Here is a 144,179-nt window from a genome sequence, read left to right on the forward strand (position 1 = left end):
ACTTAGTTTAACAAATAAATGCTGCAAACTTAAATGTTTATATTAAAATTGTGTATTTATTTAAGCTGAATTTACTACCCCCATGCTTGATTTTTTAGAGTGTACTTTCAGTGTCAGTTTGTTGAGGAAATTTAATGCAGTTGTTCCGTTAAAAAAACAACAACATAAAAACTGCTACGACCTGCTCTTGTTATTGTATGTATATCTAAAAACATTTGTTCATTATAATTTTTATCCAAATTTATCAAGAGCCATCGTTGGAGTTCCAAAGAGCCTTGCTCCAGAGAGGGCTTTTACTCCAGCTGCTGGTTTGTCATCAGCAGCTATCATAGTCAGGTTCCCCTTGTTGTTATCCTTATAAGACATTGCTGGATACTTTTTCTCTATTGCTCTGTGCCCTAGTGTCAGAGACATAGAATTTACCTCATCTTCCCACTGGAGCACCCTATTTCGCACCATCTCTTCGACAATTTCCTGATCAACTTACCTGAAACTTCTTCAAGCTACTCAAGGGCTCATGCCAGGTGAGATTTTGCTTACCTTCACCTTTCCTCACTCATGCTTTAAATCACTTGCAGATTAGTGTTAAGTACTAGATGAAATCTTACCATCGTACGCCCAATTCGCAATCCACTACTCACAAACTCAGCCACCCCTCATTCCAGGCTTTTCAGAGGCTATGGACAGACACTACAAAGGTTCGCTAACCTCTGGTCTGTATCCTGATTTTAGTGGTTTCAGCAGAAGGCTGGTTAGCAGATGGCCGTAGTGTTGAAATGTTGCAGTTTAGAAAGCTATTAAAGTATCAGTCCATTAAAACTATGAGACATTTGTACACAATTTTGATCTGCTTCATGACTTCATTTGAGTTCATTTGATTCTCTCAATTTTAAAACCTTAATTTAAAAAAAATTCCTTATATTAATTCCTGTTTTGTACATCATTCATTATAGAACATGGCATTACAGTCTATCGCTGTAACACACACACACACACACACACACACACACACACACACACATTATATATATATATATATATATATATATATATATATATATATATATATATATATATATATATATATATATATATATATATATATATACCAGAGGTCACAAACCTTTTTGAAACTTAGAGCTACTTCATTGATATTGTGTCATTTGTAGGGCTACCGGTACTGACCTCAAGGTTCACCTTAACTTTATGTAAAATGAACACATTTTTCATGCTTAGTTATTGATATTGTATTTTTAAATCTATATAAATGCAATTGTGAATAAACAGGAATAGTACTGAAATAACATGAGGTTTTACATGCAGATCACTGGTGAATTGAGCTTTTTTAGAACAGGCCCGTGGGCACCACATGCGGTACCCAGGGGCTACTTGGTGCCCATGGGGACCAGGTTGGTGACCCCTGATATGCACTTTTTCTTAATACACATTCTTTCACATTCTCCTCTCTGCTGAAAGAAATTCCATTAAAAATAATTGCATGCCCTACAGGTAACCTCCATAAAGTGGCAAACCTAAGCGTCAGACTGTAGGTCAGGGGTATTTCTCTAAGGCATCTGAGAGCACGCTGACATTTTCCTGGAAGCAATAATTTGAAATAAAAAGGTTCAGAAAGAGTGCTTGGCTAAAATTTGGAAAATGCAGTCTGTGCAGATCTTGAAATGTTAGATGTGATTGTAGCTATCCAAACTAAATGAACCTTTATTTCAACCTTTATTTCAACCCTTCCTTTGCTGGTGTTTTGAATAGTTACACTTTATCCGAAACAAAAATAATCTCTTGAAGTCTCCTTGACCAATCAAAGTCTCGTACATTTATATTCACCCTGAACATTCACACATACTCATTCAACCCGCTGTTCTGCCACGATAGACTTAGTTTGCCTAAGAATAACTATTAATAAGTACCAAAGGCAATTATTGATGAATTGCCAAATAACCAAGTTGGGACACCATCTGATTATCAGGAAATAACGCAGCTTTCAGTCTCTGTCAGATATTGTTTTATGAATACCTGCCTGGTGTCGTGTGTGTTATAGAGAAGTAGATGGAGAGAATTTGCGTGCAGTACTTGCTGGCAAACAGCAAGTACTGCACGCATAATAAATGCAAACAATTTCTGTCCAAAATACAAGAACAAAATACTTCAGCTTCAAATGGAAATGCTTTACTTGGCTGGACAAATTCAACTAAACCTAATACCTAACTTACTAAGAATTCAACTAAACCTAATAACAATAACAATAAACCTAAGTAAAAATCTAAAGAACAAGGAAAACTAATAAACTGCGGAAATAACTCAGAGATGGAGGAAATAAGAATAAAGCTGAAACCAATAACTGTTAAATCAATCCAGTGATATCACGGTTTAGCTTGAATAATTGTGTTTCAAGAACCCAGGTTTTGAGGACTTGGGTAAAATGGTAAATGGCTAGTACAGTGCTTTAAGTAGTCTTGACGACCTCCAAAGCACTTTACACTACAGTCAGTCATTCACATATTCACACCCTGATGGTAGTGAGCTATGTTAGTAGCCACAGCTGCCCTGGGGCAGACTGACAGAGGTGAGGCTGTCATACACCAGCACCACCAGGCCCTCTGACCACCACCAGCAGGCAATGCGGGTGAAGTGTCTTGCCCAAAGACACAACGACAGAGACAGTCTGTTTGAACCAGTGACCTGTCAATTGCAGGACAAACTCCCTAACCTCTGTGCCACCGTCACCCCAATTGGGATTAAGATTAAATTAGTTATATATTAGTTTTCAACGCAAAGCCAAAAGGAAGATAAAAAAAAACATTTTTATAAAAATAATGTTTCAACCCCCCCCCCCACGACTATATATATATATATATATATATATATATATATATATATATAATGAACAAAATTGTTAGTGTCGTTCAGTTAATCAAAAAAGATCCCACAATGGTCACTGAAATAACTTGAAACTGACAAAAGTAATTATGAATGAAATCATACTGAAAATTAAAAATTAAAAATTTGATCAAAGCTTTCTACTTCTCTTCTGTGATCGATGTTTAGTGTGGTACACACCCTGTTAACCACACAGCTCAGTTATTATTTGGAAACCTTTAAATAGGCAGACTGACTGGTTACAAATTTGACGACATCTATACTGCTAATTAGAGGACACACCTCAGTGAAACAGGCCTGTTTCATTATTATTATTATTTTTATTCTTCAGTTGAACCACAACTCAAAAGCAATCTGTGATTTTCATTGGTTGATTATCAGTAAATTTTGATTTTGCATTACTTTTCGTCAGACTCAAGTGATTTCATTGACAATTGTGGTATTTTCTTTGAATAACAGAGGGGTACCAATGTACCTATATAACAAAAAAAATCAAAAACTGTTCTTTTTTCTGCAATGATGGGGAAAGTTATGTAAAAAAAATATGGCTAATGCTCAATTTCAAGCATTTCCTCTTTTAAAACCCCACAACAGTGGGTAGCAGGTCAATACGTGTCTCTTATCCAGTATAACCCACTGCTAGATTGAGTGAGAGTGTGACAAACATCCTTTATGCAGCACAGTAATAAATGGATACCCAGAGAGCAGGAAGTGAAAAATAGATATACTTAACACTGAGCCATTAAATGAAAAAAATAAAATAATGCACAGCATGGATGTACTGCAGTGTCCTTCCCTCTGGTAATGTGTCTGACAGCTGGTGCCATGTCTACTGCGTTTTAATGGTGAAACAAGCATGATGCCGGTTAGAGAGACGTTTACAAGGCAGGAACCACTCATCTATTTATCTGAGCAAACAGGCTCCGTGCAGGAAGTGATTAACTGAAATTATAAAAAAAATTCAGAAATGTCTCCAAAAAAGTCACAATTTCCAAATAATAGGAAAACAAACAGCATCCTTAAATATTGTGAAGAAGAGTTACAAATTTCCGGCCAGACTATGTAACTAGTCCACTTCCTTTGTTGTGTAAATTAATTGTGAGAGTTTTGTCTTCCTAATTTCACACTCATGTCCGGTTAACATTTTAATAAGCCATAACACACAAGTAGCGGCATGCCGCGACCATTTGACCAAGATGAATTAAATGCTCTCCACTAATCAGTAATTAAAAACTCAAAGGCTATGTGCCCCAGTGACCCGCAAAGATTCTGACGTTTTGCAATCAGACATCAGCTTCTATTAATCATCTTTAAACTAAAATGTTAATGTTCTATTCTCTCTTTTTCAATTTTAATAAATCATTGATATTCTTCAGCACACCTTATTTTTATTATATTGCTAACGTCACCTGGGATAGAAAATAAATAACATAAATATTTTATAACATCTATACAATGTGTGTAGGTTTGTATTTTTTTTAAGTGATGTAAAAGACAAAAGAGCAGAAAATGCATCAGTTAAGGTCAATGTCTGGATGATTAAATAATAACTGAGCAAAAATTACATCCGCTGGAGACGAGGCCAAGAGGACAACCACTTTTGCACAAGAACACAAAGGTCTATCTCACATTTGCCAAATGATATTGATGATACTCAAGACTTTTGAGAAAATATTCTGCTGACCAATGAGAAAAAAGTGGAACATTATGAACGATGTCCATCCTCTAACAGCTATATGTCAAACTAACACGATATCTCTGAGAAAGCATATTCGTACCAGCAGTCAACCATTGAAATGTAAAAGACTATTTGCAATCCCGGTTTCTAAAACGGCTTGATGACGATTGGGCTGTGTAACCATTTTCTTTGTTTAGGGGGCAATCGAGTGTTTCACTTAGGGCCAGGTTGATTTGAACAGGACTCTTATTCCTCATTATGTATTCCCTTAAAGTGTTTGAAAACTTATTTTGTATTTGCTGTGGTTAGCCGATACAAAAATCCTGTAATGATCGTAAACATGGCAGTGTAAAATAAGAAAGAACAGAATTCACAGACACCCACATATCGATACATTTATCATTATGTTTATATGTCTCAAATGGTAACACAGAGCACAATCCTTTTATCTATCTATCTATCTATCTATCTATCTATCTATCTATCTATCTATCTATCTATCTATCTATCTATCTATCTATCTATCTATCTATCTGTCTGTCTGTCTGTCTGTCTGTCTGTCTGTCTGTCTGTCTGTCTGTCTGTCTGTCTGTCTGTCTGTCTGTCTATCTATCTATCTATCTATCTATCTATCTGTCTGTGTGTTTGTGTGTGCGCAGAGAAAGACAGAGAAAGAGAAGAGAGAGCAAGGTGTTGTAATAAACAATTTTCACCAGTAGATGACAGTAATAAACAAAAGTGATCTCTAGAAAAGTGTGACAGTAATAATAATAATAATAATAATAATAATAATAATAATAATAATAATAATAATAATAATAACGTCAGTGAATCTAAATTATGATTAAATTATTGCTGCAACCACCTTAGAGGAAGTCTGCATCTCTAAGTATGCATGTCCGGTTCTAGAGGTTGTAGAAGAAAATAAAATTGCTGACATACCCCTGTACATTTGTTTTTATTTCTTGATATGTATTTATATTGAATGTTATGTACACTAATATTAATATTTACAATGTTCTATGTCTTCTTTTAATGCAAAATGTCTGTTGTTGTTGTTGTTTTTTTTTTACTTGTTCCTATGTATTTAATTTTACAACACAACATTAGTTTTGTCCAAGCATTGTCCATCTTTACAGTGATATTGATTGCTTGCAATCAAAGATAAATAATCTAATCTAATGCTTTAATTCCTACATGTTCCTTGTTCCGCCTATCCCTTTTCCAGCCAGATGGTGGCGGTAGTGCACCAGTGTCTGGTTTAGCAACCGCGAGCGCTACCCACGAAGAAGCGGAGGAGACAGCTAGGCTGGGCTTTGACGGGGAAACATTTCGGTCACTGGGGATAAACAAGGTGTGCAAAGCAGCTTTGACCTGCTTTAGTACAGACTTTAATACAAAGCTGAGTCTTTCGGACTTTTGTGATCGACCCCGGGAGGTGACAGCGTCTTCTCCTTCACTTTATTGAGGTTGTTAGAAGACAAACGACTAAAGCTAATGTTAGCTTAGCAGGTTGTTAAATATCCCTGACAGGGTTTAACGGTTAATTGTTCTCCTTTAATGTTATGTCACGCTAAACACACCGCGAGCGTCTTCTCTTCTCTGTATTTATCAGGTAGCTATGAAGATTGAGTTGTTAGTCAATGTTGTGAAAAAAACATATAGTGGTTTGCCCTTGTCATCGTCTACTATAAAAAAACAGCTTCTCTCTAACTTTTTTCTTATGTTTCTCCATCTTTCTCAGCTGTGTTCCGTCTCTGCGATATTGAAGCTTCTCTGTCGTTGTGAGAAACTCGCTCAGATCGTTTGGACTGGACGCAGGACACGGAAAGGCGTGTCCCAGACCTTTCTACTTCGGATAATTCATTGAAGACAAATGTTTCTGAGCCATGGATCAAGCTGTTGTGGACAGTCCTGTCATCCTCGTCATCAGGGCTCCCAACCAGAAGTACGATGACCAGACAATCAACTGCTACCAGGACTGGACTGTGGAAAAGCTCAAAGCCCACTTGTCTGATGTGTACCCCAGCAAACCAGTAAGGGTTGTTTCTTGTCGATTCAAAGAAACACACAACATTTAATTCAAACAACAAGACTCAGTTTGATTAGTTTAGTTGTAGTTTATTTATTTTATTCAAAAATAACTTTAAAAGTCATACACACAACACTAGCAAATCGATGCATCTTGAATGAAAAGGAGCAGAGAGAAGAGCAATCTTATGATATCTGCCCATTAACTTATCTTACAATAACTGTCCATCAGTTCTGCTACTTAAACTTTTTTCTTTACAGTACTTACATCCATCTTGTCTCAGTTATCCATATTTGCTGCAATTACATTTTACAGTATTGAAAAATATTATATAGTATAATTCAAACTCAACTTAAAGTGCTTTACACTGAAACAAAAGAAAACACGTTAAACGCAAAATCTTTCTGCTTCAGAGCATCGTATAGAAAATAAACAAATGTTAAATTTGTCTTATTATATAACTTATTATTATTATTATTATTAATATTGATAATCAACTTGGTCACAAACCACTGAATTATTCCATAATTTCTTACTCACTCAATACACTTAATTTAATACATGTTATACTAATAATAACTAGTAATAATACATTACTGGTGATCATAGTTCCCATGCTGTTGTTTAATCACAAGTCATTTGGCTTTGGGTTGCTTTGTTTTTTTTTTTTTTTTTGTTTGTTTGTTTTTTTTTTGTTTGTTTCTAATCTTTTAATAAGCGTTTGTCTTGAAAGCAGATCTAACCAGTATAACGAGATGACATCAAAACAAGAGTGAGATTGTTTGAATAAACTGTCGCTAAATTACAAAATTTACATTTAATTTATGCTATAATTTACAATGAAGCTAGGGCTGGACGATATACGGAAAAAAAGCATATTGATAAAATAGAAATCATATTGATCAATATCGATAATTATCAACAAATTCAAAATATTTATTTTAAGTGCAGCCCTGGCCATTTTATGCTGTTGCTTAGTAACCTATTTTTAGATACAGACAAACATTAAATTCAAACTTAACCCTTTATTCAACCATCTTTTACCAAAACTGCAAGTTTTTAAAAATGAAGAAAAATCGCGTGCTCTCTAAACCCTTTGAAGGGGGCGGAGCCTTTGTGATTGGTTGGAAGGATGCAACGACTAATGTTAATCTACATGGCTAGAGTGCAAAAGGAAGGAAAACTGTTATTTTATTGTCCAGCCCTAATTGAAGCTCATGAAAATCTCTTACTCCAAGTAATAAATATTTCTGTATTCTGTTTTACACATTATGAAACTTGCAGCAAATTTGATAAGACTTTCTCTTTTAATTGTTTAACCTTTTCAGTGGTTTGATTAAATGTCAGTTAAGACCCGTAATAGTTCCTAATTAACCTAATTACGGGTCAGAATAGAAATCTTTGTCCTTTAGCCATCGGGTTGCCAGTATGCCCACACACACACACACACACACACACCCACTCCCCGCTCCGACCATCTCAGTAGCTGTGTCCCTGGGCAAGACACTTAACCCACTTTGCCCCTTGGCGGTGGTCAGAGGGCCCAGTGGCGCTGATGTATGGCAGCCTCGCTTCTCAGTCTGCCCCAGGGCAGCTGTGGCTACAACTGTAGCCCACCACCGTCAGCATGTGAATGTGTGCGTGATTGGGCGAAGGACTGAATGTAGTGTAAAGCACTTTAGAGTCCTCTTGACTCGATAAGGCACTGTATAAGTACAGGCCATTTACCATTTCCATCCTTTTTTGCATACGCACCACCGAATTTTCATGGCAACTGTGCTTCAAGGATGCAAAATGTGTTTAATATTGACACACAGGAACTCGGTCCATTTAAAAAAAGAAAAAAAAAAAAAGAAACAGGGCATTGGAAAAAGAAAGCTTTTTATTGCAAAAATTTTATATTCAGCCATGAAACAAAAAGGTGGTCATTTTGCATTGTTTTTTTTTTTAAGTAATCATTATAGTTTACTTCCGAAATGAAGACTAAAATTAATTTTCGTTTTTTTTTAAGTATACTGGCTTTTTGGGACTAGAAAAGCATGTGATTTTTAATATAGGTACTTGTAATGTTGGGAGAATTTAAGTGGATTAAAAAATAAATCCCATTCATACTACAGGAAATCTCACATTTTTCTCAGACAAAAGGTTTGACTATGTCGGTAAATTGAATAGAAATAAATTGCTGATAATATTTTGGGGCACTCTATTTACATTATCAGCAGTGATTCAACCTGAAACAGGAAAATAAAAAAAGTATTTTTGGGGACGTTCGCCGATTGGAACAAAAATAACATCCACATTGTCCCTGATGGTAGAAACGGCTGCTCGTGTTGTTGGTGGATGAGATTTTAATTGGCGCCCTAAGAGTCATGACATTGTCAGAAAATCAGTGGGACTTTATTGAAAGTTTTTTTTTTTTTTTTTTTTTTTTAAACTTACCTAACCTTATTTTACATCATGGATTCTGCTGAGGTTCCTTCTTGATTCCTATCGAAGTTGAAAAATCATGTAGCGTTGCAAACCTCTGATCTAATCTCCTAAATTGGGGAAATTGGGTTTTCGAAGCTGAAAGCGTTGCTAAAAGAATTTGACGTCAGAGCCCTCCAGTATTTGGATCCCGGCGTTATTGCAGCGCTAATCTGATTTTGCTCTCCATGCTCTGTGCAGAAAAGGTTTTTTTTCTGATGCCGTCTTTTCTAAACGCACAAACTGCTGCCTCCTGCAGCAACCTCACACACAGAGCTGCACTTCGGCTTGGGTCATTTATCTGCTTGACATTATATATATATATATATATATATATATATATATATATATATATATATATATATATATATATATATATATATATATATACCAGGTAGACCAGCTTTTAAAGAAAGACGTTTTGAATTCTTGAATGGCATTAGAGATTTAATCAGGACACACTCTGGCCTCGTTGTACAAGTTGCTAAATCCATTAAGAGCCACTCACCCGTATTAAGGTTACTATGATCTCAATCTCATTACATATACCAGTTGTTTGACCTTTGATCTGGTTATACTTTACATTTCTCTGTCTTAAATGTAGCTTTCATAATGTTTTTTTTACTTAAACAAGTGAAACTCAGTGCCCTACATTGTTCCTAACATAAGTGTCATTAATTAAACCGCATCTCTCCATTGACCTTATTATCATCATTCTGTGTTTTTAGAGCTCCAAGGACCAGCGGCTGGTTTATTCTGGGAAGCTGCTTCTAGATCACCTTACCTTAAAAGATGTCCTCAGGAAGGTAAGTTGCTGTAGGGATTTAAGATCACTAAAAAAATAGGGCTGGGCGATATAGAAAAAAAGTATATTGATAAAATAGAAATCATACTGATCAATATCAGTAATTATCAACAAATGCAAAACATATATTTTAAGTGCTGCCCTGGCCATTTTATGCTGTTGCTTTGCAACTTATTTTTAGATACAGAACACACAAACACTGAATTCGTAGGTAAGCGCATATATATTTAAGTATATAGATATGTTTATATATATATATATATATATATATATATATATATACCACTAAGAATGTAAATGAGACATCATATGCCCATTCCTATTTCCTTTTTTGTATTTTTTGGTATTCTTTTTGATCCATTGTATATATGAAGATTCACTGTATATAACTGAATGCACCTTCCCTACTCTGCACCTTCTTGTATGAGCCGATGTGACGAGTGAATTTCTCCATTGTGAGATCAATAAAGACTATCTTATCTTAATTCAAACTCCTTTATTCAACCAACTTTTTACCAAAACTGCAAGTTTTTAAAAACAAAAAAAGAACATGTGCTCTCTGAGCTCTTTGAAGGGACAACCCTAGGTCTGCATTTTCCATTGGTTGGGAGGATGTAATGACTGTAATATTAACCTACATGATTTGCTAGAATGCAAAAAGAAGGAAAACTTTTACACTATTGAACTTTTTATTGACCCTTTTTTTCTATCATTGCTATACGTCTATCGATTGATATATATTGTTGTTGAATTATTGTCCAGCCCTACTAAAAAACAACGCCATGGCTTTCCTTCTTTGTTCCTAAATGGCATAAGAGGATTTGAAACCTTTGTCCCTCTCCATGCTTCAGAAAGGCATGAAATCATACAACTGTTTTTGTTATTTTTGTATGAAATTCTGCAACAACTTAGAGCAAGCCTGTTGTGTTTTTACTGCATAACTTTGAAACCCATTTTCTGTTTTTACATTTTTGGTTGCAGCGTCATATCTAAAAACCAGTCAAATAAAAGCAGAGAAAGCTACAACCCTAATTCCTAATGAGGTTGGGACTTTGCGCCAAATGTAAATAAAAACAGAATGCAATGATTTGCCAATTCTTTTCAATTTCAATTGAAAAGACATAAGACATAAACGGATTTAAAGTTCAAACGGATAAACTGTATTATATTTGTGCAAAGATTCACTCATTTTGAATTTGATGCCTGCAACTCGTTCCAAAAAAGCTGGGACTGGGGCTTGTTTACCGCTGTGTTACACGGCCATTCCTTTTAAGAGCACACACAATAAGCGTGAGGGAACACACACCCCCATACCCTCATAATGCTGGCTGACTTTGTGCTGATAACAGTCCAGACAGTCCTTTTCCTCTTTTAAATGTGGGCTCATCAGAACGCGGCGGACTTTTCCACATTGCCATCTCAGATGAGCTCAGGCCCAGAGAGGCCGGCCGGCGTCTTGACGTATGGCTTTTGCTTTGTATGGTAGAGATTCAACTTAAGCTTACACTTGTTGATGTGGCGAGGAGTGTTACCTGAAAATAGTGTTCCTGAGCCCACGTGGTGATGTCCTTTACAGAATGTAAAGGTTTTTTTTATGCAGTGCGCCTGGGAGATTGAAGGTCACGGGTATTCAGTGCTGGTTTTCTACCTTGCCGCATACATGCAGCGCTTTCTCCAGATCCTCTGAATCTTTTGATGATACGGGCTATAGAAGATGACATCCTTAAATTCCTTTCAATTGTATAATTTGACCCAATCTGTATAATCTGATTGAATTTGACTTTGGAACGTGCCTTGAGATTAACCTGACGCCGCCAGATAGATTTGCTTCGCATATCCATCTGGAAACCTTCCGTTGAAGTAATTTTGGGAAGGGGCGAAAATACTGGTTAGCTGATTGGCCTATGTTGGTGATAGACAGGCCAAATAAACCAATCAGATCAACGAAGCATATGACGTACTCGTCAACATGCTCTGTTACGAGCGACGACGAAAACACAACCACAAGCCAGGCTACTCTTGCTGCTGCAGGTAAAGGCTCGTTAGCTCAGCAAAGAAATACTCTGTAATTCCGATAAAACTTGCTCGATAGCCACGCTAACGCTAGTTTCATCGGCTGAAGCCGCCATGTTCTTTAGACTGAACTGTCGCGCTTCTCGTTGCGTCACACCTCAACCCGCCTCAAAGCCAACGCTGATTGGACGTTCGTTTGGTGAACGGCTCCAAATTTTCTTTAACGGAAAGTAGCCAGACTGATCTGCGAGTGAAACCTTGAAAGCTCGCGAGATCAGGATGGTCTCACGAGGCTACCTTGAGATGGCATGTTTCATGAATTTGGTGCTATATAAATACAATTGAATTGAATTGAACTGGACATTGAGAAACGTTCTTAAACTGTGGGACTATTTGCTCAGGCAGTTGCTCACAAGTGGTCTTTCATTGCCCCAGTCCCAGCAAAAAATAAAGTTGATCAATTTGAACATTAAATATCTTTTCTTTCTCGTGTATTCAATTGAATATAGGTTAAAAAGGATCTGCAAATCCACGTATTATGTTTTTATTTACATTTTACACAATGCCCAACCTCACTGGAATTAGGGTTGTATCTAAACACCCGACTGGGCCCTAGAATATCCCAGGAATTGGTCTCAAATTAACTTTAAAACAACTGGGATAGACTCCTGGAAAGCCAGGGGAACATTTAACACAGCATAATTTAAGACCTATTCTTATGGGATTAGTTTTACCGAGGGACCTCATGTAGTAAATAAATTACCCCCTACGTCAGCTTTTTATGTGGCACATTCGCACGGGGTAACCAAAACCTGAGATTTGCTGAAATTTATGGACATCTCTGCTGCTTATCACACATGTGAGCAGTTGTGTAATAGCAGCAGTGCAGCCAGCACTGCGCTTTTAAGAGTCTCTTTTTTTTTCTAAAATCGCCAGTAGATTTCGTCAGTCGCAGTTTTTGGGCTCGTTTTTTAATGTGCAGTCGCTTATTTGGGCTTATTAGACCCCCTTCTCCTGTCTATCGCGTTGTGCAACAACAGCTTGACCTCATGCTGCTGTCGCATTTTGCAGACAGCGAGAGCCGGTTCATGTCTGTCCCCCCCCAAAAAAATGCCTATTCATGCCCAGTTCTGTCCAAATCACAGAGATGCCTATTCGCATTGGATTAGATTACTGACACGGCGCATTTGCACAGGATTAGAAATACAGAGAATCGCCGTAATTATTGCAAATCACATGTGGTCCATAGGAAAAACTAAACCCGTATGAATACGGCTTTCGACAACGTCCTTGGAGTAGATTGAAGGGAAGTTTTCTAGAAAAAAACGTTTTAAGTACCCGTCTTAGCAGTTGCATCATTGCAATGTTTAATTTATGTTTTCCTTTCAATTTTGTGTCAGTTCTGCAAAGATGTTGCAATTTCTGCAGAATTTGTTTATTTTTTTGACATATTTGCAAATTGATGCAAGATCAATGCAAGTCATTCATTTATTATACGTTTGGGATGTTATGTAATAGAAAACTTAAATTTTTATCTTGATAACTGCTGTTGTTTCTAAACTCTCATTTTTGCTGCGGTCTTTTTTTTTTTTTTTTTTTTGCTGGAAAGTGTTTTTAAGAAGCAACGTTTAATGTAAAAAACAATATGTAGGACATATTCTCTCTAATAATTCTTGCATTTAGCAGTACTTAGTCTGTCTTAGTAGTAGTTTAGTCTTAGTAGTTTAGTCTGATTTCAGTACAGAACTATTTTTATTTTCATCTTTTAATTAAGTAACCAGATAGGGGTAGGCAATTTATTTGTTAATTTTTACAGTAAAACCACTTAAAGGAGAACCGAACAGACCAAATAGCATTTTTATCGGCACAGATTTTAATCAGTTGTTTACATATATAACCGACACGTCCTTGAAAACTGTCATTTAAAAGTTTAACAGCAAAAACATTGAGGTAAACTGCACTTTGCTTTTTAAAAGCTAGTAGGTAAGCCGAAGGAAAGGCAGAGATAAAAATGATTCATAACTGAAAGAGCATCAATCAGCAGTGTACATAATGGGCTGTATAGATAATATTACTATTTCTCCTCTTAGGTTCTCATCATGTTCTCCTTTATGAACTAACATTGTAGCTCCCGCCCTTAGAATTAGATTTTTTGGTTGCACTTTATTTGAAGGGGTGTACATAAGACTGACATTACACTGTCATAAACATGACATAACACCTGTTATGAACATAAATGACTCTTTATGAATATTTAGGACTGTTGTCATTAATTGTCATTCGGTAAATTATGACACTATTAAAGCAAAGTTGACATTGTTTAAAATGTCTGTTATGACAATTTGACATTAACAGAGACAAGGTTAAATTTAGGGCTTGATTTGGGATTAGGTTAAATTTTGGGCTTGACTTGGGATTTTGTTAAGTTAAGGGCTTGTCATAACAAAGACATGTTAAACAATATCAACTTTGCTTTAATAGTGTCATAATTTACCGAATGACAATTAATAACAACAGTCCTAAACATTCCTAAAGAGTCATTTATGTTCATAACAGGTGTTATGTTTATGACAGTGTAATGTCAGTCTAATGTACACCCCTTCAAATAAAGTGTTACCGATTTTTTTTTTTTTATATATATATATATATATATATATATATATATATATATATATATATATATATATATATATATATATATATATATATATATATATATATATATATATATATAAACTTGTTGATAACATGGATTTTGATTTATACTTTTAAGTTCTGCATGTGACAGGCTACCGGACCAAATTATGAAAAAAAGGTTTAGCCCAGAAGCGCTTTGAAGTGTTCTGTCGGGGGGGCAACGTACATAGCTAAAGCTGTAAAACACATGCAACACTTGAGCCGTGTGAGGTAATGAGCTGCACTCTCCTCCACAGCAGGACGAGTACCATATGCTCCATCTGGTGTGCGCCTCCAGAACCCCTCCCAGCTCCCCCAAGCCGCCCCGCAGCCGCAGTAACAAGCCACAGGAGAGCGCCGCCGGTCCCGCGGTGGGTCACCCGCATCCCTCTCACATCTTTCAGATAATTTCATCATCATCTCTGTCCCTTTCATCAGGCAGCTCACCGCTGACTTGCTCGTCTCCCTCAGGGCTCCAAACTGTCATGTGCTTTTATTTCGCGGCTGTTACTGATATTCAGTCAATTTTCTGGTCACAGGGCTCTCAGACTCCCAGCAGCGCCGGTCAGGCTGGTCAGACGGCTGCCGGAGAGAGCAATGATTGGCTGAGACAGCAGGCTGGAGCCTTCCCCTACCACCACATGTATTCCCAGTTTATGCACAGGTAAGCTTTTGGACCTGAATAACTGTAACAGTGCTGCAAAGCAAAAGCAGGGCAGGTGATTCAGTACACGTCTTATAGAGTAAGAGATGGTTAACTTTTTTCAGTTATATCAATGCATCAAGCTCTTACTTTAAATTTAAAATTGGCTCAAAATACTGATTTGAATTGAGGCTGCTGCGATCTGCCAACATTATTGATGACGGCAACTATAATAATCCATCAGCATTTGTTAGCACAATTTTTCTTATTAGTTTTTTTATTTACATCCATCCATCAATACCTTGTATTTGCTTGTCCGTGCTAAAGTTGAGGGACACCCTGGACCGATCGGTAATCCAACAAAATACAGCCATACACGCACACGACGGCTCCTATCAGCAATTTCCAGAGACCTGTTAACCTAAAAGTCGTGTTTTGGGATGGTGGGAGGAAGCTGGGATACCCAGAGAGAGGGACCCCACACATACAGGGGAGAACATGCAGGATTCAAACACAAGACCTTCTTGCTGCAGGGCAACAGAATCAAGAATCTTTTACCGTCACCATGTTTTAACCATGAAATTTGAGCTGACACTGGCTTAGGATGCACACAAATGACAAGACACATCCAAAACAGACTTACTATTTACAGGTTTTTTTTGTTCCCCCTCTATACATTAGATCATGCAAGTTCGTATCAGAGTCCGAGAGTTCTGATATAAGTCCCATTTGCGAAGAACTACACCACCGTGCAGCCCCGTCCTTATTTTCTTAACAAACGTACGCTTTCCTTCATGTTGCTGCTGCAAACACCAGCTGGTTGTCTGGTTTTATGCTTTCTGCTCTACTTTCCTATAACCAGGTTGGTGGTTGAAGCATCTGATTACTACCTAATGAGCCTGGCCATAAAAGTTCACAAAGGCCTATGTTGTGTGAGAGTGCTTTAAGTTAGGCAAACATAGAGGATTGGTGGCTTTGTACGTTGTGTCTTTTTCTGCATCATGAGCAGAAGGTTACTGAGGGGCTCCTGGTGAGCCACTCTGAGGTTAGACAGGTCTGATAGCATTTTACCCCGTTTAATCTCTGGATGCAACGTCGACTTTGCATCCAGAGATCCGGCTGTCTGTCAGTGTGCACAGACCCAAATTAGTTTTACTTCTATCCTGCTATCATCACATTCACCTGTGTAGATCAGCGTTTTTGAGTTCTTTCTGAGTTTTTTTTTTATTTTTTTAAATCCTGTGTTACATCATTGACCAAAATGTAACACAACCACAAACTATATATAATGACTTTAATTTCAGCCTCTGCCTGTTTTGATGAACACGGAGCTGATGTTCCGGCAGGAATAGAAGAAAGGCTCATATTTCCCAGCTTTCAGCCTCTTTCTGTTCCTCTGCTTTTATAGCAGTTGATACCATGCTTGAGTTGTTCAGCTCATATAGATTTGTTGTTGGTAATTGAGAGCAAACTCATATTTCAGTGAAAAAAGTCAAATAGTTTTTCAAAAGTATAAAAGTTATAGATGTTTGAAATCATAGCTTAAAAGAGCTGAAAGTGTCTAAACGCTGAAAAAGCACAACGGCTGCAGAAGTAGTTAAAATGTGAAAAGCGTAGCGAGAGTGTGAAGAGTGAACGAGTCTGAATAGATTTTAACATCAGCAAATCGTGTAAAATCAGAGCCTGCGCGCTTGAGACCTTGGAACTAGCAGTCCTTACCTCTAATCTGTCCTTTCAGTGTTTGCTAGAGTTGCCAGAACACAGGCTTTGTTATCGCTGCTCATCCAGAACAGATGCTCCTCGCTATCTTTGAAGGGAAAGTTCAGGTAGAAGTTATTCGGTCCTGTCCAACATGCAGCTTCTGTTCTTCCATGTCTTCCAACATGCTGCTCGTTTTTAGGCATGACATTATAGGGACCAGTCTTATGATCAAAAAAAGTCAACCGTGGACCTATTTACACCTGATAAATAGTGATTATAAATATATATTTAAATCGGATTAGGATGCAGCTTGTGTATTAAAGGCTCTCTGTTGCTGTTTAATTAAAACCAGGTTCTAATGTCTGTCAGGCATTGCTGGTTTACTTAGAAAGGCTTCTTCCCCCTCATCTGAACAAACAATCTGTTATGAAACCCTAAAAAAGTGTTTTTGCTAAAAGCCTTTCTGTTTTTTTTAATGCATTTTCTTTCTAGCTGGAGTCAACAAATGGCAACGGCTCCCATAAACATGCCCTCCTACTACACCCCCATGACTTTGATGTGGTGGCAGCAGCTGTATGCAAGACAATACTTTTTGCACTAGTAAGTTCATTTCTGTTCTTTCGTTTGTATCGACCATCTTTCTGAGCCTTTCTGTTAGCAGAAAGCTTTCATGCTCTCCTTTTTCCCCCCGCAGTCAGTTACTGGCAGCTTCCTCTCAGCAGCTGCGACCCGACCAGACCTCCACTCAGTCCAGTCAGTCGGACCCTCTCAGCCAGCGACCGCAGGCGGGTCGGCACGGGAACCCGGAGGTCCAGATGAACGCCCAGGGAGGGGAGATCCTGAACGAGGAGGAGCTCAACAGGGACTGGCTGGACTGGGTCTACACGTTTTCCCGTGCCGCCATCCTGCTCAGTATAGTCTACTTCTACTCATCCTTCAGCCGCTTTGTCATGGTGATGATGGCCATGCTGGTGCTCTACCTGTGAGTGAAGGATTATTTTGTCTCCATGTGCTGACAAGAGCGTATTTTCTGATTGTTTTGTAATTTACACAGTGAGAGGTCGTTCTCATACTGATGGCTTTGAAATAAAAAATAAAATAAAAAGATCACTGTGAAAACACACCGGATCTCAACTGGGGAAAAAAATAATCATGCTGGATATCCATGCTGATGTGGAATAAATGGTGTTGGGGACAAAGGGATGCACCATCAATTGATACAAGTAAAAAGGATCAACCCACTGAGGGCTTAATACAAGGTCACAGAGAAAGTGAAACTGCAAACAGTGATGCAACAGACTAGTCTGAGTTGCAAAAGCTCTCCTAGAGTCAGTGCCTGTCTCCAGGAATCTCCTCCATGATCTTGAGACTGTCCTCAGCGACCTGAAGTCCTAGTCCTGAACTGACCAGACGACTTCTCTGGACATTTACGTGAATTAATATTAAACTCTGCTCAACAAAATTCAAGGAACACTGATTATTAAAAGAAAAACCTGTTCAGTGTCCAATAATCTTGTCATTTCAAGGGCTCCTATGTGTTTTTCACTTAAAACTTCCATAACTTTTCAACCGTATCCCTTTAGTACCGATAAAAAGAAATCAATTTGTTGATAGAAATTAAACAAGGATATGTGGCAACACAAAAAACCTAGAGACTCTGTGGTAGAAATGAAAAGAAAGGGATGAACAAAAGGATGGAAGGGTGAAGTTATGGACTAAAAGCAGAGGAGACAAGACATGGGAAGAAAAGGATGAAAGGAAATACACGAAGGGGAAGAAGGAATAGAAAAAGAAAGGACACAAAGACATTACTTCAAAGGAGGAGGTAAAATAGGACAAAGAACAGAGGGAAGGGGAAAAGGACACAAGAAGCAATGGAGGCAGGACAGAGGGAAAGGAAGGAAGGAGAGAAGGAAACAGGCATCTAAGATGGGATAAGAGTACTGACACGAGTAAGAGAGGAAGAACATGAGGAAGCCAGGAAGGAAACAAGGAAGAAACGACACAAAAAAGGAAAGAAACAAGAAAATTAAATGATACAAGGAACGGAAGACATATTCAGAGAACAGTTTGAAGAGTAAAGTCTGGAAATACACATTTTTCCATCCTATTCTTTTTTCCCCCCTGATCCCGACACAGAAAATCCTGAAATCAGATTCCAGACTGTGTTTCAAACCCGTCTCAAAATGTTTTCATTTATGAAATCCAAGGTAAACAGGCCGTAGCTAGTTTTTAGAACACATCTACTGTTCAGCCTTGAATTCTAGCTGCTTATGTTTTACCCTATTTGACACAATAAGAAGCTATGCTGCCATTTGTAAATTCTTGCTTTGTCAAACTAAATAAAGCCTCAGCGGATTGCATTTGGGATCGGCGCGGTCTGCAGGACAGAACCGGTGTCTACCGTCATGGACGTGATTTAGAGTCTTTGTGTCTGCAGCCACCAGGCCGGCTGGTTTCCCTTCAACCTGGAGAACGAGCTGCAGCTTCCTGGAGACCGAGCCAACCAGGAGGAAGCGGAGCCAGACCTACAAAACCAAGACTTACAAGAAGTGGTAAAGTGGCACCTCTTGTCTGTCAGAGCTGTCCCCTGAAACGTAGTCAGAGCTTTTCTTCACGGCAAGTTGCAGAGAAACTAGAAGTTGCTCTTATAGACCAACTAAAAGAATTAGGATTTATTGTGATTGAGAAATTTGAATTAGTAAGGTGTGGGTTTGTACTCAGCCCTCTGATTCAACACTTTGTCAAACCACCATTTACTGCCATACCATTTAGGGGGATCAGAGTAAAGAGGTTGCATTTTTATATATGAAATAGAAGCTGATAGCACGTTGTCTTTTTCTTCCACTTTACAATGATGCTCTACTTGGAGTCGGGTTTTGATAGTTGTTGCCGAAGGCGGCAGAGAAAATATCTTCAGGTTCATGTTTCACACAAACGAGCCTAAAGAACGAAAGGTCAACCGTACGTCCGTTCCGGTTGCGCTCCCCTAACCGGGCTGATCTATCCGTGCAGGACGGCGGCGTAAACGACGGCGGCGTGAACGACGACGCCTCAGACGACGACGGGGAGAGCGGCGAGGAGGGAGCGGAGGATCCCAACAGCGCCCCCAACGCCGGCTTCTTGTCCTCCACGTGGTCCTTCATCATAACCTTCTTCATGTCGCTCATCCCGGAAGGGCCGCAGAACGTGGCTAACTGAGGGCGGGGCGGGGCCGTCTGCCAGAGGAAGAGGAGGGACACTTGATTCTGCGGCGGTGCAGTGTTGTCCGTTTCCCCCAGCCGTCTGCTCTCTGGGCTTAAACACAAATGACAGATCCTGTATAAAAAAACAAAAAGAAAATTCTAGATGTTTCTTTTTTTTTTGCCTTGAGAGGCGAAAAGTTTTGTTTTAGGAGTCAAGTAACGCAAATGGTGGTTTCCCTGCTGTGTTCAAATATATCCAGTAAAGCTTTGCAACACAGAGACGGCAGGTAAGGTTCACTGAGGATGTCCATAGCGCTACACATCCTCTGCAGAAGCAGCAATATAAGTTAGTTTTTTTTTTTTTTTTTTTTTTTAAAAAGCTGCCGAGTTGTGAAGAGCGTGGGTATATTGAAAGAAGACAATTAAAATGGCCACTTTACAGAAGTTGAATTGCTGTGATGGATTATGGGTAATGTAGCACCTGTGGTATCTTAACAGAGAGGAGCGAGTTTGGTCTGAGAGTTTTACGGAACGTGTCAGAGAACATTTGTAATGTGCAGAGTTGCGTAATTGTTGACTTCTGGTTTATTTCTTTACAAACTCGACTTTGAAACATTGTAAAAAAAAAATCAAATAAAAAAAAACCTAAACATGTATATTTAATGTGTCACGGGATATTAGTTGTTTAATCGACAGGACATTTTTTTTATACATATATAAAAATGTTCCTGCATGTAAATTATTCACTGCCAAACAGACTTTTTTGAGAACACCTGCGGATGTTGCTACTAACACGTCAATTAAATTATATTCCTGTTTACTAAAACTACACCCGGTGTAACGTCTTGTGATTGAGTGGGTATGCTTTATTATGTCCCAGCTGTCACTAAATAGGCAACATGTGAACACACTGACTTTTTTTTTTTTTTGTTCTAACGCTAAAGTTTTAACTTTTGGGGATAAGGAGAAAGTAATCCATGCAAGAAGCTGGAAAAGGCGTTTAAATCTTAGCCTACTGCAGCAGCCTCCAGAAAAAAATGTCAACATTTCATTAGAATATTATTAAAAATTACTTTTATTTTAGTATTTAAATTAAATTGACACTTGAATATGATATAGAATCATTACAGGATCATTTTGAGTCTTCATTTAGTTTTTTATGGCAAACAGGTGATGAAAACTTTCAATGTTTCTTAGACCAATTTTTTAAAACGAGATATTTTAATAATGTAATGCCCGGTTGCTGAAAAGTATTTTCATGTAATGTGCCAGATATGCCCTCAGTCCATGGTGGGGATTGTCAGCATAGACATAATATATATGTCTATGTATATATTATATATGTATATATATGTCTATGTCAGGCTCTGTGCACAATATGACTGCTGTCCACTTCCGGTTGATGCGTGTTATGTTGAGCACTTCCGGTGTTATTCTACAGTGAACTTTTAGCACTTTTTAAAGACAATTTAGTGTGTTCAAGGTTCAACGAAGGCGTTTTATCAAACTCTGATTATAAGTTTCCCTTCGGTTCCGGTCGATAATGCTGTGCATCTGCAGTGGCTAACTAAAATACGACGTGACAACTTCACTCTCACAAAAGGTACCCGAGTATGTCGCCGGCATTTCTTACCGGTAGATGTAATGGAGACTTCTGGAGGATAGAGAAGCCTGAAGGAAGGGGCTGTACCTGTTCTTTTCAAGTGTGTGGCAACGCCGCCCTCTGGTGGATAGCCCTCCAGCAGAGGACCCAGACACTGAGATGGATGTGACCGTGGCTCCAGATCATGACTATTATGTCTCTTGAAGGGACACATGGCCAACGAGTTGGTCAATTAAACTGGGGAGCTGCACAGAATCATGGAGAAGCTTCGAATCCAGGTTGAGGAGCTACAGGTGCGGAGGCGCTTTGGTTTGCAGTGCGTTGCAAGCTGAGATGATGACACCCGCGTTTACACCAGGTAATTTTGTACAAGTTTTATATGCAGTCATAATAATAATAATTATATATTATTTTATCATTATAATAAGTTTTGCAAGATAAGAGGTGTAAGCGATGCACTTCCTTGTAAAAGCTAGCCTAGCATGTTATTAGCATCAGCTGTCTCCTTCTGCAGCTCCCGCATCGTCCTTCAGTCACAGCATGGACAGTAGGAAAGATTTCACTAATCTGTCAGTCAATCAGAAAACTATAAAGCGCATTGTTTAAATTGTAGGGACGAGGTGTGTTGTTGAGACTTAATGCACAGAAAACTGGGACAGAAGTAGGGCAAACAGTCCATTATTTACGTAGGCTTTACCTTCAGGGTACATGCTAGTGTTGCTGTACTTCGCTGACGTTGACTTTAGGTAAGTTTTGGAGGCAGTGAGTGTAAAAAAAACAAACAAAAAAAAAAACGTGCCATTGTTTCTGTACCAGGGAGACATGGACCGGAAGTACTGGTAGTAACGCCTCTTAAAGCGGAAGTGGCGTCAAGCCATTCATGCAACCAGTCAATTACTGCATTTATGCAGCGTTGCATGGAGAAGATCATCCAGGGCTTTTTCTAAATTATGCTTTACTTGTAGCCTTCAACTGGCTTGCAGGTTCTGGTGTCTGTAAGCTTCCTCTTCCTCTTGACCATTCTTCACAGATTCTCAATGAGGTTTCGGATCAGGCCAGGTAATGCCAGTGACAACATGGGTGCCAAGTCCTGGAACATCAACCCAGCCTCAAATCCGCAAATCTTGACAGCAGAATGAATTAGTGAGGTACAAAATATCCTGGTAATTTGCGTTGGTGACTTGAAACACAGTGGACCAACACCAGTAGATAAGATGGCTCCCAAATCCAAACAACGAACCTCCAAAAGGTTTTATCCGTCCGTCCGTCCGTCTTCTTCCGCTTATCCGGGGTCGGGTCGCGGGGGTAGCAGCTTCAGCTTTTATTTTATTTTTATTTTTTACCATTCCACTCTTTCTTTAGACTTGAGCAATCTTAATTTCCTAATTGAATCTGCCTATCCTTGGAGGACAAGCGCCAATTGAGGGGCTAGTGCCTACCCCCAGTGACTGGGTGAGAGGGGGTACACCATGGACAGGTTCAACAGTTCTTTCATCATAAAGACACAAAGATATGCATATGCATTCATTCCTAAGGGCAGTTTAGAGTAATAAAAAATAGATAACACCACATTTCTGCTTTCTTTAAAGTGGGAAAGGTGGACAAATTTTGACTGATGTCGGCAAATTTCCAGGTCAAACTAACCTTTCTGGCCTATGAATATATATATATATATATATATATATATATATATATATATATATATATATATATATATATATGTACCACTGTTGAAAAGTTTGGGGTCATTCAAACAATTTTGTGTTTTCCATGAAAAGTCACTTATTCACCACCATACGTTGTGAAATGAATAGAAAATAGAGTCAAGACATTGACAAGGTTAGAAATATTGATTTGTATTTGAAATAAGATTTTATTTTTTACATCAAACTTTGCGTTCGTCAAAGAATCCTCCATTTGCAGCAATTACAGCATTGCAGACCTTTGGTATTCTAGCTGTTAAGTTGTTGAGGTAATCTGGAGAAATTGCGCCCCAAGGTTCCAGAAGCAGCTCCCACAAGTTGGATTGGTTGGATGGGCACTTCTTGCGAACCATACGGTCAAGCTGCTCCCACAACAGCTCAATGGGGTTCAGATCTGGTGACTGCGCTGGCCGCTCCATTACCGATAGAATACCAGCTGCCTGCCATTTTGAGCGTTTTATTCATACCACAAATGTGATGCTCCAGAAACTCAATCTGCTCAAAGGAAGGTCAGTTTTGTAGCTTCTGTAACGAGCTAAACTGTTTTCAGATGTGCGAACATGATTGCACAAGGGTTTTCTAATAATCAATTAGCTTACTGATCCAATGAGCAAACACATTGTACCATTAGAACACTGGAGTGGTAGTTGCTGGAAATGGGCCTCTATACACCTATGTAAATATTGCACCAAAAACCAGACATTTGCAGCTAGAATAGTCCTTTACCACATTAGCAATGTATAGAGTGTATTTCTTTAAAGTTAAGACTAGTTTAAAGTTATCTTCATGGAAAAGTACAGTGCTTTTCCTTCAAAAATAAGGACATTTCAATGTGACCCCAAACTTTTGAACGGTAGTATATATATATATATATATATATATATATATATATATATATATATATATATATATATATATATATATATACATATATATATATATATATATATATACATATATATATATATATATATATATATATATATAATATAAAATCCCAACACCAAGATTGTTCTAACATGTTCTGGTTCACAAGAGGCTGTTAGTGCCTCTTTTTCAAGCACACTTTTTTCCTCTCTCTAAACCTCCCTTTAAATGCTTGGGTAGAGCACTCTGTACACAGCTTCTTCAGCAATTTATTTTTTGTGGCTCATCCTCTTTGCAGAGACTGTACAGAAAATGTTTTTTATTGGTCTTATCTGCTGTTCAGAAATTCTAAGAAGCTGCACTTTTCTATTTTCAGTAAATAAGACAATTAAAATAAAAGTGAGCTTGAAATATATAATCTGAGTGTATTGAAATTCTATGTATTTTGAACACAGTTCCTTAAAATATAGAGAATATCTATATTTTTTTCCTGGAAAGTGGAACATGCAACCTTTTCCCCTGAGAATATTTTGTTTATTCTGATACTGTTAAAAACTCTTATTTCTGTTTTGGAGCATGGTCAAAATGTGCTTGTCGCATTTCCGTGGATTTCAGGTTTTCAGTATTCAGCTGAAAAAGTGCGATTTAATTACCTCCACCATTTACAGGTACAGCATGTGCCGAGGTCCATTATCAAACCTGTTCCTGGAGGATAACGAATTAGCAGTAAAATCCCTGGGGTCAGGTGGCACATTTCACTATCACATTAGATTAAGTGTTTGATGGGAAATGATCCAGGTTTCTGGGAAAAAAAGAAGAAGTAATTCACACTAAAAGATTGTACCTGTAAGGTCTGACTGAGCCGCTGACTAAAGTAACGCTGTGCTAAATAAATACACAGAATTACATCAGGAATTCAGCAATTATTCCAGGAAAAGACGCAGGCCATTCCAGTATGAAAGGACCTTAGATCTTAGCGGGATTTAACTCCTCAAGAACGTCAACACAGTAAAGCCTTCCATGATTCCAGGAGTTTAAGCTGGTTGAACGGTGAAATCAGTGGTTTCTGTTTGCCTGCAGTCATGTGTGACGTGGATCTCTGCTGCCACCTTTTGCATTTCTGAAAAAAAATCCTGCTTGTGGGGAAAGGGACAGGATATTCAACGCCCTGCCCCATGGAGGCCATTATATAACATTATTATGATCAATATTTTCATATCAGAATAAAAAATATATTACATTAGTGTTTGTCCAGATACAAAATTAAAGTCTAAATATTTTTAAAATCTATTATTACCGCATTACCATTGTCTCAATTGCCTTCAAATATGAGGTCATAGGGAACAAAACGTTTCATCGACTATAATGGAAAGAATTGTGATTCAGTGACACAGGGATGTCCAAACTTTCTGCCATGGGGACCAAAAATGTCAAGTAGAAAGTTCTCAGGGGCCAAATAATTAAAAAATGTTTAATCAAAATTGCAAAAATGTTTTTTTTTTCTATTTCTACCTGCTTAACAATAGATTTCTGTCTGATTTCTGTAGAAAGGAAGCTGTAAATTATTTTAGATTTGAAAGTTTCCTAAATATTTTGGGTTGATCACCTTTTTCTACAGCTGATAAAAAAAAAAAAAATGAGTTTCAGTTTAGGAAGATATTCGTGTATTTTTTTTGAAAGGCCTCGTTTTGGTGAAAATTGCAAAATTTTTTGATGTGCATCTGCAAAATCTACTGGCAAAACCATATTTAGGCCATTCTTGAACTGTGATGAGGTTGTTTCAAATCATTCAGAGGGCCACACATTGGACACCCCTACAGCAACATAACCAAGTTTAACAATAATGCCCCTTGCATTCAGTTGAGTTGGCAGACTTAGGTCGAATTATAGACTTTGACCATTGCAACTACTTTCTTTTTCAGTCCTTCTGTAGATTGGCTGATTGTCCATTTTGGATCAAGTTTGAGCTTTCAGACCAATGAGTTCACATTTCATTCTAGAAAATCTTTGGTACATAGAAACACATCTGGTCTCATCATGACTAAAAGAGTTTCAAAAGTCTTAAAGCATTCAGATATAACTTTGTAAACCTAGATTGTTCAGCCATATTGGTTTTCTGATTTTCTGTGGCTTTCAAATAAAGCCATAAGTGTTTAGTCTTTTCTCATAGTCACAATGAGAAACAGACCGTTGGAAACGGGCTTCCCAGATTATTGGTTAGCAACAAGAAATTTTAAAATATCATGGCTGACGTCTTTCCTCTTCGACATTGATTTGCTGTCGTGTTTTGGGTCATGATTCTATCTATGGCCCATTTAGACCGTATGTCAGACAGATGACCTCACATGGTCGGCTCCATGACGGCAGGGTACCAGGTCATGGGGCGGCCAAACAAGCCAACATCACTCCTCTGCCACAGGGCTTGACAGTTGTTGTGATGTTTGTGCTTCTGCACGGCTTGGTTTTATCCACATAGGGCACCGTGAATTATGTTTAAATGCTACACATTACTTGGCCTCTTAACTACTTGATACCATTGCATTATTTTTTTGTGAGACTTTTGAGGAAAGGCAATGAGTCTGCCATGCGTGATTTTTATTTTTTTTTACCATCTACATGTCAGTTTGCATCTAATTAGACATTTGTGAATTTGAATAAGTTTGCCTTACTCAGTTCTTCTTTTCCACAGAAATAAGGTAATCCAAGTCTGATAAAATCTCCCATAAGAACACTTTTTGATTATCAGGAGCTCATGATAGTCATTGCTTTTATGCATACTGACCCAAATGGATCGAAACCAGAATAAATGAGAAAAGAGTGGAAAAGAAAGAGATATTGTGCAAATATACAATATTTTTGTTGCCTCGAACTGCCACTGAATTCACAGACAGAACAAAGCAGCAAAAACAATCATTCAAAAACTTTCCCCCCATCCATAATCCTCCCCGTACATGGTTTAAAACCGGAGTTACCGTGCACGATTAAAGAAAGAGCGAAATAAATTCCCAAGAGTTCATTTTATTGCTTTGCAACAATTCAGCTGTGACAGAAGAAGTCAGCAAACAGAATCACCGATGATGCGTACATCAGCAGAAACACAGTTCTCACTAAGTGACTGAGGTGGTTAAACATCACGTTCGTTAGGAGACTTTTCAGTCGGATTCATACATTCTGAGAAGCAGTGATACTTTGAAAATAGGGTCTTTCATCATTTACATAATCTCTATAACTCTGAAAGTCCTCGACTGGCGTAACTTTCTGCAAAATAAGTAAATATACACATTTATATTTGACATTGACACCACAATAATTTAACATTCACTGATTATTTAAATAAACTTCAGTTCAATATTCCTATTGTTTTTTTTGCTGTTTTTTCATTTTGGGTGGTGAGCACATAACCATACTTGTGACACAGAAACACATCGTTTAGTTACACTTTAAATGGAAAACAGACAGAAGTCCGCGTTCCGGACAGAGACACGGAGCAACACAACGACGGACAGAAGCCTCTGCGACACAGCTGCGTGATGGAAATCTGTGCGCCGTCACGCCGACCAGTACACAACACTTTGAGCATCAACAAGGCACCATTAGCCGCCGTCTGCAGAGTCGCTACACACCGGGCCCGTGAAGCAGACGCACAAAATGTTGCACAGGAATATCTTGGGCAGAATATCTGAGGAGTTCGGCTCTCCCGACATCCAAGTGTGGAGAATATTTATTGCTAAAACAGGACTGCACGTTGCAAAAATGAAATCAAATTCCTACAACATCAGTTTTGTTTTTTGTTTTTTTTACATTTACAGTAAAAACATTTTGCATAAAACCATTTTAAACCTTCGACATTTTCATACAACACAGTAATATTCACAATAATACAGACAGTATAAAAACAAGTGCAACTATAACAGCGGTCCACAAATACTCCGTTCTTTATTTTGCACCGTGATATATTTTATTACTTATTAAAATATATATGATGCCAGCGACAACAGGAAAAACGGGGGACAAGTTATCACTGCCTTGTGACAAAAAAAAAGAGACTAAAATCATTTACCACTTGAATTGTATTTGTACATCTCTAAAAAAAAAAAAGTATAGGAAAGGAATTTAAAGAAAGTAATCTGCTTTAAGTCATAAAGTTTACAGTCAAAGTGCTTCCTGTATAGTACAGACTTTATATGGCCTCTTTTCTACAGTAATACAGATGAAGAGTACAGTACACACACAGATAAAACACTAACATCCACTATGAGCTGTGGGCTGAACGGTGAAACCCACTGACCAACTTCAGAACACCAATATCAAACACTGCATGTCCCCAGCAGACAGGAGAGAGGGTCTCTGGGTAAATCCAAAGGCTTTACAGTGTAATGTTGGGCTGCGCTGGTAGTCTGACTCAGCCTTTAGAATAAAAATCCAATGTCGAGGATCGTACTGTGATGGCTTTTATCAAGAGATGCGCGGATCAGAATTCTGTGTCTGGTTCCTGGATCTCTGCTGATTTTAGCTGATTCAAATTTCTCTTCTAGAACCATGACATTAAAACCACACTGAAATATTCTTAAGAGAGCCGTCGCCGTAAAACCAAGACAAATGGAGCTTGTTTTAAACTGTTGCTAGCGTCTCATATTAGCTATTAGCACAGTTAGCATGGCTAGCATCACTACACTGCAGTCTCCCTGTGTGTTTCCTGGAAGACAGTCTTACCTTTTCCATGGCAGACAGATGCTGTAAACTCAAAAGGACACTGCTGTACTCTGGTCAGCCATCCTGTTATCTGCTGAAAGTCTTGCTCTCCCCTGAATGATAAGCTAAGCCATCTCTGTAGATGGTGTATTTTCTGTTTAAAAAAAGCCTTTTAAGCCTTTGTGCTTTATTTTTAAAGAACTTAATGAAACTGTAATTGGCTAACTTTGCGTCTTCTACTTAATAACGTTAACGAGTGTTGTTACTGCAACCTGGCAGTGCTTAGGCATGGTGCGTTCACAAATTCTTAAATAGATCAAATTGTAGGGTTTCTGACCCGCCGGTTACCAGTCAGGGTTGATTTTAAGCTGAACATCACCTGATTCCGGTTCATAGTGCATCTCTGTTCGTCAAGATCTATATTGAAGCTGTTGTTCCATAAGAAATGAGGTAAAACAAAACACGTCCAGTACTGCCACTGGGTAAAACGTCAACAGTAAAGCTGGATTTAAACTAAACAACGAATGAAAGCAAAATCCCCTCAGAGCTTCAGTAGAAAGTGCCTTCCTTTGGCATCTGTGGTTCAAATAGTTGAGCAGAGCTGGCTAGATTTAGAGAACCCCTAAACGGTGAAGGTCAGAATTATATTTGTATTTCTTCTAGATGATATGACGTGCATCTTGGCACATGTGCTGAACATGTAGGGCACTCTGCGTCTGTGGGAGCTCGTGTGTTTCCCTGCAGATGGGTTGTGCTGCTCCAGTTCGGTCTTGCTCTTTGCCTTGTTGACGAGGCACCGTCTGAGCAGTGACGTGTTGAGGGCTCAGGAGAGCAGACGGGCCTTCCTCTATCACAGGAAGGTCTCTGTAGTGGAGGCCTCTCCTGGGGAATCTGGGCTGACGTCAACTCTAACACAGGCCACCTTCTCTTGGCTGTTCGAAGGCGAGGAAAAAGGGACAGAATGAGCACTTGAACAGATTTATGTTGCTAAAGGCAGTTGTGATTGTGTCAGTTAACAATACCATTACTTAAAGGGTAGTAGTACCATGTAAGGCAGTGGTTCCCAACCTGGGTTCTGGCTACACAAGGCCCCAGAGGTGGGGCTGGACAATAATTCAATAACAATATAGATCGATCGCTAGACGTATATCGATGATATAAAGTTAAATAGAGCAGTTTTCCTTCCTTGTACATTCTAGTCTATCATGTAGGTTAATATTACAGTCATGAATCTTCCAACCAATCACAAATGCAAACCCAAGAACTAAGCTCCGCCCCTTTCAAAGAGTTCAGAGAGCAAGTGTTTTTTTTCTTCTTAATTTTTTAAAATCCTTGCAGTTTTGGTAAAATGTTGGTTGAATAAAGGGTTGAGTTTGAATTCAGTGTTTGTGCGTTCTGTATCTAAAACTATGTTTAGAATTTCTTGATAATTATCGATATCGACCAATCTGATTTCTATTTTATCAATATGCTTTTTATTCCATATCGTCCAGCCGTACCCAGAGGGCCTGAGATGGTTGTACTGCACATTATGGGCCCGATTTTAAATTGATGCAAGTATTGAAACAGTACAGCTTTAAAATTCAGAACGGGTTTGCGTCCTCCTATAAGAAGGCTTGGAAAGTTAACAGGTTTCTGAGTGACAGAAATGCATTTTATGGCTTCAACAAGTTTCTGTTGCACACTGAAAAATGACTGAACATTACAGAATATTACAGAAGCTTAATTAGCTTCATAGAGTTGTATTGGCAAATCCACCAAGAGTCATTTATGGTTTTTGACTCTTGTACTTGAGACCACTTATAAATTCACTGTAACAAGCTGGATTTGAACTTCTGGGCCAAATCCTCACAGTTGGGACCCATTTGTGCCTCTAATGCTTGGGAACTGATCCAAATGTTTTGGCTGCCGTTTATCCACAGGCTCTCACTGGGGTTAAGATAAGATCTGTAAAGTGGATTAGGAAGAAGTGGCTCATAAAATCTCTTTAAATCGCCTTCTCTTTTCATTAAGCTGTTTTTGGGGAGAATCGTGAAGCAGCAGAGCATTCAAGTCCAAATAATCAGAGAAATGATTTCTCAGAATAAATAACTGCACCAGACTGGTATCTCCTGCAGACTTTTAGTCTGGTTTTTATGTTTTATTCTTACAAAAGTGGCTCACTTGCTGTCCTTGCAAATAAATGTTTCATTGCACTGTCTAGGTCTGTACGATTTTGCCAAAAATGAAAATTGTGATATATTTCAGCCATAATTGCGCTTCAATTTTGACTTTTCTCTGCTTTAACCACAGGCAACAAAATGGCCTGTAGATAAAGATTTTTGTAAACAAGGGCACCTTATAACAAGAACTTTAACTGTTTTTATTAATCAGAACATTATTAATCAAAACAATAGCTTGTTGAGTTGGACAACAATCCCTGTTGAACATAAAGTGCAACCAACAAAAAAAATGTATGTATTAAACAGTTTGACTGGTACTTAATGCTATGGTGAGATTCTTGAAAGTTTCTGGTAAAAAACTATGATTATATAAACTCTAAAACAAATAATATCTTACTGCTGCAACTCAGTGAGATAATCCCACTTTAAAAATATTACCAACACCTAAAGGATGCGTCTGATCCATTGTTACACAGCCAAATGTTGCAAACCTCTGCGCTTTGGAAATTGAGTCTTTTAAAATTGCGATTATAGTGCAAATGCGATTAATTGTGCAGCCTAGTACTGTCTCTTTATATGCATTCACACCCAGGAGCTGCTCATGCGAGCAAGCTCTGCCCTGGTGGTTACAACCCGGTAGTGCACTCCTCAACAGGAGCGAATCCTGGCTCATGCTGCCAACTCTAGGAGCTCCTACAGTCGTCTCTGCGGCTGTCCAGCGCCTCACATTGAGGTTTCTTGCTCAAAAAATTACTATTAGCATTGGTTTCTTGCTTCATGGGCAGTTTTGGTGTAAAGCAATGATGCCTGCACACTTTTCACACTAAAATAATTATTTGACATGAAGTCAACTGTTGAAGTCTCTCTCTATTGTGTGAAATTAAACGTCCAAAGTTGTTCAAGTGTACAGTGGCCTTCAAGACTCTCCCCACCCTGGTTAACGTTTCAGGTGTTTGTGATTAAATATAGCAAACCAAGATAAATCATTTCAAAACTTTGGCCACCTTTTCAAAGTGATTTTTATATCCCGTACAATTCAACAGAAAAAAATATGAAGAAATCTGTTTGACGGAAGAAAAAGTAAAAACAGAGAAGCAGCAATAACCTGATTGAATATGACTATTTATTTACACTATGTTGTAAAACTTCTCCACATCTCTTGTCCACGGCCATCTTTAGGAGAGTCCACAGAGTTTTCTGTTGCATTTAGCTCTGGATTCTGGCAAGGTCGGTCCAAAACTTTAGTTTTCCTTTTTAAATGGATGCGGGTAAATAAAATCCCTTGTCATCCTCCTAGCAGACGGTTCTGGGTCAAAACTGACAGGTATTTGGATCAGTTCATTATTTTGTCCACTCTTTGGGCACAAAGAGCCCAGTTCCACCTTAAGGAAAGTAATTCCACATCATTATGCCTCCACTGCTATGTTTGGGGTTTGTTTCATTGTCAAATTGACTTTGGGATTGTGGTCCATAACACATCCTCTCATGAGATTTTAGCCAGACCTGAGTGCTTTGCTTTGAAAGACAACAAGCACTACTCTCTAGTCCAGACATGTGGAGAAAACACAGGACTGACGTCACCTGTAGAATGAGTGCTTGTCAAGATTTCCTGCAGCTGCTCCAGTGTTGCTGTCGGCCTCTTAGAAGCCTAATGACCTGTTTCTCTATTGCCTTTCCCTCCATTTTGGATTAACTTCCTGGTTTTTTGTCTGGGGCTGGAACGAACATCGCAAATATATCGCAGCTGAATTAACAGCATGCTCAATATTTATAATGAGGGGTATTGTTAGGAATGCAGCAGCTGTGTATCAAGTGTTATCAACTTTCATGCTAGTGTAATATTCGGGTCTGTCCCATGGAGTCCCGCTGCAGTAGATGTCCGCATCTGACACATGTAGATGACGATGCCCAAGGCCAAATATGAAAAAGGGTGGAAGATGTGGATTTTTTGCAATATTTACTAATAAGATTGTCATAGATTGTTTTTTTTTAACATTGGGCAAACCTACTGTTGTCCCTTATTTGATCACATTAGCAATGACGGCCCTACATCGTTTGTTCGTATATTTATATATTAGTATATATAAATGTCACATTAAAGGTGGAAAATGTTTTTTTTTTTTAATTTATGATAACAAACCTTGACTTTAACAAAGCTCTGTACACTTTTAGGACTCAAATTAAGTGTGTTTTACGGGGGAAAAAATGGGTATCCACAGAGCCAGAAACATGCTTCAGTAAAGTTAGGCTCCAAAACTAATCTCATCTCATCCCACCGATGCGAGGCTCAGGAGAACTACAGTAGATGGCATAGCTACCTTCCTGAACGCCTCACAGGCTGGGCACAGAACTCGGCACTCGAGTTCACTGCTTTCCACACTGCGGTTTGGACCATTTCATCAGAGATATTTACAACCAAGCCGTCAGAATCAGAACTACGTGCCAAAATGCAAACACAAAGAGAAAGACAGGCATGTGGACATTGAGTCAGTGGGAGAGGATGAGGGCAGAACAGTTCAACTGAGCAGACACAAGCATGCACATAAATCAATGGGTTTAAAAACCAAAGTGCAGCACAGAGAGGCTGACGAGACGGATCGCAACCAGAACGCTCTGGGTTAACACACAGAAGGAGACGTTTTCATTTGGAGCTAGAATTATTAGCTCAAAGCTATTGGCTCTTACGTTATTAAAATTAGTAAAAGGTAAATCAAATAGGAGAAAAAAAAATCTATTTAAGCTTGGGAAAAGAAAGCAGTTTTAGTTTCATAGCAACAGAGTGACTGTTTGGGCGATGGCAGCATGGATGGACAGGGTTAAGATGCAGTAAGGTGGCCCGGACGTGTTGCATCAGACACTCAGCCCTGCTACCTGTTCTTCCACTGGGAGGCTGTGGGCCACTACTCCTATTCTGTACGATCTGTTTGAGATGGACATAATAACACACAGCTCGCCAAATGACCATTTAAGGGATGTACAAGACAACACGATGCAACGCAACATCGATTTTTAAAGCAACATTCCTTCCCTTAGATTTCTGGGAAAGGTCCGATGATAACAACGATGTGATGGAAACAACATTTTGGGACATCATGAAGCATATTTAGCCATCCTAACTAGCATACTAACAAATAAATCACAGCAGACATGACTGTGATGAAACGCTGTCCAATAAAGGTGTAAGTGATGGGGGAAAAAAAACAACATTAAAAACGTTTTTCACAGTTTAATGAGACAAATATCCTGTGTTTAATTGAACATAACTGTGAAAACAAAAACACCTATCTACTGTGACATCATGTGTGCACACATTCAAACTAATACTTTGTTGAAGCACCCTTTGATTGACCTTCCGGATTCAGTCTGCTTTGTTACGAGTCTGTCAGCATGTAATGTAATGTTTGCTCGCTCTAAATCGCCAAATTCCGTAGATTGTGCAGAAATCTCTTGTCCACAGGTCTCTTCAGGTGATTTCTCAGATTTTCCACTGGCTAATCATGTCCTAGACTTAGATTTTTCTTCTGCTGAATCTATCATTTTGTTTGTTCTGATTGATGTGCAGGCTAGGTCTGGCAGGGCTGCTGAAAAATAAAACCCCTCTTCGTCTTCAGCTTTCTAGCCGACACCTGGAGACTTTAGGTCACAACTGACTAATTCTTGGAAAATATCTTCACCCAGAATTGACAAAAACAGTCCAGTCTGAAAGAAAATTGCCCCCAGAGCCTGAAGCTCCCCCTGCCATCTTCTCACTTCGGATATGGTGATCTTTTGGGGTTTTGCACATTATTATAAATGAGTTTAGGTTGAGTTTTTTTCAAACCATAACCAGTTCCTCTTCAAGGTTTTAGAAGATCTCGTCCAGGCCTATCTTAAGATTACTTTCTAAGAAAAGGCTTCAGTCACAAGCAGAAAAGAAAGTAATTGTCAGACATTCCTACAGCCTCTTCACTATTGTTGTCGTCACCCTGGCAACCACGGCTAGTTTATGTTTTCAGCAATTTTCTCCAATTATACAATGTTTTTACATCCTCCACCTAACTACTACTTCTGTCTGATGAAATCATTTTTGATCCTTGTATCCTCGCTGCAATCTATTGATTAGGGAAAGATGGCAAATAGCAGCACGTGTTACTAGTACAGCTCAGGCTTCAAGTTCCTCTGATTCACTTTAACTGAAGACATATGTGAACCTGAGAAGAATGAATGCTGAAAATGAATCAAAAGGTGTTTCAGGAAGGTAATGGTGTCCATACTTCTTCTTTTTTAATTCCCTAATTAATGTTTTTTGTTGAAATGTAAAGGATATCTGTCATACAAAAGGTAAAAAAAAATGTTTCATCTCTTTTTTAACATCACAAAAAATGGCTTTTCAACAGGAGTGTGAAATTCTTTTTAACCACTGTTGGTAGATCCCCATAAAGTTGATGCCTTAACGTAAAGCTTTAAATTAGGAGAAGGTCCTGTTAGGCAGGGCGACACTCACCTCCCTGAGAACGAGTTCACTGGGATGCTCAGCAGGTTTGAGCCTTCAAAGCTGACCTTCAGTTTCCTCTCCTCTTCTTCCACCAGTCTGGATTCTTCCTCCTGAAGCAAACGGTATAATAATCATTCATCTCATACCAACAGCAGCTAGGATCTGCACTTTTATGAAATGTATTTGCATAAAGTGATGCCGTTAACCTTATTGTGAAAATAATTCCCCGTTGTGAGGTTAATTTGATTTACTTTTGAGTCGAAGCTTCCAGAGAGTCCCATTCTTGGTATGACAGTTCTTTTATGGCCATAATTATCTTAATGTCTGGGGTAACTCTAGACATTTCTCTATCTTTACTTTGTTTGGCTAAGATCACATGCTTTAACAGTCAGTGCAATTATTTTCTAGGGTTCAAAAAGGGGTCGGAACAATATTTATCCTGTCATAAAACATTCCTTAAGCCTCAAAATAAAATAAAGGCTTAAAATAAATAAAGTTGCATAATCCAAACAGTTGCATTTGTTAGTGAGCAGTTCAAACTGCACAATAATTTAGCACAATGTTAACTGTTTGGCAGCAACGTGAACCGCTCTGCACAAATATATGGCATAATCGTTCTTTAAATATAGAAACGGCTTAGAATAATCACTTCCTGCAGGAAACGACGGCGACAAATAATTCACCAGCTTTTCCCGGGCTTTCTTTTTCTTGTCATCCTCTGTCTTCTTCTTGCTTTCTGGCATCAGGTCATCCAGCCAGCTCAACTCTCTCTTAGTAAACATAAGGTCTAGAAGCTTCCGTATGAACACAAGAGCCAAAACCTGGAAATAAAGAATAAGCACCAAGTTAAAACCAAAACCACCTAAAATACAATAATAAAAAAAAAGGTTTTCTAGTGATACTGTCCTAACTATTGAAAATATTTATTAGCCAAACAATATTAATAATAATAAATAATCCTTTTTGAAGTTGATGTAATGTAGACTATAAAGTGTAATATGTATTAGTCAGGGTCTAACTGAGTCCAGATGTGCCGAAATATTTACCATCATGGGAAATACGACGGCTGCTGCCGAGGCTTTTATCACCCACAGTAACACCAGACAGGTGAGCTGCACTAAGGTGAACACGTGGACCTTCCACAGCGGCACGTAGCGCAGGTAGATCAGGTCGGGCTGGTGCTTTGCAGGCATGCCGAACAGTTTGATCCTGTCGAAGAACTAAGAGGACAAAGACAAAGCACTGATAAAACTTGGGATTGAGACATAAGAAACTGCTACTCTAAAGGAGAATACAAGGCGTTCAATCTAAGTGCTATCAACGGTTTTAAAGGTACACGTCTTTAATAAAAGACTGGAGGAGCAGAGTCTTACCTGAATACCTTTAAGGGAAGAGGCACCCATGTAGAGAAAGACTCCATACAGAACGGGCATTGGGATAAACTGCGACAAGAAGCAAAACATCCCTAATATTAGTTACGTTTCATTACTTTTTCATTATATTATTCCGACAACCTCACCTTCAGCACTGAGGTCATGAAAACAGAGCAGCCCATGAGGGTAAAAATCAGGAATCCAGTGACCCGCTGCTCCCGGATGCCCAGAAACTTGGGCTGCTCTCCCGGCGCCGAGCAGCCAGACTCCACCTTCAGGCTGTTGACATGGGAGATGGACAGGACGGTCGCAGCCACGAACCACGGCAAGCCCATGATGGAGCACACCCCCAGCATTATTGCCACGATCAGCAGATCCAGGTGGTAGCCACAACCTTTCTGCAGGAGAGTAAGGGAAAGATCCCGTAAGACTCAAGAAAGCAGTCGGATTTTATTCTAGTGATTAAATTATGTTCTCTCTGGTAAAACGGGGATTTATCTCTCGGTTTAAGAAAAGTCCACATTTTAAAATATTCAATACATTATTTTAATAGTTTCAACTATTCTTATTATTTTTAAGTATTTTTCTGAGATGAACCCCATGTGTAAAATAATTGTTCACATTTGTTGACTTTTTTGAAAAATGTGACTATATGTAGCACAAAATCTACATTAACAATAAATCAGACTAAATAATAACCCAGGATTAATAGACCACATGTTAAGCCTTGCTAAAGACATAAATTTTCAATTTGATTTGGGCCTATATTTCGACTAGCCATGCTATCACAAACACATGCTTTCATCTAAACCATACCGCCATAGCTCAGGTTTATGTTCACGGTTGGAGGCAGCTAACTGGTTACATTAGATTTTATTTAGGAGCAAAGACGACCGATTTGAAATACACATCATCGTTTTAAGATGCTTATTTGTTTTTTAAGGAAAAGAAGAAAAACATGCATCTTATTCCTTCCACCTCAAAATTTGTGTATACTTTTCAGATGGTCTATCATGGGAAACTGAACATGTTGCTGTAAATGCTCCACACAGTTAAATGCTATTTGCAATTATCTTGTCAAAAATAACCAAACGTTTCCTGTTAGAAAGCCGAATACGTCCCGTTTAAAGTTTGTCACAAGCCATTTAGGGGGGCAGCTAATATGATAAATTAGATGTTCTGGTCAGATGAGAACAAAGGGTGACTTTTTAGAAAAATGTGCATACAGGTGTAACAGCAGCAAAAAGGTGGTTCACCATCTTTTTTTTTCTTTACCCTATCATGTAAATTCCTAATAAACGTATGGATGAAATGTAAAAAAGTTCACCAGGTATGAACATTTTTGCAAGGCCCTCTAGATCCGAACATGATATTTAACTAGACATTCAAAAAGCATCAGACAAACCTACCGTCCAGCGCTAAAGTAATGCATCTGTTGATCTCTGCCTAAAAAAACTAAGTAATAAGAATTGTAGATGACAAAGTTATAGAGACGTTTAGCTACGTTTTACAGTATATTATAGTCTATATCCTAGTCTCTGTATCATGCATGGTTTGCTTATTTACATTCTAGAGCATTATGACAATACTTTCTTTTTTTAACTGAATGTAAATCTACTACATTAGAACTTATAGAAGAAACTTCCTCTAGAGAGCTAGGTCTGACCTTCAGTTTGTGCTCTTTGCGATTGATGATGACTGCAGTGATCTGCTGGTCCATGAAGATGAGGATGGTGCAGAGTAAAGCAGGGATTGCTGCCACCAGCAGTGTCCACCAGGGGTTTTCTCCCAATGGGTCCATCAGCCAGCCTCTGTTCTTCGATGTTGGCTACAGGGAAATCAACGCCTTCAATTAGCTCACAAGGCCCAAGAACTTACAACATTTTCCTTACATGTAATACCAAATAAAGCAATGCTCAGAACAGGAATATACGCCAACCTCAAAGCGATCGGGGACGTGCAGTTTAGGACTCGGGATGCCCATCAGATAATCCACCACCACCATGATCATGATGGTTAGAAACACAGCAAAGTCACTGATAGTGGAACGCACCTATAAGACAAACACACACACACACACAGATACAGATGGGGCAATTTCAATATAAAGTATCCATTAAAGCCACTTCCCTTCAAGCACACTTTCTGCGGACACACGAATGTAATAATTATACCCTTTGTCAACAGTGAAAAACACACAATGCCGACATCTGCCCACACCAAGTGATAATAGGCTAGATGTTACTGTGTGGGAGGATGCTCTGTTCTTTCTGCACATATAACCGCTGAAGCATAATAACCACTGAAGAAATGTAAACATTTACAGAACGTGAATAAACCTTGTAGATACAGCCACCCACACTAGCATGTATCCGCCGGTACAACAGACCTTGTTCGTTCTATCTGTATTTTCTATCTAATAGTCATATTCAATAAATTGGAATGTTAATTACATCTTTTCAGTAACTCCATTCACCAAGTGAAACACATTACATAGGTTAATTACACACAAAGTAATATTTTTAAGCTTTTATGAACAGCTTCCGCTTACATTTTTAACATATATACATTTATAAGATTAGCATTTAATGTCATGTTTATTCCCTGCTTAAAGCTCGTTATATTTAAAAGGCACTTTTTAATCTCTTCGGAACACCTATTCGTATGTATTGTATATCACCGCACACATTTCATAAGATATAGATTTTTTTTTTTGTAGTGCCATATCAGACAGGAGATACAAACAAAAGAACAAACAATCTCAACCTTTGTGGGGAAGTATCGATCCGTCTTAAACTGCTTGAGGAAGGACGATAAAAAGAAGGTGGTGAAGAAGAGGATAATGGACCAGAAAAGAACATCTGGAATGTAAGGACCGTGGTGGCCACAGGCAGGACCCACGAATTCCCCGTGGAGATATTTACACATCTAGAGAAAAAGGAGAAAACAATATTACAGTAATGTGGCTGTTATAGTTGTTTGAACTAGTACTGGCGGCAGCTTCAGGAGCACTTCTATTTCTTAACAATGTAGCTCAGGTAGGGTGAGATATAGTTCAATGTATTGTGTTACCATCTTGCTAATATGTAGAAACACTATCCCAACGGTTCAGTCGACAGCTGCTGTTGCACCAAAGGAGTTTTTATGACACGCAGCGTGCAATTTACTGAGTTAAAATAATCTTTGGCTCCTCAATGAAACAATATTGTCCCCTTTTTTCAGGATGTTCCCATATTTCAGGTTTTCTCTGCGTTATTTACAGCCTCAGGCAAAAGTATTCATATCTACCGAACCTTTTCACATTGTCCCATGTAGCAACCAGAAACTAAGATTTATTTATTGGGCTTTAATGACATATAACAACTAAAAGTAGAGCATAACATTAAGTAGAAGAAAAGGGATGCATAGTTTTATGATGTGTTCACACCGAACGCGAATTAGGCGACCAGAGTGGGTGATTTAGATATTATCCCTTTGCAAAAAGCGCTTTCAGGAGCGAAGTAGCGGCCCGCGATGCGAAGGAAGCATTACACATTTTTAAAAATAAAGATGTGAAAAGTGTGCCTTGCATTTGTATTTAAATAACTAGTCCATCATTTGTAAAACCGTGTTTTTCTACAATGTTGGCGACCATTTCTCTACCTAGTATTTTGGGCATCTAGAGAGAGAATTTTTTTATTTATTTTTTTTTAGTTCAATCTCGGTTAAAAAGGCTGAAGAGGAGGAAGAAGTCTCACCACAGACTGAAGTATTGATCTGAACGTGTTGGTTTAGGATCGTAATCCTGCTTGAAGTGTAAGTTTCTCACCACCCATAGTGTTTTGCATGCAGACCAGAGCATCTTCTTTCACAAAACTGCCATGTTCCCTACAGGGCATGGGGCACCATCAAATCTTAAAAGCACTTCTTAAACATACTTTTTTTTGAGCAAATGCTTTGTAAAGATCACTCTCCCTTGTGGAGAGAATCTCAAATAGATGTCAACAGATTTGTCTCTGTCCCTGCTGTGTTCCTTGGTCTTCATGATGTTCATTCAATTAATGTTCTGTATCAAACCACTGAGGCCTTCACTAAACAGCTGTATTTACACTACATACAGGCAGAAAACCTACTAATTAGGCGACTTTTGAAAACAACTGATTGCTCTGGACGTTATTCATAGGTATCAGAATAAAGGGAGCTTACTACAAACACACGCCCCATTTTTCAGGTCATTATTTGAAAAGAAAGTAATAATAAAAATCCACTAAAAAGCTTCCTTTTTCTTCCAGTTCAGCTATGCACACTTTTAAGTTTCTCTATAATATTAAATGTTATAATGTGACAAAACCTGAAAATGTTCAAGGAGTAGAAACACTTTTGCAATGCTGTATTTTATTCCATGCATTGGTATCTAGCAATCAACTGGTTCCTACGAAGGAATCTGGTGAGAAGCTGTTTTTCAAACGCCTTAGAAACAAATAAATACAACAACTGTCAGATGAGGAGCTTATTCCTCAGCTTTAGAAGGGTGTTTCATTCATGTCTGTTGGCGTAGGGTGTCGGCGCCTGTGATGTTTGCTCATTTCACTCTTCATCTTGGGTCTCAGCTGTTTGGATGGCAGCGCCTCTCATTGTGTTTCCTCTATGCACTCCGGGGAAACTGCATGTAGCTCACTGCAGTTTGCATTCATTTCCTGAACCCCATCTGTGCAAATCTTTGTATATGCCTGGAATGGATCTCTTAGTGACTGATTTTCACAAAACCAATCCTTGATGTGTTCTGCGGTGATAAGAAATGTCCTTTGATCTTGACTTTAACAAGCAAAAAAAAAACAAACAAAAAAACAGACTGGTATTATGACCTCTTGCCTAACAATGAGACATGTTTGCAGCAAAACATTGTTCACAGCATCCCATTGCCTCTGTTGACCGTGGCGGTTAGTTTTTTATGTAACTACCCTGACTGGTCTGGATACCTATGCACTCCCAGAAGCAACAACCTGAGATGCACTGCATATTCTGAAACCTTTCAAACACAATAATCAGAATTTCCTTTGTCAGCCAGTGGAGCTACAGTAGCTTGTCTCCTAGTGGTTTGGTGGGTCTGAGCTTAAGTTGTAAAGCCACAGATGCCAATTTTGTTAAGCTAATAAATACAGAATAAGAAGAAAACAATATGATTCACCCCATCATGAATAGGCATTCTGTGTTCATTGTCAGTTTAATATTCAGCATGCAATACTCCATAAAGATCCAGGGATTTGCACCTTTTATAATGAGCTTTTTCTTTATACTACTCTTCAAAAGTTTCTCCCAGTAAGGAATCGTGCAAATGGGAGTATACACGAGATTATAAAATATGTCCAGATCTCTATCTTTATGTATCCCAATCTGTGTGAGGCTGTGATTGTCCCACTAGAGGTCGCTGTGAGGCAGTCTCACCGAAACATTAAAGCTGCTCCAGGGGATGGAGTCTGCGATGTCATAACCTGTTCGGTTCCAGTGCTCCAAGAGCTGATCGGATGCGTTGGCTGGTGGCGAACACTGACACCTGGGGACAAAACAACCAACAGTAAGACAGCCTCTTGATTCCATTGGATAAGCTTATTCAGGAGAGAAGATCGCTGTAAAGTCAATGACTTTTAAACAGTTTGCTCAGCCTGCAAAAAACAGATTAGATTTAACCAGTCGGCATTATAACATCAACTGAGTTTAACTGTACTGAGTTATGATTGCAATTAAATGTATGCATCTGTAGCTAAATCTGCATCTGTTTGTATGATTAGAATTGTATCTGTATAAATGTAATTGATTTCTCTATAATTGGATATGAACTGGACCTGTTTGTCTTAGAAAAAGCATTGAGATGAATACATACGTAAACTAAAACTGAACCGAAAAGATTTCGTTGGACAGAAAGATAAATTATAAACACATTCTGTAAAACGTCTACAAGCAGCAAAACATTCAGATCCCGATGACGACATCACTCACGAGTAAAAAGTCAGATTGTCTAAATTATTTTGCATATTGACGGGGTAATATTCTCCGAGGTGAAAGAGCTTCTCAAGGGCCTCATAGATGAAGATTATGCAGATGAGGGCTGCAAAGGCCTCCTCTGTGAAACGGGTGATGTAGCAGACCAGGGAGCTTGCATCTGTGGCTACCAGCAAAAGGCACAGGAACGCCGTCCACAGACCAATGCTAGTCCGCAGGGACAGGTAGGACAGGCCATAATCCCTGGAAGAGAAAGAAACCAAGACCAGGGAGGTTGAGCAACTTTAAATAAATTGTCCTAAATTATCAAAAGCCATGGGCTCAAACTCACTTGCAGAACTTGAAGAGGATCTTTTCGAACACCAAAACGGGCCCCGTGCTGCCAAGAATGGTGAGAGGCTGTCCTGAGAAGAGTGAGTACGCCACTCCCGTCAGCGAGGCTCCAAACAGGGACTCTATTGCACTCTGCAGAAACAGAGGAGAGGGATGGAGTCAGGGAATAAAAGAGGAAGGACTGGGAAAGGAAGAAAGAAAGGAGGTGGAAAGGAGACCCTGAGCAGAAATAAGACAGCTTCCATCAAACATAACTCAGCTGCTGCCTCTGAGAGCCTCGACATATTGTTGAAACGTTTCCACGCCGCTGGCTTGTCCAAAGTTATCTCTGTGTGTTGCTCTTGGCCTTCTGAGTTTACTCAGACACATTACACACATCAGCTGAAAGAGTGTCTGTGCCAACAGTTCCTGGCCTAGTAAGGTCATCTGGATAAGCGGGAGGGAGGTAGAAAGGGAGGGGGAGCCACACTGTACTGAACAGAGTCTAGCTAAATAAACTGCGACATGCCTGACGTTACTGATAATTTAATGGCAGAAAATAGTTTTGGGGAGATCGCTTCCTGTTTTCCAAAACCCCCATGACTGTTCAAACCTGGCTAGAAAACAGCAAATTTGAAAAAGCTCGTTTTAATGTGATTGTGGTGCTACTTAGTACTTGCCAAACTGTTTTATTTCCTTCTGCTTCATCAGCCAACCTGCCACAATGCCGCCACCACAACTAGCACAATTGGAGGTTTCCCCACAACCTGCAGAATTTCCATTTAATTCTGCATGTCCACCATCAGTCTCATATTTACTGTGGAGAGAACATCGTCGTGACTTTCATCACCTCGTGATTTCTGCACAGATGCAGCAAATCTGAGTCATCTTGTGCAATAATATTAACTTGGTGCAGTCAGAAGTAATCATGCAAAAAAATCCAAAATTAGTCCTTTCCACTAATCACATACAACCTGATGTTCTTTTATGTATTGTTTTGAGTTTGTATGAGTTGCACCTATTGTAAAATCAGATCAGAACCCCTATTAGCATGACGGGTAGGCTTTGCATATAAACTGCAGCCTGAAAAACTTACAACTTCCCTAAAACAACCAGCATAGGCACAATTGGGAGGTGCAAGCAACTTTTTACAGCTGGGACCATAATTGCACCGGAAACCCAGTGCACTCCGATCTCTGTGTTCAAGGGGCCTGAACATAGTTCTGAGTTTAATAGCTTAAGGAATTATTTGACAGTTCTGTTCAACCACAGCAGAGAAAACATAAAACATGTATTGCAGCTGAACCACCAAGCGCATTAGATCAAATTACTTTGCCCCCTGCCAGTCTTGTGTGGGTGTAAGGAGCTGGAAGTGGCTACCCCCCGGGACAAAGGTATGATATAATGTCCAAAAAAGACCTCTTAAAACCAAACTCATTGTAAAGACAATCTGTGTTTCCGTAGATTTTTAATGTTGTGGTTTGGTTTTAATCCCCCGCACCCATTTAATACAAATTCTTTGTGCAGACACGAAGCACAGATTGAACCGCATACCAAATCAGTAGAGAGAGTTGGCACCAAAGTTCAGTCTCTAGAGAAAACTCGATTTGCTGCCACTCTTCACATCCTAAGCCCAACAGATCACTGTTTCCTTCTCTCTGGGTTCTCACAAACCCTGAAAAAACGACTTTTAAGTTACTGGCTTTGTGACTCACTATGTTGCCTTTCGTCGCCTCTCCAAGCAGACCTCCAAATGTGATGACAGGGGACATGCAGGCGCAGTAGAGGAAAAGGACAGAGGCTAGACACTGAAGATTGAGCGAATCCTTTATGTCACTCCAGTAGAAGGGCACTTTCCGCTTCACATCCAGGATCAAACCTCCAAAAATCCTGGAAGTGGAGACAGGCAGGACGTGTTTAGAATCTCCCACTGACGCAGCAACATATCACACTAAAGCAAAAGGTTTCCTTTTAAATGTATTCTAAAGCCTAAAGAGTGTTTGGTGTTTTTAGCTTGGTAACATATCTTGCTTTAGTCTAATTCTTTGACATGTAGGTAATTAACTGAATTTATTGTATCTCAGGATCATTAAGAAACATCGTTGGGAAAGTTGTATGAGTAGTTGCTCTAACAGAGCAGCTCTTAATACATTTTATCAATGTTTTTTTTTAATATTTGCGCTTGCTAATGAACACAATTAAATGAGTTGAAATCCACGTAATGGAAAACAGCACTAACACTCCATATTGCATTCCTCTGTGCTTTTTTCACATTGCCTTTGAGGGATTCTATTTTTGAAAAGCATTTCTCACCTGGAATATATATATATATATATATATATATATATATATATATATATATATATATATATATATATATATATATATATATATATATATATATATACACACACACACACTTTTTTTTCTCTGACACCTGTCCAACAGTTCTGCTGGGAGGTCCTTTTTCATTTTCATTCCCCCACACCTTGTGGAACAACTACTATACACTACCTTCACATCCCCTGCTGTCGCGTTGATAGAGCAACATATTTCTCTTTACATTAGCGTACCGCACTCAGTTTCCCTCAGCTTTCCTCCACTAGCTCATTTATAGCACTAACCTTTTATAGTGGCGAAGAGAAGCAGGGTAATTCTGTAAATAATACAGTGCCTCCTGATAGATGTGGATGTGTAGGGGACTGTGTGTGTGTGTGTGAGGTTTTCAAACAAACACATCCTCTTTGCTGTGTGCATCTGGGGTTTCAGAATCAGTAATCCATAAATGTCGGCAGTAGAGATGCACACAGAGTTCAGCTTTGTATCTGTTTAGTTACAAAACGCTGTTAAGTTTCTCTTATGGGCTCGACACACGGGGAGCGACCAACGACAGTGACTAATGGCTTTCATCGCCACTGTGGTGAAGACCCAACAAACGGGACGCAACAGCGACGGCAGCGTTTCAAATCGCGCTGTTGGAGCGCTTGCTTCCCAGAAATTTTACTGGTTATGAAATTGGAGGGCCTCTGATATTCTCGAAGCAGTCCGTGACCGACAAGGATGAAGAGTCAGAAGATTTGGCTGGAATTGCCTTAAATCTTTTTTTTTAATGTCTACTCTACAAAAATAAAATACCCTCGGGTTCATCCTATATTAAGGACAAGGAAACAGCCTGTAGAATATCATCATTGTAATGGCACACTTCACAGCTGATCCAGATAAATGGTTGGAGTGTAAAGCGACGCCGACAGGAGTTGAACATAGTTCAACTTTCTTGTGTCGCATCGCAAGTCAACGTGTGCATGTTCACATGTAAATTGTTTTAATTAATCTAAAATTTGTTTGCCTAACATGTGTAAGAGATAATGCTCGACCAAGTGTCCATTATCAGAAACTAATGGACCACGCGGAGGCGCCACAACATTAATTTCTCATGCCTCGAAGGGCATTATCCTGCTTTATACCATGGTCACTCACGAAATAAATAAATATTAAAATCAATTATTAATACTTTAATGTTTTTTTTTTCACCGTTGAAATCATTGGCAAGGTAATCAGCACCAACTGTCTTGCCGTTACCAGCTAACGGTTGAGTCAGCGCAAAAATGTACCATATTTTTCGGATCATAAGGTGCACCGGATTATAAGGCGCAGTGAATTAACGTGTCTATATGCGTCTTTGTCCACACATAAGTCGCATTAAATATTCTTCCGAAGTGTGTAATATCTCTTTGCCTCTTCACGCCCCTCCTGAGAGGGAGAGCTATTCGTCTCTGTTGGGAGGACAGAGTAGTTGGACTACACTGCCCAGTTTCTAACAAAAGGCCAAAATAAAAGTAACTTTTAATTTACTTACTAGGTTAATTGTTGCCAGCGTGTACTCCGTGTGTTGGCTTCCTTACATGAATGCACTTCTAGTTTGGACATTACAGTCAGACAGTCTTGTAGACTGCTCAGGTGTCCGATCAGGTAGTGACACAGTGTACCGTAATGCTCCGAATAATCATTGAGTGGAGCGGCTTCATTGCTTACCAAAGTCATACTTAAATATTTTAACTGCTTTTGTGCGCATTGTACCACATACAATCGGTCAGAAAACACAACAGTAATCATATATAGGGAGTGCTGGATTATAAGGCACATCATTGTTTTTTGAGAAAATTTAAGGATGTTAAGTGCACCTTGTAGTCCGAAAAGTACAGTAGAACAATCACGCTCTTATCCAGAACTTTTTTATTGGTGTCCTGTAACACTTTTTATCGGACACCCTGCAGCCAATCAAAATCTAATATTCACCCAGACCATGGTATATTTAGACAATAATACTTTTTCCTGAAAATTAAGCACTGATATTTAAAGGAGCATAGCGTAAGTTCTAGAGTTTTTGTAGACGTCTGCCCACTCTGGTAAAAAAATTTAAATGACGTCAGTGTTGTGCACGGGCATGGGAGAAGAGGAAATGCATCTGCTGCTTTGACTGCACAGGTCTTTTTTTTTCTAGAGGTGTAATGTCTTCTGAGGTAAGAAAGTAGGGTGGGACGATAATTCAATATCAATATATATCGATCGATAGACGTATATCGATAATAGAAAAAAAGGGTCAATAGAATAACAGTTTTTCTTCCTTTTGCATTCTAGCCATGTAGGTTAATATTACATTACATCCTCCCAACCAATCACAAACGCAGACCCAGGGACCAAGTTACATCCCCTTAAAAGAGTTCAGAGAGCACGCATTTTTTTTTCTTTTTTAAACCTGCAGTTTTGGTAAAAAGTTGGTTGAATAAAGTGTTGAGTTTGAATTCAGTGTTTGTGTGTTCTGTATCTAAAAATAGGTCGCTAAGCAATAGCATAAAATGCCCAGGGCAGCACCTAAAATATATGTTTTGAATTTGTTGATAATTATTGATATCAATAAATATGATTTCTATTTTATCGATATACTTTTTTTTTCTATATTGTCCTGCCCCATAAGAAAGTTATAAATATTAAAGTTAGCCCGTGTCCTCTCGCTAATGCGTCAATGACGGCGGAGACTCAACAAAGTAGCCAGGTGAACGAGAGCACATAAGGTGTATGGGAAAGAAAGAATGTACCTTTTTAAACTTGCACAATGCTCCTTTAAACTGCAAATGTTGCCACATAAGAAAATCGTACCATTGATATGTATTAATGTGCAGCACCCTCCACAATAAAGATCTGGGAAAAGCCTTATAATTAATTTGTCTTTTATTGCAGTAGTATGTCCTTAGACAGCAATTTAAAAAAAATCTAGTCTTTAATTTAAGCACATTTGTTTGTTTTATTTAAAAATAAATAAATAAATAAATAAAATCACTGGTGGCACAGTTATTGTCGCTCCTAACACTCCCTATAAATTATTGCGTCTGAAGTGTTTTTTAATTTATATAGTATGTTATTTGTTTTGAAGTATATCAGTGTCTAGTCATTTTTAATTAATACAGGACCTTCCCTGTATTAGGTCCCTTTCCCTGGAGTATACATATGATGAGGAATGTCATGATATAGGTTTTTGTTTGCTTTGTTCTGGACTAATTAGTTTCCCTTCCCCCTCAGCCAAAAGCCATCTGTCACCACCCAATCAGCTCTGTCCAGTCCTCAGTCACCAGTCTCCAGTCAATTAGCTCAGATCAGCTCCACCTGCTCCCACTAATTACTGTCATCTTTGGTCACCTGTTCACCTGCCTACATATACCTGCCTCAGTCATCCACTCACAGCTAAAATGTCTTGTTTTGTCTTATGTGAGGTATGATGCCTCTACCAGTTCCTGTGTGCTCAGCCAGTTAGACTCTTCTGTTGAAAGTTCCCTGTGTCTTCATGCTGCACAAGTCTGCCAGTTTCCCTGTGAGTTCCAGCCGCTCACTCGGCCTGTTCTGGTGGTTCCTAGGTCCGCATTGCCTGTTCTGGTCAGCCCCTGCCTTCTTTACTGGTTTGGCCTGTCACTACCTTCATCTGGTCAAGTCTGGTTCTGCTTGCCTACCTCATCTGCCACTATTCATCCCTTTCAATAAACCTTTTAAAATGCAACTCAACATTTGGCTGAATATCGGGTTCACCAGCATTATCCATTAGAAGAAGAAAGGTGTATTTCTCTCACATTCTCTTTAAAGTGGGTAAAGCATGAGAACATATTTAAGTAGGGCATTTGTCTACGGATTTTTCAAGTCATGAAATGCCAACAAAATAGCTGCTGAAGAAATTAATATATATATTTTTTAAAAAGTAGTAATAAATCACAAATACATTTAGAAGACCAAAAATGTCTTCTATTAGAAGACCAAAAATGTAAAATAATCTATTTACTGATACAAGAAAAAGACATAGAAAATTTTTTGTGAGTTATTGTTTGTGTTTTTCTTAGTGCTTTACCTGCAGAGTTTGCTGTGCTTAGACTTATTTTGATTTGACTTTATTTTTTTCTCAGCAACAATTCTGAAACTTTTTAAATCTTTCTTTTCAAATCAATCACAACATACATCAGTTATTGATGGACGGCGTGAGGAGGAGGATAAGGGAGGTAAAGGTAATTTTTTAAACACCTTTATAAACATCTTTACCAGACGGGCCAATAACTATGGAGTGTGGCATATTACTGTCATAAAAGACACATGTAAGATAATTACTTTCTAAAGTCAAAAAACAAAAAAGAGCCTGAATGTCTCTGTGGCAGGGTTTTTACGTTACCTGGCCATTGATTTTCAGCCTATTTCTTGTGTAATTTGGCTTACTACAGCCTTTTATCTTCCATTCCGCCAACTTAATACTGACTTCTTAAAAGCCACTTTTTAACAAAGACCATTTCTTATAAGGCAGAAGATGGATCATCTGAAGAGGTAATCTGTAGTCTGTTGCTGCTGAATAGTTTCTTACCTGTTGAAATGATTTTATAAAAAGTCCAATTAACTCTTAAGAGGTTTTTATGCCTTCTTCACTCCATATTGTCCATATTTCCAGAGACTTTTCAAGGACACACTGTACAACATGATGGGATCTGACAAGCTTGGAAGCAACACTTTATTGGAAAATAGTTTGGGCAAAAAAGAATACAACTGCCATATTCTTTGTCATTTCCCACCCCTTTTTTTTGTACAGGTAAACCCAAAATTATCTCTACCCTGACGCTTGTTCCTGATCGGAAAGGACGGAAATCTATCAAAACATAATAAGACAGTGTCGGGTATCATTTTTGAAAATAAAAAAAAAATTAATTCACACGTTTATTTTTTTTACAGTTCAACATACAATTAATTATACACCTATAAATACTTAGTGGAAAAGCCTTTATTAACATTACAGCAACCAAACCGTCTTATATTTACTGAGCTGTTTATTTGTGTTCCGCTGGTATCTTAGATCGTCATGATGGAATGCCCCCCAAGCCATCACCCTAATATTTTGCTCATTTCACAGGCTTTATATCGGATACAATTCGAGATAAGTCTTTCGTTGGGCCCCAATAAATCGTTATTATTAGTTCCAGTCAGATGAGTAATATTGATCAAATTAACCAGCCCTGTCTGGGCTACTTTTAGACTTAACTATATAAAAATGAACAATAGCATTCAATCAGTAGTCACTTAAATCATAAATGAGCTTACTGTCATGGACTAATCTGTACAATAACACAGCTGAAGCTATTTCAACAAGAAATATTGAGAAATATTGACAATGAAAAGTACTTCACTAACCTCCCAGTCCTTTGAAGCTCAGGTCCTGCATTGTGATCATCATCTTTTTCCAGCTCTCCAGCTGGAGGTGCATTACCATTAGGGTGAGATGGTCCCTTCCTCTTTGACTACATCCCAAGAAAAATAAATTATGCTTTAGATCAGTTTTTTTTTCATTCCATCTGATTGTATGAAGTTTTAAAGTGATAATAACATGTCTAATAACTTTAAGAAAAAAGAGACAAGAAAAACTAGTAGACGACATAAAAATCACAGTTCATTAGAATGGGAAATCCTCCAAGGCAGCTTTAAGGGCTAAACCAACCAATAAGTGAAAGTAGGTCAAGGTTCTACACTAACATCTTCTTGATTATTAATATTATTTATTTTTATCATGCTTTAAACATTTAGGAGTATAAGGTCTACACAGTGATTTGTCATTAAACACATTATTCACAAAAATAAATTATAAAAAAAAAAAAAAGCTTTGACAGAGAAATGTACAAACCTGAGACGGGACATTCTTTGGCGGCTCGATTCGGATGGTGGGGTCCCATTCACCAGGGGGCAGGACAGTCACCTGATCAAGGAACTCGTCTATTCCAGAAAGCAGATCTATCCGGTCCTTGGCTTTATAAGCCACATCATGGAAAATCTACAGAATAAAAATGAAACAAGGACTTACAGCTCTGCAGTAATGATTAAAATCTTTAAAGGAGGGTGCACTAAAAAGCATATTTAAAGTAAAGTTGAAATATTAAAATAGTACTTTCTAACCTCATCTGTCATTAATGTTGCCATTGATCTGCCAATTTCATGGTACTGTGGTCCTTTACCGTGTGGACCCAAGAGGAGAAAAAGAAACCTTTGAACAGGAGACACATTTATAAATACACTGATATTAGCTCCTTCTGAAGATGAAGGAAAACTGATTCATATTCACATCCATGTTCACTTTTGACTTTTTTGTCAACTCATATGGTTCAAATTTGTTTTTTAATTAATGCATTTTTGAATGGCTATAACCAACCCTGCTTCTGACACGACAACTAATGAAGCTCAATCAAATTGTCTGAGTGATCAAAACGTTGTCTTGGATAAACTTTTATTCAGATGTTTAACTAAAGGTTACCACAGAAAACTACAACTGCTATTATTATTATTATTATTATTATTATTATTATTAATGTAGTAGTAGTAGTAGTAGTAGTAGTAGTAGTAGTAGTAGTAGTAGTATTTCTTATTATGGTAAAAACCTATCGTACAGGGATTTCACATTTATTGGCATTCCTTGTAAGAAGCCTTTATATAGATTTCTGTAAAAATTTTTATTACATTGACATGATCACACATTAATGTCTGATTTTGAGGAGTGGCAAGAAAAATTGTCTCTTTGTTCAGTTATATTATTGAACCTGGAAAAGGAGCCTATTGACCATTAATAATTATGGAAAAACTCAAGTTTTATTTGAAAAAAACTTAACTTTCGTCCATTTTATAGGAACCATTGATTTCGCAGAGTATTTTTTTCCTTAATTATAATTAAATGCACTCCAATTATGTTAAATTAAAAAAAAAACTGTAAGAGATCATGCTAATGCCATAAAAAACTGATTCAAAGCTTCTTCTTTTTTTTTATATCTTTACCAAGCGTTTCAATAAATGTAGCAAGCGATGTTTATGTGACTACTTGTGTGGATCTACAGTATACAACAGCATAGTTTTGCTACTTCTATGACATATACACCGTTTCTCAAATCATCCTGAATGTTCTCAGAGTGTAAGAAGCAGTTACAATCCATTTGATTTCTAATTGTAGAACTAAAAGGCAGGGATTTTAAGATAGCTGTACCTTGTGGGAACTGGCACCTCAGTGAGCCCTGTGATAAGGACTGCCGGCGACAACCGCACAAATGCAATTATGGGCTTCTCTAAAAAATCCACCTCTCCAACAAGCACATTCGAAGCCTCGGCACCAGGAGGAATCTTTTTCATGAAATTCATGTCAACCTGAAACCCAGAAAAGGTAAACACAAAAATACAAATCAAAACTAATAAAACAGCATAAATGGGGATTGTTGGGGGGGGGGGGGGAGTCATGCCAGAGAGTGAAGGAAACCACTGCGTGCAGGGAGAAAGCCATGAAAACACATCGGGACGAAAGAGAAAACGGGACGAGAATATGTGCAAATGGCAACATGTAGACCTACTTAGTACTGAGCAAAGATAGTCCAGTTATGTGATCAGATTCATATTTTTCATTTAACTCTAATCCATGTGTGCTGTTAAATACAGATCTGAGCATGGCAATAGTCCTGTAGAAATGAATAAACCTTCATCCCTCTCTCCTATGACTCATGTGCACACTGCACCTTATTTTTTGGCAGGCATAATGCCTGGTTGTATAACAGCAACTTATGGCAGCCTGCCATTTTATTTAATAGATGATACACTACAAAATGGGAGGATGAATGGAAACCATGCAACGGAGGAGGATTCTTAAAGAGAAAGACTTATATAACCACCTCAGACTTTTTAACTGGGATGATTGATTCTTTGTCCATTGGATGAGAAGCAATGTCTACGGATTCGTTTTAGAGGTGAATGGTTATGGGATGCTGAATTTTGTAGGGGTTGCACTGAACACAAGACTTTGAAATGTCTGTGCAAACCCAGAAACTGAAGAAAAACACGGATGAACTTAGTCGGGTGCATTCCACCGTGACGGGACCTTGTCTGTGCTCAGTACTGGGGTTAGGTTACCTTGCTGAAGTCCACACTGCTGCTTTCTCTACTGACCCCTACTTTGGATGGCCTCCTCTCCATCGTCTTGTTTCCATCCAGATTGTTTGGGAGTGAGTGCGGAGACACCATCGGTCCTAGGAGGGACAGGAAAGCAATGGTGGACAAAGCGTAAGTGTGGATAATGGGAGGAAATGGCTTGCGTAAAGCACATTTAGTGGTGTAGCATTTATTGTGATTTTTATTGTCATTAGATGTCAGTTAATATATTTCTTTATTATATGGGATCATTTATTTCTAATAAATAAAAAAATATAAAAGTTATGTTATACAAACATTTATACATAGCACCCTCTATACTTGTGCCTTCTCACCCCTAAGTAAGGCTTTAGAACACTTTATAATACAATTAATCTTCTATTGGAGCAGCATAACTTCACACGATACATTTTCTAAAGAAAACTAGCCTCTGATCTGAAAACTAGGGGTGTAGCTAACAATACATTGATCCACACTGATATATCGATTAAATGACAAATTAATGGATTAATGAACCAGTTACATTGATGCAACATTAAAATATCGATCCACATCGTCAGTTTGAAGATCCACCTATATTTTGAAAACCAGGCATGAGACTATAGTGAACAGGTGATCTATTATTATTTTAAATTTAGAACAATGCTGCTTTTGATTTAAATGCCAGATACTTGTAAGAGCTTGGAAATAAAATGGTCAAATCATATTTTTATTTTCTTTTGTAAGCTGATATCAATGTAAATAATAGTGTTAGATGGGCAGATGTTATTGCGTCATATCGATCGCATCAATCAGAAAACGTAAAAGACTTTGTGATCCCAGCAAATATCGTATGTCATCAAAACAAATCGATATGACATTGCATCGTGCTAAAGCTGCTGATTTACACCCCTACTGAATTTGGTATTAAGTCTGAAAAAAATCCGACATCGAAAGAGCAATAAGCGAAATTTCATTATTTTAGATAGAAAAAACATAAAAAATTGTTTTGTGAAGGACTAAAGGTATCTTTGTAGATGGACTATGGTATGACGTCACACACCATTTCACTGTTGTTCTCTAGTCTCTTGTTTATATTGCAGGACCGGCGGTGCGTGCATGTGAACAGCTGTCACTCAGGGCTTATTTGCTATTTGCTGCAGTTTTCTAATAACGTGAGGTTATTTACCCTTTATTTGCATTGTTCTCACTGTGTGTCCAAATAAACATTAAGCCTTGTTCAGCCTATTGGCGATGTGGCCTTAAATGGATCTTTGTGGCATGTCCTATTTATACCCCAGGGAACACACAAATTGGATTGCTAATTAAAAGTTTAAAAAAACTCTGATCCTACAAATTTACAAAAATGTTTCCATTACATTTGTTTCACAGGAGTGTATTAAAAGTGTGGCACCAGTGATTTTGTAAGGCTATATGTTTCTTCCTCCCAATAATTGCGATTAAATACAAGGTTGCATTTTTGTTAAATTTTTTTCGTGAGAAATTATGCTACTTCAGTGAACGCTGAATTGTAAATAGTACCATGAGCTCAGCATTGGACAGCAATTTCACAGGGATTCTCTATCTTGATTAAAATAAGTATACAGACCTACTGCAGAGATCTGTAACTTTATCTCATAGTTAAGTGACTCAGAAACAAATGCCTAATCTCTTTTGATATAAACAGAATATCAGATACATCAATAACATTCAGAGTTTCTTTCTTAACTAGGAGGCAAGGCTCAAATGCTTCCATGCATTTATTTTTACAAAATGGTCAAATATTTGTTGAATAGTAAAATTTTCATATAAACAGGACAAACCTCTCTGCAACCAATGTTCAGGTAATACGAAGTGCTCTACATGTTACAGGCTAAAAACAGCTGGATGCTAGATTTATGATCATTTTACAAATTCCATTCTAGTATGCTGTGACAGTCATCCATGGAAAAATAAGAAAAACTTACTGATTTTTACCCTTTGAGCTCAGTGTTCTGACACTATCTACCATGAATTAATGTCAGCTTTTAGCTTTGAGTTTTGTACAAGTGGATGCATCTAATATTCCTGAAAATTCACGCCTATATGATTTTGTGCATAAACACTTCAAAATTTCTCATTTGATTAGAGCCATACCAGATCCAGGAAACACTAGCACTCAAGATGACATGAGGGAGAGGGAGATGAAATGAGGGAGTCATGTACTGAATCAAAGGATAGCACAAGCCTATCCTCTGAATTCCTTTCTTTTACCAGGTTCTTCTTTACTCATTTTAATATTTTTAGAAGCTCACGGATCAAAATTTAAATGTCCAATCTGCCAGAATTGGGTTTCGTCATTGATCGGTACCCTGGAGTAACCCCAGTGGGGTGCTAGGTAACTTGGACTGCCGAACAGAAGCATGATTGCTCACAAACCCGACAAAGGCTTTAGGAATATAGAGTGGATTATATTAGACAGTGTCTGTCAAAAGAACTACATTCAGAGCACTAAGCCCTGGAATGCTCCCCCATACCAGCCTTACAAACTGTGCTGGCTCACTCATACACAATAGAATAACATGAATGAGTGATATTATACTGATTTTTCGACCTTTATCAGAATGGTAGCACTGGTAACTCATGTCATGGGAATTCTACTTCTACTTCAGTTCTATTTCCAGGAGACATCACAAAATGCCTACAGTGCCTTGAACTAGTATTCAGACTTCTTAAATCTTTTCGCATTTTGTCGTTACCACCACAAACCTTAATTTAGTGTATTTTGGGGGGATTTATCTCATAAACCAACACAAAGTAGAGCAGATGGGTAAAGTGGGAGAATAAATGATACATGGTTGTCAAATGTATTAATTTTTTTTCCCACACACTTAAATCTAAAAAGAGGCTTGCTTGCATGCATTTAGTTCCCTTTGTGGTCTAACTGAAATCCAGCCAACTAGCTTTAGAAGTCACGTATGTATTAAGCAGTTTACCTGTGTGTATTAAGTCCCACAAGTGGGAACATTTGTCCACAGGGTTATTACAACATTAGCCAATAAGCCAGGCTTTGGGAAAGATTGGCAAAAAGGAAAGCGTTGTTGAAAGAAAAGCCTAACAAGTCCCGTTACAAGTTTACCACAAACCACGTAGGGGACACGGCAAACAGGTGGAAAACAATGTTCGAGTCAGATAAGAGCAGAATTAACTTTTTGGCCTACATTCAAAACACTGTGTGGGAGAAAACCAACACTGTACATCCCCCTAAACAAACGATCCCTAGTGGAAAAGAGTTGATGTGTAGTAAGAAATTAGCTAAATCCAGGGCAATCCTGGAAGAAAACCAGTCAGAAGCTGCAAAACACTTGACATTGGGGCAGAGGTTCACTGTCCACCAGGACAAAGCTCCTGACAAAGCGTGATCATGTTTTAGCATTAAGACATCAAAGTGTAAAGCTGGTCGAGACATACCCCAGAACACTTGCAGACAGTGTTGACACAGAGGGGCTGAATACAAATGCAAGTCTTGATTTCCAGATTTTTGTTTGTGAAAAAGTTTGAATCACCTGTTTTTCCTTTCACCTACTTTATGTTGGTTTGTCAAACAAGACCCCAATAAAACACATGGATTTGTGGTTGTAAGGGGTTTAAATGCTTTAGATTACCTACGGGTGATTCCCTCACTCTTTTTCTTATCTGCTTTTAAATATCTCTGTATCTCTTTTTTTGCGCAGCACTTCCATTTCAGCACTTCCCTATGCCAACTACCATTAGCTTTACTGAACTGGTAAACTGTTGCGGCAACATTTCCAAAAACTGGAGAGCAATCGAAGTGGCAGGTCATGGCCACACCCTCAAAGTATTCATGACTGAGAGGATGATTTGAAGAAGTGGCCTCATATAACATACAAGCTTTTTTTTTTTAACAGATTTTTTTTTTTACTATTTTGTGTTGTCACTTGGTGCGGATGGCTCTGCAATGCGAATGTACCGAGACCTACCTCCACAGTGGAAAAGTTTGCACGGTGTTAATAAATGGCTACATCAATGACCTGGTATTAATGAAGGCTAATGTCCATTCAAGCCAAAGCAAGTCTGACGTTCACTCTGCATAGATCCTGACTACATCAACCGGCACTACTGAGATGGCCGGAGTGCTCTTGTGCTGTGGGTTCAGGGGAAGTCCTTCAGTCATGCAGCGGCGATCTTATGGAGGGTAGGCTAAAGAATCATCTGTTTCAAAAACATACTAGTTGTTGCCTCGTTGTGATTCAAACGACTGGCTTGAACTTTGAAATTGTACCAATCTGATGTGGTCTCAAAGCTCTTGATGCAAGCTTGTCACATTAAAATATAAGTTATCTTTAGAATGAAGCTGTAATTTGATTTCTATTTAATTTGTTAGGTTATCAGTGTAAAACAACTGGGGGTAAAGGAATTAGGGCACCTCGCATCCACAGCTCTTGTACATGGTCGATGATTAAAACACTCCTGCTCCACGTAACCTTTTTTTTTTTTAAACACCAATAACTATTACAACCTCTAACTGTACAAACGATCCCGGTTTTCCTCGAAGTCACAATGACGAGTAATTTGATACGAAGTCTTGTTGCGTGACAGGAAGTGACCGACCAGAAGTCTTGCACAAAAAAAAGTCACCTCACTGTGTCCATATTTCTGTTGACATCATGTAAATACTCTAGTTACTCATTGTAATTAGAGATTACAGTGTAGTTTACAGTGGCATGTAGGTAACAACCACAAAATAGCTAAACTAATGTTGCCAAATTAAATATAGGACAGATCATAACACCACCCCTGCTGATCTCTACCCGTGGCCTAATTGATCTCACCATCATATATTTGTTAAGACTGTCCACATGTGATTCACTCTATGTTCTGACTTTAAGCAGTTTGTGGTCCAATATCTTCAAAAGAACCAGGGTTACTGCAGCATAAATAGACAGAACTACTTTAAAAAAGTTTTTCAGATGTGATAATCCAATAAATCGTAATAACTTGTCCCTCCAGACTCAATAAGTGACAATGCACCTCATTGCTAGTATATCCCACCAGTTGGCAGGAAAAAAACATATTGAAATCCTCTTCGCTTCAACAATTTGGAGTTTGAAAGGTGTGCCTAGTCAATCTATCAATCCACTCAAAGTTGAGAACAGGCCACATTTTTAACAGTTATGACGAGATCTGAAAGGCGTGAAATTCTCCACTGAGGTTATTTCTATATCATGAATGTGAAGATCCCTGCCTTTTCATGTGATGCAATTCCTAGAAGGGGGGTGCAGTTACAAAAGCTGGTCAGCTATAATAAGATCACCCCAACCTTTCCACGTTTCCCAACGTGCTTATTAATGACCCATGCCTTGAAATGGAGCCATTCCCAGACAAACATATACACATGCACACAGAGTCTAATAATAAACTCACATGGCCCGGTTTGGAAGAACAAAACACCACCGTAGGTGCGAATGTGATGGTACATACAGTACCAACAAACCAATCCTAGTAGTCAGAGGATATTTTTGGCCATACTGCTGGCACACTATGCTCCCACGGCATTCTTATTCGGGTAAAAGAATGTTTATTCTAAGGAACTGATGAGGAGGAAATGAAAGGGTCCCCAGATGATGCAAAAGAGTAAAACACACAGAGCATGGACATTAGGGTGAACTGAAAATGGAGCCGTCATCCAGAGGAAAGAAAAAGGATGTACTGTTACAGTTAGCATCTGAATAAATAAAGACAAAAATTAAAAGTTTATTAAACATTAGGATAGTTTTAGATTCAAAACTCAGGTGCTCAAGAGCAAAATGGCTTTATTTTGTTTCTATTTCTAATCTTACATCTTGTTATCGTTTTATCAAGGAATATGTTCACGTCTTGTCTAAATAACGTAGAATAGCTTTGTTATAAGATAGATTTTTTTTTTTTTTTTTAACTAAATAAAAACATTTTATTGTATTTTATCTTTTACTTTTTTTGAGAGAGACGGTCTTTTCACACATCACATTTACAGCTTTCGCCAAAGAGCTAAATTTAAATGTGTGCGTTTTGGTTTGGGAGTTGTCACGTAAAGCGCCCAGTGGTTGCTTTTCGCTGATTCAACAACGCCTGCTTGTTTTCTGTAAACACCCGCTGATGGGAAAATTAGTCTCCTCTCTTTGGTTTATGTGAATTACCAAAGGTGGTGGCGTCACTCTTTCACTCAGATGTGTGAAAAGAGGAAATGTCTCTTTGATATAAGCAGCCTGCAGCCTGATGTAGGTCAAAACTTTTCTCAAGCTTGTCAGCCTTTCAAATAATAAGAAAACTTTAAAAAATTAAAGCAAAAAAACTAATTGAAAAATTATCTCTGAAATTCAGTAGACGAGTAGACATATTCTGAAACCCTTACTTAAGTAAGGGTTAACCTTTAACCTTTACTTAAAGGAAAACTAAAACCCACTTTTTGTGGAGCGAAAAATGTTGAAAAGAACAGAATACAATGTACTTTGTATAAGCAAACTACTGGAGAACATTTTGGGACCAAAGCCTTTAAACAGGCACCACCTGATGTCCAAAAACTGGACCTGATGTCCAAGAACTTAAACATCTCTGTGAGAAAAAAACTATGTTCAACTTCACTCTTAACATTTTATTCATTGATTTAAGGGGCCTGTTTCATCAGTAATGCAGTCAAGATGAAGAAAAGAGGTGCATATTGTGGTGTTGGTGCACAAACAACCTGTGTGTTGGGGCTTGACATATAAAAAAGCCCTTATTAGACATGTTTGCGTAAAATAATATATGCATATCAATTGAGTAATTTTGCCCTATGGAGCATATACATTTTTCTTTTGACCACTGTTATAATACTAAAGTTTTAATCTGAATAACAACCCTACTTTGAATTCGACCTTTTAAGGCTATGCTCAACTACTAAACAATAATATCCTAATTTTAAATAATACAGATTATTCTTTGAGAACTCTTATCTGAAACACTCTGAGTACTATACAATGAAGGTAGCTGAATTAAAAAATAACAGCAAAGAGAAGCATGTGGGGGGTAAAAACACAGCCGCTGCAGTGCAGAGAGAGTGAGGGGAAAGGATGGCCAGGGACATGATAGGAAAAGTTAAATAAATTGTGTAGAGAGGTGTTTGAATGGCTAAAGCGAAGCAAGTTTAGGAGGGATTCAAAGCCAAAGTGTAGAAGTAGATAACTCATTGGAACAGATATAAAAGAAGGGTGCAAAAATAAGATAAGTATAAAAAATGTGGGGATTATATTCAGTGTCTTAGAAAGGCAGCCTTGCAGTGGGTTGTTGATGAAATGGTTGCAGGGTTGGAAGATAAAAAAAAAACAGAGAAACAGGGCTTTCATGCTGGTGCTAGAGTTCTCTGTTCAAGCTGTGACTCACACTAGCAGGCTACACAGATATTTGCCTTCTAAGGGCAGCAGCTCATGGTTCTGGGATGCCGAGGACATTCGCCGGGTGAGCTGTGGAGATACTGCGTCCTCCTCTGCAGAATTTGCCGGCTCATCATCCTCGGGAGGAGACACAACCACCTCCGGGATGCCTTGGGGGCCAGGGCCCGTGCCACGGCTTTGTGACGGATTTGGATGGGAGCGGCGGAAACATGAAGGGGTGTTTTGAGGGGTGCTGAGGGGAGAGGGGCCAGAAGACAGCCCAGTATTGGAGGAGGAGGAGGGCAGGAGGTGGTTGAGTAGAACGGAGACTCTCGACTCTCGTCTCTGGGACAGGTTGGAGACGGAGGAGGCTGACCCTGTCTTGTTGAGAGAGAGGCGGGAGGACGAGAGGCCCTCTCCTAACAGAGGAGACAATGGCAAAAAAAGGAGAGGAAAAGGAAAATATAGGAGGGTAAGGAGAGGATAACGGAATAAGGGACGGAACAGAGAGGATAACAACATGAAGCTGATGTACAGTACATTACACAGATGACACCCCAAGGAAATAAAGTGAGAAACGATGCAAAGCAAGAGCATTGCAAAAGGTGCAGCTGGAAAGTGTCGTGCTTGCATAAACATGAGCTAAAAGCATAGCTGTGTGGAGCAGGCTCTACGAATGAATCAGAGGGATGTTAGAGGGTCTGCAAGGAAAAACTTTACACTATAAATCAGAGATGCACTGCAAAACCAGTTGGTGACTGGAAATCAACACTTTTCTAATTCATCTGCCTAGACCAAAGACTGGCCGGCCCAAAATGTAATCATCTGTTATTTTTCTGATAAGTTAACACACCGTAATTAGCAACAGGACCGTTTGGTGAGAATATTGCTACCGAGTGAATTAGACTTAGTGGAAACACGAACTGGGAGTGGTCCAGTGCATCTCTTCAATTAACATACTTTATTAGTTGCCTTTGACACACATTAGATACGTCACGCTGAAGTGCACGGAAACCTGACATAATACTGCACTCCAACCGTGCAAAGTTTTCTCATCCATCTAAATGGAGCAGTGTTGAAAAGAATCACAGAGCACTGCGCCTTGAAGCCTTGATGATACCAGATTGGACGTAATAGAGGTGACACTCCTGATGTGTGGTACACTGCATGTTGAGCTACTGTATTTTCATTATCAGAGAGGCCATTGCAAATTAACTCAGGGCAGATGCAAGGAACTATATAAAAAGGAAAATGTTATCTTTTATGAATTACTGTGACGCTTCTGTGGCTCATTCAGGCTCCAAGAGAGACTAAGACGTTCAGCAGATAACAAGAAGGCTAAATGTTTTACAGTAAAATTGCTCTTTTTTAACTCATGAGCTTTACACTAGGGGGGAAAATGGAAACTACTTAGTGGAGCTAGCTGCCTTAACCATTCTAATTACTGGTGTTACACAAGGTGTTAACACTCACAATGGAAAATAACTGATGACCACTCAGAGCAAGATGGCTAGAAAGATATTTAGAATCCTTCTTATGTAGTAACCTGTGTTATAGTTAAAATAAATTACAATCGGCTAAACCTGCATTGGATATCATAATCAGCCAAAAAGATTCTGATCGGTGCGTCTCTACTCTTAATGGAGTAATCAAGTTATGTGACTAAATATAGGCAAACCCCTTAGTTTAAAGCAGCTTGCATGCTGGAGAGGATGAGTTAACAGGATGTCCGTGCACAATAAGCAAACAAGTGCTTTCCCACAGACAGGCCACTCATTAGTATTAAACAATGCATGTCATACATCTTTCGCACTGCAACCAATGTCATCATGGGACATACATAATTTTACACTTTCAAACTGCCAGTGTAATATGTCAGACAAGTGAAAAACCACAGGCAGAGAAGTGAAAATTGTGACATTGCATTCAATATTCAAACCTAAAGCTTTTCAACCAACACACCTTGAGGAGAAAAATCAAGGATTAATTTAAACATTAAAGCCAGCCATACAGGTTAGCACAAATTTTAGCACCCAAATTTCTCTTCCACTCAGGGGACTAACATTTTTCTCTAAATTTCACTCACTTTTACCATCTTCCTACTATGCTGGCAGTGAGAGATTTGAACAGTGGTCTTTTAAAGCAAAGTTCCCCAGAGGTTGAACAGACGGAAGAGCAAGAAATGTGAGTGCACTGTAGGATCTCACCGTTTCTTTCAAGCAAGAGTGGGTCAGAATGTTTCTTGCCTATGTCAGCAATGGAGCGCACCAGAGGGATGCGATTGCTGAGCTTCCTTTCATTCTGGTGGTGGTGCTTCTTCAGCATTGCTTCCCGGACCTTGTCTCGCAAATCTTCCTTCAGTTGGCCGGATGCCACCATGCTGTCTATGACCATGTCTGGAACGCACAGAGACAGTTATATAAAGACAAACATGCAGCGTTACACAATATAAACAGCACAGCTCTGGTTAAGAAAGAGTTTCCATTCAGGGCTTTAATGTCATGTTAATCTTAGACTTTTGAGGATTTATTTGTAAGTGTTGCTTTAGTGTGGTGGAATGATCATACAGCAAACAAGAAGGGGGTACACAAAATGAAAATTAGTTTTTTTTATTTACTATAACCTACACAGGGTCAAAATTGTAAACACAGGCTGAAACGCCAGATTCTGGCATAATTCTGTCTGGATGGAGTCTATCAGAGATCTAGACAGACTGATTAGATGCAGTCCACAAATTTTTAATGGGCTTAAGGTTGGGGGCTTTGGGACAGCCACTCAAGAAGCCTGATTTGTTCATGTCAGTTTTGATGTGTTTTCGAATCATTGCTCTCTTGCACAGTTCACACAGTTCTATCCCATTTTTTATTCATCCAACCCTATCTGTAACCCTCAGACAAAGGAAACTGTTTAAAATAGAACTGTGTTAAAAAAAATATATTGATTTTCCATTTCTGAATTGATTCTCAAAAAAAAAAAGCATTTTCCACTGTGAACTTAAATGTGCGAGCCGACATTTCTGGCTCACGCTCCACTCCAGGAGGTGAATATGTAATGTCATGTTTTTAATAATGCACCAGGTTAGTGTCCAAATAGCAGCTGTAGATGTCTCTGGCATCCTCTGTTTTCTACCCAGGATCTGTTTGGGTATTCTGCCCCACAGCATGTTTGTGAAAGCAATTGTTCCAACATTCAGGGAGAGGGTTTGGCCCTTACAGCCACCGTTAGCTCCCATTACTTTATTCATCTGCTGTTGAATGTTAATACTAGTGTCAATATGTTGCATAACTACAGTCATGTAATTCAGGTAACAGAATCAAATCGATTCTTGTAATTTGAATCTATACCATGCCCCAGTTTAAAATGTATTAAAACACCTTGTTTCAATTCTCCCATGACCTGGAAACTGCTGGCAGACCGGTATCGGTGTTGAATCAAAAGCGAATCTTACATTGCTATGTCCTTTCCCATTACACTATTTCGAAACCAACACCAGTAATTTGAACCCACCGGTGTAGACAAGCCAAATGTCTACTAAAAAAAAACCTGGCACAAAGGATGACCGATTAGGCTGCAATGAGAAAAGCTTTGGAGAAGACTGGTGAGGCTTTTTCAAAGGGGAAAAAAAACCCTTACATATAGCGTCAGACACAACACCACTCAGAGGCCCCTCAGTCTGAAACCCCTTCTGGTTTATTTATGGTGTTTTATCTGGTTGGTAAATGGATTTGGTGTCTTGTGTGTGAATTGATTCAGGGTTTAGGCATGAGAGCAAAGATTTTTATCGACTGGACAAGTTCCTCACTTAGAAACCCTCAATCATGGGTTGCATTATGCCTTGGAGGTGTTTGTCTACCATAGGTACTGGTGAATTTTGCAAAGATGAGGCTATATTAAAGGAAAAATAACCACAAGTCTAATTATTTTATTTTGAACTTAAATCAATAGTTAAATGATTTCCAAGAGGAACACCAAATTAAACTTCTTGAATGACCTCAACAAACCCAACAATACTGAAAATTTGTTGAATTTGTATACATACAGCGTCATTGCCAAGAAAAGCGACCAATTTTAAAGTAGCGCTATCAGTTCAGGAAAGAAGACAACAGAAAGCATTTGAGCGAGATTCAGTTTCAAAAGGAAGATCTAGTCCATTATTAGTGAGGGTGTATGTATTTATTTGCTCTTGAATGCAAAATTTGGGTGCTTTGCGGTTTTAAGAGCATCAACATAGAATTCAAATCCATGCCTTCAAATTCAGTTTTTTCGAAAATAACTGAAGTTTCACTCACATGAAACAGTAAACACCCTAAATAATATTAGGCTCATACACATGGTGGGTTTAGGTAATAATTAAGTGTTTTTATTTGTGCTCCATCTTTTTTATTTTCCTCAATACTACAAATTACACAGAATAATCTGATCATCCTGCTGCCTAACAAAAAAAAAAAAATCTGAATTTCAGTGAATTGTGTGCAATTTACCTGCGATTTCCTCAATACTGTTGGCCCTCATATCCAGCAAGACTGTGCCATTCAGTATGCAGCTGCGTAGTTCGAATAAGCTGTGTAGTGATAATGTGGCCACGTAGGGCTTACTCCACCTCTCTCCACCGTCTTCCACATCCTCTTCAAATTTCAGCCATCTGACGCACATAGAAAGAATGGTTTAAATGGAGCAGCAAAAAGGAGCTGCATTCGAATCATCCTTGTTAGTCTTTCAACCATCAGATGTAAAATCTGCAGTGTTCTTGTCACAGTCTTTGACACATTGGATTTGACAGAGCGCACAGACTAACAGAAGCAGTGCAAACTGGATGACTAATGCTCCAAATCTGCCACTAATTGAACACGTTTCTGTGTTAGAAAACATTCTGTGAGATGCCAGACGAGTAAAGTCACTAATTCCACTTCAACTCTCGACGGCTTGGAAAAACAAACTTGTGAAAGTTTTAAGACCTGAAGCTGAGCCTGAGCTTCGCACTGAATATTCCCTGACAATTGAGTTTCAGTGATTAAAAGCAGCCTAGGTAAGGGAAGCAGAGCAAAAACTAATGTTCGTCGTTGCTTCAATATAAAAAATACAGCCCATTAAAAAAAATACTAATTTATCATTTTGATTTCTGGGAAGTAGCACATCTCCTAGCCAAAGTTTTCACAGAAACAAATTAATCTAAAAAGAAATCATAACAAACCTTTGTACATAAAGCCAACAGGTGAATATGCAACCCTAGAGGCCATTGTTTATTTCAATTCATGTAAATGTAATCAACCTGTTTATGCTTCCATTGTTATTCTAACCTGGCGGTCTCTCTCCACTCAGTTGCGCCGCCATGTCTGGAGGACAGCTCATCCAGCTCAGTGAAGAGGTCATGTGGGATGTGCTCAAGGTCATCGTCCTCTGTTCCTAGGATGAACTGTACCCTCTGTGAAGGTGTGTCTGGACGAAGAGATTGTAAATGGTAGATGTTATATTCATCAAGAAAGGCATTCAATACTGGATTTATTTTGTTTGATCAAATATACACTAAAGGTTCTCCAACAACCCAGGTATATACCAAGATTTCCAAATAATACTTGTACTTTTTCAGTTGGTGCTGCTGGCTAAATTTTTATCAACTGGCAACGCTTGATTGTTTGAAGGTTGTGATTTAATTTTCCTTTTCATTTCTTTTGTTACCTTTAAGTGCAAATATCAAAGTTTAGAATAATATCATGTACATTATAGATCATAATTGGCTTTTCCATTTTTTTTCAAAGCATATTAGTAATTCTAAAAGCAATTGTCAAGAAAAAAGCTTCAATAGCCACTCTAACTTAAGAACAGGAAGTGAGTACCATATATGGACTACTTTGTGTCATCTGGATTCACAGGGCCTGATTGACTTTTTTGTACAAACTGTTTTATTGATAAAAATTCATTTTTAACAGAAGGCTGGAGAGAGCATGTAAGCAATAAAACATCTATGTAGGAAAATGGGGTGAGCTCTGTTGAAGTAAATAGGTAAAGAGGACAAATTTCTCTTTACCTATTTACTCTTTTCCCCCCCCCCCCCCCCAAGAATATGAAACAATATTGAATTTAAGGGATGAAACAACCCAAAGTTGAGTGAAGAGGACACAACACATTTTATGCAGCAGCTACGATAGATAACCTCAGCAGGGAGTTAACAGCCAGACCACTGAGGCCACCGCAGCTGTTATTTGTGGAAGTTTATTAGGTAAGAAAATCCTTTGACAGTGGTTTTTAGTTTTTTTGTGTAGTCTATCATAACAAAAAATCTTCACTTTATGAACTTTTATTCAAGCCTGAAACTTCGTTATCAACACTTCTGTTTTGGGGGGACCTTATGTTATGGTTTGATGCCAGAATTTGCTGGTTCAAATGTAACATTATCACTCTTCAGCAAACATTGTCTGCATTCTCAGCTGACTTGTGCTTTCCTTTTTTTCTTTTATGTTTTGCATCTACTTCAGCCTTGGGAATGGTTTGACAGTACAAAACACAATATTGTATTGTATTGTGTTGTTAGCTTGATGTCATTCCTAGATTAAAACTGTATTATAGCATAAGTAGCCAGGCAATTTGTATTGACCAAGCAAATATCTTTTAGGCACCACTAAAGTCAGTCCAAGTGTCACTAGTAGTACTTGTGCTGCTATTTGAAAACTATGGTGCTATGTAAGAAAGGATTTGTTGCAATTCAAGGAAAGAAAGATTTGTTCCAAATGCAACACATAAAGACTTTAGATCTAGGAATAAGGTAATTGACAGTAACAATAACACATTTTAAAAATCCTCCTCTTTTATATGTAGGGGAAAATAAATAGAAAACATACGCAGATGTAAGAAAATAAGCTAGTTTGTTTTTATCAGGCATCTCTTCATAGAGTTAAACCTTTATTTGTTGCTCATTACATCTTGCAGCTCTGATGGCACAGCCACCTTCCACACAATGCACTTGCACACATCACTTAAAATGTCACGGCCATCATCCTGTCAGACGCCGGATCACAGTGGCCTTTAAGGCTTTTTAACAAGGAATGCTTCAGGCAGAACTTTGAACTTTATGAGCATTGTAGTGTTAGACTGCAGCATATCACATCACTTGGTTCATATACTGCACACATTTATTCATTTTAAGCAACATGAAAATTAATGGCCCTGCACGCCTGAGCAGATTCTAACAATAAAAACTCACTGTAAGACAAAAACGTGCTAAACTGAGGCTTTGTCCACATAAATCTACTCTGTTCTACAATGTTTGGAATCCACTGGCAAATGTGTTGTTTGTGTGATTGCTGTACAACTAAAGTGGACAATGTAAACAACAATGAGCTGCTTTTTCCCCTGCATCCAGCCTAATCTAATCGTAAGTAGTAAGCTTTAAGAAAGTCTCAGTATGCATTTCAAGTGACCACTTGTGATCGGATTTTTCTTTCTTTGCTCTGTAATCGCCTTTAGTTTGGACAGTTAGCTGTAAACTAGGTAGATGAGACATCATGAACTCTGTACATTACAAAAATATCATGTATTCAGGAATTAATGCAGTCCTAGTAAAAAGCTTAAAATTAAAAACAGAGCCAATAAATGTGAAAAGAACCATGAGTTCCTTAATGAATCGTAACATAGCTTGGTGTAAAATGAACTATGCAAAACTCAAAACCAGTTTTACAAAGCAGAAAAAATGCATGACGTGCAAAGTGACCCCGAGGATCAACGGGACAAACTGAAACAAAACAGAAATGACCGCTAAAATAAAGAAGAAAGTTTTCTGTGGATGAATCATTCTGCACATTTGGACTCTGACAGGTGAGTAGGTGGTTCTTCACTGTGGCCATGAGCACACGTCTGTTTGTTCTGCCTTGCAAGTGGATCTGTGTGAGTCCTCAATGAGAGAAATTTTCTTTCCCCTTCCTTTGCCATCCTGCTAACTGTGAAAGGTGGCAAGATAAATATAGCTCATCATTCAGCCAAGTGACCAGCGGCTGAAAGAAATGGGCCTCTGAGCCACGTCATATATGCCTTAGGGAAACAAAAGTCATGCATTACTAAACCCTGATCAACATAAAAAGGAAGGTATAAATCAAATACTTTATTTACATTTGTTTTAAGAGAAGATATTGTTAAAAGCAAATATTTCTTAGCATAGATTTTTTTTTTTGCTCTACACAATAAAACAAAAATAAATTATGAATCTGATACATGGTATTTGATACATTTTTACCTGGGGTGCGAAACCTTTTGTTCACATGCATACTGTCTACATTGATTCACTGTTCACAAGATTTACAGAATATAAATGTGATCAGGTGGTTGATTTACTAGTTTTTGACTGCAAATGATCCATGAATAAACCAATTTAGCACAGTGAATCTGTAGTAGATCAAGCAGTTTAGCCTTTGGCTAAAAAAAAGGTGTACTTAAGCATTTCATGTTTACAAGGCGTACTGGAAAAAAAACAGAGTCAAACCATAAGTGGGGGATTCTCTTCCATCTTCCTTTCCTTCCTCACAGTCTCTGTCCTTCTTCTTTCGGTGATGTCTGCGTTCTCTGTGGCGGTGGCGCCGTTTGCTCCCTCTTCCGAGTGGAACGTGGACCCCTACGTACACTGCTCTATGACCTGGGACAGAAAGGACACTTTATTCAATGAAGGTCCCTAACACAAAATATATTTTGTTATGGGCTGCTTTGATCCTTTTCTTTTTTGTGTGTTCTGTCTGGCAATGTAGCGTTGTAATTGTTGTGTTAATGCAAAAAAGAGCCCAACAGATTTCACTTTCACAAATGGAGCCTTACTGCTTTCACCATAGTGCTCCGCTTGATTTATATATGTTACAAGGTTTAATAGATTTTATGCTGGGACTATTTCATGTTCAGTGGACACAGAAAAGGGAAGATGGAAGATAAAAAAATAGAGGGAAACAGATCAGACAAAATGCTAAAAGGGAGAAAAGGTGAAAGAAAAAGAGAGAAAAGGGAGAGAACACAATAACATCATCTGAGTCTGCTTCTAGACTTGCAAAGAGAGATATAAAAAGAACAGCAAAACCAACCAATAAAGTATTACATGTACAAACAACCAAACACCTTGATACCATCACTGAAGAATATACAGTATTATTTAATATGAAATGTATAAAGTGACAGCTAAAGATAATAGAGGTTTTCTGAATAGAAGTAAATCTGTAAGTACCTGAATCCAAGCTCCTGTAGGTGTTTGTGAGAGTGCACTAAGGTTTTTCCATAATAAAAATGCTCAATAGTGGTTGTGAGGAGCCAAAGACCCCCCCCCCCCACCAACCACAGCCCACCCCACAAACCCTGAGGTGCTACCTCCCCCACACCCTGCCCTCCTGCTTTGATCATTTTCAATTGGCAAGCATGTTAAATACCCGACTTCCCTCTAGTTCAAGAGACAAAAACATTTCTCTCAGTCATAGAAAGCAAATAAAAGCATAATAAATCAACTAGTTTGTTAAGTTCGTCTAGAAACTGTATAACATTAACATTCCAAATTGAGCACAACATTAAATGTACTATGGAAAGTTTCATAAAAGACAAATATTGTGTCACGGCTCCAAGAACAGACATTAGAATCTCAGACACCCAACACTGAAGAAGAGAAAAAGAATCCCTCTCCATTTCTTGAGTTAATCTACTTGACAGAAACCAGAGTGCAACATTTAACTTTTGCTCTTAGTTTTTTTCCCCTTATAGTGTTTTGTCTGCTTCTCCTCATTATTGTTACAGCCACAAAGGAACTGCGTCCCGAAATAATATGGCCTATTTTCACCCAACTCACTGTGCCGAAACCCATTTTTTAAAATACCCATTTTTTTTTTTTACAGATGAGTCATTTCTCTTTGTTTTGAGGGAAAACCCAGGAGAAGTGACACCAACATGCAGAATGTAGAAGAAAAGAAATACAAAGGAGATACGGAGAATATGGGTCAAACGAATGATGAGCAACTGCAACGGAGGATAGAGAGGTAGACTTAAACACCGAGGTAATAACAGATTACATTTTCTTCTACACTACATTTGTGGCCTTTAAGAACATTTCTTTAACTGTACTGGTTAGCAACTGATGCTGAATAAATTTAATTAAATGATAAGAGTGTCAGAAAATTAGCAATATTGTTGAGAACAAAATAATACTTTAAATCATAAATTACACTTGGTGTGTTAGCAAAGCATTTGAAAACTGGATGTGCGTCCTTAAGATTCACCAAGAAATCCTATACAGTTTACGGAATAACATCCGACCAGAGGCTCTTACTTCATCGTTAATGAAATTACAGAAGGAACGTGTGGTTTGTATATTACAAACTGATGTCAACAGGAAATTAGAGCCATTAGTTTCTATATGGATAGGGACACATTACTCAAGTTTCAACCCCTTCCACTGCTTAATGGCTTTTAAGACTCTTGAGAGCAATAATGCTTAAAATCATCAGCTTTTTTTCTATTGACTGTAGGTCTGTTTTTTTTTGTTTTTTTTTACTAAACTGTTTTTTTTTCTTTTTGTCCAAAAACAAACTAAAACACTTATGTATTATATATTTTTTAGAAAAACACATTTTTTTTGGGTAGCTATAAGTCAGCTATACGTTGTAAACATTAAAAAATACCAAAAATAAAGTGTGTAATGAAATAAAAAAAAAAACATAATTACTTGGCTTTCTGCACTGACTTTATGAAATAATCAAAATGTTCAATAATTTTTTAATTTATTGAGATCCACCACTGCATCTACTGAAATCCCTCTACTGAAACTCAAATGTCGCAGCACTGTCCAAATATTAATGAGAGTTTATCTCACCATAAGGTATGCAGGCGTTCTGTCTGCACTGATGAGGATTCACTTATCTCAGCATGCTGAATGCTTGATGTGTCCAACTCCGCTTTTGATTGGAAACCGTGCTACTATTATTTCAGCTAATAACTACCTGACCACTTTGGGGTACTTGTGGAGTCTAAATTCAACAAAAAACATTTAGCCCAATATGGTCAAGTAAAAGGGTGGGGTGGGGAATACACATTGCAGTAGGGGTGGGCCTTTATCATTTGATTTAATCATTATCATGAAAAATTCCTTATGGTAAGAATTTGGGATTATCTTGTTTTCGACTGTTTCAATTATGTATCTAAAGACGATGAATGTACATAGTTAAACAAACAATATTAGCTCAAGTATACAGAATCATATAATCAGAACTGGGATTAGTCCATTGCACTCCTTAGATTGGATAGCAGAGGATTTTTATTTTTTTATTATTTGTTCATTAATTACTATAAAGAACATACTGGCATAATGGCTTTGTACTTACTTTCCAAATCTTCTGTCTCATAGTTTGAAAGAGTGGTGAAACTGGTCTTTCCATGGTCAACTATTGCCTCCTCATCTAGACCCTAAAATAATAATAACAAATAAAAGAGACAAAAAAATAACAGTATTAGAATTTTGGTCATAGAATGTTTTATTAAACCTTTAAATAGCATTATACAGTAGGTTGCTTGCAGTTTTCGTAAATACTTTGAGAAGAGAAATGTTTTTTTGTCATAAAGTTAATAGTTTTGTTGTATAGACAATAAGAAGCTGGTTAAATGTCTTATCTGCAACAGAAATAAAAGATGAAGGGGACACATTGACCAAGAAGGACAATAAATTCGGCATTTCAAATAAAAATACCTACCAGGATCAGTGTTAATTTACCACATGTCGCCATTTCTATCACTTTCAAACATCATATACAGAAACTCAAATACAGTTTTGAAATAAATGAGCCCTTACAGTATGATGCAGTACGCTCTCTTACAAATTTTATGAGGGTTTATCTATGGGTCATATTCCATAAACAAATTAGTCTGTATTGATGAAAATTTATTTCTTTTTATGACTCGTGCCATAAAGGTTATGTTACATAGCAACCCCAAGAGACTACAGCAGTTAAAAAGAGCGATACCTTTTCCAGAATATGTGGCCTAATGTTACTGTCCTGAAAACACTCGTGACACGAGGGCTTCAGTTAAGGAGACAAGCAGCACCTGGGAAACATAGCAGCAAATATACGCACACCCCTGGTAATCAAACCAAATAGTCTAGATATAATTATTATAGTACTTAAATACACACACATTGAACACACTCACATCCAATACCTTACACTGTGGTAATGTTTTTGAAACCAATATTAAAACATTATAAAATCTAAAGTATTAAAAAAACACCCAAAAAAAGAAGCACAAATTAGAACTTCCCTGAACGTATACCAAACCTGAAGCAAAACCAAACTCTGTTAGTTAAAATGTTCCCTGAATTCTTTCCCCTGCATGACTGAATGTTTCAGACTGAGGGGGGGAAAAAAACAGTTGCTTGTGGTTGCAGATAAATGTGTCTCTAAAAAAGGAAAGGTATTTTATGCTCATACGAAAATAAAGCAAAATCAAAAGGAAATGCACCGTCAAGCTGGATAATGTAAAGAAAACGAGCCCAAACACTGCAACAAATCCACAACAGAATGCCTGGACAAAAAAGGAAAAAAATGTGTCAAGTGCGTTGCAATGTCCTAGTGAGAGTCCAGACTTCACCCAGACACAAATTCTAGGATATTATAGAAAGCTGTGCAAGAAGAAATGTACTGGTATTCATTCAATTCAATTTAATTCTCAATTCCCTAGAACATGTTGCACACCACAAACCTTTATTTGTAAGAAGTTGTTCTATTATATATATTAGAACCACAAAAATAAACACATTGGGTTTCTCACAATGTAATGGGATCGGCTTAAGATGAGAGATGAAAAGCTTAATTTAGACAAACATTTTTATAGGACACAAATACCCAGGGGGGTGAGCCAGTATTGACTACAGCTGCCGGGTTTATGTTACTTTATATTTTGTTTCCTTTTCACTGTGTGTTCACGTATAAGTGGAATGATTTACGTAAATAAATGATCTAAAGCCTTGTTACGGCATTAAGACTAATACAAGTTTATTTTTGTCCCCACAAAACCAGCGACTAGCAAAAATCACATGCAACAAAATGTTTTAATGAAGGATCTTTTATTTTATTCCTTCCAGTGAATCACGTGGAGGGATCGCTGCAGAGCACGTGTGCACACAAAAAAGGTGATGCTAGCCACATGTTGGTTGGAAACATGATACAGGAACAGCATGAGGGCCTTTTGTTTTCTCAACATGCAAGTCACCTCGACAGACCACGCTCTCATTTGCATGGAAAGCAGGTTGGTCATTCTCTGCTTGCCTCGTTTCACTGCTTTGCTCTGCTTTCCACTGTTAATTCTTTTATTGATGACGTTCAGATTTTCACACATCATCATCATCATCATCCTCGTTCTACTGTAAATCTTCTGTGAGTGACATCATCTGAGAGTGTATTTCTGGGTTCTTCGTGCCGTTCCTAGTTTGCTCATTGGCTCCTCGACTGACGGATTTACACGATAATGACTAACACCGCTCTTTGTCAGAGCCCCGATGAGAAGAAGTAATTTCAGAGAGTAGAGGCAGAAAGAAATTAATCAGTCTCTTGTAAGTGGAGGCTTGTCCACCCACAGGACAGAATGAAGAGCGACTAAAACCATTTAATGACTTCCTAATGACATTTTGTGTTCAATAAACATCTAAAGTGCTTTCCAAAGTATTAAAATCTTTTAAACTTTTATACATTCTGTCACGTTATAACCAGTCTTCACTGTATTTTGTTGGGATTCTGTCATAGATTCACACAACGTACTGTATAGTTGTAAACTTCAGATACGCCCTACCAACGTGTCGACCCACAGGTGGAAAAACTCTTTTGTCCCTACAGTCACTGGCTTTTTATACAAACTGTAGGGTCAGGACCTTATATCAGGTCCTGATTTAAGTTTGCTTTCTAATTGCTGCACTTCATCTTTAATTTCAACTTCAGCTTTTATCGTTAATCTTTACTTCGTCTTACCTCCAGTCTTTTATCTTTTGCAAATGTGTGTTTTGGGTTGATCTCCCTTAACCTTTTATTAGTCGCTTCTTATCCTTCTGTCTTGTCTATTGTCTGTATTGTTTATGTGATTGTGTGATGGCTGCTACTACTATTACTTGCTGCAAACGAATTGCCCTTTGGGGACCTAATAAAGTAAAGTCTAAAGTCTAAACTTGAAGAAAAAGGCTCCACATAGAGACTGAAATATTTGCCCATACTTCTTTGCAGGCTCAGTCAGATTGGAAGGAGAGCATATCTGAAAATAATTTTTTTCCAGTCTTGCAATTAGATTTAGGTCTCTACTTTGACTAGGCCGATATAACACATGTATATGCTCTGATCTAAATAAGAAGAAATGCATCCAGACACCGTGATGCTGGCACCACCATTTTTCAGCATGTGAATGGTGCATTAAGGTTACCGTGTAGTGTTAGTTTTCCTCCTCACATATTGCCAATAAATTTAATTTTAGTACTATTTGACCAGAACACCTTCTTCCGTATGTTTGCTGCAGTGGCGGCTGGTGAAGTTTTCTCCGGGGGGGGCTATAACTTCAAAATAGACATTCAGTTTCAATTCAGTTTAGTTTATTTATATAGTGCCAATTCACAATATATCACACATGTGTATTTACATGACTGAAAGCAACAAAAGAAACTCTTCTACTTCTTATACATAAATGTTGCCCTTCCATCGTTGAGAAGCATGATCCAGGCGGGAGGATGGTGTATACAAATCAAGCTGTCTGGGCACAGGAGAGGTGCGTCCCAGGATGGTCCTATCTCTTGCATTGAAGAGGATCTACTGCGCATGTACAACTTTTAACGAGAGTCTATGGGTAAAGATTTTTGCGCCAAGAGCGGAAATACGTCCCCAATCAGACATCGTTGATGAATGAAACAACTTTACTCATCATGAACTTTCACATTTTTATCTTGCACAACTAAAAAAAGACTACATAAATATGTTTCAAAATATTTTTATTTTTTTATTTAATTATCTTATTCAAGGTAAGGTGGTGACTGGTGGGGCGGCGCCCTTGCACCCTCTATTGGCCTGCCGACACTAATGAGCTACATCCTCTGCGCAGAAAACTTCAAACAAACTTTTATGAATTTGTCAAATAAAACATCCAATTAGAATCAAATAACTGAGGCATTTTATTTGTGTTAACACTGAATTTAGTAAAGATTTTATCTAATTTTAGCTGAAATGAGTAGAGCCGGAAATAGCTGCTACTTTATCTTTAAGCTTCTTATAATACTTCTCCACAAAGTGGATGTAGTTTACAGTACCTGTTTGTGTGCTGAAGTCAAGAATCCCGCTTTACATGCATCTTGTCCCTAATGGCATCTTAGCAAGCTATAAACACTTGTCAGAGTACATGGTGCCTTCGACCCCACGTCTCTTAGAACGATCTAAAAACATGTGATGAAACCCGTCACATAGCTTTTTTCATAAATAAACCCTAGTCTGTCTACAGAACCACAGTCCCTGAGGTGAAAGGCTGGGGAGAGTTACAGTCCCCCTGTTACTCGACCTTAGCTGTGCTTTGTGGGCATAAATGGCTAACATCACTGGGGAAGGCTAGTGGGAGGGAGGAATTGGCAACTGAGTAAAAAAAAGCCGGCATAAATATAGGGCTGTTGACAGAATGCAGTTGTGTGGAGCTGCAGCATAAAAAAAGTTTGGCCTTTTGTTAACAGTATTGTGCATCCATGGAACACATCCTTTTTTGTCTTATTGGCCATTTTGGTTCCATAACACCTACATCTGAAGCCAGGTATTTAATACAATGTTTAAAAAAATAACTAATACAACCCTTTTCACATTAAATCTGACCTAGCTATTTCTGTTTTTTAGGTCAGTTAAGATTAACACACTTATTCCTATTTGCCCAATGTGAGAACTTTTCTATAAATTTCCTCCTAATTCTGAAATGCACAAGCATTAATATGCCTTTCACTCATTTCAAAGGCAACACCTCAAACACACTTCTGTGACTTAATGGAAATATTAAAAGCAGTCAGACAAGGAGAAAATGAATGACCTTTACAAAGTTTATCCTTGGGTACGATTTCCAGATGCCTGAAGGAGCCACGTTCATCTGTTCAAACAATTTTAGGAAATCTGTTCAGAATACCAACTGGAGACTCCCAGGTCAAAATGGGGGGCAGCTTCCAAGGTGGTGGAGATACAGATCCAGACAAATGGTAATGGCCAACCAACCAGACATTGTGATCATTAATAAGCAGCAGAGGACAGCTGTTGTGATCGATGTGGCCACCCTGAGTGATGGAAACATCAGGAAAAAAAGAGCACGAGAAACTGAAGGAATACCAAAGGCTCAGGGAAGAACTAGAATGAGCCTGGAAGGTGAAGATAACAGTAGTACCCGTGGTCATCGGAGCACTTGGGACAGTAACCCCAACAGATACCTGGAGAAACATCAGACATCTCAGGCCATAAGAGCGCAATCTTAGGAACAGCTGAGATCCCGCTAAGCTAAGAGGACCCGAGCGAGAATTTGGGTAAGTTGAAATGATCTAAACTAAATAAGTAACATTTCTGAATTTAAATCATAACATTCTGGCTTTAGGTTAGACTCTTTAATACAAATTATATTAAGACATCATGAGATCACAATTGATCTGCTTTCAGTCTTAAAAGGCGAAAATGAAAACAATGAATTCAGCCTTTCATACTGCTGTTTATTGCTGGTGGAAAGGCCCACTCAAAAGCCTCACTGAATAATGAATAAGGTTGCTAATAAAAACAGACTTGTATAATGTGTTTTTTAAAGGTCATGAAAGGCCTCACATTGGAAATATATATTTGCACATAAAGTGAAAAGTATTTTACCTACTATAGTTTCCACACCATATGTCCAAAGAGTAGATGACTAATCCAGCTATTACTGTGAATGCCATATGAGAATTTTGTCAGTTTATGTACTCAAACAACCAATGTGTAGGGCTTTAGGTATACATAAGTATTAGGTAAATGTATTAGATCAGTAGGACATGGAGCACAGGCAGTGTAACAGAAGGACCAGCAAAGAACAATGAAAACCAGTGAGTTTATGTACTAAGGTGAGAATGGAGAATTACATTGAATGTAGAATGTTGAATATGTTGAATGTAATCAGGGGATTAGAAGCAGCTGTCGAGGTAAGCAAACAGGCAGAATAAGGGAAGAAGAAGAATTAACACAAATGAAGTGGAACTGGACACAAAGTAATTGCAAACCAGTGGGAAAAACACTAACACTGGTCTAAATAAATCCAAATACACAAAGAAGAGAACACAATAATAGAACAAAACCTAAACACATAAAGATGGACTTATATGGCAACAATATGGCAAGCATTAACAAACACAGAAACATGAACTGTACACAGCAAGACGTTTTAAACAATAAGTTAAAGAAATCAGAAGAGATCAAAGCACAAACACAAATGAAAACTAAAACCTAAACACCCAAGGATCATAACATGTTGTGAAATCTTACCATAGAAGCTTATACAAATATATGTGAATTTAAACAAAGACAGCATTAAGACCATGTTAAATGGCCTACATTTTATGTTTTGGTTCCTTTAGGGGAAGATAATTTATGCATGAATACACAGATACAGCTGATACAAATACGAAGATAATTTATAACTGTAAACTGACTGATCAGTAGGGAATGAGTCTGATGTGCTTTCTTAAGTCTTCACAAAACAAACTACAGGCCAAAAGTTATGAAGACTGTCTGTCAATTATAGGATTAAAAAGTCGAATGAGACTTCCCCTTTGTTTAATTAGCTGATTTTTTTAAAAAAATGCATATGTTTTTTTTTATCTTAAACAAAAACTGGAAGAAATAAAACAAATAAAAACATAGCTACAGATAAAAAATGAACAGACCATTGCATATATTTTTCTATATGTGCCATCCCTTTCATTCCACTGTCTTGTGAAGCACATTATATTAAAGAGATACTGACAAGGTACTCACCTGAACTGGTGGAGAGCATACAAAGATGTGCCAGTAGTTTAAAAAATAACACAAAACTCTAACCCCTAAAAATCATAACATCACAAAATCTAAAACTGATCTCTTAATTTTTTCTAGAGATATATTTAGCAATATCTGTCAGATAAAAAACTGTATGGTTTAATGAAGAAAACTATTTTGTCCATAAACCATAGTTCAGTAGTTTTAGGGCAGTGGCTATCGAGTATTTAGGAAAAAAAAAAAAACGCTCATCAATTAATCCAAAAATTATTAGAATGATTAGATATACAGGTGCTATACCACTGACTCCCAACAATTTCACTGTGGATTTTAAATGTGATGATTTCAGTTGCAATAAATTCCCATCTTCCTCACTCCTTTTTTTCTGCGCTCGCTATCGACATTTAACCTTAAGCAAACGCTGTAATCGATGACAAGTGTGAGCATTCATTGTAGTGCCGGGCAATAAAGCACTTTCAATAATTTATTGAGGAACATAAAATGCCAATAAGAATGAAAAGGGAAGGCTTAAAGATCCAATAAGGCAGACAATACATACAGCCGCTGGTCCAGTAAACAAAGCAAGCATGGCTGATAGAAAGCGGTTGAAAGCATGGCTCCGCTTTTCAAAATGCACAGGCTCGCTGCAATATTTGTGAGGTGAAGTACAAGGCCAGCAGCGGGTATATTTCTAATTTGAGGGGGCACCTGCTTACAGCTGCCAGTTTAGTGAATTTCTCACTATATTTAGCAGCGTTTTGGACCATCCAGCAACCTTTTTTCAAAAAAAGCGACCAGCAAAAAATCCAACGACTTCTGCTAGGTGGCTTCCCGTGAAAGTAACGATTGTTCTGGAGTTATTGTCCTGAGAGAGCGGCGAATGCTGCTGAGAGCCCATTTCTCCGAGCTGTGTCTCACAGACAAACAGCTGCTGCCTCGTCGTGAAAGCCGCCTGTAGTCAGAGCAAAGAGTGCAGGGAGGAGAGCCTCCCTGTTCCCTCATTGCAAATGTATCCTGCCCTGATTTACAAAGCGGCATTAAATATAATGTGTAATATAGGTATTTTTCTTCTCTGAAACTGTTGCACTAAAATACTTCCATGAATTTGATTCACACACAGCTTCAATTCCTTATTCCCCTCGTTCACTCTGTGCCCCTGATAACTGATGTTTTGGTAAAAATGTGTTTTATGTGCTGCGGATTCAGGCAATGCATTAGAATTTATTAAGGTTCATTTTTAGATCCAAACCAGTTTATATATTGAGAGAAATAAATATGTTAAATTGAAAAATTTAGAGATTCTATTAAAAAAAACTACCAATTATTACTACATAAACACACAAAAGTACCGAAAATAGGTAGCGGTATTTTGTCCATAATTTTGCCAAACAGGAAGGCAAAAATGTTAAATGAGTAGACTTATTGGTTTTGCCCTAATAAAGAAGCTGAAACTATGTTGCTGTGGTATTAAAGAAATGGTATTAAGTTTGAAGTTTTGAACACAGCAAAACAGACATCATTTGGGTCAACAATGAACACTGACCAGTACAGTTGGTGTGAATCTGTCCTAAATCAAAGCCCAGCTAGTGACCGTATATTCAAATGTTTTAAGTCTTCAGCAGCTGCTTTGCCATAAAAGCTCGTTTGTTGTGGCCCCGTGCTGTGATGTTGCGTATTTTTAATCTGCATTTTTTACAGAGTGTACTGTGTTGTTTTCAAGTGATAATAAATTCAGCCTGAAGGAAAGTTTTCATAGTGTATGCTTTAAATACCGGAGCCATGCAGAGTAATGCAATGCCACTACATTACAGGCATGATGTTGGAAACAACAATAAACAAGAGACAAGAATGCTAAGAATTTGTCAACTGTGATAAAGACAACGACAACTTAAGTTCATTAAATATCACACCTAAAGAGGCAATGCCACGGTTAAGCAAATTAGCGATAATAAAAAAAATGTACTCTTTGAAGAGTACGGGTTGACCTAACTTTTGTTAACATGTTTGCATGGGCGGAAAAATATCCACATAGCTGCCAAGCAGGCAGTGAAATGAGCAACTAGCCACTCAACATGCCAATACGAGCGAGTCCCTCTTTGCCAGCCTTGCAGTAACTGGGAACGGATCCAATCGACGGGGAGTAACGTAACAGATGTGCTGCAAAGTGGGAGAGACCTGTTTTTAGAATTATAGTCAATGCTGAAATGACTACCATGTGATCTATTTCCATTACAAAGGAAAATAATAAAAAAAATTGAAGCCAATAATGTCAAATTATAACAAAAAGAAAAGATAAATGATTTAAAGGCAGCATAGTCTGCTTAACCAAGTAAATATTTGTAATGCTAATTAGTAACAGATGCCGTAACATGTAACGTGTATGACTAGAGAGTCTCAGTGACAAAGAAAGAGATTATTTTTAGCTTGACTGAGCCTGACAAGAGATCAGCCAGTCAAAACCTTTTTCTGATCAGTGGACACACCATACCTGGTTGGTCAACATGAATAATCGTGACCTTAATGTCCCGTGAATGAGTATTCGCCCTCTACAGATTTCTCCTGTTACATCTGGTTACACTTCCTATCATAAGATACATTTTAATACAAGACAAACATAACCAAACGTGTTAAAATCATTATTTCATTACTTTGACCTGTGGTGAACCTTTCCTGGAGTGGCCAGCCAACCAAATTTACATCAGGAACACATTGATCCCATAGACTAGACAAAAAGGACTCCCATAGAGTTCTAGGGCAAAAGCCCCTGCTGACCAAAAGACAAACACGGTGGTGGTCATGCAATGCTCATGGGCCGCTTTGCTACATCAAGACTTGGACAACTCGTCATAATCGATAGGTTTATCAATTCTGCTCTCAAGCTAAAAGTCTTAAAGAGGAACTTCTGATCATCAATTTTTTACCTTAAACTCAAGAGCGCCTGGGTTATGCTGCAGCATAATGATCAATAGCACACCATGATGGTCACCTGTGAACGGCTCCAAAATAATAGAATTCTGTGTTTTGGAATGGCCTAGTCAAAGTAAACCGATTTAGATTCGGCTGCATCACATTAAACAGGCCAGTCATTCTTAAAAACCCTGCAGTGTGGCTGAAGTAAAGCAATTCCTTTACAGCAAAATCCTCTCCAGCAATGTAAAGGTCTCACTGCCATATATTTATAAAATTACAAAGGATTATTAGGTTGACAAGGGTGATAGCTTTCTCACACAAGGCCAGGTTGTTTGGACAGCTTCTCTCTTTAATAAATTAAATTAATAATGTGTATTTACTCAGGTTTGTTTGGTCATCCGAAACATTTACATGTGGAAAACAAAAGCAAAAACAGGTGAAATTGTTAATGGGCAAATACTTTAGCACAGCACTATAGTTCGCAAACCTTAATATGTGGAGGTATTCAGCTGGGTTAGCTATAATAGTTAGAAATTATAAATAATAAGGCAGCTATATACTGCTGAGTAGCCCTTGAGTTATTTACCCCCATGGAGACTCATCACCTTTTAGAAGGACACAAATGCACTCCTAAACTCGCCTGCTCTATATAATATCTCCAGAGACCTGTGGTTTAATTATCTAACTCAAAGAGCTGGGATTACTTTGTCAGCAATTCTGGATGGAGTCAAAAGTCTTCCCTGTTTACCTCTCATTATTTTTTTATGTTATATTTCCTTTAAGCCCAAAGCTCCAATTCTGAGCTCGTCAGTCTTTAAGATGTCATTATTTTACCTTCGGTGTAGGAGCATCATTGCCACAGATAGCAGGCTTCGTGTTTTGTTTCTGTTACCTTGAGAGACCCATTTTCTCACAGCTTGGCTTTTTCTTTCCTCGCTTCCTTCTCATTCGTCCCGTTCCTTAGAGCAGCCATAACTGTCTCTGACACCTTTCTCCCGTTCGTGTTGCGTTGGGCCAAATAAAGCGTATATTAAAAAGCATTCAGTCTCGAGCGCTGTCGCCTTTTTTTTTTTTCCCTCTCGATTCTGGTCTAACAGAGTGACCACCTGGCCCCATTCATTAGCACGCAACAGAACACGACCACAAGCCGACGAATCAAGATAAATGCACAGCGCACCTAGAGCCTGTGGATCCTGCTCCAAGTGCAAATAACGCATTCTGAGCGCACAAACCCCAAATATTCGAGAGCGGACGTACCGTGAGCGCGCGTTCCTCTTTGCTCTGCTCATCCATTTAGACCAAAACATCGGCAGAGCTGTGGCAGGAGGGTACGTGGAGCAGTCCCTTTCTCTATGGCGGGGACGTGCGTCGTACGGTGGGCGTCTGTGAGCCGAGCGCGAACAGCGACAGTGTCACACTCGTCTGTTCTCTCTTCCTCCTCTCATCCCTTTATACGAAGGGAGGGCGAGCTGCTTCAGAACACACAGTGCTCTCCTCTAGCCCGTCAGCCCCGCTCCATGCACAGCAGCCAATCCCACCATGCCACCATGAATATTTCATTCACCCAGCCAACAGCTTACAAACACACACACATGCACACTCGCTCGCTCGCGCGCGCCTGCACGGTATCAGACGGAGGGCACACGTTCACGTTTGGAGGACATACAAGTCCTCAGCCGCAGAGGTATTCAGGTCATAAATTAAGAGTCGCCCTCCCTCACACACAAACACACACACAAACACACACAAAGATAAATAGAAACAGGCACAGGTGTTAGGTTGGTGTTCCTTGCAGTGTGCAGTGAATTGAAAAAAGGGGCAGATTGCTGTGAATTCAGGAGACTCCACATGCCTTCGCTCCTTTGACTTTGACTTACACGATCCCAGTCAAGGCGTCAAGGTTAGACGTGTCGTTCAACAAGTTCTAATAATCTAAAGAACGGCAGTCCGTCTGTTTCCAGTGTGCAACAAAAGCTCCCATGTGAGGGGGGGTCAAGAGAGCATTTTTTTCTTAAATGTGACCGGCTCTTAGCGAGTACATTTCACCAACTCGGAGAAAACTCCATGGATCCCTGGCGACAGAGACGGTTGTGGTCAACAAGACTTAGCACGAAGCTTTTCTAAAGGACAAATGCGAAGGCGACCTTAAATTGAAAGGGTGACCAGAATGTAATTTTGCATTAGGCTCAACAGAAAGAGTGACATCTAATGGCTGAGTCGACACAGAGTAGATGCGTCTGAATTTCAGCTAATTAAAACCAACCGCAGATGTGAAGAAAATATAGATTCATATTTTTTTCTGTCTGGTTTGAAAGATTTTTGTAAAAAAAAAATTCTAATTAGTCATTAATTTGAATATGCTAGTCTGTGTGTTTTTCTAACATGTTTGGGCGTATGGATATTAAACATAAATTTTAAAAACAAAGAAAATGTCTATAGAATGTAATAAAAGAGTACATTTATAGTAAAATAAAATGTCTAAAATCAAACAAAGGTTTTCATGATTAAAACATTGTTACGCAGCATCTTGAAGGAACTGTGCTCCGTTTGAACCTCAAACATGTAGTCTGGGTGTCTTTTGGGCTTTTGAAGTGAGAGTGCATGGCAAGACATCAAGACATTTCGGAGGCCTTCAGAAGAGTGCAGCAGCTTAGAAATCTGGTAAGGGACTTAAAGTTCTCAAAAGAATTAGAAATGAGCCGTTCTACTGTATGGAAACAACATGAAGGACGTTTAAAACAATCGCCAATATAAACAGGTCTGGCCATCAAAGCAAACTCTTCCTGAAAAGAGGCCTTCAATAAGCTAAAAGATACTAGAAGAAATCTTCAAAGACCCTAAAAATCCCCGTTAATCTCCAATAGCACAATATCAACCAGGTTCTGGAATGAACTTTGGTTAGTCCACTGTACTACTGGTTTCTCTGCTTTAAGCCACTCCAATGTTGCCTCTTTTTGTGCTTGGGATCATCAGGCTGTTGTTGATGACTCTGTTGGACCAAGCCATTCTATAGTTATGGTATAAAGAAAGTGCCCCACGTATCCGTTTAAGGCTTTTAATGTATGAATCATCTGGCCTACCTCTAGCTGTCACCCCAGAACTGTTTGGTTACAAGTTCATGAGGGAGAAGTGAGTCTGGAAATACAAATATTATTTTCCATTTTCCTTGTTCCATACTTATCAAACACCACTGAAATCAAATTTCCCTCTTTTTCCAGACCGCAGAGGAACCCTGAACTAACGATACGTTGCAAGGTGTTATCGCTGACTAAATCAATCAAAACATTTTCTGAAAAGATCACATCAAAAATAACCTCTAGGCATAAACATTGGATTTATTATTTTCAGAGAAACGCTGACGTATATGGCCTCCATGCTCAACGGATCTAGACGTATTACTGTATGTTTACCACCAGTAATTAACGTAGAACAGGCCTGTGTAATGTACTAAGTCCTCCTGCTAAACCTCAGATAATGATATAAGACGAAGGAAACGTTCCCACGGAACAAATGGTAAACAGCACAAACAGCCTCTATGTACTCAACTCAGTTCAATTAAATCTGCTTTAGGTCAAGTAATAAAACCCATGTTAATGATACAGTGAGCATTAAACGGCGCGGTTGAAGTTGAGCATTTCACTTTGCAGCAACACAGTATGGTTAATGACCTGGACACCCTGTTGGTCATTAAGTGCGCCACAAACGGTATTCTAGAGTCAAGTGTAAGACCATCTGTCTGACAGCTGAAGCTTGACCTGAATTGGGTCAAGCAACAGGTTGGTGAGCTAAACCACGGCAGCGAATCAGGGTGTCTGAAACAGGAAAACAATCGAAGGAGCTGCAATGACCCGGCTTGACGTTGAGAAATCTGTGCGGAAACAATATTGTACAAAATAGGCTGACGTACACTGGTATTTTTTTTTTTTTTATCAATTTCAAAAGAGGAAGGGCGAAATTGATCGTCAGTGCTTCGAAAGACAGATACGATCACACAGAGGATGAGTATGCTGATAAAAAAATATTGATTTATGGAGCGGACTTTGTGTTTCACTAGCTGTTTCTGCGTAATGCGTAAAGACACAACCTATGATGTCATCGTTGGTCACCTGAGTCTGTTTTTTTTACCCGACTTAAAGATCCGGCAAGAACCAGATTACTTGGATGTCCTGATGCATACACGCACGCACACAAAATAAACTAAACCCCAAATCCTGAATAACATTTCAGCCCAAATTGATTTCTTTATGTCACAGAACCCGACTTAACTTGTTTGCACTGTAAAAACAAGCCGTAGAGTACATGATGTGCGCACCAGGCCTCATAAACACATTCTGATTGCAACAACAACAAAAAAGTTTCACTCTTGGACTGTTGTGACCGGAGAAGTTCCAAGCATGTTGCAAAAATGGACCTAAAAATAAGTGAAATGTTCTTAAAATTTGTGTTTTTGTCCTAGATTTGAGCAGGTAAATAAGATTATCTACCGATGGAACGAGTATTTTGGCCCCTAAAATAAGATAACTAGACATCCTGCACTAGAAATAAGATGATGGAGATGAGTTGTTTCTATTTTAAGTGCACAAATCTTATTCCACTGGCAGATCATCTTATTTACCTGCTCAAATTAAGGACAGATACACTAAGTTTAAGAAAATTTCCCTTATTTTTAGTTCCGTTTTTGCAGTGCAGGGTTGGGTTGTAAAACAGTATCCCATATGGTCCGAACGTTTCACCAAAAACTATTCAATCACCTACAAAGCCATGACCATCTACTAAAACAGGCAGGCCTGGTAAGGGAAACAACAAACAAAGAAGCCTAGAGGCTCTAGAGGAGCTACAGAGCTCAGAGAACATGTCAACAAGAAGCTATGACTTGGGCACTCTGCAAATCTGGAGAGGGGTAAAAGAAGGCCATTGGTGGGGGAAAAAAGCAATAAGATGTCCTATTTGCACTAATCCACTGGGGGAGCATGGCAAACATGAGGATGAAGGTGCACTGGTCAGATGAGACCAATATATAACTTCCTGGAATCCATGCAAAACAGTGTGTGCCACAAAACTAGCCCTGCATATCATTCTGCACATACCACCCCCTCGATGAACCCCCCTCCATAGCATCATGCTATGGGGGAGGCTTTGCCGTTCGCGACGAAGAGTGCAGGCGCCACGCCTGATTTCTTAATCGTTTTAAGTTGAAAGCAAATTTCGCGACAGAGATTTGCATGACATCTGTCTTTAATTTGGCTAATCTAAAAATCAAACTTTTGACCTCTGACCTAAATTTGGAGAACCTCTGATCCAGAACATTTTGATGCCGTACCCTGGCTGTGCGGCTCTACAACAGTCCGAGCAAACCTGAACAGCACCTAACGGTTTAGATGAGCTTATTACTTCTGTTCTGAGGCACATTTGTCAGGCCTAGTAACGCAAAACCACACTTTGAAAGACCCCCCCCCCCCCACCTCAGAACAAAAGCCCTGGTCAGAAAGATAACAATATCCCCCTGTTCGAAATCACATCCATGTTTTTGAACATGCAAAAACAATCTGAATGCTCCATTGAGAGACTAACAATTGTAAGTTCTTGAGGACGTAAATGGGGATAATCTTGGTTCTTAATGACTTACTGTCTGGAGGACTGGAGGAGGGGGGGGGGGGGGGGGGTTCACGTGTCACACATAAGAAGAGCACTGTAATATTGCAACCCGTTGACTTCCTGGAAATCCATGCATGCACGCATACAGTAGGAGCAGCGGACAACCCAACACCACCAGCCGCCGTGTGCTCTTTAAACTTAGCTCTGCGGCAAGTTTCTTTTTCTGGTCTCCTCAACGCTGCGCGGTTGTGACGCTTCTCAGCCTTGTCTGAGGCAGTAAGTTAACACCCAGCAGACACAGGATGTGCGTCTCTGTTCCCACACATAAGTCAGCGAGAACGTCACGCTCATGTTTCTTTTTTTTTTTCTTTTTTTTCCCCCCTCTCCACGTTTTGTTTATTTTACTGCAACAGTGGGTTATCTAAATGGAAAAAAAATAAATAAACGGATCTAAAAAAAAAAAAAAGGATGTCATGCGTGCAACAGCACCATCTTTCTTCTTCTAACTTTCGAGACGACTCGTTCAGCTGTTGGGCTTAAGGACGTGTAAGTAACGTAGTGAGTGAGTGAGCGGACAATGCCATTAACTTAATCAGTCATTTACTAGCAGACCTAAAGAGGTAACGCAGACGTATTTGTTTACTACTGTCTTCATATACTAACGGTTCCTATAGCAGAGGTATAGCGTTCAGACTGAGGGGCAAATGTTTTAGGTAAAGGTTACAGGACTTTATTAACGTATCTTAACGAACAAGACCACCCAGTTTAGCAACCCCACAGGAAGCTCAAAGGTGTACTGCCGTCTTTATTTTAATGTACGTGTTAAAAGAGTCTAAATTATAACATTTACCTTATGTGAGGAGAATAAGAAGAGGACGGCCGGCTAACAATAGAAGTCATATCAAGCATCCCTTTGACTTGCGCTGCTGTTGCTTGGCAAAGAGACAAAGAGCCGCGCGGACACATGCGATAACAAGCCTAGGCTCAATACGTCTTTTTTCCGGGTTACTCACCCCGCTAAGGAGGGGGTTCATTTGTTCTCTGGACCCGTCCATGGCGCCTGTCGTCAGCTTTTTAGCCCCACATCTGTCTTCACTCGCCGGTTGAAGTACAGTAAAATGCCGGGTGGGTGACACTTCGCTGAGGGCTGGCTCCGCATTCTCCTAACGACAGCGCAGAAACACGCCTCCGAGATGGTTGGCAGCGGTGGATAGCCAATCAGCTTTCAAGAACCCCGGTCTCTTGACCAATCAGCTTCAAAAACGTAACAATAGGGCGGGATGTATAGTTCTGTTGATTTGGTGACGTCTCAAGCGGGACTTTTGTGTGCGTGTTTGTAAGGAAGGGATTTTTTTGCCCCCTGCTGCTGTTAATAACCTTTCTTCTGCGGCAGTTACAAGAACACAATTAAAACTACAAGCACATAATTAAGTTGAGTTCAGTTTCTTGATTAACATAGCGCTAGTTTATTATAAATATTATGGCACTTTACAAGACAAACAGCTCTATTATTATTGTTATGAGTATGCAGTTGGAGACCCCTCTCAGTAAATTACAGTATATTCGAGAAGTTAATGAGTTGTATTCATTTATTTCCAAAAGGGAAACTCATGAGTCATAGATTCAGGCGGGGACATTTCAGGTGATGGCTTTACGTTAAACCCATCACCTGATGGTCAACTGTTGACTATGTTTAAAGTTAATGTAAATATGAAATCTGAATATTACATCAAACCAATAATTATTTTTTTTTATTATTTCACAACTGTTATGTGATCATGGGGACGACTGCTGAGTGCACAATTGTCCAGCACACTGTCACCGACACCCTCCACAAGGAGGGTAAGCCACAAAAATGTAAAGAAGCTCGTTGTTCACAGAGCTTACAAATGGAAAGTCAGGTGGGAGGAAAAAGTGTAGTCGAATAGGGTCCTCAAGCAACAGGGGTGTAAACATATAAGGTATTAGAGAGGATTGTCAAACAAACCCCATTCAAGAGTTTGTGGTGCTTCTCAAAGGTTGCAGCTGGAGTCGGTGCTTCAAGTGTCATGGTTGTCCTGAGTTTGTGTGTGAGGTTCCTCACTGCCGAAAAGATATCCGCTTGTGGGCGTGGTACTCTGCCGCTGTCACACTTGATTGCAATTTTCACATCATCATCTTCTCTGTGGTTTAAAGGAGATGCCAGATGACCATTCTCTGTCTGATGATCAACCCCGGGAGTAGAGTCTCAGTTAGCACTTTCTGTATTGTGACCTTTGCTTGTGTGTCTCCTGTGTCTCACAGGTTCAAGGTACTGTTGTATTGTTGTCCAAGTCTGTATCACTTGAGCAAGTACCTCTTCTGAAAGACGTTTGTTCTGGAAACACTCACTCATTCCATCTCATTTCATCTTCATCAAGTCAAAACTCAGATCACCGGCCCTTTGCTGAAACATCTCAGAGCACACCAAATGTCCTTCTGCTGTCATGCTTTGTGGAGATGCTGATTTCATTTTCCAGTACGAATTAGCATCTTCCCACACTGCCAAAAATAGCAACACCTGCTTTAATGAACAAGAGATCACTCAAGCAAAGTTCCATGACCTGAACTCCATAGAGAATGGAGTATTGTCAGGGGGAAGATGAGACTCCAGACCCAACAATGTAGCTGAACACTGCTATTAAAGCAAACTGGGCTACCTTAACACTTGAACAGAGCCACAGGTTGATCGCTTCATCATGTAATTATTCATGCTAAAGGAGCCCGGAACAAGTATTGAGTGCATTGACTGTACAGTATAAGGACACCCTTTTCATTAAGCTGGTATTTCTGTATAGAATCCCTTTTTTGTTGATCTTACATAATAGCATAATTTAATTTGGAACTTTATTAACCTCAAGTGATAATTGTGAAAATTAATTAAAAAATAAGCTGTTATTGCTAACTTAAACATATTACTCTTTGTGTAATAATTCTGTACAAAAGTTTCACTTTTTGAATTACTGAAGTAAGTTAACCTTTTGGGGATATTGCAATTTACTAACATACACCTGTTTGTGGCAATCCTATGTCCATCAATATGTACATTTTATTTGTATATACATGTATTTTATGTAAACAGGAAGAACCTCTGTGATGTAAAATCTCATTCACAAGAGCATCTCAGGCCAAGATGTCATGAGCTCTAAAACACATTAGATAAAAGATTACAAAACATGCAAATTCACTAAAAACATAAAGATTAAAACTATAAAACACAGATGATATGTATTAAGGGCAATCACTTTAAAAATCATCCAATGAAACACTTAAGTCTAAATTTTTGAGCTATGAACATGTTTAAAAGGTGTTTTAACTTACTGAGATGAGTTAAATTTTGGAGATGATTCATAGAGTTAGGAACAGACAATACGCCCTAGAGTCCAAAATGGGAGGCATACCATTTTGGGGGAAAAGTTCTGCCTAAATAAGCGGCCTGTTCAGAGTTCTGTATTCAAGCATGTTAACGGAAAGTTAAGTGGAAGGGAAAAGTCTGGGAGAATTAGGTGAATAAGCAATCAGAACAGCTGCAGAGTTCATGAAGAAAAGTCAATTAAACAGTTTGGGGGAGATTTGAGAGAAACGCGTGGAGTTCGGCTGGAGTCTGTGCTTCAATAGTCACTATGGAAGTACAAAGTTTAAAAAGTTTAAAATGTTTAGTTTAGGGCTTCCTAAAAAACCCAGAAATAAAAGTAGCAGTAATATGTCATTTTTTTAATCTCCCAAGTAAGACAAGACATAAATCTGGAGAAGAAACAGAGTTTTTGCATTGTTACGTATTCCTTCATGCGTGACTGGAGAATCAATAATGAAAATTCTTATTTATTTGTATTCAGACACCGAGTCAATCTTCAAACCATATAAAGTAGTTATATTATAACTATAGGAAGATTGAAAAGTCAAAAGTTCTGTTCTGTTAAAACCTATTGTTCGAAAACAAAACAATCATATTTTTAACCCAATCGAAAACAGTCCTATTCAGACCTTATAGAAGTACATTACAGCATAGAACAGGTGCCCATATATTAACGTCAGCTGGTAAAAAGAAGCCAATATAAATGCATCTAGTCATTGACTTTACAGTAATCCCTGATGATGAGACATGTGGTGACAGTGGAGAGGAACCAGTCAGTTTCAACCGGAAGACATCACTCGTTGAGCAGTTGTCTTCAACGACCTGCGGTTTGAGTCGGCAGGAAATTGACACGGAAATAAAATATTAAAAATGCTAAAACTATGCCTTTGGTAAATGATACTAAGAAAATATAAGATTAATACAGTATAATGTAATATTAATTTAGCTTTTTTAGTTTTCTAAGGCCTGAAGATATTTACGCTGGAGCCATTCTCAGACAATCAGACCTGGCACTTATAGTACATCTTTAGTAAGTGATGCAACCGCTTTCAAACTACAGGTGCGACTTAAAGACAAATCGTACTCTGCCCTTAGACATCCTCAAGGACCAGTGACTGACCTGAGTCCCCTCAAGCGGTAGAGTAATTACCTGGACTTGTCCCGAATAAAAAGGTGCACATCTGGAGTGGAAGTGACCTATTGCCCAGGAAGGATACCAGTGCCAGGTCTGACCAGGGTCTGAGATTGGAGTTCTAAACGTTTCTGCTCATCGCTGCCCTACTTTGGTTTAAAATCACTCACAGCATTCTTAATGTTTTGCTATTTTTCAAACTTATCAGGTTGTTTCTTCCTCAGGCTTTGCATTTGTCCTTACTTATCAGCTGTGCCAACCGACACAATGTCTCAGCGTCTTGAAAAGTATCGCATAAGCTTTAAGTATTTTTAGCACTACATAGGTGTAAAAAAATTAAGCAGTTATGGAAAAGTATTTACATTTCCATATGTTGATTTGTTTGTTGAATTGTCTGAAAGTATTCAATAATTGGGGGGCTATTAATCTGTTTGTCGACCACCTTTCCATCTGTGAGTGAATCCATCCAGTGTCTCGTTTTCTTTGTGTTTTTTTTTTTTTTTTTTTTTGCAGGTTCCATATTTAAAGCTTGAACACTAGAATTATCCATCCATCCATCCATTTTCCGTCACGCTTATCCCTGTTGGGGTCGCGAGGGGTGCTGGTGCCTATCTCCAGCATTAATTAACTGTGAAGTCTTGTTTATATACTTTCAAAGGGGCTAAGGCAGAGAACTCTATACATTTTGGTCTGTAAAACTATGAAATTTCAAAGTAGAAAATGTTTGGAAACCCTGTTACCATTGATACTGGGTCTGGGTGTCATGTTTTGGTTTGTGAAGGACACAAACGCAGAGGTTGACTGAGGTGAAAACAGAGTTCATCAATAATGAAAATAAAAGGAGAACCCACAGGAATTACATAACGATGACTGGACATGGAGCGTGGGCAGAGCAACAGGTAGTAAGGGGCATGGAAAGGGTCAGTCGAAATGGATCACAGCACATCGAGCAGTATAATGCAAGTATCCAGTGAAGAACCATGAGACTCGGTGAGTATATCTACGGGGGGACAACTGGAGAATGTCATTGAATGCAGTTGAGTTAATAAAGGAGATCATGTGAAACAGCAAGGGAAGAAGGAACAAAGGAAGACTGAAGAAGGGGGATTAATTAACATGTGTGGACCTGACAGGGACACAAAGAACCTTTAAAACAAGAGGAATATCTAACAGAAATCTAACAAAAAATAATACCCAGTGTACAACAAACAGAACACAAAAATAATCTAAGACAGCGAACACAAAGGAATGAATAACACAAACAACAGGAAAATGAAGAAAAGAGAGAGAAACAAAGAAACCTAAAAACACCCAAGGATCATGACACTGGAAGTCTTGTCGGATCTTAGCATTCTCATTCTCCACAACCTTCGTAAGATTCCTTCACGTTGACTCAGCTTCCAATCTATACCTTGTACTAAAATCTCAGTATCAGCCCCTTTCTTTATCTGTTTGGTTTACAGACAGGCAGGCACTTTAGCAAAGTGATAGTGGCAGCAGCCGCTATACTTAGAGCAGAGGCTCAGCAGTTCACATCCTGGTCGGGGCAAAACTCCAGCTCCATTGTGCTTTGCTAAAATGGGAGGCACACCTCTAAAGGCATTCTAGCTCAGACATCTCTGGGATTAAAGATGTCTGTGTTAGATTTTGTAGCAACCAAGACACGAGAATGACTGCAACTCAAGGATAAAGCCTTTTTTCAATCTTGAGAGTCTACTTTTGAGTCAAGTGTCTTTTCTTGCCATCTCAAAAATCTTTGAAGATAAATACTAGTCATCTGGATTAACAAACACAATTTGATGACCAGTTCCAGGACAAACCTAGATTTTTAATGGTAAATACGTAAGCCCTCCATTCAGAAAAGTATTGAAGACTGACATGTTTACACTGGCAAAATAATCGGCAACTTCCAATTTTTAAAAGCTTGTAGGACCTGAACAATCCAATTCGGTTTACATGCATGTGTAATCATATTCACAGTGAATACAGGCTCTAATTAAATGCTCCAGAAGTCATCTGGTGGAGTATATGATGTTTTAAATAGTAAAGGTAAACAACCACACAGCTCACTTATTTTATCCATAATTGTATGACATAATCAAGCCTGAGTGAGATATTGTCTAAAGTGAGGAGTATTAAAACATTTTTTTTTATAGCTCAAGGTAAAAACGTGCAGGCTTACTAGAATATATGTGGCTGTTCCTGTTTTACCTTAGACCTAGTTAGAGGAGTTGTAAACCTGCTTTTATTAACGTCACATGATCACTTTAAGCTTTTAAACCAATTTTACCTGCACCTGTGATTTAGTCTGAACAAGCTTCTGTATTCCTGACTAAATCCTCTTTGCTCCACTAGAAGTCTTGGTATTAGGACATACTTATGAAGCTACAGGACTTGTACTACTTTCTACTACTGTTGTTCTCTATGTAATTACAGGCAAAATATAAATGTGTTGCATCGGTTCTTCAACATCACACCATATGTCCATGGAAAGCTGCAAATTGACAAAGGAAATATATCTGATGGTCGAATAATTGATCAGTTCTTGTCAAATTTTAAACATTGAAGACTTTATTTTCGCAAACCAGTAAAAAATGTTTTATTTTATTTTTAATTTTGACCAAAGCGAAAAACTTAACTTCTTTAAATTTAACATACTTGGGTGCTACCCTTGACAACTCTTAAAAACAATGTCAGAACGCGGAGAATAACATTAAAATCCGATCTTTCGATCTTTATGTACAAAACAAATTCCTTCACAGTTGACACACATTAGGTGAAAATTTCTTTTTGAAAATGATTAAAAATGGTCTGAGCACCATTATAGATTAACATCATACCAACTTGTCAGTAATATCATAGCAGTATATTTGGTAAATACAATACTTTTAACTTTTACACTTGAATATGCTTACAAAGAAGGTTGATTGCTTTTTAAAGAATTGTTCAGAATTGTGGATCCCCTCCTTAATCATTTATTAATCATTTATTTTACATTGTGCTCATAATAAGACTTTCACTCAGTTCCAACCTGTAGTTGGAGCGCTGCTTTTTTTTAAGGACATGGAGACCCATCCTCCTATGCGCATTCTGAGTCAGATGTAAATCAATGACCCACCCGTCACTGTCCTGGGTCGTTAGAAGCTATTGCTTGGTGTGAGTGGAGTACTTGGTAACCTAAATCATGATGGGACTGCTGATGTGATCTCTTTGGAATGTGTTGGGGAGTTGGAAGCTCACCTCCTCCTCTGTTTAGTGATGGCTTTTCTCTTTTGACCAAGATGGCTTCCCCCCCCCTCTTTCAAACCATCTTTTCTCTCTATCCAAAATCCGGACATCGTTGTCATCAAAAGAGTGCCCTTTGTTCTTGAGGTGCAAGTGGACTGCTGAATCTTGGCCCGAGCTGCTGGCCCTCCTGTGCATTTATGTAGCTGTTGTTTAGTTTGTCCAGTTGTGCTAAAGTCTGGTTTGTAATTATAAAGTCTTAATGCTTAAACCCTCGGTCACTACGTGTGCATAAAGTTTCATTGAACCAACATAGTTGTATTTTGTTAACACATTTCACTGTGTTCTTTTTCCAAGTACATGCCCAGGAACTACAGCCAGAAAGTAAAGAAATAGCTGAAACGTGTTTTAATGATTCCTTCCCAGCACTTAACAATTTTAATTGTTTATGTTACATCTCTGATCTAATAAGTACTAAATAAATATATCAGACTGCAGCTGGATGTGATGCTGCTGCCATTTAGATCTACGATATGCTTGATTTTACAGAACAAAAATAAAATGACCTTAAAAGAAGGTCACTGAATTGTTTTTTTTCCTTTGCCTTTGTATTTTTTGGTTCTGGTCCAGGCATTTGTTGAACAATCTTAGAGTTGACTCCTTCTCAACATTTAAACCCACTCATTGTTCACAACCGCTAATCCTGGCAGAGCCACAGTGCGGGGTTGGGGCTATCCAGTAATCACTGGGTGAGAGGCGAAGCACATCGTGGAACCACCAACAAACACCTCAAGTCAGGATTCAAACCCAGGACCTCGTTGTTGCGTGATAACTGTGCTGCCCAAGCTTGACAGGTCACTGGTCTGTCACAAGAAAACACAAAGTCACTTAGGTCAGACAAAATAGCAAGGGGTTGACCTAAACTAAAACGTATGCCTTTGGAGGAATCGCCCAGAGAAAACTCATGCATGCATAGGGAAAACATGAAATATCCACACAGATCCAGAAAAATCCGCTGGCGTCATGATGGCCCACAGCTGTTTCGGATTTGGTTTTCTTTTGTGTCTGGGTTTTCATTATTTCCATGTTGTTTAGTATGTTCTCAAGGTCTTACCATATTCAGTAGTTTTTAGTTCACTCTTTAGGTTTAGTTTATTTTTGTGTTCTGGGCCACACCTGGCTCAGTATTTAGGCATATGGGTTTTAATTGCTTATTGTTGGTTTCTTCTGTTTTTCCCAACACTGCCCAGTCCCCAGTCTGTGGTCCATGTCCTTAACTACTAGTTATCATTTTAATTATCAAAACCTTCAGCATATTCCTCCCGAGTTCACATCTGCATTTTGGTTCAACTCAAAACCCGCAAAACAGGACAACTGACTTTGACTAGGATTCAAGCCGAGGACCTTCTTTGCTGCAACTGGCATGCTCTGCAGCCCATACATACAGTAAAGAACCAATATGCATCTACACACTTGTACCTAATTTCAATAATTAAATAACTTAAAAAATAACATGGACATGTTTTGCAGAAACATTATAGACAGCGCAGGCAAGCTCCCCAAGGTTAGGTCTGTTCCTGCCATGGGCAATGTGTAATAACTCGTTTCGGCCAGCAGATGGCAATGCTGCATCAAGCAAAAGGCCATGCTTGCTTTACAAAGTTTGACTCCAAGAAATTAAGATGTGTAATTTACATTTTAGAAGAAAAGCGCTTGCTTGGCCTGTTAATCTTTCTGTAGATTTTAATGTTTTAATTTATATGCAGTAATACAAATATGTTATGTTTTATTTAAAAAGCATACTGGAAAAAGCAACATACAAGAACAAAAATGAATAATTAAAGTAAAAAAAAAAAAGACATGCTTTGCCAATGGAAATCCCGTGAAGTCTTAAAAATAAAACAATCATTACATCATGGCAAAAACACATCCCAGGCAGATGATTATTACATAATCTTTGGGCGATCATGTGATAAACTTCAGCAACTGAACACAATTCAGTTGTTCTAGAACTCCAGACAGGTGCAAACAGCTCTGAGGAGTGTTGGATTTTTAGAAGTGCTCGTCAGTGTCTTTCTTTAAATAGAGCCCGTTCCTCACCCAGCCGTCAACTTCCAACATAATCACGCAGCAGCTCAGAAATAGAACTGCGAGGTGGGAGATCAAACTATCACCTCTTAATTGTACCCCGAGCCTTAAAGATGCTGAGAGCCTATTAGCGCACAAAGAAGTGTGGTGTTTACCGCTCCCTGAAACATGCAACAGAATAATGCAGCTGGGAGATGAGTCAGAAGTTGAACAAGTGGAAGAAGCACCACACTGGCATCCACCTGTGATGGGACTCGCATAAAGAGAGGCAGACTGTCAGGTGTGGTAGCTGGCTGATGAAAAAGAAAGTTTTCCTTCCTTTATACTGGAAAAAAACAGAGTTGATATGAATTAAACTTGTTTTGGAAAGTTAATCCCTCTAACTGGAACAGTATCCTCCAACGTATTTAACGTTTTATTATCAGTACGGATGCTTTTGGGCTGTTTAGATGACGTGTTAAAGCAGTGGCAAGAAGCCTAGATTATACCTTTCAAAGAGAGTTACTTTTTCCCATTTTGTAGTGTTAAAATTTCTAATTTAAATGTATTTTATGTTAACGTTAAGTGACATACTAAATACAATTTAGTGCATAAGTAGAATGAAAACCGTGCTCCCCCCCCCCCCCCCCCCCTCAAAACCTGTTATAAATAAAGGTTAAAAAAGATTGCATGTATAAATCTTCATGCTCCCTGGGTCTGTACAATGAAGATGTAAGTTCACTGAAATTGGGGGCTGGTGGTGTTATGTCTCTACCAGCTTTTTACATCTTTAAATTAAATGTTTCACCCATTTTTCTTTGCAAAATGGCTCATTTAGGTCCAGACTTTAACAAATAAAGATTATGCTTTAGTCTGTACAGTTCCATTTTTGCCTTGGCTGTATGATTATGGCGGTTGTCCTGCTGGAAACTGAAACTCCATCTCTGGCCTTTTGCCGCCTCTGACTGGTTTTCCTACAGGATTGTCCTGGATTTAGCTTAGAAAAGCATCCTGAGAATGATGCCACCACCACCGTTTGTCTCTATAAGGGGTGGTTTGTTCACGGGATATTCTGTTAGTTTCCTGCCATATGTAATGTTTTGCATGTATGCCAAAGGCTTAAGTCCTAAATAATAAATTAAAATGCGTACAAGTGTACTCTACTCAATAATTAGGTGACTTCTAAATGCATTGGATTGCACTGGATTTAATTTTGTGATGTCAGATCAAACTGGGACTGAATACAAATCTATACTCCATTGTTAAGATTTTGTTTTCTTTATTTCACAATTATGAGTTACATCGTGTCTGTCAAAGAAAACCAGAATAAAATGCATTAAAGTTGGTGAAACTGTTCATGGGGTGTGAATACATTTGCAAGGCACTCATGGAGCGAGCCAAAAGAAAAAAAAAAAAAAGAAAGAAAATTGATTGTGTCATGTTTTGTCCCAAAGGCTCAAGAAATTAAGAGACCATCTTTCCCCAAAAGGATTGGAAGACGTTGTTTTTCTTCAACGGTGAAGACGTCAGATGGTGCCATGAGAGAAAAGGGAAGGATGTTAAATTACCAAATCTGTCAAAGAGCTCCATCAAAGTGCCAAGGCATTGATTCTGACCACAGTTCCTTCCGCTTTGCTGCTTCTCCGAGCCCTACCCCAAACGCTCCCTTCTAAACCCTTGTCTAATGGGAGCCTTTGTCCCCTTGAATTTCGTCCAGTTCCTCCGAGACACTTGGAATATGGGGATTTAAGGCCAGTGACAAGCACGGTGTGTCTAAAACAACACAGGAATGGGAAGGTAGTGGGAGAGGGAAAGTTGTGGAGATTGCCATATTAATCAGAAGGAGGTGAAACGAGGGGAAATCAGGGGAGGGGGTTCGCCCTGTTGAGGTGCATTCCACTGCCCCCCGGAGGGAAGACAAGGGTTTGAAATCAATGTACTGTTAAGTGCAGCTTTGCCGCGGGATACTCTCCAGCATTATCCATGCGCCAGCGCATCAAGGCCCTGCCCGCTCGGTGCAGACGCCGTCTGAGGCTACCGACACGAAGCTCTTCAGCACCTCAAGTTCCTTTCACCTCCGCACTCTATGCCAACACTCAACACCCTTCTCCAAACAGTTGTGCCCCTGCTAACTGTGAGACTCATCTCACAACAGGGTCTCACGCCAACAGGCCTGTGAGCATCATACCAGTAGTGTAGTTCCTCCACCCCCATCCAGTGAAGATGAACCAGTTCCAAAAGAGGCAGTGAAAAAAAAAATGAAATAAAAATCTCTGTTAAACACACAAACACCTGGGGGAGCTGAAGAAGTGCTTCAGCCAGTAGACTCAGATTAAGAGCTTGTGTTCAACAAATACTTTATTATTCCCTACAGTAAAAAAAATCAATAACAATAAATCTGGGTTTCACTTCTATTTCTGGGGATTATTTTTTAAAGAGAAATGAACAAAGGAACCCTTCTGTGTTTTAAGAAATCTCTCCTAACTTCACCTGGGCAACATCCTCTCTTTCTACAGTCATACTCAATAAATTAGAATAGGGGTTCCAGTGAGGCTCATTTGTCGGATTAAAAGTACCTTTTCAAAATAGCAACCTTTAAGCAAGAATTAAACATACTTTAAGACCACATTTCTATATTAAAAATGTATTTTTTATCGCTTTGATGTAATATTCTAATCTTAAACGTTGTGTTTTCATTAAGTAAGAAAGAAATCTTTGTTATTAACTGAAAAAAGGGCTTTCAAACATCAGTCTGTGCGCAATTGATCTATATAGTATGTAATTGGGTTACTGAAAAATAGACTTTTTGATATTCCAATTTACTAAATATAGTATATATGCGTTTTCTTAGTCAAATTGCACACATTATATATCTTAAAGTTTTTTTTTTTGCTATTGTTGTCCGCCTTGTCTGCTATGACGAGTGCTGCTGCCTTTCTTGGCCAGGTCACCCATGTGAATGCGGGCTTGATCTCAATGTGTCTTTTTTCTGGTTAAAATGAGGTTCATAATAAAAACATGCAAATGGGCAGCGAGTTAAAATTCCAGGTTCTGCAAAAGATTGCATGCTTTGAAAAAAAAAAAAACACCATTCACCTATTGCTCCGATTAGCAAGAAAGCAATATCTAAATAATAAATAATAATGTTGCTGTGTTCTAACAGGCCTGGCCTATTCTGCTAACTGTGAAGCAAATCAGAAGCTTGCCTGCCTATTTTATTAATCATCTGACGACCGATGTCAGGTCTTCAAATCCTCTTTGGACATTATTCTAAATAATAAGAATTATACATGTAAATAATATTCATGCTATGAACATTGGAAGAGCTACAAATTAATTGACCAAGTAGAATTTCTTGAATATTCAATTGATACTTGGGGTGATAGTCTCTTCCACTATTATTTTCTCAAAAGATCAGGAACCGATGCTCTAAACTCTTCCATGAGCTATTTCTTCTTCTGTCCTCCTGTTGAAGAAATCACTAAATTTAATCAAGTACAATCAGAGTTTACAATGAATAAATTTCAGCCCCTAAAAGTGCTGAGCCCTAAGTGACATTGTAAAGTTTCACTACTATTGCTTACAAATATAGGGAACTAATTCAATATTATTAAAAATCTGTTACAAACTGTTGGACACGGGGTAAGAAACAAGATTAGCTCTGATTAAAGTCTTGTGTCTTAAGCTGAAGACACACTAAAAACGTTTTCTCCACATTTCACCCTCGATTCCCAGTTTGATAGCAGGTCTTCACCAGCTGGGGACGGTCAGCATGGCAAATGTAGCGATTTCTTAGCTTTAGCTTTGAAACAGCTAAGCAACATATTTAGTACAGGCGACACATGAGAACCTTGCCAGTGAAAGATCTTGGGTAGAGAACGGGTTCTTCCGCGCATGATCAAACTTCTGTTGGGAGCAAACTCTCCTGCTTTATTCCTCCCGCTCCGTCTGTGCTTGATGTCTGACCGAGCTGAGCGGGAATAGAGTCTATATTATGCTTCTGCAGTCAGGTCTCGGTTAAAAACATACAACTGCATTTCTTGTGTGTGAGTTCTGTCATTTTGCAATGCCTTTGTTTTTCAGAAAAGGCCATTGTCTCGAAAGCCATGCTGCTTGCACGTTCGAACACATTTTTCACGTTGTGCTGAATATGCATTAAAAACTAATGCAAAAACAAGTGGTGGAAAAAAAAAATTCTACGTGCACAGCATTCAGTCCAGCTAAGATCTAAACCTGGAAACATTTGAGCTACGTTAAAGTTGCCCATGTATTTCCAGACAGATCTGTATTCCTCTTCTGATCCAACGGAACGGCGTGTGCGTCATTTCTAACACAGTTTAAACAACCGGATAGTGACTCAAATGGACTTCTGACATTACCCTCAAGATATCTAAATACCAACCCTCTTTTAAAACAAAACTGATTAACAAGATCACAAGTGAATGCATCACAAACAACTGAGTTGCCACACGAGGCCCAGATAGTCCCCGAGGAACAATTCTGGATAATTCTCGCAGGCTTGTTAATCATTTAGGAGAGGTGACATTTATCAACACATCAAAAGGGAAAATGTAGTGTGAAGAGGAAACATAATTGCGACTGTCTCAATCGTGCCTGACGTTACTGTTTTTTTTTTTCTTTTTGAAGGGGGGTAAAGAAGAAAAAAAAAAACTGACCCAGACACAGGTCTCCCCGTGGCTGCATTTAGCCAGTGAAAGCAGTAATAGTGTGTGACTGAAGGTGAGGAAACAGCCTTAGGCCCTCATCCCTGTTTAGATGTCAGTCCTCCTTGGGTACAATATCTTCATGGCCTCTGCAGCACCTCCTTACATGAAGTCTCGACATGAAAACCAGAAGACGGCTTCGGGGAAGGTCAAACACGCATGACACTGGTGGTCATGCACACGCTTATGAAACATGAACTTTTAAGATGCACTGCTGTCTTCTTTATTAGATCTACAAAGCCCTCACTGGGTCCTCTTGGGCCTTGTGTTTCTGAGAACGCCTTTAAATGGATGATCTGCGGACCCCATTGTGGCAAAACTTCGATTGCAAAAGTTGTAAGCCAGAAATGTTAACAACGATAGAGCTCTGAGAGATCCCTATGTGCATATCTCCTTTAAGGTAACATGGACTGAATTTCTGGAAGCATGCTGTAGAGGTGTCTATTGATTACTGTACCTCTTGCATGAGTGGCTGAGAGAGATACAACTATTGACTTGTCCCTGACTTTTTAGAGAAAAGACGTGCCCTAAAGAGTCACCTGTTAAGATTTAAAATTGCCAGAAAGGAATGTCAAATAAGGTCATTAGATAGTTTTCCTATTTTTACTCATACTTGCCGTGTTAAGGTGACCTATTATGTAAAAATCCCGTTTTCCACGTTTTTGTACTTACATTTGGGTCTCTGCTGCTTCTAGAAACAGTCCAAGCACAAAAACAAACAAGCTATAAGTAAATGTTTAGTTGGTGTCTGGAAAACGAGCTGTTTCAAAAACCTCCAAATTATTTTGTCACACTCGGCGGGCACTGCCCCTCACCTAGCAACTCAAGCAAAGTAAAACTGTAAAATACAACAATTTAACTCATGGCGTTTATATCCCATCTTATCATTTCAGGGATGGAATTGAAATATATCACATACAGAATTTAATATTGGCATTAAAACATGCCAAAAATGTGCATATAATTCCTTCACACTTAACTACACCAAAACATGCAAGGGAAACGTTCTTTGCAGAAATCCTAAACAAAAGCATCAACAATGCTGGCGCTTTATTCAAAAGTTGAAAGACTCACAAACCCTCCTGTGATTGTACCACCGGAGCTCCACTCTACCAGGGCCTGCAATGAATATGCCAACTTCTTTGCAGAGGAAATTCAAAATATTAGAGAGTTAATCTGTACATCCACACCAAATCCAATACAAATGTTATGCTCAAACATAAATGCAGAGAAAATGACTACATTTCAACTACTTAACTATAAAAGCTAAGAAGAAAGTATAAATCAGTTAAGCTCCTCCTCCTGCTGTCTTGGTATCCTACCTAAATTCATCCCTCTCATCCGCTGTTTTCCCCCAGGATTTCAAAACAGCAGTTATTAAACCACTGATAACAAAGAGCAATCAGCAATCTGGACAAATCACATCTGCAGAACTACAGACCAATCTCCAACCTGCCATTTGTCAGTGAAGTTATTGAAAACGCCATGTTTCAACAGTAACTAGCTTCCTTACAATGATCAATCACTTTGATGTTTTTCAGTCCTGTTTCCGTGCTCACCACCACAGTATTGAGACAGCCCTCGTCAACGCGTTGAATGACATCCAGATAAATACAGAACCACAGTACCAGTTCTGTTAAACCTCAGCGCAGCATTTGACACTGTTGACCGTGATATATTATTAAAGCGACTGGAGATCTTGGTCGGACTCTCTGGTACAGCACTTGTTCAAATCCTACCAAAAGAACAGGGATTTCTTTGTGTCAGTAGGTAACTTCTCATCAGAGCGGACAAAGGTCACATGTGGGGTACCCCAAGGTTCAATCCTGGGACCTCTTCTATTCAATATTTATATATAACCCACTAGCTGAGGTTATAACAAGAAACGAGATTAGTTACCATAACTACACAGATGATAAACAGCTCTACATAATGGGTTCTGAACAGAACAAAACAGAAGTTATTATCTTTGGACCTAAAGAGGAACAAAGTAGAGTCATTGTGCAGCTTCAGTTATTACAAGTACAAACTAGTGATCAGGCCTGAAATCTGATGGACTCAGACCTGAACCTTCAAGGACTCATAAAGACAATTACAAAGTTGACCTTCTATCACCTGAAGAACATTTCAAGCATTAAAGGACTGATGTCCCAACAAGACCTAGAGAGACTCATCCATGCGTTTATCTTTAGTCGCATTGATCACTGCAACGGTGTCTTCACAGATCTGCCCAAAAAAAATAATAATAATAATAATCAGACACCTGCTCTAAGCCAGCCTTGTAGGAACAGACTATTTACTTACCATTCAGAAACTGTTGCTGCATCATTACTGGTTGTGCAGGCGGCTCAACTACTTCGGCTTCTTGGTCTGACCCTGGGTCAAAGATGTATGGTACTGTTGTACCATTGTGCAGATTGAGCTTGTAACATGAATACATTTGTAAAAGTTAAAGGGATATGTATTGTTTGCAAGGCACTGCAGATTTAGCTTTGATTGATGTACTTGTGAACAGGATTTTTTTTTTTTTTACCAGATTACATACAGTAGCTAATTACTAACATAGTTAGATAACAAAGTACGTGTAAGAAAAAAAAGTACTCGTGGTAGCCTATGTTTTAGCCGGTAGGGGAAGTACTGTATTCTGCAATATTTTAAGGATCTTAAATTCTCGAGATCCTTATCAACAATAAAATGCTGTCAACAGCAAGAAAATAACCTCACATCTACACCAATAAAGGGTCATTTTAAGCCAGAAGAGGAACATTAACGTGGTCCAAAGCAATACTTACTTGATAAGAGAAGGCTCAGTACGTTATTTTGGAGATTCTAGCTGCGAGACACAACGGTTATTTCCAGAAATGCTTCTTTCCTCAATTGTCACACATCTCTGCAGCTATTCTTTGCGGGGAGTGTGGCTGCCTCGCTTGTCCGGTTAGCTGTTCTCTTGACAGCTGTTCTCTGTATTGCAACAAATGATCAACAGGGGTCAGAACATGAAAAAGGGGGAAGAAAAACACCGTCAGCTGCGCTGAAGCACAATTTGCTGACACGTACAAGTGAAAACATTTTTATTCTCGAGGCCCAAACCTCCCACCTCAACCCAAGAGTCTTCTTTTTTTTTCCTTCCTTGCAGCTTTCCTGAGAGGCCGGGGCAATCAAGCACTCTACCTTGTTAGGAGGTGTTAATTGGAGTTAGTCAGTCTCCTCACTTTGTCAAGGAGTCTGACAACAGAATTAATTAGAATTTGAGTATGTAAATCAATTCAAATTGGGGTCCTCATAGGGGAGGATGTGAAGTATTTTTGCTCAGGAAAAAAAGCAGGTGCCTCAAGCACGAGCCAAGCGCTTATTATGACTTCCCTCTTTATAGATCTTATCTTCACAAATGCAATTTTGGAGAGGCCGAAGACATTCAGTATAAATAGAGGTGTTGAGATGAAGGTTACGTGTAGATGGATTGCTGCTGGATTCCTTTTTTTTTTTCCACCCATTTTTCGCATTTTCATGTGCACATGCCTTACATGCATGTTGCGTTGCTTAGGTTAATGATAAAACGTGTGAAAAACGCCATGGCAACAACAGAAACAGCACTTTTCGCTTTTCTGCGCCTTTAGCCCGGACTCTGTTGTCAGTCGTGTCAACTTAGATGTTTTCATTTCTTGTAAACCTATATTTAAATTACTCTTTGCTCACTTGAATTGCAAGCTGCAGGTGTTAGTGCGGCATTTATTTTCAGAATGAAAAAAAGATTCCTCTGCTGTTTTTATGCAAACAAGACATATAAGTACACAGCATCCTGTTTAGAGAAGCAGAGAAAAAGGAAATCCATTTTTGTTGTAGGCTTTGTTTCATTTTATTCGTCATGCTTGTCTATTTAATACATAAAAGGCGGCTGATTGAATGCTTTTAAAGATACACATTTTAAAAAGAATAAAGATTTTCCCTGCCATGTGTTAATGAGGTGTATGGACATTTTCTTGCAAAAACGAATATATTTAAGGAAGATGCCGTTATATTGCAGCCTCAGTTAAAAAGTATGATACACAATTTTTCCAAACAAAATTACATTGCATTCAGTACTGTAATGCAGAATGCAGAATTCTTTTGATACGATTGTTCCTGAGACATATTTCAACAAACTTAGTGCTTGTGCTCAAGACTGTACGACTGATTATATGTTGTTGAATATATTTTAGATATAAAATAGCAAAATGCTTTTTAAAAACACAGTCTGTTTGGTTGTAAAAATTACTTATCCTCAAAATTGAAAAGTATAAATTTTAATACAAAGAAAAAAACATTGAGAAAACCAGACAATATTTTAAACAAGCCAACAGTCATATTAATGCTTCAACCCAATGAGGGCGAGCATTTTGCATAGTTTCGATTCCGTATTTCTGTGATGTGCACGCCGAATATGTGAAACGAAGTTGAGTTTAAATAATATGCCTTTTGTATATATATATATCTATCACACACAGCTATATCTATATAAATAAATAAACTAGGATCAGTGTCAGGCATCCAATTATGTAAAAACTTGTCAGAGTTAACATGCAACACCAAATGTTTTTTTTTTTTTTTTTTTTTTTAAACTGAGGGATTCCTTATCCTTCTGTCTGTAAAAAAGTTGATTTTCTTAAAACCTGGTGTAGTGAGTAAATATGTTTCAAACTATATTTTACACTGTTTAAACATGTAAAATGATTTTTCAGCATGCCTTTTTAAAATAAAATCCAACGAAGCATCCATACAGCACTAGAAAGGCATAAAACAGCAAAAATGTATCAAGGATGCAATAAATAAATAAATAAGTGTGGGCAATGTTGCAAAACCAAATTTGATCAAAGATTTCTACAAACATCTGAGGTGTTAAAAATCTCAAATGCTTTTATCCTGCTTTTAAGCATTAGCTAAAGTATTCTGGTGCAGCCGCCATGTTTCAAGTGCACACATCTATTTTTATTTGCAGCTCGTTGATGTCAATAGACAGAAAGTGGCTGTTGAAGCGCCATACTTCCTTATGAAGACATACCCGAGGAAGACATGCTAGACAATGCTTTATGAAAAGCCATTTTATTTTTCCATTCAATAACACTCCCATGAAGACAATTTATACAAGATACATCACATTCTAAAGTGCACGAATACTGTACAACAAAAATGACTTAAATACGCAGGGGAGGCAGGGTAGTAATCACATTTGTTTAAAAAAAAAGAAAAAAGGAAAAAAAAAAAAAAACTCAAAAATTGTAAAAAATAATTTAAATTGAACATGCTTTTTTTTTTTTTTTTTTTTTCCAAAAACAACAATCACTATGCATGTTTCTGCTCATGTGACAGGGGTTGGCCTGGGAAAATAACCTTGTGCAGCTTGCTTGGGGAAACACTAAGCTTTGGCACCTTTAGAGAAAAGAGAAAAAAAAAAGACATTAACAAGGACTGGAGTACACTCAATGATAAAACCAAATAATTATATTTAGCTTAGATAAATACAGTCTTAGGGGCTTGTGTAGAATGCATAATAACCCATGCCTTTTGGGTTGTCCTTGTTGTACTCCTCCACAGTCAAATCCTCGCACTTGATGGTGGGAGAGTTCTCTGTACTCGAGCCCCCTGGGGACATCCTGCGCCGCTTGCACACCATGGAGTACACGCCAGAGTCGCTAGAGTCCACTGATTTCAACGAGTGGGATGTCTCGATCCAGGTTGAGGTGGGCTGAGCGTTCTCCTCCGGCAGCTTTTCTTTAGCGGCCCCCAGCTGGTCCTCTGCAAAAGCTGGCGGACTTGGTCGAGGGGACCAGGGAAGGCCTGTTGTCATTTTGCGCTGGTAGGAGCTCCTAGTACCCCAGCCTGCAGCCATGGAGGCAAAGGCCGAGTCTGGGTAGTAGCTGAGGGCGTGGGAGGTCTGCAGGGACAGAGGCTTGATGCCGTACGACAGCAGGCTGCTGGTGGAATAGTCATTCTCGTAAGAGAGGTCCAGCTTGTTGGAGCCTGGCTGCTGGACTGGAGGGACGAACCAGCGCTGGGCGGAAGCAGCGGCGCTGGGATCCTCGCTCTGCGGGGAGAGGAGGCTGTTGGTTTGGGGGACGGCCCGTTCGCCGGTGTAGAATCGGTTCTGAGGCAGGTTGTTGACAAACTGGTCCTGAAAGAAAGGCTGCATGGCATAGCGGGCGCCGGGGACAATCTGGGTAGAGCGAGGGGAGTCCGTCGGTGACGGAGTCAGTCTGTCACTCTCTGGGGCGGTGTACATCCTGTTTACAAGAAAAAGCGTATTAAAAATCTCTCTGCAAGACCCTTTGCATGCATCAGAGAGCGAAAGAAGCTCAGCGTGTGAAGTTAAGGACACGTACGAGTCATAATTATCCCTGAAGCCTTTTGCAAATGGGTTGTGATCTATCTTCAGCTGAGTGATCTGAAACATAAACATAAAAAAAACAAAAACAAGATTAATAATGTGCATTTTAACATAAGCAACTGAAACCAAAACCATTTAAATGCATGCATGCAGGTCAAGCTGAAAGTAAACAAACAGCAGCATCTAAAATAAGAAAAAAAGTATATAGATATGCGTTGAAAAGCTTACATCTGTGTTCTGGTAGGCTGTGACGGCTATAAACTGGTTCTCTGGGAAGGTGAAGGTTTGAGTTCTGGCCTCATTGTTCATGTCCTCCACCCCATCTTCAGTCACCTCCACGATGTGCAACCGCGGTTGGTATTTATGAAGCGACTGCAACACTATCATCTGAAAAGGGGAAATGGTAAAACGCTTAGCATTCTGCATTTCAAAAAGACGATCAGCTGCATGTCTCTTTTTGGCTAAAATCAGAAATTGTAGAAAAAAAAATAAATAAAAAAATAAAAATAAAAAACATCCCTCCAAAACTATTTTATAAATACAAAAAAATGCATTACACAAATGGCTCCTCCAATTACCAAAGGCAGAAAAATATAGAATTTCTTGTCAGTTTAGCATGTAACAAAAAAACAAAAACAAAAAAAAACACAATAAAAAGGTGTTGGAAAAAAAAAATTCTAACCTGTGTGTTGTTGTTGTTGGCTCCTTTGTTGTTTGTTAGTTTTAACTTGCCGAACGAAATTTCCTGCCTCATCCAGTGAGCACCAGTGTTGGGAGATTCAGGATGAACATATACTTTGTTACCTAAAATGAAATAAACAAAAAGGGGTAAAATTGTGTGAAAACCATTTAAGAAAGAGAACGGGCAAAGCAATTCAGAACAAAAAAAACTGACCCTTTCGTTTGTTTTTGTTTAATTCATCAGATATGGGAAGGACAAAAAATGGTTCAGTGCTTTTCCTTTTGATTTATATGAGCTGTTAATTTGGGGGGTAAAAATATAAATTTGTTTAGAAATCAGTTTAAAATTATAAATTAAAATATTGGTTTTAAAAACTTCACGAAAGCAATTTCAACTTTAACTATTACAGATTATTTATATATAAAAAAAAACAAAAAACTTAAACCAGTTGAATTTATTTGGATCTATTAATTGAATAATTTCACAACACAGACGTTTGATTTCTCTCGAGAATGACCATGGATCATACAGAGAGCAAAACAATATATTTACATTTTCAAAACATTAAACAAAACTGTTTTACTTTTACACACAAGTCTTTTTATGCAATACGGATCCAGTTACATGCAAATGTATAATTTACACACGCATTTTATACATTTCTCCATTTAAAAAAAACAAAACAAAACAAAAAAAAAACAAATTCCATATTTGGAGGAGCTTTTAATCATTTACAGTGACGCAACTCACCTTGCATATTATTGTCTGCTTTTCCACAAGTGACCCACTTCCCTCCCTGAAAGCGCCAGTGATTCGGGTCGGCCAGAACTATTTCTACAAACACGTTGTAATGGGCCGTGAGGTTCAGTCCGGTGATGTTGAAACTGAGGAATGGAAACATCCGTCTGCGGACAGAAAGTAAAGAAAAGAATAAACATGTACTTAGATCTGTTCAGAAATGTGGCACAAAATGTAAAAGGCACTCCCAGAAATTATCCTTGGGTTGATCGGGCCTAAAAAAAAAAATGCTTATCGAAATGTAAGTTTTAAATTGTCATGCGTAATTTTCAAACAAATTTGGCGCATAAATGTGAGCGGTGACGCATGGAATTAAAAAGAAAAAAAACAACAACAACAAACACATTGGTTGAACTAAACCCACTCGGTCCGTTTACCTGCCCTGTTTGGTGATGATCATCTCGGTCTGGTGCCGGTGAAACTTCAGCCACAGAGGCCGGTTGCACAGGTAGACCTGCGCCCTTGCTCCGGCCGCGGAACCCGGCAGAGACATGGACCCGATCCCCGTCCCGGTGCCGGAGTAGGACGGGTACAAGCAGCCCGGGCCCTGGCTGAACTGGTACCCCCCGCCGCCGAACTGGCTCCGGCCGCTGCACACGGACGGGGCCGAGAAGCCCGCGGGCGGCAGCACGGATCCGTAGTGTAGCGACGCCGGGTACCTGGTGCCGCCGGAGCCGGTGTACACCGAGCCGGTCTGTCCTGCGTAGGGGAACAGGGAGCAGGGGCTTGCCATGTCGGAGCCGGCCTGGGAGGAAGAGATGAAGTATCTGTCGGAACCGAGCTCGTCTAGGTTGTACCGCCTGCCGCTCGTCAGCTCGTCCTCCCCCAGCACCGGGGAGCCTTTCCTCCCGTCGGCCTTGCTGTTATAGGAGTCCCCCTCTGCCTCGCCCAGCATGCCGTTCCCCACCCCGCTCAGGTACTTCTTAGACGCGCCGCCGGCTTCGGGCTCTGTGCGCTCCACCTCCTGGTAGTCGAGCTGAGAGGACGGCCTGGGGCTGTTGTTGGCGCTGTCCGACGAGGACAAGTTGTAAAACGTCTTGGGTAGATTGATGCTAGCGCTGGGAAGAATATTCTCTAACTGCATCGTTTTGTTCAAAGTTCTCGCAACAAATAAATAGGAGTCCGGAGAGAGAGGTGGAATCTCTGAGCCGCGGAGGTGCCACCGGCGCCCGGGTTGGTCTCGGTTTCTGCAGCCCACCTCCCCTGTCACCAACGTTGGGACGTCAGAGCCTCTCCTCGCCTACAGACTTTCAGATTAGATCAGATAATGGCTCGGATGGGAGATGCTGAGCGGCTCTTATATGATTCGCTCGCACAACAGATTGTAAACGTCAGGGGAGGAGTTGTGGAGAGGGGAGCAGACCCTCTCCGCAGCCAATGGCAGCGCCGCTGTGGTCCAATTAGAAAGAATAAAGGAGTGTTTAATTATAGTTACAGTTCAAACCCGACGTGGATCTAACCGAAGTGGAACTCCAGGTGCGTCTCAATAAATTGGGCTACCGTCAAAAAGTTAGTCAGTAAATCGGTTAAAAAAAGTTAAAACTTCAAGAAGTTTTAAGAGTGTTTCAAGCGTTCATTTCTCTCAATTTTGATTACTATTGCCTACAGCTAAAGGAAACCAGAAATTCAGTTTCTTAGAAAATGTATTATAGAAAAAAGGGAAAAAAGTTTTTTTACTGTAAGCAACACATTCATGGGAGGACTGTTGAAATCCACTGTGGTAAAAAAATAAAAAATAAAATCAGTCAGTGACACCCTCCAACAAGAGAGCTAGCCACCAAAGGACATTGCAAGAGAAGCTTGCAGCGCCGTATCCAAATACAATGGAAAGTTAAGTGGAAGAAAAAAACCTGCCAAGAGTTTCCACAGTCAGTGAGAATTTGGAGAGTCGTGCCATCCACTGATTATGGTCTACAGCTTTACGTCGATTCCAAAGTCAGCACAACCGTCTAGTTGTGTTTTAGAGTATGGCCTACTCCGTGCTTCCCTCTGTTGAAAAGCTTTATGGGGACGTTTATTCCGTTTTTCCAGCAGGACACTACCAATGGCACCAATACCTGCACTCATTTCCATGGTATTCCATTGGTCGGCAAACCCACCTGACACGAACCCCACCAAGAATCTACTGGAGTACCGTCAAGAAGAAGATGGGAAGCACCAGACGCAAGGCAAAGCCTGCTGGAGGCCACAGGTTGATTGTCTCCCTGCGATGCTTAATTGATGCAGTAATTCATGCAAAAGGAGCCCCAAACAAGTACTAAGTGTATCTACTTCACTTTTTTATGCATTTTAGGTATTATTGCAAATTTTCTAAGAAGTTGAATTTAAGGTTTTCACTATAGCTTTAGGTCGCAATCCTCAAAATAGCAACAAAAACAGCATTACCATCGATGAGCTTTGATGATTGTCATTCATCAGGATGCAGCAACAGAGGTTGCTTAAGAGCTCAGTTCTGTCCAATGAATGAAATAGCAAATTGAAACTTTCTTTGCACTATAAGAGCTTAACAAGTTTAAGAGGCTCACATGAAGATACGACGATTTCATGATGTTTATACAAAAATATAGAACAAAAGTGTTTTAGGTGAACCCATTGCTTCTTTTCTTTTTTAAAGTAAAACAACAACAACAAATGTTTCCTCTGCTGTTAACATAACATGCTGAACCTTACCATCACATACATTTATTCATTGAGATTTTGAGTTTCAAACATTTAGTTCACAGAAAACTCTGTATATTTCCGCCATTTCGCTTTCGTAGAGTAACATAATGAGCCATAAAAATAAATAGTCTCCGAACTACAAAATTTGCAAGTGCAGTTATTTCCGTCAGCTGACTAAAAGTGTGCAGCAACATGTGGTGGAAGGGCAACACTAAATCACTCAAAGCTCTGTACTTTGGTCACTCCAACACGTGTGCTTTTTTTGTTTTTATTACAAGACCTGGCAACTATGGCGAAATGGACAATCTTAGCATTTTTGTTTTTAAAATGGGAATCTGTCAATGCTTCTATACTTACGTTGGGTTTTATCGTGTTTTGGAAGATCTGTTATATTTCTATTTTGTTTTCAGAGATGAGAGACGAAGCCAGGGGGTAAAAAACAAAAAAAAACACACCCGGCTTATATTCACAAATCTAATAAAAAAAAAAAAAAGTGAAGCTCAGACACAAGAAGCAAAATAGATTAATTTGTGTGTGTGTTTTTTTTTTTAAACTGCTCCGTTAACATATATAAGAGTGTTTTCTTTAGTATGGGTGCAGGCTGGGGGCATTCATCAACCTATCCTGTGTGAACTCAAATTCTCTTGACTCGCTCATACCAGCAGGGGGCCCTAAGCAAGCGCAAACACCGATTGTACCTACGACTGGCTCTGCATGAGATTGTTTTTTTTTTTTTTTTTTTTTTTTTTTTTTTTAACTGAAAAGTCGACTGTAAGCAATTAAAATGTATATACTTTTTTTAATATATATTTTGCTTTTGGATTAAACATAAAACGTTCAAGAGAGGGAAAACCAAAGCGCGGACACAGATGCGCAAACAGAACAGCTCAAACCTGCCAGCGTCGGCTTCCAGCCTCCACCATCTAGCAGCATGGGGAGAACAACGCGCATTCAGTCTGATGCTGCTTCTATTAACTCACCCCAGAAAGACAGCGGACAGAGAGACCCGACTTCCCTGCGCGCAAACGCTCCAGCCCATGTAAGAAAAAAAAAAAAAAAACAGAACATGTGCACCTTGTTTCCTATAATTGGACTTCGCCGCCTCTTCAGCTGCAGCGTTAATAAAAATATTGGCTGCCAAAGCCTGCTGAAAATAAAGCTCCAAAAAAACTAAGAGACGGTTATTTCAATTTCACACTTGTTAGAGAGACGCTCGAATGAAGCCTGTGAAATTTTTTTTTCTGCTGAAGTTTTTCTTCTGCTTTTTTTTTTCTTAGACAAATAAATTGCGGCTTTTTTAAATTTCCGTTCATAAACGAAAAAACAAACAAACATTTGAGCGTTTGTGCTAAAAAAGACGTAAAATCTATTGCCGTTTTGTGAATTCCACTCTGCTATAAACAATATAACCTATGGGATGCATAAGAATGCTAAAATACCGAAATTTTGTCATCTGTATAGATTCACTTAATACATTTAGAAAAATTCATAAAACATGTTCAAATGAGCCTGATGCAGATTTAGGATCAAATGCAATTTTGTGTGATTCTCATGTTTATGAAAAGCATTTACAAGGTTTTTTTCAATTGAAATCTTTTTTTTTTTATGGGAAATGTTTCTTGACAAATTCTACCATTATTTATCAAAAATTATTTTTTATTTTTTTTGCACGTCAGCTTAAAAGATTTGCAATCCAATAATATGGTGATAGTCAAAGCAGAATGAATTTGCTTGAGAATTATTTAAAAGACATTATTGTAAAACGATAATAAAAAAAAAAAACAATAATTTATGCAACAAGAACACGTCTGATTTATAAATACACACTCTTTCACACTAACAGGGAAATTCTGAAAACTGAGCTCAAACACTTTCCCATCTAGCTGGGAAAGAAAAATCAGGGGAGGAGAAAAATATTCTGTATCCAGGCCTGATGGTGAGGGGGGTTCTTCACAGGATTTGCAGAGACAGCGCTCTCTAGTGACCGAGCAGGACACTGAGTAACATGTCCGCTCTTCAATGGGTATATTAAAAACCTCAACACTGTAGGAAGTCACCTACTCTCACGTGTTAAAGTTGTTTCTCACTTTACATAATCCTCGGCTAAATTTACTGCTTTGGATCCTTGTGTTTAAGAGTGCGTGTGTGTGTGTGCGCGCGCTTATGTGTGTGGCCAGCTTTTGCATGTGTGAGCTTTAAAGAAAGCTGCAGGAGAGAGGGGGGTGTGGGGAGTACGAGGGGGAGTAATGGAGGGAGGGTGAGATGAATTTGGGGAAAATGGGGATACAAATCTGTGAAAAGCTAAGGGAGAGTCTCGGCTGGAGGCAGATTGGCTGGTGTCATAAATGGGACAGAGAAGCCGGGGCGACTGGGCCGTCAGGGGACCCGAGCGACATGCATACAGCACGCGGCCTGTCAATCAGCAAAGAAGCCCTCCTCAGCAGACGCATACTCCAGCATCAGACAGCTGACAACCGAGATCAAGCATATTTTTCCAAAATAAACCGAAAGCTGTTTGTTTCTCCCTGGAAATTGCTTTTGTGCCGTTGCAACAAAAAAAAAAGGGTCTAAACTCTAACTGCTTGCAGACAAAGTGCATACAAAGTCCACCTTAAAGGGATCTTCACAGGCTTGTGAAGTTGATTTAAAATTAAACATAACAAGAACATGTACCTGTGTATTTATGTCCACCCCGTTTTACCCAGTTCTCTGTAGCTGCAGGCTCCGTCTATAGTTAGCGAGTAAATCTTCAGTTCAAAGGAAGCAGCATTTGTATTCAAACCACATTTCAGTATTTCACACCTGAGCTGTCAACGCCTTATTAGTACAATAATCCCTTATAGCTTTTCTCTCTCTCTCGTCTTTTTTTTCCCCCCCTCTCCCGTAAAGATAATCGGCACATTTGCCGGTTAGAGTTGGCGAAGGTGGGTTCTATTTAAGAGAGATTTTTTGCTTTTATCACACCTGCACACGGTCAGGCTCCTTTATCATTTACAAGAGATTTCCTTGTCAGACTTGTTTCACAGCTGATTATTGTACATTACGGCTCTATTTCATGAGCTAATTGACAGAAAACCCTGCTAAAACAGCGACGGCGTTTTCGCTTTAATGACGGCGGTCTGAAACATGTAGGTCCTCCTCTTGCTTGTAAAAGCCTTGCAAACTAGAAAACAAAATAAAGCTGATTTATGGGCCACCTATAAATAAACTAAATCCAAATGAGGTGGATGTATAGATCCTACTCATAAAGGAGCTCCCACTTGTGACCTGTCAGCGTGTTTCTTGACCACCTATAAAAGTCCAAGTGTGTCTGAGATGACCCCGCTTGGCCCCGGGCCAGGGCCCGCGCGACAGGGGAAGGGAAGTCCCACCATATTGTTGTCAGAATAGATCATGAGCACGGCACATGAAAGGCACGCATTCCCGGTTTTATGGGCCAAAGTGGCCGCAGAAGCCTTTGCTCAGGAGTGAATTCATGTACCCCATTGCAAGGATTAATAACGCGAGTCTCATTAGAGATCCCCGCCACCGAGACCCCTGGAGGGAGGGGTGCTGGGAAAAGGACTCAGAGCAGCGTGCACCACGCCAGTGCCACGCTCCTCCGCAAATCATCATCCTCAACAACGTTTTTATTGGAAAGAATTTATCTCACAAGCTTATCAACAACGCCCCTCGTATATATCCTCCAGTGTGCAGGCATTGCTAACATTTAATCAAAGCTGTAGCCTTTTAAACGCGGAAAGCTTGTGTTACAGACACGCTGCTGTCTTCAAAGATGCAACGGTGACAGCTTCATGAATTCCCGCTTAAGTACATCGTATTTGCCTCTCTAATTTATTTTGTCATTTAAAAATATATATTCACTTCAGTAAATAATAGCCATTTTTTTTTTTTGCATATTTAAAAAAAACCCAACAACCTTTGATTGAACGCGTTAAGTATACGTGCAGAGAAAAAATAATCTCAGGATGTGAACTGTCTCCATCTGTAACCAGTCATAGAGGGACACCTTTGGGATTTCTCTTTGTACATGTATTGGGATAAAAAAATAAATAAATACATTCAAATACAGCAGATTGCTTGATCCCATCCAAAGCTATTTTGCGTAAATCAGCCTGTGACCATGTCAGACGTCGCTGCAGTGCATGCGCGTGTGCCTGTTCTGTTTGTCTCTCCTGTGGAAGAAGCACTGGTGGATTACTGCAGGGATGTGCCTGGGGGATATGTGAGCCCAACGCACAGGTTGATAATCCACTGCATTAAGAGCCGGCCCGGAAAAATAAGGCGCACTGGTTGCATTCAGGGAAATAGGATTGAAGTTGCTTTTGCTATATTTGATTCCCTCAAGGTTTGACAACATGATTTTCGGATTATTGCATTAAATAACGTGTCGCCAAAGGCCTATGGGGAAAAACAAAACAACAACGGGTACAAATATGGTGGCAGGAATCTTTTTTTTTTTTTTAGTCTCCTCCAGACACTTGCACAAGCATTCAGATAAGAGACATTTCCCCAAACTTTGTATGCTTTCCAGTAGTTATATGATTAATATTGACACTGTGATATAACTTTTCACATTTCTTCATATTACATATTATTCTCACAGACCTACACAGAGTAGCGCATAACTGCAAAGCAGAAGGAAAGGAATAAATTTAATTCAGTTCAATTCAGTGGAACTATATACAACACACAACACATGTCATCTCACGGCACTTTACATAGTCAGTTCTATCGAATCATACAGACGGATTGGGTAAAAAGTATTCTATCTAAGGAAACCCAGCAGGTTGCACTAAATCACTGACCTGCAGCCTTCACTCCTCCTGAAATAGCACATAGCTGCAGTGGACACACAGATGCCTACTTTGTGCCATTGACTATTTAGAAATCCCTCATACCGAGCATGCATGTGGCGACAGTGGAGAGGAAAACTCCTCTTTAACAGGAGGACACCTGCAGCGGAACCGGACTCAGTGTGAAGGGCCCATCAGCCACGACCGACTGGGGCTTTGAGAAGACCGAGCAGAGACAGAAGAAGAGCACAGAAGCAAAGATCCACGAGTACTTTTTAATGTGACCAAAAAGTAAAAGTAATGGCAGCACAAGCTCCGTTAGCGGCTTCATCTAGGAAAGAAACACAGCTAAGCAGATAAGTTCCGAGTCAATTTTCAAGTCAAGAGGATAAAAGAGAGCGCATACAGTTAGTTAATAGCTATGTCCATGGAGGGGTTTAATGTCTTTTCTTCGGTTTTTCAGGGTAGTTATTTTCCTGGAAAAGCATCCACTTTTCTTCTAGGATTGTCCTGTTTTTAGCTCCATGCATCTTTAAATTATCTCTGACCAGCATTCCTGTCCCTGCTGAAGAAAAACGTCCCCACAGGATGATGTTGCCATCAGCATGTTTTTACCAAGAGGAGGGTGTTTTCGGGCTGCAGTGTTTATTTTCTGCCACGAACAGCAAATATTAAGTTGTACCAATGATTCTCCATTGAATTTTGTTCTTTGAACTAAACTTTGACCGGACCATTCGAACTGTAAGGTAATGAGGTCAAGAGTCAGCAAGGTGAACCGAAGAAACAGCCTCAGTCAACGGTTCCAGCTTTTGATGATTTTTTATTTATTTATTTTTTTATTTGCAAAAAGATTCTGAACACTTCTCTTTTTCCCTGAGCTTCCAAAAGCTCACGGTTTTATACTCAAGTGGGAACACACCTGCACTTGACTGGACCAAACCACAATTAAACAGGGAAAAGGAAAACACAGGAAAACTAAACAGAAAAACAAAAACAAAAATAAAATTATGAATCTAATTTACAAACTCGTCTATATAATAAAATGTCTGAAAAATAAACCATGTAATACAAGAGAAGTCAAAAAGTTACTTTAAAGAAAAACAAAGCAATACTCCAAAAGAAACCCTCTAATTGGTAAAACCAAACCAAACAATCAGTGACATCATTCAGACATTTAAGCAGGAAGTACTGGGCCGGCCCCTCCTATACTCCTGCCCTGCTGCAGATCTACAAGGGACAAATAATGGTGAGTAAAAAGGAAAACAAATATGAATATACTTTGAAACCAAATAAACAAGTTCAACCAATAATCCAGGAGGAGCTTTAACCTAAACATATAGATGGAAACTGCAACCTAATGCTAACACAAACAAGTGGAGCAGAGCTGTAAACTAATGTTTAAATTTAAGCAAGGTGGCCAGCTACAGAAAGGAAATGAATCAGAAATAAGAATAAGGGACAAACTGAACCACTTTGTCACACTAACACCTCATGCTTTGATCTAAAGTATTGCATTATTGTTGGGTCTGTATGTTTAGGGTCATTATCCCACTGCAAAGTGAACCCCTGCCCCGGTCTCGAGTCTTAACCCTGTAACAGGTTTTCTTCCAGGACTGCCCAGCTCTATTCATCACCCAACAATCTCTGAACAGCTTCCTTGTCCCTTCTGAATACAGCTTTCACACAGCATGATGCTGTCACCACTCTTTCACAGTAGGTGAAATCTGTTCAGGGTGTCGTGCAGTTTTAGTTTCACAGTGCACATAGAAATGTTTTGGTTGGCCAAAAAAGTTTCATTTTGTTCTCAGTTGACCAAAATACCTCCTTCCACTCATTTTCTTTGTCCTTCACCTGTGGCTAGCTGCAAGCTAGACTTTCTTTCAACAATGACTTTCATGTTGCGACTGTTCCATAAGGACCAGATTTGTGACGTGCAACAGTTGTCTAGTCAACAGATCAATCCTCCTGACCCATGGATCTCTGCAGGTCCTCTAAAGACGCCAAGGCCTTCTCCTCTGCCTTAGCGATCCTTGCTCTTCTTGCCAGGCCTGTCACTTTAGATAGATGGCCATGTGTTAGTAGATTTGATGTCGTGCCATACTTTTTTTTTTTTGATGTTATATGAAATGTTCAAAGCTTTGGGCAATATTCCAAATCGAACCCTGCTTTAAACTTCTCCAAGACCTTATCCTTGATCTCCATGATGCTGTTTGCTCACTAACGTTCTCTAACAAACCCCTGAGGCCTTTCACAAGAGTGGACTCTGTTTTCTCCTAAGGGATGTCTGAAGTTATCTGAATACACTGGACTATATAAGATGAAGTCGGACTAAAGGGGGTCATTTTAGATTTGAAATATACCAATGGTATCTTTTTTAACTTCAACTTCACTATTATGTACCTCTGTGTGTTGACCTATGATTCTGAAACTCAGTAAAATACATTGTTGTTTCTGGTTGTAACATCACAAAGTAAAGAAGGGGTGTGAACAGTTTAGTAAAGTACTGCAGGCATAATTATTTCAGTCTTGCGGTGGTTAATTCCCTGAAAGGTATGAAAGGAAATTACAAGCACATTAGTGTCAACTACAAACCGGTGAACTGAAAATGACACAACCACGCTTTTTTTTTTTTTTACTTTTACTTTTACTGAGTCTGTCGTCACGGAACACGCAGCCAACAATGCCAAAAGAGGATAGCAGTCCATTGGCCCTTGCCTCACCCTCATCCCCATTTTAGCATCAACCTTTGTTGACCCACTTCTCCTAGCCCATCTTACTGAAACATCAGAGGAATTGACATACCCTGAGGGACCAAAGCAAAATAGCAGGTGCTAAAAGTTTGACAGCGTAGACTGGATATATGTGTTTCCTGGAACGTGAGGTGTAAGGGAGGGTGGTGGAGTTGTATCGACTCGGCATTAAGCCTTCCAAGATAACACGACCTCTCTAACAGGCTCATGGTTTGGGGACGGGCGGATTGAGCCGGCGAGGTAAGGGGGATGTCTGTTCCCCAGCACTCGAGCTCGTCAAGTAACGGCCAATCAGTGACGTTGTCCGTCAAGACGCATCGGCTCTACCCAGCTCACCCCCTGGTTCCCCGTCCTTTCCCATAGCACTATTACTGCCAAACAAGCTGGGCTTTTATCACATTCCTAACTCTGACTCAGAAACTGCATTTCAGGAGGGCTGTGTATTTTGTGTTTTTGTCTTGCCTTTTTTTTTTTTTTTTTTTTTTTTTTCTTTTTTTTTTTGGACAGGGAACACAAACAGATTTACACCACAGGAGTATTCTGCTGCTGGTCCTGCCTCAATGTGGTTAAATCAGTGAGTCAGAAGTGAGAATGTAGAGTTTTAACACTTCTCTCTCCTGGTATGAAAGCTTCTAGATAGACACAGAGGAAAGCCTTAACTGACTTACTGTCTACCAGCCAGAGGCATATGCTAGTGGAAAGGAGGCTATGTAGAAATGAATTGTGGTTAAAGGTTGACCCCCCCCCCCCTCCCCAATTCCCAGTGAAATATGGCAGCAGAAGATCCCCAAGCAGCATCCATTGGGAGACTCAACTGTATTTAAAGTGCTATGAGGCCCAATGATTCCCAGGCTAAAAGATGCAATTCCCATACCAGTAAAACGCAATAAGCTCATTTAAGAATATTAAACTTAGGATCCAGATGTCTTTATTTCATCGTACAGCGAACCGAGAGCTAAAAAAAAAAGCCAAGGTATTCACAGGAAAGGCTCCTATTTGTGCAGTGGAGAAATGCATCCAGCAGCCATTAGATATAATTAGAGACCACAGAATGGTTTTGTATTAAAACATTTGCAGCAATTTGGCAGCTGTATAATTTAGATGTACTGGATCATGCCATGCACACAACACACAAACGCGCGTGCGTGCACGGTCACACACAGTCGTATACCCTCGTCGGCACGGGCGCTCACATGCTCATATACGCACACACACACACACACACGCGCGCACACGCAGGGACCTCGGTGCAGCGGACACCTTCAATATTGAACCCAGACCCAGGCCTGGGCTCTGTATTTACATGTAAATGGTATACAACAATCTGTGGCCCTTTTTGTCTGCTCTGTCCCTCCAGCCGTCTGGGCCCAGGAAGAAGAGCTGGTAGTCAGATGGGGAGGGGCGACCACATCAGATGGGCTCCCATGGTTATGGAGCCAAATGCTCAGAAGAAAGCGGGAAGAGGCTGACTGACTGGCAGCCACTGAAACAGCAGGGACTCCCACATAGCATGGAAGAAATCCATGGACTCGTGTCCTTCTCTGACTGGAGAGCAGGAGAGAGCCGAAAAGGACAAAGAAAAAGGCCTTCCTGTCTAACAGCTGAAGACCAAAACAGATGTCTCGCAAGGAGAGGTCCACTCGACGCTCTCTGAAAACAAGAGAAACTAGTTGAAACGGTTAAGTCGGGTATTCTGGAGGAGGACTGAGAACCTGGTCCTTTCCTTGTGGGTAGAGGTGTCATATTTGACAAGTGTATATGTGGATGTGGAGGGGTGGGTGTCAATGATAAGAAATTACGAACAGCAGTTAGCGTGCATATCCAAGTCACATGGTGGTGGGAAGAAGCCTGCCTGTATTTGTTCCTCATGATCGTCTGTCGAGTGTTTGTGTGTCCTTCTGTGCTGGCGGGTCAGACATGGTGGAGGTCTAGACACATGGACTGAAGGCTCTGTCTGAGGAATGATGCTTGTTTCGAGGTTCATCTGATAGTCGTAGACCTTGATACAACAGACCAGCCGAGACAGGCTGGACCCATACTTACTGTTAATGGTCCAGACTTCAGATTTTTTTTTTTTTCTTTCAGAAAATCTGGTGTCTGTTAAGCGAATGAAGCCTCTAGAATGTTTTGTGAAGACTCTGCGGGCTATTAATGGGTAACTCACTAGAGAGGCAGAACAAAACCTTTTCTAGGATAAAATTATACGCAATATTTTTCACTGTCCCTTTCTCAATTTATATACCCCTAGTACCTACAAATAGCCATTTCGCCTCAATACCATGCCTTAAAAGTCTAGCTTTATTTGGATTTAAGTAGTCTCATAAATTATGAAGATAAAGTCGGAAATGCAATTAAATGTAATTTAATATTGTATTTTTGATACAAACTTTGAAATACACCCTATTGTATGTGTTACCTTTGTAATGTTGGTTGTCTTGTACCCAACTGTTTCAGGCACAAATTGGAGCTGTCTGTCTGCTTGTGGGATGTTTTTGCTAATCTGGAAGGCAATTTGTACCCACTATGAGAACTCACCATTTAAAGTAATTTTTTACATTCTACTCAGGTCTAATGTAAAGACATGTGGCTTTTTGATTCAAATAAATATCTATCAGCAGGAGATCATTTTGGGAAAATCTGGCTATAATGTGGGCCATAATATGTCCTATTTGATAGAAGTGAGCTACAAATAGAGCTAACATAAACTGAAGTACGATGTAAATGTAAGTTTTCCAAAAATGTATGAAAATAGGTAACTATATCTGAGATTTAACATCTTCTGACTTTTTAATCTCCCGATTACATGAAAATAATAAAACAAGAAAAAGCTATAGGCAAGCACTTGGATATGACTGGTTTTAAGAACAGACAATAGGGCAAAGATAAGAAACACAATGGGGGTATGAATTGGCAAATGAAAGGCCCAAAATGTCTCCAAACAACCTATTGCTGGTAACATGTGGTGGAGTCATAAATAACATGTTATTTTTCATTGCTGATATTTGGACTAGATAAAAAACCCTTGAGCACTGTTGATGTGGGCCTCCAGGATGACCTTGCAGTTGCCAACCCTAGCTTAGCATAAAGACTATATGAGCGTTATTATGCCACAAATCTTTCTCTCCCAGAAGCATTGCTTGATGTTGCATATATATATATATATATATATATATATATATATATATATATATATATATATATATATATATATATATATATATATATATATATATATATGCCATATATATATATATATGCCATATATATATATTTATTATTATTATTATTATTATTATTATTATTATTATTATTATTATTTTTTTTTTACAGTAGGCCTGTCCTGATGTCTTCTTCACCCAAGATGTTTTTGCTAACCTATTATCATTGACCTTTTGCTGTAATGGTGAAAAAAACAACAACTTTATATCCAGTTGTTGTCAGGTGCGTTTCTACTTCCTGGTATGGAGCAGTTCTGCATGCTGTCGTCAGCAGGTGGTGGCAAAAGCTGTGTTGTACATGCTTGGAAAAAAATCTAGTTCCCTTGGTCATGTATGGTTTGAGATTTTTTTCCAACTTACAGTGCATTATAGTTACTTGAAGCTAAAAACCCAGTTTTTATGTAATTAGTCATCTTTGTTAAATCTGATTTGAAATTACTATTTTCATTTACTGAGATGATGTTATATGCATTACAGCAAAAAGTGAACAAACATCATTTGTTGTGATATTTGTGCATTAGTTCTTGAAAATTAAATCAAGCACATTACATCTTTTTTTTTCAAAAACATAGTTTTCTTTAGTTTTTGGACCGTAAACAAGTCTTTTGGTGGACTCAAGTTACTTAGAAGATTTCATACTTCAAGAAAATGTTTTGTCTTGTTGAAAGTATATACCAAATAGGAACCACAAAGGAACGTAAAAGTCCATAAAGAGGTGGTAGAAGAGTCAAAATGACAAAGTATTTAATACAAATATTATTTCTTGGGTGTTAATGTTTATTCTACACCTCTGTGGATGACATAAATTAGCCTTTGTTAATTTGGGTGACATACAGCATCATTTAATAAGAGGGAGGAACTTTTAGTATTTACAGGAACTGTAACGGGAAATTGTATTCTGGGCCTAAACGCCCTAATTAACGCTCCGATGATTCATGATGCACTGAGGCCCTTTAAACAGTATATATGTGATTAAGCAAGGATGTTTCATGCATAAATGTGAAAGCAGCTTGGGTCTCACTTGCTCCAGGTCTACTTTAAAAAAATATATTGTGACTTCAAACAGGCCTACATTCAGAGACCAAAGATTTTTATCTGCACGTTCCAGTATCGCACAATAAAACGAGGAAGAGTTTTCCCCCCCCCCCCATTTTTATACATTTTGAGATAATTCCTTTCCTTTTCATTAAGTTTTGCTCTCTGGGTCTGAATACGTCAGTCTGGGAAACATTTTGTAATCTAAAGTGCAGCTGCAAAATACTGTCGTCCCTGACATTGTTTTGTCAGACTGCTGAGATCCGTCAGTATCAACTTTCTTTGCACCGGGATTATATTTTACTTGGTTGAAGAAATGCCAAAAACGAACATCTGCCCTGATTGGTAGGAAGACGTCCCAACAAATCACACCAAGATTATTTCTTAACTGTATTAAAGAAAGCTAAACTTACGTTCAATGCGTTTGCTTTGGTTGCATTTCTTTATTCCAGAAACAGAAAATAATATTGGAACATGAATGTAATAAGAAACCTAACAAGTTCACTTACTAATATTAAGGGCCATTCAGTCCTTTGATTTAAAAAAAGGGGATCCCCGTGAGATGTCAAACCCTCTATTAAGATATATAATTCACAGGAGGAGGGCACGGTTAATACCTTCCACCGCTCAGCTGAAGAATGTCCCCCACCTCCTCATAGGCACAACGAGCGATAACACCTTCAGTGCAGAGGCAGACAGAAAGGGGAGCCCCAGGCTGATGTGGTCTTTGTATATATGTGTGAGCGTGTGTGGGTCTCTGTGTTTCTAGCCGTGTGCCTGTGTATGCGAATAGCTGTGTGGGGGACAATGCGACACGTTAAACCAATGTGGGAGGTGTGAAGACAGGGGGATCTGCTGCAGTCAAAATGAACAAAGAGGAGAAGTGCTTCTGCTTTGTTTTCTTCTCTTGTGAAGCTACAGCTAATTATGTTTATTTGTTAGTTTTTTCTTTTTTGGAGGCTTTGTTATGTTTGCTCCGAGCTGTTAATTGGCAAATGCCTGGAATAATCGTCCACCGAGAAAACAATCAGGGTCACCTGGAACATTTAAAAAAAAAAAAAAAAAAAAAGGGAACGGGGAGAAATCAGTGCCTTACCCCTGAGATAAAAAAAATGCATTTTTTTTCTCGTTTCTCTTTTGAAACACGTTCTGTAGGCGTTCAGGAGAGAGGTACAGTATTACCTTTTGTGGTTAGCGGGCCGGTGACTCACCCGTAGCTGCAGAGGATGTGAGTGGGTGGTCCCGTACGATGGCAGAGTTGTTTGCTTTTTTTTGTTTTACTTTTTTTTTTTTTTCGAATGGGTTTCACTGAATCTGGTCCAACATCAGCAGGGAGGGAGTTTTGTCTCAAACTCAGACGGTAGTGACAGTTGACCATTGCAGTTAACAGCTGTATTTTAAACATTTCAAGAACAGATTGCTCTGCTTCAGTGTGACTGCCGTGAAAACAGTTGTGTGAAATTGGCAATGAGATCTTCGTCCTTCTGCTATTGGCAGAGATGTTCACAAGTCCTCTTTTTTTCCAAGTCCAAGTCAAATCTCAAGTGTTGAAGGGAGTGAATTTAAAAAAAAAATCTTTCACTGCGTGCGTGCTGTGGATCTCAAAAGTGTAAACACCTCTGTAAATTTGCCAGGTTTTTGTGAGGTAAATAAATTTGGTCAGTCCAAATGATTTTCATCATGACTTAACAAAAAAAAAAAAAATGACAGAGAAATCTTTTAAAGGGGAAATTAAATCTAGATTATATCACTGTCATGCTCAATGCTAAAAAAACAACAACCAAAAAACAGATTGTAGCATCAGACAAAGAAAATTTGAGTAAATACAAAAAAGTAGTTTTTAAAAGTTGATTTTACTTAAGGAGAAAAAATAAACTAAACCAACTTAATCCAATAGTAAAAACTAGTTTTCCCTTGTTAAATTATAAATTAACCATGATTAGCCATGTGAAAAAGCTGCCAGACCTGTAGAATAAGGAAATGAATCAAGTAGAACCTATCGTATACCCTGGTGAAGGCTAAAGAATCTACAGGAAACAGAACATCATGCACCGGTGAGATATTCATGTACAGAGTAGGGGTACAAAGACCTTTTAACAACTATTATCCACAATCAAGGACATTAAGGAATAGTTAACATAGAACAACATTTAAAGCACTGCATGCCCCGTTTACCTCAGGTCAAGTCAGCGTTCATGATTTAACAATAGGAAAAACAACGGGGTAAAAAATGGTATCAAAGGACACGTTTCAAGTGGAAAACTGCTCTGGACCCAAAGGTCCCTATTATATTAGCCAAACAACATTTTGATCTTTAGCAAAACACTTTGTGGACTGATGAGACTCAAGTGAAACCTTTTGGAAGGTGTGTGTCTTGTTACATTTGGCATGATACTAACAAAGCATTAAAATTAACCTAGAGTCAAATGTGTTGCAGATATCTGGAGAACCACATGTAATTGATGAAACCATACATTTCCCTTTACCAGCAAATCCCGACGGAAAATATGTGGACATCAGTTAGGGACACCAAGTTCAAGCTAACTTTGATTAAGGAGCAAGAAAATTATCCAAAGCACACTAGCATGTCCACTGCTGAATAGCTGAAAAAAATACAACTTGTTTTACTCCAATGTGGCTGAGTTAGAACAATTCTGTAGATTTCTGCAGGAACACCTGGCCAACATTCCTCCACAGTCATGTAAAAGACTCATGTTATCGCCAGTTCTTGATAGCAGTTGCTACAAGGTTTGCTTGGGTAGCTTTTTTTTCCTTTAATAAATAAACGCATAAATGGAAACTGCTTTTTGTATTCACTCGGGTTATTTTTGTCTGATAAGCTTTTGAAATGTTCTGAAACATTTAAGCCTGTCAAAAAAAGGTAAAACAGAAGAAATATATAAAAGGTTAAACAATTTTACATCATTGTGTATACTAAGAGCTCTGTCAAAACCTCTGCTCAGGAATTTTATTAATTAATCACTCTATTTCTGGATTGGCCCTTTTCCCACTTTTTAAAGTTGTAGAAATGTGCTGACCAGTAACTTCAATAATAGCTTTTTAACCAACATGCTTAATTTTAAAAGTATGCTCCTTATCTTCTTAACCTGATTTCTGATTGAACTCAACTCCAACTTGGTGAAATTGAGTACCAAAATTTTGGTTGTAGAAAAATTGCATGGGAAAATGTTACACTGAGCCATTGGTGCTTTAATTGACACGGGCTGTAAGACACAATCATACTGATGATAATCTGGTGGAGCAACTCAGGTTTTCTATTGTTTCCTTCCTTTCTGAACCTGTTAAAGCTTCATGAAAAATCACCATCAGTCGTAAAACTGTAACTGCTCTTAAAACATTAACCGTAGAACTTATTGTCTCACAAAATCATTGAGGAACACTCAATTTGTTTCTGTTTCCTTCTCCTCAGTCTCTCGTGGTCCTTGGATATCCACGGCTCTCACTGCATAACCTCCATCTTTATTTGAAGGAGGGCAGAGTAGAATCCTGGAGCACCCGCTGCTTTTCTTCTCATCTACAGTCTGCCTCTGTCAGACCTGCCCAACCAGCCAAGATGACGAGGTAAACTTTTTTCATCTGTATAATATTCCACCAGATTATCATTATTTCAAACAACTATTCAGTAAATCCAAGGCACTATCATTTCCTCCCCAGCTCATACTCACGGACTGGAGCAGATTTAGGTTAAGTGGTGACACAGAGATCTAAAATTGTATGTCATCAGCAAAAATATTGAAAGAGGTACTGTAACACTCAATAATCTGACCTAGTAGGATTTTATAAATATGGAATCAAAGTGGCCTGAGAATGGAGCCATGAGGTACCCCGCACATAATCTTTGTTCTGATTTATAGTCGCGAAGTAACACAAAGTCGCCCCGTTCTGTCAAATAAGATTCAGACCAGTTTAGCCTGGCACCTTACAATCCTTCCTGTTTTTCCAATCTGTCGATTAGGAAGTTATGATCAGCTGTGTCAAATGCAGCACCGTGATCTAGTAAAATTAACTTAGTTTTTCAAGCATTGATGTTAAAAGATGTACCGTTTAAAACCTTTACCAGTACAATGTTGTTTTGTATTAAAAGGGAGTTAAAGATGGTGGTTTTTTTTAGTATAGTCTCCTTTTTACCACGGAAAACTGGGTCAGAAGTTTTCAACCAATGTTTGGTAAAATGGTGAAATAATGGTTTTTAGAGTGTACATAGACTGAGGGAAGATACAAGGATTTTCCATTTCCATCCTTTTCGTTTCCTTTTTGCTTGGATCTGAAGGATGAGATTAGACGTGCGCTAAATCCAACTGAACCAGTCGCGGTTTAAACAACTTAGCTAAAGCCGCACGCAGCTAGCATGAGCCGTGGCATTCTGCAGACATGAGTCAGCGCTCAGCACACGGGTAAACAAGCATCAGGTCATTTGTGCCAATTTAACAGCATTCCGCTCCTCTCACTGCTTTTGGGTTCCTACTGGAAGCTCGGTAACTAGCCGTGCTACGTCCCACCTCCAACCCTGCCAACGTGTGAGCAAACTTAGCCATGACTTTCGTCGCGGGACAGTGTGTGTGTGCACGTGCACGTGCGTGGAGCGCTCCGGTCTGCTGGCCTTCCTCCCTGCCGAGGCCAGAAGGCACAGTCCCTGCCAGGTTCTCTGCAGTCGTAGGCCACTGATGTCAGAGTGGCAGGAGCTTGTAGGCGGCTGCTAATAGTGAGTCCTCTTCGCGCCGGATTCTGGACTTCAATCAGCTGGTTGTGTAACTTGTTTCTTTTGGTTCGGGGAGGGTGGAAAAAAACGTCTGCATTGCGAACAGTTTTTAGGAGAAGTGGAGTTGTGATGACCGGGGGGTGGGATACTTTTGGCTCTAACTAGTGGCAGCACAAGTGAAGTGATTTAGTGACGTCCGTGTTGGATAAATGAAAGCCTTTAAATAAAAGAAATGCAGCGGTGATTTTTGATGAGAACACCTCTGAACAGCTGTCCTCCCCGTGTCTGTGTTTATGGTTCAGTCCCGTCTCCTGTATAGTGCAGCAGCAGGGGCGAACCATCACATTTGGTGCCCAGCGTGGGGGCGGTTGGTGAGCTGTCGAGCTCCTACTATCCCATGGAGCTTTTCCTCCGTCTTTTCAGTGCAATTTTGACTAACCTCATTTGCATCTGCTAATTAGATCCTGTTAGCATAATTCATACACATGACACCCTTTTGAAGCTAATGAATAGATACATCTCCAGACAACTCACAAAGAGCATATAATGAGACTCAACTTACGCAAGAGTGCCTTATACTAAGAGAAAGAAAGTTGCGGAAGAAATCCATTTTCTACCTTAAAACCAGGTGGGAGTTTGGCATTAAAACCCGCTAATGCAATAACATTCCCAGTCTGATAAATCTTCTCTAAAGGACAGTATATACATAAAACTGTGTTTTCACTTCATTATAACATGCTCATTCCATTTCACACTGAATATGATTTCAAATAGAAATTGATTTTGTACTTACATGAAGCGCTCTGCAGATGGAAGGCCATCGAGATGGCTTGAATCCTCGAGTGGCCATTTCTATTTATAAACTATATGCAAAACATTAAGTTATGAATATTCATCAGCTAAAATGTAAAAGATGTGATTCATCTTATACAGCTGGCTATTATTCACAGACAAAATGTGTAGAAAAGAGCAGAGCCTTCCTGTCAGGTTGTCAATAACAGGAAAAAACTGGCACAAGCATTCGCATATTTGATGTTCAGATCATATTATTTATTTTCATTTTTTTTGTCCTCATTTCAATCAAAGATCTATTCCATTTTTACTTTACAATTACACTAAACATCTATTATTTGGACAAGTAGTTAAATTAATACGCCACATATGCATTTTATTTTTTTTTGAGAACTGTTGAGATCATGTGGTTTACCACCAAAGGATTGTTTACCTATAGGTTTTACAAACTTACACACATTTATGACACATGTATGGGCATGATTTATTGAAACAAGTATGTAAACATGTTAACTTTCTCCAGAGGAAAACAGACATGCTTTTTTATAAAGTGATAAGTTTGACGACAGTCTCCGTTTTAATGTATTCTCAAATAGCATTTGATTTAATTGGTCGATGAATTGAAACAAAGGATTTTTCTTCAGCGAAAACTGCTGAAAAAGGTGTGAAAAAGCATATTTTCAAACCAAGCAATTCAGCAGGCTTTATTTGGATGGAAATGGAAACAATTTCAGATGTGCTTTTTAAAAAAGTATAATTTCCTTAGGTCACATACAACAGGGCATTTGGTACTGTTTCTTCCTATTTATTTATAATTCTTTTTGTCCCTTTGCAATTTTATACTTTTGCTGCTTTGCAAAATTTTCACTCAACCTTCTCAGTAATGAAAGTGAGATCTCTCCCTCGTTTTTGTAGTATCACTTTATTGGGAATGTTTCAACAACCTTCTTTTCAGTCTTTAGCTCATATGTAGTTGTATGAAATTTTCATATGAGTAAAAGGCTGAAAATTAACTTAAAACTGACATGTTATAAATATATTTATCCATAACATGTCAGAGGGAGGTTGCTCATAGTTGTCGGGATGGATCAAGCCTGCATTGATCAAACCATAAGCGTAGAGATATTCAGTTAAGGTCTGAGAAGTTGAAGTGTTTTAGATTGTGTTCTGAGAATGATCAGATACAGTCCAGACTCATTGGGAAAAAAATATGTAAAAGCCCTTAAGAGTCAACAGGAAGCTCCAAAAGAAGAAGCTAACGTTAGCATAATGAGTGGCCAATTGTTAGCCAGCTGTGGTATGCAAATTTTGCTTACATCACATATCGTTTGTATTTTGTCTCTCACTACGAGGGTTGCTGGCCGGCCCGACATCATCTTTGCTGTCATCTCTGTCAATAACTAAAAAAGTACTTCCTTTTAAACAAATAGGAGATTACAACCTGATTTCATAATTAAAGCACTGCTACACCTTCTATTTTAAACCTATTTTTAAGACTTATTAAGAGTCACAAATTGAGAACAACTTGATGGTGCTGGATGAGCTACATAGACTCTCCAGTATGAAAATACATTTTATGGCATTTTATTATTACAAAACCTCATGCCCTTCAAAAAAAAAAAAAAAAAGACAAAAAATACAGATGGTCGTATAATTTATTTGTATTTTCTGATATTGGGATAGTTTTAAGTAGTTTTCCCTCATATCTCAGTTCAGGGAATCATACTGTAAGTACCGATGGAACCTAATAAATCCTAACCTACTTGTAACACATGAGCCTATTAAACATGAAAATGTTCTACTCATTCAAATGTTTTCAGTCTTACTGCCCAAAAAAGTTTGTTTTGCATATTTACGACTAATCCATCACCAGTTCAACAAATTATATTTGTAAACCTGAGTCGCACGACAAATCTAGTGCTCCCGTTGGTTAAGCTTCAGCTTATTACGGCTCGGGTCGGCTACGACCGAAAGAAATAAACTGACATGCAATGGTTAAATTCATGGACAAGAAATGGAAATGCTGGTAAAAATTGATAAAATTGATCTTAAAGTCAGGAATTATTGTTAATATTTATGGAAAGAAAAGGAAGCTGTTGAGACAGTCTCACTGTTTTACTTGGAGCCGTTTCTGAAAAGTATTTAAGCATACAACAACACAAAACCACTTCTTTCTCTCAGGTGCTCGGCTTTCGGAGGCACACGGGATGGTTAGCACACGGGGGAAAATGACAGATTACAGAGGGCATGTCAGCAGGCGGCCCACACCGCCTGTGTGTGTCGCTGCCTTCAGGCCCTCGGCACATTGTTGCACATACAGAGAGATTGATTAGAAATACTCCACAGCCGTGCTAATCAATCACACCTAATACTGTTCCCCCGAACTAGTCTGATCCAACCCTCCCTTCTGTTGCTGACAGAGCCAGAACCCACCACCGAAAACAGTCAATAAGTTTCCAAAGAGAAACTTTGGACAAGAACGGCATTAACACCTGTGTGGCAGAGGAATTTGTCTTATAAATAGAGCTTGAAAAACAATTTCTGCTCATGCAATTTGAATTTATCTCCACACTCAGCAGCTTTAGCAGGGAGTGTTGGAGTTCTGCTGTCACTCTGCTGTGGAGCTCCACCTGGCTGATGGAGTGAGGACTCAGCGGGGAGCCTTGAATCATCTCAGCTGAGGCCTCATGGCTTGGCCTGGCTGGAGCCCTCATGATGTGATACGACGATGAGCCAGGCCTGAGTGTGTGTCAGTGTTGGGAGTGTGTGTGTGTTGAGTGTGTTGAGTGTGTTGAGTGTGGGTGCATTTAACTGTTTCTGCGAGGAGCTGCGCTGATGAATTCGATCCCAGAGAGTCAGTGTGTATGCGTATGGATGCATACACACACATGCACACGTGTGTCATTGTGCAGTCGAACAAGTGTATGTGCACTTGATTGTGTGTGACTGCTCCCGTCTGCTCCCTCCAACCGGTTGATCTTTCACATTTTGTACGGGAAGGAGGGACAGGAGGCTGCCAGGCTGCGCCCGAAGCCTGGGTACAGTACAGTTAGCAATGCCCGGCATTCATTAGCACCTCCCAAGCTGTCTGCACTTTTACCAAACGTTCTAGCTAGCTAACACGCACTGGCTCCCTGCACCCTGCTCTTGTCACCCCGGCGAAGGCCTTCACCAAGCGTTGGCTCCACTCAGCCACAGCTGAGGCCTCCACTCTTGGCTTGGGCCACTTCAACTTTGTAACAGTTCAGAGTGGTGACGGAAAGGCAGCTTCGTCAGAGTTCCTGAAACTTTACGGAAAACAATGTCACTATAAATGCATCTTCGGTCTTGTGAAAGATCGCAGAAAAACCTGCAGAAATAATTTCTCGAGTCAAGCCGGAATTTAACTGTATTTTAAGGACAACAAAAATGGATAATATCAGCAATGAGAGAATAACACAAAGTTCAAGCCGACCTTGCTCTCGTCCTCCTTGAACATAAAGACGAACTTCAGAGAAAATAAGCTTCATTTCAAGCAAGAAGTTGAAATAATTTATCTTCCGATAACCTGAGGCAAATGAATCCTGCAATGCGTGACGGGTAATAATCAACCAATGGTACAAATGTTTTCTACTTTTTGCTATTAAAAAAAAACAAACCAGCCTTTTTAGACCAGAAGTGTCGCAGGTATTGGCAAAGGCCTGCAACATTTCAATAAGCAATATCATTTCTAATAGATTTTTTTCCTCTGACCCCCTATCAATTCATTGGATTGCTGATGTGGTGTTATTGAAAAACAAAGTTTTCTTATGATACATTCTAAAATAAGCAATAAAGTAAAAAAAAAAAGCACATTTTCCAGAGCATTTCTTGCTAAACAATTATTTTGTGTCATTTGTTTTTTTTAAAAACTTTTATTGTAATTAAATATTTGTAAGTTGGTTTGATCAAAATGTGATACAAATTAGTTATATGTACTCTATATGACTAACAGGAGTTTAATCTAAAATTTGAGGAGTAAAATGCTTGTAGATTGAGTTCTGATATAAGTTACTATAAATTGACAGGTAAGATATTGAAATAACAATTCTGACAAATTTCTGACACAAACATTTTTTATTCAACCCATGCTAGTCTGCTATCTGCAATGCCACCAACTGATTATTGGTGCACATTGATTTGTCTTGTTACTTGGAGCATACAGTTTGCTCTCAGATCAGAAGGATTGTTTTTACCGTATCTTTAATGTGGTTTAAAACCCTTTTCAGATTGCTGAGATTCATCTATTGATCAGTCTTTTCTCCTCCAGGACTGCTGACCGTAATTGAAAGAATACACAATAAAAACTATGATAATGTTGTTAATATTCTGCCTATTTCAATTAATAAATGTTGTCTAAGAACGATGCATGCAAAAAAGAGGATGCTTGCTGTCTGTAGCCTTTCATCCTTCTCCATGTCTTCCGCTTCTTCTTGTTTCTCTGAAGATCCTTTTGCTGCATGATTTTTCACGTCACAATTTCCTCAATGAGTGAATACAATATTCCAGGATCAGATCTTGCAATTTGTCTTGTAGCTCATGCATTCCGCCTACAAATGTCACGACTGTAAAAGATTTTTTAAAATTTCTTTTGTATTTATTCCTGTTCTTTATTGTCTTTGCCAGATAACTTTGTTCATGCTATTCTTGACAACGTACACTGTTGTAAAGCATTCCCTCACAGACAATACTTCAGGGGGGGAGATAGCACCTTCCATGTGCCACGACTTACACATAACAACCTCATCTAAAAAGAGATTTGCACAAGCTCTTAATAATCTAAAACAGAACGTGTTCTCGATTTAATACAGAGCATCTCTTTTGAGTTTAAAAATCCAGGACGATTCTATACTCGAAGCCATGAACTAGCTTACATACGAGCAAGAATGCCAAAGAATTTGACCTAACTGTAACAATTTGCATAAAAGATATACACATGGATATACAATACAATACATCAAACTCATCATAACAGTATGTTTTATGGGCTTAGCTGCAAAGTAGACAACCCCTTTACAAAAACAAGAGGCAAATTATCCATATTTTCTTTAGTAAATATTTTAATTTTATTTTTTTTCCCACAATTTGCCAGGTTTGCCAAGTATTTACTACACATGCGGTATAAGAAATACCAAAAAATAATTCAGTATTTGCGATGGGAAGTTCTGTTTAAAGGTTAAAAAGCAGAGTAATATCTTACTTGCTTTATGCAACTTATTTTCTGTCTTCATTTAGTAGAAATTCAGATGAGTTGAAACCAGAGACCAAAGCTGACATCAATTCTGATGGGGCAAGACCGAAATGGACTTTCGCCATCTTTAAACAATTCGGGTAGTTTATAGGAGCACAATTTTATTCACCTTTAAACCACCATCACATTTGCATTAGGTGGTTCTTCATAGAGATGATACAGATTATTTATATGGGAAATAAAGGTAAGAGATCTTCCAGTGTGAAACACAGACACTACTAAGTGAACAGGCAAAGTGTTTTTTTCCTGCCAGAGTAACTGATGTAAATTTAAAGCAGAGTAAAATTCTGTAAAATTGCATTTTTGCTTCTTACACCTGAACTAAGTCTTCAATTTCTTATAGCTCATCTCAGTGAGATATGGTTGTGCATCGCCCTCTGCCTCCATTTGCCATGTTTATCATCAGCTTCTCTGTAAATAACCACCCAATGCAAAGATAATTTGAATTCAAAGGTTCATAAATAGTTTTTGGCATAAAATGCTGTTTTTGAGAATGGAGTCCACTGTGATCGTGATCCATTACAGTCTTGCAATGAGGCTCAGGGAATATTTTACCACTTTCTAAATGCTTATATGTGTTAAAAACAACCCATGTTACAACCAGCAATGATTAATAAAAGTGGTAAATAATAGACTCATAGCTTGTGTTTTCATTTCATGCTACAAATTAAATTTATAACTTCCTCATATTTAAGATTTTTAACAAAAACTAAATAAATATTGGCATTACTTATTTGATACTCATTCTAATGATGGGAAAGATGAATTGAAATGACCAAACTTTACACTGCTTTTTATACAGTAAATATCTTTGTCAAAACCTTCTAATTGTTTTCATCTTTTGTAATGTTTAAAAAAGATCAAATCGCTGTTATTGTTAAAGGAAAGTCCACCATGAATGGGTACAAGCACCGCTTAGAAATTAAATGACAATCTCAGAGAATAACTGAAAAAAAAACAAAAAAACTTTTGAAATCCTCAAAAAACTGTTATTCAACACATTTTGCAATAAACGTGTTTGCATAAAAAACATTTTAAGATAGGAGTCTGCATTTCTTTCAAGATGGTGTCCATTTGCAAACACAGTTTCTGTTGGCATGCTGTTGAGTGGGTCACTACCTTTTTTTTTTTTTTGTCTTTACATTTTACACAATAATATGACTTAATGACAGTTCTCAGGGAAGGAGCGAAAGAGCTGGACAGGGGTTCAAAATTCAGACCTGAGGGCTGAAGCTGCAACAGAAAACATACGAGGTGTGTCTTACTTCATCAAACTCAGCTGTTTTTTTTTTTTTTACACTTCAGTTCCTTCCTTTTACCCACTCTCTCTGACACATCATATTATCTATCTTTCCACGCTTTCTTTCTCTCCTTTGGTCCTCACTTCTCCGCTCACAAGTTCAACAGGCTGGGAATACCTCTGAGAGCTGCGACCGGGGTGCAAAGAACACAGCAGGAGTGGTATTCACCGATCCTCGCAGTTTCCCATTAAGCCTGACTATGCTTATTCTGGAAAAAAGTCCCAAACTATTTCATGCTTCTTTGTAAACATTGTTGAGTAATGCACGAGCAATAAGTACATTACTAAAATAAATGTGGATGTCTGTGTGGAGAATGACTCAGGATACTAGTGTGTAATTAGGGCATTATGTGGGGCAGCTGAGGCAGAGGGTAAGCAGGGGGGCTGAGGGAGGGAGACTACAGTGCCTTGCATACTTACCCCCCTGGAAAGCTTTTATGTTTTGCTGCATCACACCCTGGAACTAAAATTGATTGTTTGACAATTTGCACCATATCATTTCCTGAAACATACAACCAAAAACAAAACAAAACAAAAAGCTTGTCAGTCTTTATGAGCTTCTGGGATTATATCCCTTTCCTCAAAGTGAAACTCTTCCACTTCCTTCATGTTGGGTTTTCGCAATTGAGCAGCATTTTTCAAGTCTATCCACGGGTTCTCAATTTAATTGAGGTCTGGACTTTGACTAGGCCATTTCAACACATTTAAATGTTTCCCCTTAAACCGCTTGAGTGTTGCTTTAGTAGTATGCTTCGGGTTATGGTCCTACGGGAAAGTGAACCTCCGTCCCATTATCAAATCACAGACAGACTTACACATGTTTTGCACAAGGTCCTATACTTAGCACCGTACATCTTTCCCTTAACTTGGACCAGTTTCCCAGTTCCTGCTGCTGAATAAAACGTCCTACGATTCACTGTGGGTATGGTGTTCTTGGAGTGATGAGATGTTTTGAGTTTACAAATTTTTAATACAAATAAATGTCTTTTTTCAAGCCACTGTCCCATAAAGATAAAGGTGTATGGTCCTGGAGACAGAAACTTCAGTCTTTGCTTTGGAACCTTGTAACTCCTTCAGGGTGACCTTTGGTCTCCGTGCTGCCTCTCTCATTAATGCCCTCCTTGGCCGGTCTCTGATATTTGGTGGCCGCAGGTTTGTTGTGGTACCATGTGCTTTCTATTTGAAGAAAATTAGGACTTTTTTAACCTTAACCCCACTGGACTTAATTTCACCAATTATGTGAGTTTTTAAAAATTGTTTTCTATTTGTCTAATTGTCTTTCAAAATGTTTTTCTCATTTCACCTTACCAACTGCGACTATTTTGTGCAAATCCAAAAACTAGAGTAAAAAAAAATTAAATCACAGGTTGGAATGTCACAAAGTAGATAAAAAGTGAAATGGTGTGTGTGTGTGTGTGTGTGTGTGTGTGGGGGGGGTAATGAAAACAGAGACACAAAAGAAACTATTAACGCCTAAGGGACAGGTGAACCAGCCTGGTCTTATATGGACTAAAAAACAAAAATAAATTATAGTAAAACTATGGCTTGACTCTGCGACTGATCATGTGCCATCTGCAATCAATGGTGATAAGACATTTAAACTCAGAATGTTCCGATCTTACTCATTTATGGTAGAGTTTCAATCTAATACTTTATTAAAGTTATCAGAATTATGGTTGTGCATTAAAACTCTGTAGCTACAAAGTACAGTAAAATTATATATACAGGAAATCTGTGTTATACTTGACTTGGATTCCAATTAAACTCGGAAATCTATGTAGTAGCATATTTTCTTGAATATTTGTTCCCAGTCACAGTTTCTGCTGCCTCAGTGTGCTGCTTTATGAATTTGAGTGACTCTGTGAAGAAAGTGGCTGCCATGGTCTGACAATGCATTACCTAAAACATGCATGACTTCATCAGTTTTAGCTAATTTATCTGTAGCTTTATAGAAATATCTCTATAAATGTCTATAGAGCTACAATTTTCAATAAACTTGCTTCTCGCTCCTGCTTACAACATTCAGTGGAAAGCAGTTTGCCGAGGCTCTGTTGTGATATGACTCTTTGATAACTCAGCCTTTAATATACTCCAATCTGGTTCCAGCAGTCATGAGCCAGTAGGCCTTCAAGACACAGAAAAATAAATGATTAAATAAGTAATAAATGAATAATAATAATTTCCCAGCACTAAAAGCATAACATAAATTGAAGAAATTGATGAAATGGCTCTATGTAGCATAACGATGCAAAATGAGATTAATTATGAGTTTTCTGTCCATGATCTAGACCATACAGTCATTTTGTATTGAGTAAGCCAATCAGAAATTCTTGATGGTTACTGAGCAGGTACTGGAGGTATTAATAAAACCTTTATTGCAACCTAAAGTATGTCATTGTGGATTCATAAAAATTTCTAACTGTACAAACAATGAATAAAGGTGCTGCAAGCTATCAACTTTACTGGAAGGAGGCCTTGGGTATGGTCGTCACAGCTGTCAAGAAAGAAAACATCAATTTGCTGGATGTGTGTTTGTGCTTTCAGTTTACCATCGATCCGCAAACGCAAATTAAGTGGTTAGTGAAGTTAGATGTACTTCTTTCCTGTAGTTCTTTAGAGTTATTGAAGTCTGTAGTTACAACTGCAACCTGTCAGTGGCGTTAGTGGGAGACTTTCAGGAGTTGGCAGAGCAGAGAAAGCGCACCTGCAAAACGCACGGCTCACCACCGGGTTAATTGTATGCTGACTTCCAAAATACGTACTAAAGAATTGTGCTTCATGAACCTGGCTCTTAACCTTCGATGATTAGAGTTTCAGCTGTTCTCTGTGTAGCTCTCTCTCAGACGCCATCACCTGTGTCTGACTATCTGAGCACAGAACAGCAAACAGGCCACAGACAGACAGGGACTCTCAACAGGTAATGCGTTCTCTCTTTCACTGTTAGCATCTTAGCAAAGTATGACTTAAGGTGTGACCCGGATTGTAAGATAAAGATGTAAGTCCTCATTTTGAAAAATAAGGTCTGTCATAAAACAAACAAATAAATAAACACATAAAAAAATAGAATATGATGTACGAATGGATAACATTTTATATAGATAAAACGACCCCCCCCCCCCCCCCCCCCCCACCCACACACACACACACACACACACACACACACAATTTAACTGAAAATGAAAGAAATCTATGGTTTTTGGTTACATTCAGAAAAGATTTGATGAAATGGTATATAAATGATGCCGCTGAAGTTTTGGTAATCTTCTCCTGAACGATACCTTTGTACACTGAGACACAACTGAATCCTTGTAGCTGTTCTACAAACCACGGCTTTATCTGTCGTACATTTTTCAATTGAATCAAATATTTCCACATTATACGAGGAAATACTTTTGAAACAGTTGTGGTCTCATTTCTTTACATCATAAACACCTACCATTTTAACATGGGTGTGTAGACCTTTGAGAACCACTTTAAATCTGTAAAATAAAAAGACGAAAAAAAACCAACAAATTTTTTAATACTGCAATAAAGCATGGCGTTACAGACGCTGTTAACATGAACGCCACAACCTGCAAGCTATTCGTTGTATATCTGACAAGAATTGCCCTCTCGCAGTAAGCTAGAATTGTTTAACCAAACTTTTACCATCAAAAATACTTAAACAGCCAGAGGAAAAGTTGTTTATGTCAACTTAAAACAAACTACAATTGTAGGAGGATCACTTTGCTTAGGATGTGTTTTTTCTTTGTGTGCCGATATGTATAAAGGCACCAGTGGCATTGCCACTTATTAACCTGGCATGGGAACCATCCCTTCCTCATGAATTGATGTTTTACCCTTTCAAATAATATTTAATAGTCACAAACACACAGTACATTGAAGTTGTCATGGAAGAAGGGCTTGAAGCTTTCTCTTATTGCACGCTTTGTTTGATGATTCTGAAGCTATTAAAATCTAATCCATTAAAGTAGACCCGTATATAATTCTGTTCATCAGCAGTCTAAACAGCTCTGGTCAACTACCAGCATGTCTTCTGGATAGTGTTTTTTTTTTTTTTAACAGAGGGACAGATATACAAAGTAATGTAGGCAGGGCCCAATTCTTTGAGAAAGACATTTAAAGTATGAATGAAGATGATAGGTATTCATAAATCTTTATAATTTTTCCTTTTGTCTTGGGCCGCTACGGACAGACAGTGAGCCATATTTATAGCATAGATTTTTTTAAAAGTATTGTACAAATTATATAGAGTCATTTATGTTTTTCGTTAGCTATTTAAAAATGTATTTTGTTTAAACGTGCTGTAGTGGTTTATAAATTACTGCAGCTATCCACATGTTCTGGCATCCCTGGTTAGGATGCGTAAAAACCGCTTTAGATGAATTGGGCTTAATTTGCATAATCTCTCAAGGAAACATTTACAAATAATTGTCTATAACAGAGCCAAGAATAGTTCTATTTCTATTTTTCTTCTTGATTTTTCAGAGGGTCTGAGAATTTCAAACGAGGGTAAAAATAACATAAAGGAAATGCCCACATCTTGGTACACATCTTTAACAGGAGTGCCGATATTGTGGAGAGCTCTGCTAATGAAGGCTGAGTTAATTATAATTATTTTTTTTTTTATTTCAGAAGAAAAGCTTTATCTGGCTGCTGACAATCCACCAGCATAAAACGCAACGATACAGGGTATTTAATGTGACTTTGCTCATCCGTAAGCCGCGTAATTCACTCTAACTGCTAGTTGTCAGTCTCATTTTCTCCATCCGCAGACGTGGCCGTTCACAGCGAGCGCCTGCAGGCTACCGTAGATGTTGTGTTCAAACAAACTACGATAATATGGGCCGAAGGTTTTTGCCGTGGGATCAGGGAGCTCCTAGCGATCAGTCTGCTCCTCCGTGAACAAACCCATCTGCTACTCAGCCTCTCTGCAGAACGCCAGTCGGACTGACAAACACTTTGGAAATGTAGTTTGAAGCTAATCATCTTCAATAGAAGACAACCCGAGAAAAGCTGTTCCACCACATCCTGCAGCAGCAGGGTGGGGAGGATGATGACATTTGAAAACGGGAATTTATTTAACTAGTGAGCGCCGTCAGTCTCCATATATACTCGCGATGAACTTGGGATGCGGAGGGACCATGGAGTCTGAAAACTAATTAACACTTAAGTGCATAACAAGGCTGTCATGTCTCTAATGCTGTAGACTTGAACGGATCAGCTCTCGTTCAGTTGTTATATTTTTACTTGAGTCTGCTGAATTCATTCTTCGGATTTTCTCGGCTTAAATTTGCAACATGATTTTCGGGCCTCCGCAAGAAAATCTCATGAATTAATCATAATAAAATGAAACGGAATAAAAATCTGAAAATCTGCTTGAACACTGACAGTGGCAAAAGCTGCAAAAAAAAAAAAAAAAAAAAAAAAGAAGAAGGAAAGGCAACAATAACTTGAACTAATTTTAGGTCGATGCCGTGCACAGCGCAGGACAACCTGCTGGGCCCAAAAATGGGCCTTCGCCGCTCCCCGTGACAAACAAGAAGTAGGCGAAAAAGGAGAAAGGGAAAATTGATAAATGCAGCAGCCCACGCCAGCTTTTCTTCTCCAAGTGAACAATACCAACATTGTTCAGCAGGGGCTCTGGCACGACTCTGCACGGTGGCGGCTGATTGTTTTGTAAAATCAACAACTTAGAAAATAGATTTCTAAGATTTCTGGCTCTGGTGTGCAAGTGTGGGAAGACCACATACATCTTTCTAAAACTGTGTCACCTCACCACGCAAGCTGAAGGCTGCTTATGGTTTCAACAAAAATAAGGCTTTTAATTTTTTTTTACAGAGAAATCGCGCCGAAGTGCTCGGGCCTTCCACGAGCCGCGTCCACGCACCTCCAGGCCGCATCAAATCAATTCTTTTCCCTCCTCCAGCTCCCCGAGAGCTTTTCTGGGCAGATGCTAAACGCGATCCACCCCTTCACTCCGCATTGAGCCCATCGGGCCTTTGTGCGCTTTAACTAAACCCCTCCACTCCATTTAATGGCCTGTTTAGTACTTATTGAAACAGAGCTAGTGCTGGAGGTTAAATACATCTTAATGCGCTGCATTAATCCTTTCATTAAAAAAGAAATGTAAGGCTGGTTGAAAGCTGCAAGATTGCCTCCATTAATTAGGGGATCTGTATGCCCTGTGGCGATGCCCGCCAAGCCGTGTGTCACCGCCTTAGATGGTGGGAGTAGGGCTGCGGAACAAGGGGGCCGTCAGTCGTGCAAACTGCTAATACAGCTGGCAGGAACGGATAAAAGAGGAGCCAGTTTTATTTAGTGAGGCGTCAAAGGAAGCGCCGCTCGCAGTTGTTAGTAGGAATAAAGATGGAGAAAACAAATTGGGGAAGGATTAGGCTTGCGCTTCTTTTGCTTTTGTTTTATGCATTTTTGAACGTAAAATTCAAACGCCAGGGTTGACTTTGTAGTGCCTAGAGAAAAGGTGTCATACTTCTTTGACTTTCTCACATCTTGTCACACAACAACAACAAATAAAAAAAAAAGGGGGGGGGGATTTTGTGCGGTAGAACCCAACGTAAAATCATTGCTGTGTGTTTAGGGTGCTACTGCAACGTGAACATCTGACGCGGTTCAGACTCCAGCAGGGTGTCTATCTTCCAGGAGTGCACCCTGTTTAGGTCCATCTTCCTGTCAACTCTGACTTTCATCCTTGATCTGGGCGAAGAAGAAGAAGAAGAAGAAAAAATGTTATGGTGAGAACGATGTGTCCAGGGTGATGTGCCGTTAGTGTTCTGTCGTGCAAAGGTGCACCCCAAGGTCAACAAGGTGAGTTTTGGTCTCGTATTGCCACGACATCTTCTCTCACGCGTTCCTTTCTTCTATATATGGCTAGTAGCAAACTTGAAACCAGATGTATTCTGGCTTTCTTTTTGTCTCTCGTACTTAGAGGGCAGATTTCCTGAGTGCACAACCAATAGTTGTCCTGTCAACTTGACATATGGATCTCTGCACCTTGTCATGGGCCTCTTGGCTGCTCTGATGAATGTGTCCCCTGCCCAGCCTGTCAGTCTCAGTAGGTTTGTTTTCCAGTTTCAAACTATGGATTGAACGCTTCTCTGTGAGTTATTCAAAGCTTAGGATATTATTTTATGACCTAACTCTAGTTCAAACTTCCACAACTTTGTCCCTGAGTTGCTTGATGGGTGCTTGTTGGCAATTAGGGGGATGTGAGCACATCCCCCTAATTGCCAACAAGAACATTGGTGCTCGTTCACTAATCTTCTCCACCAAACATCTGAGGCCTTTGCAGAATAGCCGTATGTATTCTGAACTTAAATTATAGAAAGTTGGACTCTGTTTAAAAACAAGTTGGTTTTTAAATGTAACTGGCTGCACTGGATTTTATTTCAATGTTTTGCAGTAAAGGGGACTGAATATGTTTCCACACCACACATTTTAGATATTATTTTATTTTGTGCTCCCTATTTTTTTGTACACCACATGAAATCCCAATAAATCGCAATTTAGTTGTGACATGACCAAAATGCAGAAATGTACTAGGGGTTCATAGATTTTTTTTTTTTTGCAGGGCCCTGTACATTTAAATGTTTTTCTGGAAAGCTACCAACCAGGATATGTTGTCTGATTTGGCAAATGCACTTTAAAAAAAAAAAAAAATCTCACCC

General features: G+C 38.9%; 3 protein-coding genes and 1 long non-coding RNA gene across 21 annotated transcripts in view; 1 reads left to right on the forward strand and 3 right to left on the reverse strand.

Annotated features, from left to right (window-relative positions):
* The window catches only part of LOC118565537, a 2,280-nt gene extending 2,178 nt beyond the window's left edge, over positions 1 to 102 (reverse strand). For both annotated transcript variants that reach the window (XR_004932428.1, XR_004932427.1), the window contains exon 1: positions 1 to 102. This exon is cut by the window's left edge. This is a non-coding gene — a long non-coding RNA (uncharacterized LOC118565537).
* A 5,699-nt stretch (positions 103 to 5,801) lies between these two features.
* On the forward strand, positions 5,802 to 20,923 carry LOC105916888 (homocysteine-responsive endoplasmic reticulum-resident ubiquitin-like domain member 2 protein). Of its 5 annotated transcripts, none has more exons than XM_036145317.1 (9): positions 5,802 to 5,927; positions 6,318 to 6,609; positions 9,800 to 9,877; positions 14,823 to 14,936; positions 15,105 to 15,229; positions 17,402 to 17,509; positions 17,604 to 17,891; positions 19,350 to 19,464; positions 19,925 to 20,923. In XM_036145317.1, the coding sequence occupies exons 2-9, from the start codon at positions 6,463 to 6,465 to the stop codon at positions 20,108 to 20,110; spliced, it is 1,161 nt and encodes a 386-aa protein (XP_036001210.1). In that variant the 5' UTR covers positions 5,802 to 5,927; positions 6,318 to 6,462; the 3' UTR covers positions 20,111 to 20,923. The 5 variants fall into 5 exon arrangements, with proteins under 5 accessions (XP_036001210.1, XP_036001213.1, XP_036001209.1 ...); XM_036145320.1 differs by having other exon boundaries at positions 5,842 to 6,188; positions 19,940 to 20,923; XM_036145316.1 differs by having other exon boundaries at positions 5,843 to 6,188.
* Positions 20,924 to 27,265: 6,342 nt separating this feature from the next.
* Positions 27,266 to 88,746, reverse strand: LOC105916889 (sodium bicarbonate cotransporter 3). Of its 10 annotated transcripts, none has more exons than XM_036145324.1 (26): positions 88,602 to 88,746; positions 72,427 to 72,508; positions 69,567 to 69,716; positions 66,394 to 66,532; positions 65,578 to 65,738; positions 63,343 to 63,492; positions 61,132 to 61,515; positions 53,712 to 53,827; positions 52,801 to 52,958; positions 51,726 to 51,813; positions 51,457 to 51,603; positions 50,970 to 51,076; positions 44,975 to 45,149; positions 43,279 to 43,412; positions 42,945 to 43,190; positions 42,393 to 42,501; positions 39,735 to 39,896; positions 38,908 to 39,021; positions 38,635 to 38,796; positions 37,115 to 37,366; positions 36,969 to 37,037; positions 36,642 to 36,815; positions 36,279 to 36,416; positions 35,605 to 35,705; positions 33,440 to 33,556; positions 27,266 to 29,891 (listed from the first exon to the last, which is right to left on the reverse strand). In XM_036145324.1, exons 1-26 carry the CDS (start codon positions 88,641 to 88,643, stop codon positions 29,810 to 29,812), a joined length of 3,759 nt encoding a protein of 1,252 aa, XP_036001217.1. In that variant the 5' UTR covers positions 88,644 to 88,746; the 3' UTR covers positions 27,266 to 29,809. The 10 variants fall into 10 exon arrangements, with proteins under 10 accessions (XP_036001217.1, XP_036001218.1, XP_036001216.1 ...); XM_036145325.1 differs by having other exon boundaries at positions 53,754 to 53,827; positions 63,304 to 63,492; XM_036145323.1 differs by having other exon boundaries at positions 53,748 to 53,827; positions 63,304 to 63,492.
* An 18,425-nt stretch (positions 88,747 to 107,171) lies between these two features.
* On the reverse strand, positions 107,172 to 113,640 carry eomesa (eomesodermin homolog a). 4 transcript variants are annotated; one of them, XM_021310029.2, is made up of 7 exons: positions 113,592 to 113,640; positions 110,328 to 110,695; positions 109,903 to 110,057; positions 109,153 to 109,274; positions 108,699 to 108,857; positions 108,466 to 108,527; positions 107,172 to 108,366 (listed from the first exon to the last, which is right to left on the reverse strand). In XM_021310029.2, exons 2-7 carry the CDS (start codon positions 110,681 to 110,683, stop codon positions 107,613 to 107,615), a joined length of 1,608 nt encoding a protein of 535 aa, XP_021165704.1. In that variant the 5' UTR covers positions 110,684 to 110,695; positions 113,592 to 113,640; the 3' UTR covers positions 107,172 to 107,612. The 4 variants fall into 4 exon arrangements, with proteins under 4 accessions (XP_021165704.1, XP_021165703.1, XP_012706991.2 ...); XM_021310028.2 differs by lacking the exon at positions 113,592 to 113,640 and adding an exon at positions 113,505 to 113,590; XM_012851537.3 differs by lacking the exon at positions 113,592 to 113,640 and having other exon boundaries at positions 107,172 to 107,515; positions 107,648 to 108,366; positions 110,328 to 111,325.
* Between the last annotated feature and the right edge of the window lie 30,539 nt (positions 113,641 to 144,179).

This window comes from Fundulus heteroclitus, chromosome 13 (assembly GCF_011125445.2).
Source record: "Fundulus heteroclitus isolate FHET01 chromosome 13, MU-UCD_Fhet_4.1, whole genome shotgun sequence".
Taxonomy (NCBI): domain Eukaryota; kingdom Metazoa; phylum Chordata; class Actinopteri; order Cyprinodontiformes; family Fundulidae; genus Fundulus; species Fundulus heteroclitus.

Coding starts and splice junctions, on each gene's coding strand:
- LOC105916888 (XM_036145317.1), top strand. CDS start 6,463: ATGGATCAAGCTGTTGTGGACAGTCCTGTCATCCTCGTCATCAGGGCT. Junction 17,892..19,349: donor GCCATGCTGGTGCTCTACCT/GTGAGTGAAGGA, acceptor TTGTGTCTGCAG/CCACCAGGCCGGCTGGTTTC. Junction 19,465..19,924: donor ACCAAGACTTACAAGAAGTG/GTAAAGTGGCAC, acceptor CTATCCGTGCAG/GACGGCGGCGTAAACGACGG.
- LOC105916889 (XM_036145321.1), bottom strand. CDS start 88,643: ATGGACGGGTCCAGAGAACAAATGAACCCCCTCCTTAGCGGG. Junction 45,150..50,969: donor GAGCTTCAAAGGACTGGGAG/GTTAGTGAAGTA, acceptor CTCCACTTCCAG/GATTTTTGGAGGTTTGATCC. Junction 37,038..37,114: donor TCATGACCTCAGTGCTGAAG/GTGAGGTTGTCG, acceptor TTCTTGTCGCAG/TTTATCCCAATGCCCGTTCT.
- eomesa (XM_021310027.2), bottom strand. CDS start 111,034: ATGCAGTTAGAGAATATTCTTCCCAGCGCTAGCATCAATCTACCCAAG. Junction 109,275..109,902: donor AGCAGACAATAATATGCAAG/GTGAGTTGCGTC, acceptor ATTTCATTTTAG/GTAACAAAGTATATGTTCAT. Junction 108,367..108,465: donor TTCAGGGATAATTATGACTC/GTACGTGTCCTT, acceptor TCTTGTAAACAG/GATGTACACCGCCCCAGAGA.